Below are 101737 nucleotides of genomic sequence, written 5' to 3'. Positions count from 1 at the left end.
TGCCATCTCATACAGTACGGTACCATTTAGTTGGCCTAAAGGGGCATAAAATAACCCATTATGAGGTTGGGTTAACTGAAGGTGCTAACCTCATGTGAAACATACTGCTTTGTGTCCAAAATCAAGCAGATCCCATTTGAAGCCACCTTGAAGCTGGGCCAAACCCAATCCCAGCAAATGCATCTGCTCTTAATAAAAAACAATAATCCACCTCACAAAACTGAAAACATCCAGCAGTGTGTGGGTAAAGTTTGCATCAGACATAGTATCTATACACTGCCTCACAGCAGGAGTGAACCTTCACATGCTGGTGAACAGAAACGCTGGCAGACTCAGTTTTGGTCAATTTCAAACAATGGCAGACCTACATGTGGTGCAGTCTTCATTTTCAGCAGGCAAGATCTAATAAACGTTTCCCATGTACACAAGGAAGACCGACACATGGTGTTCATAAGCAACATAATGCTCTCTCTGCTTAAAGGTAATGGAATCCTCATAGCACCGAAAAATTAAATACACACATATGGACATATGCACACATCCACAGCCAGACAACATCTCTCTTGCACTCATTCTCTCTGATTCTTTGTCTCTTCCACATTTTTCACCTTTCCTATACTTATAATCTAAACTGTCAGCACTCTTTCCAAATTCCTGTCTTAATGTAAAAACCTGCATCTGCTTGGGAGATGAGATACTAGGACTGGATAGGTCTGGAATGTAACTCTTATTTAGGTCAGCGTCCATCTTTCCTGCTATGGCTAAGTGAAAGTAAGGACTGCAGTTACAGTATCCCTAGAAATCACATGCATACCTCACAAATTACGTCCAGTGCCAATGCAGGAGGTAGAGTGCCCTTTATGTAGCGAGGCAGGAAGTAAGGGTGTTGAGGTCCGAGTGGTGGATGGATGAATTTAACGCAGGAGACCAGAGTTTGCGTCCTATCATAAACCTGCAATGAACATTCACATTTTTGTTAACAGTAACCACAGTCTTTCACTAACCTTCACCAAGTGTTTTAGCTGCTTAACCTTGACCATACCTTAACAGTTTATTTGCCATAACAACACTCTTCTCTTAACCATACCCTAATTGCAATGTGCAAATATTGTAGAAAGCGGGAATTTTAAAAACATCGGCACTCGATGTAAAAGAAATTGACTGAACAGAATCTAGAGTTTTGGAGAATCGTACATGGTTTGAATCCAATAGCAGCTACAATAGTTTCAAACACAGGAATCATAGAAGACACGGGAGAGATATTTCCTTGCCAAGAAAGGTAGTGGGGAATAGATCAAGACTTTCTCTCCAGTAGTATTCAAAGACATAAATAAATTGAGTTTTGCAGTGGTTTGCAGTGGTTATGCTTTCCAGTTACATATTACTGCGAAGATTAAAGCAGTCTGACTTGAGGTTCAGAAACCCTATGTAGCAGGGGAACATGCAGAGGCCAGCTATGCTTGAATCAGCCACTAACCCCAAACTGTTTCCAATGAAACCGTCTGGAAGCGGGATCCCAGTGGAAGAGCTTACCAAAAAGCAGCGTTCTCCAGATAAGAGCTCCTACTCTACAATCCAAACCATCCTCCATCTCCAACTGTGGAGCACTGATGATGTCTGCAACACGGACCTATTCATTTTAATGAGAGACTAGGCCAAATGCCAGTGTTTATAAACGAGGCCTATTATCATTATTACTATTGCATATTTCCATATGTAGCTGCCCTGTCCATGACCGCTTACAACCTGATTATTACAATAAATCTCTCCAGAAACAGGACGCAGAGCAGTTAGCTTCTTTATGGCCACTAGTCCTCTTTCCAAGGCTGATCACCACATAGAACAAAAGATCAAATGTGCAGTGAGCACAAGGCCAGAACAGTTAATCTCTCCATTTGAAAGATAGAATAATATCTCAAGTCAATATCACACTAAAGTAGTGAAGTATAGAGTTCACACTGTGCTATTGGAACAATCCGATCTTGAAGTGTGTGACAATAAGGTCGTGTTAGGTCCACAACCATTAACGTTGATGCTGGAACATGAAGTAAAGGTGGATGAGTGATATATGCTAGCATATATGCTAGCAGGAAGAAATACACAGTGCTGACTGGCTGCTGGGAGATGGAGCAGTGAAGGAACAGGGCTGTTGTTTTTGTGACTGCAGTCTTGTAGAGAGAGGGGTATGATCCGAACACGAGTGGAAACTTGCTGTTTTACCTCATCTGCTGTTTTCAGCGTCCTTTTTACATAACTTCAAAGCTTACTGTAAGCTACACAGAGATCCAGGTGGAGTCACACAGTAGAGAAATTCCAATAAAACACACATTGGTTGTTACAAGGTCAAATAAGAGCATGCAAAGCCCTTTCCTGTATGATATGTCATGTTGTTTTGTGGGTGCAAAAATAATCTGTGATATATTGCCGTTTTTCATCTTTAAGTGAAAAAAAGGCCCAAATGTTAAGAGAAGTAAGCTTGTGAGTGGAAGGTTGCTGGTTCAATCCCCAGACTAGCAAGATAAATATGGGTGGGGAAAAAGCAGCGCTTCCCCCTCCCTCAGTACCACCACTGAGGTACCCTTGAGCAAGGCCCTTAACCCTAACTGCTCCAGTGGAGCTGCTCAGTAGCCGGCAGATCAGACTGTGATTGTACTGGGCAGCTTCCAGGTATGAATGTGTAACTGTGTGAATTTGATTAGGGCGTTCCTGAAAAAGAGAGCATTGCTGTCAGAGAAAATCCCCTGAATAAATAAGAGTTTAAAAAAAAGTCATTTCCTTATTCTCTACTCTGCATTTATCATTTACTACATTTATCAAAAATTAATTTCATGTGCAGTAAGAACCTTTTTCACTCTGTCTCACTTTGTAGGTCTACCTCTTTCTCTTTGACAAATACTTCACCCAAAAACAACTTCTATTTGAGGCAGAGTGGTGATAGCACCTGTTAGTGAGTGGTACAGTAGGTGCAGGAGGAAGTTAACAAAGATATAGGCCAGTAAAGCATCAGACATTATTAAAACCATTTTAATGGATCACAAAAAAATGAAAGAAAAACACTTGACCTGGCCCTGGAGAGGATTTACAACTCTGTTCTCCACTGCTGTACTGGTGGATTAAACCAAAATGCCAGAATACTAAGAGTTTGTGCAGCAAGCTTCGAGCAGATTTGCATTTTTGCACACGGTTTGAGTTAATGACAATGTGCGTATCATTTTGTATCTTGAGCCATTGCCTGAGTCTTTTGTGATAGTGGGTGGGAGCCAAGGTCTGGCTCAACAGCTCCATGTAGGATCTGGCTCTGTTTACCTAGTCCTGATGGAGTCCAGATGGGCTTCCTATGACTCTCCTCTCCTTTACAGGCTCACTGAGTCTGGACCACCAATTGCAGCAAGCAGGCAAAGCTGGGCTGATCATCTTTGGATAGGCAAGGAAGAACACAGATGGTTCTTAATTGGGAGGCAAGAGATGGGAGATGTTCCATCATGCCAATACTGGATATCAATTTAAGTGTGAAGTCCAGCTAGCGATGAGATGATGATGAGATGCTGTGCAAAGGAAGTGACAGAAAGAATTGGACTTTGCTCATCTGTGGGTTGAAGTTACATTGGTGGAGGAATGGCAGCCTACCTCAGTCTTAATCGTGCAAAGAACATGGCACGGGTCCTAGGTACTTTAAACTCCAAGAATGCATAAAAATGCACGTAACTACCCTGCAACCTCTTTTCACAGACCCTAATTCTCTTTTAAGACTATGCATGACTTCTTGTGGGCCAGGTTTCACACTCTTTATGGTTAGCCTCAAAAGGAAACCAGGCCTTCCTCATCTCAACAGAGAAGACAGGGGGCTTCAGGGAAAAAATAAGCCCGTAGGCATAATGCATAGATGGTCTCCAGCCCCCTTTCTCTCTATGGAAAAGCACTACTAAGCCCTCAGGGTAATAGCTTCCATGTGCAGAGCCCCAATACTCCAAACAAAACTGTAATAACAACACAGAAAAAGAGCCATGTTATTGCATTGCATGTCATAATCTTCAAAGGTTGACACTTCAGCTTGTCTGAGAGATGCACCTCTGATGACTGCTGAGGCCTTGATGTCAGGTCTGTTTAGATATGTCACCAAATGCCCATCATGACTCTCTCACATACACACAAGCCAAAACTTCAGACACATTTGAATGAAGCACAGCACAGTATGCAACATATATGGTACATCTACAAGCCATTACAACTATTTAAACGCATGCACAATGACTGACAGAGGTTACAGTCCAACTGAAAAAGGTGCATACTATACTCTCTTCTCTTGACTGACCTCTGTAATCAAAGTCAGCGCATAAACCCAGCTCTGTGTCAAAAGATTACTTGTGATTACAAGCTGAAAGCTGTAATGGATACAGCAGTTCTGCAACAGATACAAATGCCTCATGTGTGACAGATATGGAATTGAAAAACGTCCAAATCAAACACACACCCTGACTTTGATACTACAAGTCCTCATTTTCCACCAAACGTATTATTTTGCCACAGGCTGTTATTGTAGCTGATGTCAGTGTTACCAACTATTGATACCAGAGATAACACACATTCATGAATATACACTTACTCCTATAGAACAGGAGCTGTGCAAGTGCATAGACATAGAGAGAAAGTGAATTAGCCAAGGCCACACACACATTATATTTTGAATTAAACTATCTTGGCCTTGAAACATGAGATTGTTTCTACTGTCAGTAGGGAGACATGTGCAAGGTAAACACCTACAAATATGCACATGCATGTGTACTCTATTAAATATCACTGATTGCACTCCACTGTTTCCTCAATGAATGGGCACTAAGGACAACTCTCTGCTTAATATGATTTCTCCCCACTTGATGTTGCTGAGGAGTCTGATTTTCACCAACCACAACAACAAAGACCATGCTGACAGTAATCCAAATTACACTGGCCTGAGCCAGGTTAGTGCACAGAACTGCCTCCAAACATATACTGAGGCTTGTCAGCAGAGTCCTTGACTGCTGTGTGGTTTAGTTCCTTCTTCCACTTTTACTTACGGCTGGAAATTTTTATGACACCACCAATATATACAAATGTTTGATTTCTAAAGACAAAAGTTATGCCTCTGGGTTTAACCTGGCCTGTGAACACATTCAGCACAGAGTTGAGAATGAATGCAGTCTCAGTTTGGATCTGTATCATATGCTAGGATTGGAAGCAAACAAATGAGTTGTCAATTGTATTCACATGGTGAAGACACTGGTTTTATTTGCGTGTGTGTGTTTGATATGCATGTGCATTGTAAGTGCATGTGCCACACAACTGTTTGACTCATATTTAATGAGCATGTTATAAATTTGTGACAAAATGGGGTTTATAGAGATTATTAGCTCAACTTTTTGATCACAACCATAATTTTATTTGACCTCTTTAACTTAGATGTGGCAGCAGTATCTGCAAAGTCAGACCATGTCAAAAGAGCACTATTAAATGACTGTCATTGTTTTAAGATTAACCAAGAGCTAAGAACTGGCATGAGTTGATAGATTGCAGGCTCGATGGGGGCAACAGATGGTCTATAAATCTGTAGGGTCTCATCATAACAAAAGACACTTTGTTGTTGATGTTGTCACTTAATTTTCCTCAAGAGATGATGTCAGACTGCAGTTCACTGTCCAGCCAAACCCTATGACAGAATAAGGCCACCAGCTTGAGCATTGCTGGTCTCCCTCGTCACTCCTTTCCTCTATTCCTACATAACGCCCTGTCTTCACCAGCCGCCTCCCTCACCAGTCATAAAGTTAAAGTGACAGACAGCCCTAGCACGCGTCGTGCCCAAGACTAGAGGAATGAACAAACCAATAACTTAAACTGAAACGGCATTTCACAATTTAATTGCATACATGGACATTTATATGCGTCAGCATTTAAGCCAGCTGGAGAAGGGACACATGCAGTTCTGAGCTATAATGGCACTTTCCATGAGTCCCTTCATTACTTAAAATCCGTGTGCTGAGGCATTTACCCCAAATTCACTGGACTGGATTGCAGCAGAGACCTGAGTAGCTGCCCAGGTCTTTATATGGATGACGGGTAAATTGATATCCACTCTTAATGCTCAACAGTTACATGAGCAAACACAGTCCTTCAGTCCACAGGAGTCCTTCTCACATCTCCATGTCCCAGTTTAAATATTTCATCCCCCTTCCCTACTGATCTATTTCCAAACTGGCAAAAATCTCCTCCAAATTTTACTCCAGTAATTCCAACATCTGAAAAATGACAAAAATATTAAACTCACTCACCCACCCTCCCCATTATGGTATGAACTTGCCACCTCATTCGTAATTCACTGCAGTGCTTGAACTTAGGGATGTCCCGTTGTCCTGGGGATAGTAAAAATAACACCCAGGACACAACAATACAGTGTCTGGGACAATTCTGGAACAGTAGAGCAAATTTTGAAATAGGTGTTATTTGGAAAAACTGACCACATATGTGACTCTAAATGGCTACTCTCTTGCCTGAAAAAGTTAAAACGTAATAAAGTGACATATTAACAGTGAAAATTCAACAGTTTGTAGCCTGGCGCATAATCTCCACCATGACGCCATCATTGCAGGTGTCACACCGTATTTGGTGACCCATCACATTCTGTGAGCTGCCTTGATATTCATCTCACTCCTCATGCCTAAACCAACCTAATCAACACTGTAGGTCACAGAATCTAATGGGTCACCACATATGGTGTATCACCTGTTGGTGCAAATACAGTCAGCTCCCGATATAGCAAAAAGCCCACAGTCAAAAATGTTGAAATGGCTGGAAAATAATGATAAAGCAGATGAGCCTCCCAAAGAAAGCCACAGTGACAGCCAAAACCATGAAGACATGTATCTTCCTCCAACGGCTCCCAGTCACATCCACATCATCTATCCAACACTCCAGTAAGTTAGCCAGCTTAGCTAGCACTTGAAGCTAGTATCGAGTTATTATTATTATTAATATTATTTATTATTATTATGTGTAATAATGACATGAGATATAGGAGACAGGAGAATGTCAAAGAAGAAGTGCACTTTATTTTACAGATTTTCTCTAACAGCATGAAAACAGCTGTCATTACTGTTAACACGCTACCATTATGCACGACTGCACATTTAAATCAGCACAGTAACCTAACTTAAAGATTAAATAAACCATCATCGTGGTGATATCTCAGTCATCATTATTAAATGTCGGAAGAATAAACAATGATTAATTTTATAGTGCTCATACTGAAACAGACTTTACAATTTAGAATAAAATGGAAAGATTATTGACACGGGGAAATAACGACTCAAGAGTAAATAAAGAGTGATAAAAAATCATCATTCATAAATAATTTATAAGTTTATAAATGCACCTTTTGACATTTTTCCAGCACGCAGTGGATACTGCAAAAATAATAACACAAAAACACTGACAACATTTGATGTGATAACGGAGCATTTTATTTTAAAACACTGCAGTCATTTTGTGCATTTGATCTTGTTAAGAAAACCTCCTTTAGGGGGGGCGGCAGTAAGTAATGATGAGATTGATGTACATATGAACTCAAAGCAAATTGAACTGAATGTTATGTTAAACTATGCATGCATGGTGTTTAAAATAAAAGTGTTGAGAACTTCTATGGTGGACCAGAGTGAGTCAATGAAGTGATGTAAGTCATTGAAACAAAATTATTCAACTATATAGAATATGTATGTATGTAGAATAAAAAAATAAGAACTTCAATTAGGGAAAATGGTTTTTAAGTCTGGGACAGTTGAAAGTAGAATTCAGGACAGTTACAGGACACTGAGGAAAAAAGTTAATTTCAAACCCTGACGAATGAAGTTTTGTTAATCTGCGAGTCATGAGCAGCAATTGGACTACTGTGAAATGAACGGACTGTTGTCCAGGTGCTCTCAGTCCCCCTTCTGTCTTCAAGGACAACTACATCACCATCGTTCTCCCAGATAACAATGGAATGATTGGATCTTCCTGAGCCACCAACCTGACTCCAAATTCCTCTTTAGGAGAGGAGGAGAATAGAGACAGTATTGTTCCTTTAACACTCCAAAACAAACATAGCAGGCGATCTACCCTCTGCCATCCACTCTCAGATATGTCCGATATTTTGTCCTTAGACGGCCAATAACCACAAAAGGTCATTCTCTATAATTAATTTTGACCTCAGCCACCAGGTTACTCTCCCTATTATTGATTTATATTTTCTCTTCAATGCACTGTACCTTTCTTTTTGTCTTCCTTTAAAATCTGCCCCTCTCCCTTGTATCTTCTCTTTCCTTTTTCTCTCATATAACAACAACTCTGAGTGGTTTAACACGCCCCGGTCAAGGTCAAGCAGCTCAGTGTTCACTGGTGACCTTCAGAGCAGCTTTAAATGTGAGCGACTGACTGCCTAACCCCAGATGCATCAGTGAGAGAGAATACATATACATGCTTGTGTATATAAACACCCATACTAAGTCAACTGTGTTGATTCAGTGCTGACAGGAAAACAATAGATAGTCATAGACAGATGAGTGCACCACACCCCCCATCTCTGAAAATATACACTCCACTTCTCTGCATTTCTGACAGGTAGTAAGAGGTCCATCAAAAGCCCAGATGTTAACGTGAAAAAGGATTGTTTTTATACCTGACTGAGATCATGCTAAAAAAAAAAAAAAGCAGCTTAAAATGGGGACCATGAATGGAAAAGCTGAGTGAATTAGGAATGGCAATCATCCAGGCTTTCTAATGTGTGAATCAGTGGAGCTTGAATTTGAAAATGGAGTTCAGCAAGTTCAAACACAAATGAAGACGGATTAGGCTTATTACAAACATACCAGCGTGTCTTTACAGTGAAAATGCAAACTCAAACAAGTATGATACACTGTTATGTATCTTTCGTCAACTGTAATGGCATTTGCTTCATGGGTATGAAATCGGCAGATGTAGTGACCTGGTGGCAGAAATTCCGCGGTGTGTTCTTTAAGTGAGCACATGCTTCGTATGAATCATTTGAAATTTGATGAAATGATGTCACGAGTGAAAGGTCAAAGCGGGTCGACTCAGTGAAACAACAGAGGCCCCTTTTGAGGGTGACATAGGATGACAGATAGAGTGATAAATGCGTAGGAAATATATAATTTTTTGACTGTTGGTGCAGGGCCTTATTGAAGAATAGAAACATTTTTTATTCATCTTCACTGGGTGCGGCGGACTCCAGGCTTTGTCTGTCTATCTCTTTAGCCACTGATTTTAAGAGATTAAACAGCCTACCTTAACATACTGCGAGAAACGTCCCTAGTTTGAACTCATAGCCCAGTGTACTGCCAGTACATTCCTGCCAACACAAGCTTCAGCACTGCCAATACAAGCCAAGAAATTTCCCTTGAGAGTCAAAGTTGGAAAGAGTGACAATGGACTGATAGTAGGGGGACAATAGGAGAACTGTGGTTCCAGAAACAATAGGACAAAAATGTTTTGGGATTATACACTATGCAGAGATCTGACTGTGATGGTGTGGAGGGATCTTGATGGAGGAATAGCGGTTCAGGAGAAAGGAAGAGAGAAGAGGTGCAATGTGTCTGAATATGTTGGAGGAGAGAGAGAATGAGGCTGAGTGAGGACAAAGTGCAGGGCCTCATAAATCTACAGACACATCCAGAAAACATAAGAGAGCCCAGGTGTCCCCTTGCACCCATACAACGCATGCACACACACACACACACACACACACACACACACATAAATATGAGATATATTCATGGCACCTAAACCACATTTTTGATAGTTTCTTGGAAAATGTTAACAAATGTGAACACAGTGAAATAATGTGGTTTAGTGGAAAGTTTTTTTTTTTCTTGTCCATTATCAGGGTAATAATATGAAAACTTGCAACAGTGTATATGTAGGGTCCATTAAATATTTTCTGCTGTGTTTGTGTGCAAGTGTGCATATGTGTGTGTGTGTGTGTTTTTCCATGGCTCTCATTAGAAAGGACAAACTGATTAGAGGCCTCAAGATGCTGGAAACTTTCAGCCAAAAATATTACTACAATATTACACAAAACATCCCCTGCTGTTACAACTCATTCATCTACTAAAGATGTTTACTTCACATTATATAGCATTATTTTCAAATCATGGCTTGTGCACATATAATGGCGTAACTAACAGAAACTGAACGCAGTTCAAGGTTGTTAGAGAAACCAAATGTGTTGAAGGTCACGATGACTGAAAAAGTTCATGCGTGCATGAACAAAATTAATGAAATAAAGAAATAAAAAAAGGATTTGAGAGTCACAACTGCTGGTCTTCTCAGGATATGTAAGTATGTGAAATTCCAAATTAATCCTAACTTCCCTTCCTGCTGTCATGCAACATACTGTAAGTGAATTTGAATTCACTGCAAAATATTAATAATCGACTCTGGCATTTATTTTCTAATCTCCTTAAACCTTAAGGACATTTGTCACTTCCATTTTTTATGAATATATAATCAGAGGCACTGCCTGTCTGTCTGTTAAGGTTTAGAGGTGGAGCTGTTAAAGGAAATGATAAAAGATAACTTGACGATGATGGGGTAATAATGGGGTCCTTACAGGTAATGACTGGGTGCCCTTCAGTTTCAAGTCCTCCCTGTCATGCTGTGTTGTGCTGAAGAGCAGCTCTTACACTAACTGCAGTTTGGGGTAGTGAGGGGTATGCCTGTGCAACTGGCTTTAGAGGAGTTTTCTTTCAGTGTTCATGCAGGAGCGAAAGCAAAACACAGAAAAAAAAAAAACCACAGTCAGCCAAAACACAGTCAGATAGGATTCATTGTGTCCCTGGTCATTCGCTGACACTTATCCAAAGCTTTGACAGCGAAAAAAGCCCTTAATGAGTGCTGAATGTCTACCCCCTTGTGGACAAAAAACATATTGCCCAGTCCTGTACAGTACACCAATGAACAGAAGGAATTTTCAATATGATGCAGGACATGTAAAAAATGAATTATTAAAAAGGGAAAAAAAGAGGATTTGAACTAAACCCCTTTTGAAGTTAAATAAATATAAACTGGCAAAGAAAAGAGCACAGCTGGTTTAGCATAGATGTGAAAATGAAGGTATGTGAATCCTCCAATTTCAACTTTTGCCCTTTCTGTTCTTGTGAATACAACTGTCAGGTTAATCTTCATTAACAACATGAGATAAACCTGCGGTCTGACTGTTATGCCAAGCAACACGAAGAAGCTGCCAACTCCGAGGCCTACAGGCCCTACTGTAGGCAAAGCAGCAATGTGCAATGAACCTGCTAACCCTCCGCTGAAGAAAATATCACACTAATATCTCTGTCACCGCAACGTGCTAATTTAAGACTACTACTCCAAGTATAGCCCCAAGAAGTTCCCCTACTGTCTCTTTCAAATATACATGCACTGTTTTCCTCATTCACCTCTCACTTCCTCTTCCATCAGTCTAACTGAGAATGAGGTTGGCATACAAAGCTCCACCAGGGAAAAGGAGGCAAAAGACAGGAAAGGATATGAAACTGATCCTGAACTCTGATAGGTCTGTCCAGACAGACCGGGAAAGATTTAGTTCCTTAGACGCATTACTGTAGAAAGACATACGCAGTTTTACATCCTAAGGCTGTAAGTATTGTAGGTGCAAAAGAGTTTTGGATGCCTTCAGCAATGTGGTTAAACTCTGATACTGATCTAAGAGCGATCACTTACACAGTGACTCACTATGGCACAGTCTTGGCACGGTGATGCCGATTAACCAAAGCATTGTCTTGGCACATTCTCCTTCTGCCAGGATGTATTTTATTTGCTTATTCTTCTTTAAAACAGATGAGAATTTTCTTTTTCCGTCAACCCAGTCAAATGTTATTGCAACTCATATCAAACAGCGAATATTGCACACGCACACCCAAATGAGAGCAGTGCAGCCAACCGAGGAAAACATAAGCAAAAATGAGCTGTTGCGCAGTCAAGCTGCTTTAATTTAACAATGAATTTAGGGAGCAGTTTGAGTGTGCATAAATGGAGCACACAGATACTGAATAGTCTTTACTCTAACATCAGCATCTTGCTTTAATCAAATGCAGATAGATTCCAGTCATTGGCAATTAAAACCCTCTCTTTTAAGGCAGATATGCAAATGCATCATTCATCACACAAGCAGGCTTATTCATAGCTCTTACACAGCTGATATCAATGTACAGCCATTTAATTTCAATTCATATCATATGTCTGTATGCAGAGCTACACACAAATAGACACAAATGCAGGACAGTCATTGAGGTTTCACGAGATAGTAAAAATAAGAGAATAAACTAAAAGCAAGAACTAAAATAAAATACAACTAAATATCCTGTGTGGCCAGGCATTTAGATTAAAGATCATTCCAATGATAATCATTAGCAACTCAGCCCAAATAAAAATGTGAGTGTGAGAGTATCTACAAAACAATGCAAAGTAGACATCATTAGTAAATCATAAGATTGTTGATCTCTGTTGACATGTGAATGTCTTTGTATCTGCATCAGTGTAATAATGGCAGTATGGATACCTGTTAGTCAGTGCCAGAGCTCTGATGGGGTTTCCATGCTGCCCCGGGGGAACTGGCCCCCTGCCTGAGCTCACAGCAACTCCAAAAGCAAAACACATAAATAACAAGAGTAATTACCATCACCATCTCGACTTTGCAACAAATTTGCACAGTAAACACACCAAGCACAGCGAGGGAGACATGTGATCTGGCAAATCAAAGCCAACACTCTTTCCTGGGAAGGTCCCGGGCCCTTTGTTATCTGCCTTCAAACCAGTATGATTCATCAGCTGTGTTATGGATGTTATTGTTGGCTGTTAGAAAGGTTCTTCTCATAACCCAGAAGTACAGCAGAGATACATGCCTTTTATATCATTGTATCTCCATTCACCTGACATTTATGAGCAGTATTTGTGTTGATCATTTCATAACAGCTCAAGCAGTGGAGCATTCACCTTACTGAGGGCGCTTTACATCAGCCATAAAGGGATGAAGCCACTGCCTCAGATCCTACACCCCAACCCCCAAACAAACACACAAAGAATGCCACTAGCTGTCAATCATTTTAACTGACCCAACCTTTCATATCCCACAAACCCAATCATCCATGATTGTCAGTCGGCAGGTCTAGCCTGGTGTTTACCCCGTCTAGACAGACTGGGGGACTGGCAGCCATGGGCATCTGAGTAGTACATTGCACCCTGTTTAACCACAGATGAGTGCTCCACTGTCATTTTACACCATAAATCAGACCCTCGCACATAAACCGCCTACAAGGGTTGGGGTGTTGAGAAACCAATTTGAAGAGTAATCTAAAAACAATGCTTCAAAGCATATGGAGCTTGGTGATGGAATTCCCTTTAGATCAGACGCATTAGCGCACTTGAATCCCGAGGCTAAACTGTGCAGTGCAATAAATCATCAGGCTAAAACTACAGTATAGTTTCTGTGGTTCTCATACAGTGTGTGTTAGTATGTTACTCCCCTCTGAAGAGTTGTTTTTCCTTTGCTGCTCCATACCACGCAAACACTACACTAAGGTGAACGGAGCTAAATTTTCCCTGAGTTATCTCGGCAAATAAGAATGATTCTTGCTGTGGGCAAAGCGTCCTTCTCTCCAAAAAAACAAATATTATTTCCCCCCTTTGACTGGCCAGGCACTGACAGAGACATACTGTACTAGGGCCCTGCTCAGTGTTTCCAGCTGAAACCTCACTCAGACCTCAATTTAACATGGCTCACAGGGATGCCTGGAAAAAATTATGCCACCACACTTATTATCATATTAATTACCACAGTGTATTTTCGCTCACCAGGAGGAGAAAGAATCACAAAATAAAGAATCGCAAAAATGAAAATGCTGTCTAACCAGAGGAATTTGTTTATGCAGAAGTTAAAAGGCAAAAAAAAAAAAGAGAGAAACTGTTTAAATAGTAAAAGAGGATTTTCAAAACACCACATTTTGCAAGAGAGGCTTCAAAAAAAGACTAATTGCAACATCAAACTTGCACATCTGTTGGAAGATGGATTAACACACTGAGCCATGTTGGTGCTTTTCAAGAACACCAGACTTCTCATACTAAATATAGGGCTGTGACAGTATATTTGTGAGTCTGCAAAAGTAGATAAAGGCACTAAGAGGGGGAATAACTTACTACACAGTTGTGACAGGTCCACTAAACAGTGTTGCTGCCATTCCTGTGATGTGGGCTGATAGAGTCTATCCCGTCTACAGCCCCTCGACTGGAACCACTGCCATATCACTGGAAGGAAGTGGACCTGTTATTGTTATGACCTCAAAGGCTTTGGGTGGTCCACATACAGACGTACACACGTGTATGAAAAGAGCAAGCCAGAGAGAGACAAGACATAACAGGCACGAGCAAATATAACTTTGATACAAACTCTCTGAACACATGCCATTTCCTTTCCTGTGAGAGCACACACATTACTGCTTGAATTGACCTAGAAGGGCATGCAGTGCATTCATCCACACTTTCATATACAAAATTAATCTCTGGAATGCGTTTCCATATAACTGTCCCTACCTGTTTACAAGAAAAACATCAACATACTTATCCAGTGGTGACTCATATTGCCACACTATATGAACCGACGGTATGGCTGTAAACACACACACATGCATGTGCACAGATATGCATCAGTCACAGGCTAATATAGTTTCCACAGTGGATGAGAGCTGATGCTGGCACAGATTCATCACGGCTGGAGTACAACACAGACCTGTCCAAACAACATGTTCAACCTCGCCCAAGATAAGCAGGACGGAGCAAATCTCTACACAAAAGACACAAAGCTGAATGCATTAGCATGACAAATCTAACAAAACACCAAGGTGCTCCTCTTAGCAGGTCTTTGCTCAGCCTATGATTACCTTTCTCTTTAAGACTTTAGATCTAAAATCAAGCCCATTAGTAGCCTAGTAAAAATGTGTGCGGTGGCATTTCAGTGACGCACTCAAAGCCGTTTGGTTTTAGAGGTCACATTTCTCAGTTTAAAAAACAATCAATCAGCACCCAGTAGAGTGAAACATTACTGTATCCAGTTACCAGGAGTGAAACTCTAGACCTGGACAAACGTCTAACACATGCAGACAGGAAAACACTAACGCATCCTAAGACAGAATGAAAAAGACATGCTCACATTCACTTTAACAAAACCTTTACACCAGTGCCTCTCCCATTTTGTCATGCCCACACACACACACACATGCACACAGACAAATAGTGGCAATCAGTGAGTGGATGTCAGCCCCCAGACAGGAACTGCTCCCAGCATTTGTAGCGCAGCTCATAAATCACTGAACTCCATTGGAGTAATGATCCATTGAGAAGGAGAGGTGAAACTCGCCTGTAAAATACAGTGGCCCTTTCAAAGACCACACCGCAGCATTCAAAGCTCTACCTCCTGTCTGGCAGTGCTGTCATTAACACAATTACCACTGTGCACAGCTTTGACAAAACCTCAACACACAGAAGCAGTGTACCAATCAACCTCTCTGGACTCTCAGGACAGAGGTTGCAATACTTACCCTGCTTAAAAATTGCAATTGGGAGCTTCTAGTTGCTGTATATGTGATGTATCATTATTATTTTGTTTCTTCCTTATGCACATACCAAGGAAAAGGTACCAAAAAAAAGTATTTCTCACATTTTAGCAGGAATACTGTGTTACTGAGATAACACAGTTTCAGTTTGGGTTCATCTTAAATGCAACTCAATCTATTATTGTTGTTGGCACTAGTAGTGTGTTAAAATGTCTGGTGAAAATCAGATGGGACTCAAAAAACACAAATTTTCAATCTGATCATTAATAAAACTGGCCTGAGATAACACACTAGTGACACACTAGTTTCAATGTTTCCCTTATTTTATCATTAAGGACATTTCTGCAATGAATAACAGACAGTCAAATTAAATTTGAGCAACTCCTTGTTTTCTAAGGAAATCTTAAGGGAAACAGGAAGGAAAATATTTCCTTATGATGCTTTATATGTGGCCAGGCACTTTTGTGTTCAATAAAGTGAGTGAGAGAGAACTTGAGGCCTGAAGGAAGTAGATCCCAAGACTGATCTAGAGCCTGGTGCTCACATTTTTCAGATTTCCTCCATGTTAATATCATCAATTATGTATTTACCTGCAATCTGCAGGCTATCTGGTTTGCACAGGACAAGAGGGGCACATCCTACCTGGTAGCAATTTAGAGATTCAGATGAATTAGCATACAATCAGCTCTTTGAGGGCTAATCAGAAAATCTGAGTCAAAGGTGAAGTTCAACAAGGGATGTTATAGGGATAATTTATCCATGATGGCATATCAATGATTGTTTCCAAACACTTGCCAATTAGAGCAATACATTATCACCATCAACATGCCATCAGTGTTTTTAAAACACATATAACAGCATATTTATGACCTATAAGTCAATCATCATCATCTCTATTTATCAAAACAATTTCAGCATATCATCACTACTATCCCACTGCCCCCTAATGGCTGGACCCGGCATCACAGACCACCACTGTTGAATAACAGCCTACCAGCCTCTCCTGTGTAGAGCACTCAGGAGGGTTGTGGAGTTGTGTGTGAAGCTGCCTGCTGGTAAAATTTATCAAGAGCTTCTCTAAATTCCCTGTGCAACATGAATGTGCTAATGACTTGCACAGAGTGAATAGACTAAGTTTGCATTCCCTAACCAAAATTATGAGCAGAGTAAGAAGTGGAAGGTTCATAGGTATATTGCCATGTTGCTTTAATATTATTATTCCAGTAGAATGGTAATGAATGACAAAGGCCTTGGTAAAAGTCTGGAAAGAACAAGAGTATGTATAGAGTATGTTCCCCATTACAGGCTAAAAAAATCAGCTTTCCAAGAGGGCTCATGTCAGCGTTTACCCTCTGCATTTTATATTCTCTTCTCATTCTAAGCACTCTCAATAAATTCCCTCTTTCTTTAGACCTTATTCTACTGCTTTTGCTATGGAGAGAAATAAGTCTCAATGGTGACAAGTATATGTTTGATGATACACATGATGATCAGAATCCTCCTGTACAAATACTTCCCAATATATTAAGAAAATATCAATAAACTTAAATATAAGTGTATTTCAAACTATCCAACCTTCATCTAATAAATTTGAAATGTTTCCTGCATATATTATTGTTGAGACATTAATATTATATTTCATTTTAAAACATAATTTAGGAAAGTTTTTGCATTCATTGACAATTGCAAACATTGACAATATTCTAATACCCTCTGATCCATAAATGTATATTGTGTTCAGAAGTTGGTGGTAATCTGCAACATCCAGATTCAGTCTGGTAGAATTTCAAAAACAGAAAATATGCGTGTTTTCTGTTATATGTATTAGTCAACATAATGTTTCGTAAATAAGCTGTGGCCATGACAGAATGAGAAATAAGGACATTAAGTGCCTACTTCTGGTGGAAGACTCTTATGTGCTGACCACTTCTCTAAAGCTACAGGTTTTTTAGCTGGACACTGAGTCAACCAAACTTCTGATGAGAAGATTTGTTGACAGACTGTTAGCTATGGAGCTTTTTCACTTAGGTTGATATTAGGAGTCTTCTTGGTCATCCTTAAAGGTGCACTGTGTAAGATTTAGTGGCATCTAACAGAACAGACTCAGCAGAAATGGAATATTATATTCATAAGTATGTTTTCATTAATGTATAATCCCATTAAAATAAGAATCATTGTGTTCTTTGTTACCTTAGAACGAGCCATTTATATCTATACAGGAGCGGGTCCTCTTCCACAGAAGCCACCATGTTGCACCACCATGTTTCTACAGTAGCCCAGAGCAGACAAACCGAACACTGGCTCTAGAGAGGGCCTTTAAAATCGACCACTAAAACCTACACACTGGACCTTTAATGAACATTGTTTTGCCATTTTTAGATGAAAAGCCATTATGGCTAAAGCAGATTGTACTAGCTTGAGAAGTAAAGGCTGTGAGGACATCTAAAGTTAATTTATACTGTATTCAGCAAGTCAGCATCCAGTCAACAGAATTCCAATGTGTAATGTTAGCTAGCTAGATTAAAATGCTATCATACTTACTGTAAGAGCTTTATCCACCTCCCAGTACTGTAGATCAAAACCACAATAAGCAACAGTTCATAACAGGAAATTGCACTTTTCATAATCTTCTTGAGTGTGAGTGGCCGACAATCAGTCATTGTTTTTATGGAGCATTAATCATGTGTCTACCATTAATACATATATTCAGTAAGCTCCAAACACTCCCTACTTTGGTGTAAATCTATCTCCTCCTCATCAGTCTGAAGCTTCTCCAGAAGTATCATATTTACTGATTTATTGATAAAGGGATGTTTTTTATAACAAATTCAACATCAGTATCAACAACAGAGAAGTGGATTACGCCAAATGACTAAAGTTTCTGTGGAGTAACGGATGTTTTGTTATGATTTTTGCTGCAGAGAAACAGCAAACTTTTACAGTGGGTGGGCATTTAATACTCAAATCTCTAATATTCAATAGAAAGATTTGTTATAAGTGGTAAGTAGTATTTCCTTTTCTTTTACAAACATATCTAAAGATTCACCTAAACTATTACACCCAAAAAAATAATAATAATTACTTCCCTGTTGTGTAATATTTGACATTTATAAATTTGGGTACACATGCGATTCAAAAGCAATATTATTAATACATGCCCAAATAGTTCTGCATTTACTGTCTGTGTTTCTGTATGAGCAGTATCTCTTTCTGCAGCTGCTCTCTACTGCTTGGTATCACTCTCCTATCAGAGACAAGAGTAGACAAAACAGTCATTTGTTCATTTGTTACCATGCGTGTGTGTGTGGGGAGGAGGGGGGGGGTTATGGGCAACATAGGCGGCTGCCTAGGGTGCCACCCAGAGGGAGGTGCCAAAAATGCACCCAAGAAAAAAACAAAAGGGATATAACAAGCCAATTTCACAATGCGCCAGAACGACCTGCGGTTAACATGCTCCCGGCACCCCCATCATATGCACTGGCACTCTTCATGGCGCCTGCCCACAGCATTGATATGTTTTGGTTTTAAAGTATGTCATGTGAAAATTTTCAGTTATTAGTCGTGTATTTGTTTCAAAAGAATCTACACATTGTGAGGCTGTATTTGTATTTATGTTGATATGATTATTCATGAATCTTTTCCAAACAATCGGCACATTTCTGTGAAGGGGGGGGGGCGCCTGGGGTGAAGCTCGCCTAGGGCACCACATGTGCTAAGGCGTGAAAGAATTACACACCGCTGGCTGATTGAAGCACTCTGTTAATAATGTTTGATGAAATAAAGATGAGTTGTGCGGCTGGGCAGAGGGAAGAGGGTACACACATACATTGGAATGAAAGACAAACACACAACTGGAGGGCACCCATGAAATTACTAATAAATAAAAGCTAAGAAGATCCCAATAAAGCAACTCTCATATTCCCAATGTCCCTTCCCACCCCATGAGAAAGTTCACCATGAAAGAGTAGGATTGCTTCAGTGCAAGAGCTTCTTGGATACACTTCAATAGTCAGACAAAAACCTTAATATCTCTTGCAAGATAAACACTGCAATGATGCAAAACAATACTAATGAATCAGGAATATGACAATGGAACAGCCCACCCCAACTATTGCAGCGGTAAGCAAAAAGCATGCCAAGCAAATTACACTGGGATCACTGTTCAGTCTAAAAAAAAATTTAAAAAAAAGACACTTGTGGACTTGCAAGATGCACAGCAACAGCTAATGAATTAAATATGATTTCCATGTTCAACATCAAAATAATATCAGAATGTTTTGGAATACTACATAAAGAAATGGTAACCGCGCTGTGTCAATCAAACTCAAGAGCTCCACAAAGAGCCAAAGAGCCAATGAAAACACAGTGGCTCAAAGTGATGACTCTTACTGTTTGCTCTGAATCTGTGCCCACACTATCAATTGGAGGAGGGGCATCTGTTCTTAAAAAAAAAGGTTTGAACACTGTTTTTCATTTATTCATGGATTTACTTCAGGACAAAAACATATCCAGTAGAGCAGTACGGAACAGTATAAAAACAGACGCCAGAATTTTACAGCTTACTAAAAACAGCAAAATATTTGGTGGTCCTGAGATTTGGAGACATGCAAGGAAAGGATGTACATACTTGTGAGTGCTTACAAGCTCTTTTGAATCAGCTTTCATTTGAGAAACATGAAAAGTATGCTCTCCTCCTAGCCTCCAGAATACAGTGATACATTTGTGAAAATGCTGACAATGACTCATATTACAGAACAGCTAGGCACCCCATCTTAAATCCAACTGAACTCAGCCCAGCTGGATAGTGACAATCTGTGATTTATATCTTGTTGAGTTTGACAAAAGAGTCATAAACATGACAAAAATTAATTGAAACCTGAAAAGAAAATTCAAAACATTTTTAAAATGGATTTTCAAGGACAAATCTCAATCACCTGACATAGCGATGTGGCTTATGGAATAATAATTAGCGTACTCGTGTTTCGGGGGGGGAGCTTCATTAATCTGGATTCAACACTGGTGCAAGCAGGAGTATGAGCTGTGTTCTGTTTTGGTCATAAAACAAACTAAGTTTAGGGTTAAAAAGTCAAGGCCAGCACGGGAATGTCTATACAACACTTTACCACTTTACTTTACCACCAAATGAAAGCACCATAAATATGTCACTTCTTCCAAAAGAATATCATCTGCTTTCACTTTTCTGACTTGCTGTGATTAGTTTTCTAGGAGAGGGATCCCCTCTGTGGACTAACTTCGGATTAACTAAAAAATTGAAATATTTGTGCAAAAGAAACAAGGACATACCCAGTCAACATGATGCTCATGTTCATGAGGGTACTCCAGGACATCTCAGAGCTACAGTGGTCGAATATAACAACCACATGTGGAAGACATTGTGGGCAATTGCAGTACAGTAGTTGAGACACTTACAAGCTATGCAATATGTACACAGGAAAAGCCACAGCGTGCATCTCGGTCTAAAGGAGGGTGGGAGCGTATGAGTGCTGGGTTAGGGTAAACAAGGGTTTGGGTAAAACGTGCTTCTCAGAGCCAAAAGCCAGAACTGATTAGCCTGAGAGACACGTGACACACATGAAATAGATGACTAACAGGTGGCGGTGAGAACACAACAAAACAGGCAAAAACAAAGATGACTTTTGCAGCTTTTCAGCAGTTTATTCATCTTACAGACCTGTTGCTGAGGACTATGTGATTGAAAATGAGTTTCAATGATCGTTTAAGAGTCTGTGTGTGCTGGATGGAAAGTGTCACAGGTGAATGTTACATGTTTGTAGATGCACAGTCATGTATGATCCTTATCGGATTGTCTGCAGCATGTTTGTGCATTGAAACAAACGCTGCTTGTTTATAACCATTGTGGTCTTGCCATGTAAATATTCATAGAGGCAAACGGAAAGTCATCCACAAAACGACTTTCCAGTCAGACCCTCGAGCCACACTGATTGAATCTAAATTTATAATGACAAGACAACTGCACATGCCACAATACAAACGCAGCATGTGTTCTGAAAAGGCATTATCTTGTTTCATGCACATGTTTTAAATCTAGGTGGACTGGCTGTGCTCAGTGTGTAGTATTGGAAAGCTGTTATTTTCAAAAGGCCCACAAGCCTCCTTTTTCAGGGTCCATGTGCTGCACAGTGTAACTTTCCCTGACCAAACACTGGGACGTATATCTGCAACACGACAGAAGAGATTAGGTTCAGCACAAAAACTAGCTGCATACGAGAGGATGCTCTGCTGCTCTCTAGCACTGTACCAGTGCAGAACAGTGACACTCAAGCCAAAAAAAACACTGCCAAAGCCTGTCAAACACTTGGTTCTTATCAAATCATTGTGAACATCACTCTCAGGTTACCATGAACTGTGGAGGCAAAAAGATATAGCCTTCAGGCTTTTTTTTCACACCCAGGAAATCAAATATCTTAGCCTCCTTCAGTCAGTTTGGGTGACGGTGTTCACACGCTTGTCTCGGCTGGCTGGGTAATTGCTGAGCACTGTTATCTGAGAATGGAGCTGTTCACTGAGCGGAAAGTTCTCTGAGCAATTTCTGCAGGATTGCAATCAAAAATATATGTGATATTCCCAGGGTTAACTATGTAACCTAACAAAATAGTAACAGGCCAAACAAAAAAGTTGTGCCAACAAATGTTCTGAATTATGAGAGAAAAAAGGATTATAACAAAGAAAAGCACTGATTGTGGATTATGGCACGGGTATGCAATGTTTCTTTGCACCTCTCTTAGCCTAGATTATTTTAGAATTATGCATACATGAAAAAAAAACTGAAAAACTGATTCACTCCCTTATCCAAAAAGAAAAGATGCCACAAATCAAAGTATGGTAATTCAAATTGATCTCCTTTACAGGCCTCTTCATCTCTAAAGTTTGGGGTCTCCTTCACCACTGTCGCATCTGTCTTCCCCACCACCAACAGGACGGCTAGCCAGAAAGACGAGCCGAATAAATTGCCAAACAGTTTGTCTGTCATCTGATCATACTGCAAGTCTCTTTTCAGTGGAAAATGTTGGTGAGACTGTTTTCATGTGTTCACGAACGCCCACAGCTGTTTTCCCCATTTCTCCTGTGCTTTTCCCGACACAGATCATTTGGGCAGATGTACACTCCACCTGGGGTAGAACTTACAACCAAATCCCCCCTGTGCAAATTATGGATATCAAAACATATCCTGTCTTTAAGAACTATTACGTGAAGGGCTTTACTGAATTCACTCAAACAACGTCATTCCATCAAATACACCCTAATCACTGGGTAATCCACATTTGCCAGAAGCTAAACACTAACATATACACTGTATGGAGTACATGTTTACATATATATGTGGTGGAAGCATCTGCTCTATACATCCCTGTGATCCAATATTCTTTCATCAGTACCAAGCCAGCCTGAGGATGTGTCTGCCCAAATCCCCTTCTTTCCTCATTCTGCCCTGCATGCCCCTCTATCCTCCCACAGATCCCCAAACAGTCCTCACATTATCCCACTACCCACCCACCTCTTCATCAGCAAGCTTCTGTGTCCCCTCCACTGATGCGTCCAGGGGGACCCAATGACTGTCTAAGCCCATTAGGGGGCTCCTGATTCCCCCCCCCCCACACACGCCAACAGATACTACAGCCTTGTGTGGGCCTGTGGAGCCTGGGGCCTGACATGTGGAAGCAATCACTGCAGAGAGAGATGAAATGATATATAGAACTAATACAGAGATGGATCAGTAATGAGCAAGATCTTATGTCTAATCAAAATACATTCACTCAGCACAAAGCAGTGACTTCAGAAGTCTGGTTGCATGTCTCAGAGTGGAGGCCCTGGTCGGTAATGACCTGGATCAGATATCTTATCATAATACATACTGTAGATGTGAGTGCCTCCATTATAAATATTAACCAAAACTACTGTTCACAAAGAAACTGTGAGCACTCCTCTAATGCAACTTTTTAATCAACTATAAAATATAAAGCATTTGTAAGGAGCTTCATTTGAGTAATTTCAAAAGATGCCTATTTAACAAGTGTTCTTCTCCGAGTTACACCTCAATATCTGACCCAGGCCAATAGACCCACTCACAGCATGTCTGGCATACGCCTCAGGATGACTCTTTGGTAGGAGTTTAGTTCAGCTGAATTAAATGCTCAGATTACACACAATCATACTGAGCTGCACATTATTGGGCTGGAATAGCTGATTCAATTTTTGATTGGGTTACATATTGGTGAAATACTCTTTATTTGTTAAGCTCTGTGTCACATCTGTATCTTCTCTTTTTTATTACGAGAAGAGCAATGTAGAAAATATTTAGACAGTTTACATGAGCTGTTTAGTATCTTATCTATCTGCCAAGCCTTTTTTTGGGGGGGGGAAGGTCAAACTTGAGTTTCCCCTTTTGTTTTAATTCTTAATGATTTATAACTTTTTATTGCTTACGATTATTGAAAGCTAAATCTAAATAGGCTGAATAAAGGATTCTTTGCTTCCGGCAAGCGGATTTGATACTGGATAGATATTAGATAAAATTCAGCTGGACCAAAGTAATACATGTTGTAAAAGTGTCAAGTCCCAGAGAGATCTGTTACAGTTGCCTCTTTCATGACAAATCTGATACCTACTGTATATCAGTAATAGAAATACATCCCCTTTATTTTGCAAATCAACTTCTAAACAAGGACCCTTGGTGCTGTCAGACACTCTTACCACGACACCCAGCGATTCTTATCCCCCCCTTTGGAGGCATGCATCACTGCTTGCCTGGCAGACATCTCAGAGTAGATGTCTACGCACCAGCTAAAGCTCAACCTGGACAAGACTGAGCTTGTGTTCTTTTGGGAAAAAATTGACAATATTGTGTTGGTGCCAACTCGGACAGCAAGGCACCTGGGTGCAACCCTGGATGATGAACTGTCGTTCTCACCAAACATCACAGCAGTAGCCTGTTCCTGTAGGTCCGTTTCTCACTAGGGAGGCGGCCCAGGTGCTCATCCAGGCGCTAGTCCAGAATGCTGCTGCCCACCTGGTATTCAACCTTCTCAAGTTTTCCCACACCACTCCTCTTCTCTGTGTTTTTAATTGTTTTTGGATAACAATGGTATATCAGGCTTTGGATACACACAATACTTGTAAGTAGGATCTATTCATTGTTTGTTTGTCTCTGCACATGAGATTTGTTGAATCCACCTTTTCACATTGTACCTCAACATCTCACCTTAGCATTTCCATCTTCCACATAAATAAATAAAATAATGTAAATCTCTAACAAACATTTAGCTGTTTATTTGGGAGGGTTGCAACTTTTTCAATAATGTTGACATTTCAAGAGTTTGACATTTTCAATAATCTCTAATCTCTCTCAACAGTATTTGGTGTGTTATGTTTTTACCATAGGTAAAAGCAGCCACAGGGCATGTCAGGTTAAGGTGTACCATCTGTTCTTCTGTTTTTATATCAATTCATTCTTTCTGTTGAACCACACCAACTACCTGATGTGCAGGTGCTCTTGCTCCTTCGTACCCAAGCTTTGCAATGTTTGGCTGGAAGGTATCTGCACACACACATGTTTTTAACTGTTGAGAAAGATCTATATGAGATCAGTGGGGGATCCTGGAAAACAGTGCAAAGAGTGGGATCATTCCTCAGAATATCTATCATTTGTACAATATGTTTTATATGTTAAACTAATTATTTTACCTAGTGGTAAAGAAACTGTGTGAGCTTTTCGTTGCCTTATTTTTGTTTTTACATCATATCTCTCCAGTGTTTATATCTTTGGTTTTCATTGTAAAGGACCCCAAGTTGACAAGAGTCTGTATATTGCTTGACCCGTTTTATTGTTTGACTGACTGGAGTGAAAGGTGAACCAAGGCTAATTTCATGCTGACTGAACTCATAGTTTACTTGATGGAAATCCGTAGAATATTTTCCACTTACAAAAAGAAACAATCAGAACAGTCTCATATCAGCTCCAATGACCATCTGCTCATCTTGAGTCTACTGGCTTACTCACTCTTTTGCAAAAAATGCAATGTTTTCATAGTAGGAAACGCAGGAGAGTAATATAGACAGACAATACCTGCAACCCGCACTAAAACACACACACACACACACACACACACAGTACAGTGCACATGCACACATTCTCAGGAATCCCATGTCATGTTTCTGTCAATATATCTTCAGGTAGCACTCTCTGCATCGTAAACTAGGAATGTTTCTGAGACAAAGAGACAAAGAGTGAGTCAGCTCAGTAATCTTCCATCTCCATTCATCTCCCGCACACATTTGCAATCATCTCTTCGACAGCAATTGATCCTTACACGACATCAATGAGCTTTGTGACCCAGCTTTTATAAATGAGTTCAGCAATTACAACCTGAACAAATAATTTACCACCCACCGTCTGATTCCACCTCAGGATATATTCATCATTCCTTTAATGTCAGGCTGTTAATCATTGAAGTTTCTGTGCATGTGTTTACAGCGTTGTTGAGAAGAAGAGAAGAAGACAGGATTAGTGATGACAGTATTTCCTCAAATAGTGGCCGGGGCCTTTATTTACCTCAACTGCAGAGGGTACGAGGCCTTTATTGGAAGCAGGTTTATATTAGAGAGAGAACTTTTTTTCTATTTCCCTCTGTTTGATAAGTATATTTATTCATTTTAGTACATAGCCTAATTGTTTTCTGATTTGCTTGTCTTTTATTTGAGGAAATATAGTAGATCAGGCTCTGTGTGGTACCACAGTTGGAAATAGGGGTTAATAAAGATATTGGTCTGATATATGAGGTTCAATTGACAGGATCTTTAATAAATTTAACATGTCGACTGTGTCTCCAAAGCGGGCAGAAAGAAATATTGTTGAATATTTTTGGCATGATAAGTCCACATGATTCATTACATTGAGTACATCTGCATTGTGTTGAGATTGGATTTCTTTTAGTGCATTTTAAACCAGTTTTGCAGGTTAACAACAACCCACAAATGATAGTGAAAAATTTATGGAGGGGATATTTCAGAGGTTAGTCAAGTCAGGAAAGAAGAAAGTGCTTCAACCAATATTTCAGAAAAAAAAGACATAAACAATAAAATATGTTTGGCCGGCCTAGTTAGAGAATAACACATACACAAAAACAGGAAATCTTAAATGTGACATTTAAGAATGTGTGAGTGAGTGCATGCATGCATACGTGCATGTCTGATGTGTGCATGCGTGAGTGTGTACGTGCATGTGTGTGTGTGTTTGTTTTGTTACCAAACTCCTCTACCTAATGATCATGTGATCAAGAAGAGCTGAACCAGATGGTGGAGAATTAGTCCCAAAAATGAATGCTCTCTCTCACTCTCTCTCTCCCACACACACACACACATACACCACAACAACAAGCACCTATGGTATCACTTAAGCTATTACTGCAGAGCTTTAACGCTACAGTAACACATAACAATAATTTTTGATATCCCACACTATTACTCTATTCACAATTCACAAATTTACAATCCAATCAAATGTATTATGTTCACAGAAATAAACAGAAACTGTGTTTCAGCAGGGCTCTGAAACCATCTCGCTGATGCTACGCTGCCTTTTGCCCTTACAACGAACTAACTGACTGTGAGTTCACTCAGTGCAGGCTCTGGACTTTTGTTAATCCTTCATGTTTACATCTGATTTCTCCCTGGGCCTTCTGAGGGCCACTGCCAGCCACACTCACTTCATCACGTTACACAGCAGTGACAACATGGCCTATGGGTGTTTCCTGATCTTGCCTCTCACTCTCTAATTGTGCTAAACTATTGCTGCGCCAAGACACAGCTGGGTACAACAACATTCACCTCATTTTCTTTGGCTGATGTATGGTTGAGCTGAGTGGTGCATGCGGGGCGCATCCCTGAAATGAAAAGGTTCTTGTTCAGTGCTGATTGCGATGATAATTTTAAGAGCTGGGAGTCGACGGACGGAGCCCCCTTTTTCTCCTCTTCTCCCTTTTCTTCACTTGCATCATAACCATGGCACAACCCCGAGCCACTGTCCGTCAAAGAAGACCAGACTCTGATTGGACCTGAACACCAACAGCTCAGCCAAAAAGGACAGCCTGTGCTGCGAGGATCACATCACATCCTTTTCCCTGTGTTTTTCAGCTAAAAACAGTGCATGTGATTTATTTCACTGTGTGAGATTTAACGAGGATCTGCTTCTAGTTTTCTCTCCTCTTGGTTTTGCCACACACTTTCTGGAGGTCATTAAGGAAAATGAAGAGAATGACATGACGTGATGGGCTGCAGAAGAGGCATGAAGCTGCTGAGAAATAGACAGCATGTGTTGGGCACGGCCTATAAGTCAAAGAATCCCACTCTTTTGACAGACTGGGAGTTTACAGTAATGTCATATGAATAAATCTCCATTTTGCCACATACCAACAACTGATACTTAAGCTACTGTATATCGGGAGATGAAAGCTTTTACATTTATGTTTGAACATCTTGTGTCAATACTGAATTCTTTCCCAGAGGAACTCATTTGGGTGTGGAGAAGTCATGTTTTTGTTTTTTTTCAAATAAATAGAACATACATAGTAATTAGCAATGAGTCACCACAGCTAGACTGAAGTCTCATGAACAGAAAACCCAAGGAAAACTACTGGCAACATTGACTGTGAAATGATCTCTGTAAATGATGAGCAAAAGACCTGAGCACTTGGTGCAATTTATCAAATATTAAAAAACAGGATTTCACACTAATTATCCCTATAATAGTGGTTTAGGAAGAGACTTTCTGTTCCTCAATCTACCACATCCAGAGGAGCAGGGAGAGCCATTTATTCTGAACATTTGCCAAAAGTGTGTCTTTGTATGTTATGATTTTCCTAAATGTGCCATATTATTCCAAATATAACATAACCCTGATTATAAGATAAACCCCACTTTTGCCACATCAGCTTTTTACAGAGTTGAAGTACTATCGTCACTTCTTGGCTAGCCGCTAGCTAACGTCTGTAACTAAATGCAATCTCTCATTCGACAGAAAACGTGTTTCTGGAGTTACTTACCATATTTAAGATGAATGAGTACAACATTTACAATTTTTGATTTTAACCATGTTAAACAATAAATGATTTAATCACATTTGAAATGTTTCCAGTGTGTCAATGTGCATATTATATGTCAGCAGTCATCAGTCCCAGCATACGGTTACAACTGCTGAGCACAACTCTACTAATGACCTGTATGTACCATTTGCTGCAGGTTACAACACACCTACTATAATCTCATAGCTAAAAAGAGTGAGTTATGCTGTAGATTCAAATTGAGAAAATAGGTCAGTTTACTAATATCATGAACATTGTTTGTTTGGCCCATTTTTACTGCTCTTGCATCATTAAGAATGTCATCTGGATTTTAAATGATGTTGCTTCTGGGCTCTCTATGATAGCTATGATAGCATTTCTATGATAGCTCATTTCTTCAAAATGAGAAAAATGAAATGAATCATACTCACATCACTCTCCAGTTGGAAGCAGACCATTTTAAAAGCACAGACAGATTTTCTGACTGTTAGCATTTTTCAGAGTGTCTGTTGGGCTCACCATTTTCTAATGAGCCATTCTGTAGCCATGAAAAAAAAAGACTTTGTCCAGTCAGTTTCTTCTGTAAAGGCATTGGATTACTATTTCCGTTCTTTAAGAATTTATGAGCGAGCAGATAATTCCTGTATGTCAAACTTTGACACTTTGACTGCTGAACAACTCTAGCAGACACACTGTAGACAGACAGATATAAACTTGCTAGCCTAGCAACATTCAGCTAGGCTACACATCCCTCTTAAAGAAACCAACTCACTCTGCTGCACTCAAAGAGAACCGGTGCTGTTGTGAGAGTTACATATCTACTCCTTGACTATAACACAACACCAATGCAATATATGACAAATATAAACCCTCTTTTTGTGAGATTATTCAAATCTATCATTTTTATCTGTCCCCTCCATCTCTCCTCTCACTTTTCACTCTACACTATCACCTGTGATAAGCATCAAGCGCCCTAAGAGCTGCCCCAAAGGTATGTGTAAAGAAGCAAAACACTGGCAATACAACACCAATAAATCAACTGATCATGTCTATGATAACCCAGAAAAACAATTACTTTCAATTCATGTATAAATTACTTCCCAGATGTAATTTTAAATGTTAAAAGTTAACAAGCAATAACTACCTACAATAACTTAATAGAGAATGCTAAAGGTCTATTGGCTGTTAAGAAAGTATGTTCATGTTAAACATCTGTCAACTGTTAAGTAAACAGCTGCCATCACTCAAGTATACTTTTTGGGTTTTTTTAAAGGTTTCTGGGCCTTAGAGTTCTCTTTAACCCAGGTGACATTGGAAATCATTTTATGTCATCCTCCTCCTCTTCCATATCTCATTGTGTAATTCTTTGACCCCATTCAAATCTGTTTTATTTCATCTTTCCATCCAAAGATCTCTGCTTGAGTCATACATGCTGAAGCAGTCCAATTCTGTTGATCTCTCTACATCTTGGTCATCTCTGAATGTGAAACCCCATTATCTCCTTATGCTGCTGTCATTTATCCAGTCTGTCTAGCCAGATTTATGTTTGAAGACTGAACTCAGCTTTTCTGTCTCTCGTCCTCTGGTGACTTTGGTGGCAGGATGACTTGTGCAGACTGGGGTTGGATGAGCCAGCGAATAGCTTGGCCTGACATTCGATGCTTATAGGGTACAACCACAGGATCAGACAAGGAGACTCTGCTGCATGCAAATACACAAAAAGGAGCTAAGTAACTCACTTTATGAAGTCTCATAAACACTCACTCAATAAGACAAATGTATCTTCACCTGCCTGCACACAAACAAAAAGTAAATTAACATGTGCCAGAACACGCACACACACACCCACACAGTGACACTCTTGATAGGTTAATGTGTGAATATAACCAGAGGTGGTGTGATGCTGTGTCAAGACACTGCTGTTCAACAGCTCCAGAAATCTCCAAGTCCCTGTTTTCCTGAGCTGACCTCCTGCTATGGTTAGACTGGAGAAAAACATGCTTTGAGATATCAACCATTTACGGCTCCAGACAAAGCCTTGTACTGCATGCCACATCTGGCATAACCATATTTATAACCATAACAAAGATAAGAGGGGATAAATCAAACACAGCCTCTCTCAGAGCACTTACACTTCTACTAAATGAAAAGCAAATTGGCGTTTCCTTTCATCACGTGAGAGCTCTCTGGCGTTAACAAACAAGCAGTCGTTCTCCCATGGAATCAGAGTCTGCCGCAGTCCAAACTGGATGGCCCTTCTCAGTCCCTAATGTCTCTGAAAACAAAGAACCATTCTGGTATGTTAAAACTCACAAGTGTGAACAAACATACACTGCAAGATGCAGTCATTCCTGTCTCTGACCTATATTATAGGAACAATACATGTCTCTCAAAGTGAAGTTATCCTTATCCTGATGCATATTTACGCAGATGTTATGAATCAGGTTTTTTCAGTAAGTGGCCATCTGCCGTTGTGCCAAGGAACATTCAGTGATAAGGAAAGAGAAATACCAGAGGCAAAAGATGCACTGCCAGTTACTGTACACCAGGTATTGACCAAGCCAGTGTACTCTCTGCTAATGTTCCCTAGAATTCATTATCAACCAGCAAACATATTATGAGTCTTGCCAGGAATCTTATGAATATGGACAGAGGCAGACTTCATGCCAATGTTGATCTCAGGAACTTTCCTGCAGCTTACAGTAGGCTCTCAATAACTTGTTATGAAATTTGCTCAGGCATTCAATGTTAATAAAATGTGTCACGCAGTCACTTACTCAAACAGACCACAGAGGTCATTAAATAAATGCCTCTGGTTCAGAAACTTATTATCTGCAAGTAAGATTTTATGTTAAATGGCACTGTGACTCATAAAACAAGCATGGCCTCCTAGTCATCTGAGACAAGAATTCACAACACACACACACCAAATGCTGATAACAACCACTTCAAATTAACCATATCATGTGTAGTTTGTAAGTTATAAAAATAAAAGGAAAGTCCCTGTACCTCATAAGCTGGGCAAAGGTAGTGATTCCCAAAGGTGAGGTTACAGACTAAAACAGGGCACTATCATGATTGAAAATTTAAATTTTCTGCCTTTAAGTCATCCCCATTAAAGGCAAACTTAGGTATTTTTCAACCCTATTTTCCCATCATTTTGTGTCTGAGTGACTTATGGGGACAACAATTTTTTTTAAAATTGGACCAGTATTGAGCAATAGTGCTTCAGCCAGCAGCCATGAAACATGCTGTGATGTAATTCGAAAGGGCAATTGCACCTGTCAAAGAATGTCCACTTAAAGTGCTTGTTTTTGCCACTGACAGGCTCAGATTGTTATCATAAGGGTCTGACAACATTATGGAAAGGACCGTACAGATAATTAAAACATCCTCTTTACCTTTAGTTTAATCAAGTACATTTGTTATTGTGTAGGTATATTTTGTTGGTTTTAAGCCTGTTTTTCATTAGCAAAAATTAGCATTAGCATTTGCATTATCACAGTTAACCTGTAAATGCACCGTGCTAACCAAGCTAGCAGCTAGCGCTATGGTCAGCTCCACCCTCTCGTCCAAATGTGGTCATCTCTAGCTCCAAAAATCCAAGATGCCGACGGTCAAAATGCAAACTCGAGGTTTCAAAACAGGAGTCCACAAATCAGCGGTTGACGTCATGGTGTCTACGTCTATTATTTTTTTACAGTCTAAGTTAATGCCAAAGCGGGTGTGTCAGGTAGATACTGAGTCCGTAAGATAGACCTATGGATGTATAAGAGCTGGATAGGGTGCGGCCGCACAGCCTTGCAGCCAATTTTTCCCAATGGCCAGTGGGATATTGCAGCAAAAAAATCCCCCTGCGGCCCAAAAAGCATTTTCCCCATAGACCGCTACTGTAAAAGAAACGTCTGTAAAACTGTTGACAGGACACCTTGAACTGCAAACCCCAATTATGACTCTTTCTATTATGAATTTTTGATCCATGGAAGTTTTCTATTTGTAAAATTTTCCTCAAGCTGAAAAAAGCAATTAAAACATCCTTGACGTCATCACAAGTAAAGTCTATGGGCCGAACTCGTGGGTGGGGCCAGCGGGGGAAACACTACTTAGCAAATTCAGTGGGCCACAAAACGCGGGAACAAACCCGGAAGCTAGAAACTTTTTTTGGCGTATGCGCCAGCCAAGCAATTCTTATAGAACTGAATGGGCGCCATTTTTTGTCTGGTATCATGCTCTTATAATACATTCATGGATAGACCTACTTGAAATATTCAGCCATGACAGAGACAGCCACTTACAACTTCGCAAAGTTTCTGAATGAGACTTCTCCTTGAGCGAGACTTGGTTAGACATACACAAAGCACTTTTAGTGGACGTAAATTGATGGACGCTACTGCCCCAAAGGATTACATCGCAGCCGTTTCGCAACTGCCAGCTAAAATGCTCTCGCTCAACACTGGACCAATTTTAAAAATTGCTGTCCCCATTAGCCACTTCACTGAAACATGGGAAAATAGGGTCCAAGTTGAAAAATACTTGAGTTTCCCTTTATGATACAAAGTGCAATCAAAGTTTTTTTTTAAAACTTCCACTTCTTCTTTCACATATTCTTACATGATTATGATCCTCAGCATAATGCACCTGCTTCACATTAAGACGTTTTGTAAGCTGTCTGCCTCACATTGTGAACCACAGTAATGTGAATAGCCCACCACAACATTGGGACTGGTTTGCATTAGTCAGGCTTTTACATTAATATATACAGTCCCCCTACAATTATACATTTTAAAGAGGCAGATATGAAAGCACCTCGTGTGCCTGTCGATAATTGTTGCCCCCCTCACGTCATCACGTCTGAAGTTCACCTTCAGGACATCGACGTAATGCGCATTCCAGTTAACAAAACAGACGGCCGTAGTGCATTTTCCACTTACCTTCGACGCTAAAATAAGAGATGTTCAAAACTCAAAACTCGAAGGTCCGAGCTGGAAACTTAAACAGTTTGTTTTTTAACAAAGTCGTTGACCAGGAAGCATTTTGTAGCCGATGTCTGGATGAGTTTGTACCCCTCCTCTCTCTCACATCTGGTCCCCAAACTGCGTGAGTACCTCCCATTCACGCAGCTCCAGCTGCACTCTGCGCACCCACTTCTTCTCTTCTTCATTTCTTCTGAGTCACGGGATTCCCTGCTGGTTCTCAATGAATTATCATTTGTATCTTTAAAGCCTCAGTTAAACGCTATAAATGGCTGAAACTAATCCTCATTAGAGACCGCCTGTTTCCAGGTGTCATAATTACTGACGTTCAGGGCGAGCACATCTCGTTCACACAGGGTTAACAGGGTTAAAAGACGTCAAGGTTAATAAAAATTGCACGAGAAGCAATCAAGACATAAAATATCATGCTGCATTTTCTAATATGTATTAGTAATAGCAACAGATAGACTATAGGATACAGATGGTATTAATGCAGGAGTTCCTGCTAGAAAAATTATGTTGCAATTGCATAATTCAGAGGAATCATTCAGCACTTCATCCTGCACATGTGCCCATTCATCATAAATAATTTATATTAGATGGATGTAGCCCAAAGAATATATATGAAGATATTGCATTAACGCATTAAACTAAGTGGGTTTAGTGTTAAGTAACACAACGATCATAATCATTAAATCAGAGAAAAACACACTTAAAATGCATTTCAGAAAGAAAGGTATGGAAAGAAGTAGCTACACAAATAATTAGTTTTGGCTCAGTTGTTTCAGAATATGTTAGTGGATATAAATATTTGGGTTTCTTTCTTCAGGAATTTATGACTTATGAGGTTGGAATTGGGTCCTTTGTTGACTCTGCTGGGAGAGCTTTGGGATCAGTTATTAACACAGTGAAAGTATATAATGATCTTGGCTATTCTACATATACCCAATTTTATGATACATGTGTCTCCCTCATACTGAACTATGCAGCGGGGGTGTCGGACTTAAAGGAATCTACAACTGTAAACACCATACAGAATAGAGCTATAAGATGTTTTCTGGGGGTTCATAAATTTGCTCTGATTCCAGCAATTCAGAGAGACATGAGCCACAGGGTCTGCACAATGAAAATGCAAAATGATCCGTCTGTAGAAGCATCTAATCAAAATGACAGAGGTTAGAATAAATAAGAAAGTATTTATGTGGAGCAATTCACAGTTCTCCATGGGCAAAGGAGCTTTACTCAATTTCTGAGGAGGTGGATATGCTGTATATCTACAGGAATATTCTGTGTTGTAATGTTAAGCCCATCAAAAATAAGCTTTCACTGAAATTTGAAGAAAAATGATTTGAATGTTCTTTCAAAGCCAAAATTAAGGACATATGTGCATATCATAAAAAATGTTGGTCCTTAATTATATGTTACATCTCATTTATCTAGACGCCAAAGATCTTTGGTTGCTCAGTTGAGAGCTGGTATTCTTCTTCTGGCCATTGAGGTTGGTTGATTCAAAAATATTCCAGAGGAAAACAGACTGGGTGAGCTGTGATTCTGGCGAAGCGGAAAGTGAGTCCCATTTTCTTTTATACTGTACAAGTTATGATGACTTAAGGGAGTTACTGTACCATGAAATCACTCGAACAAACCCAGAAATATTCTGGTGTTCAGATGAGCAAAAACTGGAATGGCTGTTTAATTGTGATGTGTTTAAGTTTGCTAACTTTATCTCAAAAGCCTGGAAAAGTAGGCAAAATAGATTGTTTATTTAGTATTTATTTGGATTTTTCAGTAACACATAGTTAACTTCTATCAGTGATTTAGGAGTTCTGCCCTAGTCAGTGATGGTCTGAAGATCTGAAGGTGAAAGATGCTTTAGTTGTTTCTTTATTTTCTTTTTCTGTTGTTTGACAATGTAGCCTATATGCTGTAGTCTGATCCTGGCTTGTTTGAATTTATTTTGTCTTGTTGGTTATTTTACTTTGCTGAAGTATACTGTCATTTTGAAATACTTAATACACTACTCCACTATATTTAGATTTGTGCACTTCTACCACTTGTAATAACAACCTAAGAACTAACACATTTAGTTTTGTGAACTTTTTATTCATGTGTTTCTGTTTTGGGTTTTCTGTTACTCTGCACTGCATCAACCTTTTAGTCAAATGAACAAAATCAGTCTCAGGTTGCCTAATTTCAAAAAAGTTTAAAGAAATAAAATATAAACTGGTAAAATATAAACTCAACTGTGAAGTAGTCTTGGGATAATAAAAGGAAGGAAATTTCTATTTATTATATATTATATTGAAACATCAAGAGATACCTGTAGTTTTCAGATCAGTGGATTCATCTTCCATCCTGGTTCCTTCTTTATTACCCTCCTTTAGTATATTATCTGTACAGTTGATATTTATATCTACTGCTGTAAAAAAACAGTAAATATATGCACATATATATATCTAAAACAAAAACCCATTACTAGTGCTGTGGGAAGGAGAACTTAACAAAGAGAGTAATACATAAAATCAAAGCAAAACAAAAAAAAAGAACAGATAATTAAGAATGATCTTTTTACTGTAGCAGCTTGTCATCTTTTGAGCGACCAAAAGGGCAGATAAATTACTGACTATAGCAACAGTTTGTGGACCTTTAGCATCCATCCGTGCCATTTTACGATGCATTTAACAACAGCCATGGTGCTAAAGCTTCCCCTGACTCTGGTTCAAGACTTGCTGCCATCTAATTTAAGAATACAGCCACACATACAGTACCAGTCAAAAGTTTGGACGCACCCTCCCATTCACTTGAATGAGAAAGTGCATCCAAACTTTTGACCGATACTGTACATGCAGATGAATACTCTTTGTTTTCATGCAACAGGAAATACAAAGGACTGACGCATGCCTTGCTAGTGACCTTTTGAGATATTCAGCAAGTGAGATATATCTAAAAAGCGCATGTGCTGTAAACTGTGACACTGCTGCTCTGGTGTAATCTGACTGTAGGCGTGAAACAGATAAATTCAGGCTGTGGGGAGCTGTGTGTCCCAAAGATTAACAATTGCAGATTTATGATCCTGGAAACACATTGTGTTTGGACAGTTTTGGTCCAACAAATCCTGAGATAACTCGTCCAGCCTTGTAAAAATCTTGATCAGGGGGAAAGTCCACAGGCGAGTGAGCAGAGGTTGGTACTTGCATGTTGCAGCAGATGCCAGCTCAGCTGCCGTCACTGCAGAATAACACAGAGCTGCTGAAAGAAGGAAGGGAAAGATACACCGTTTGGTCTCTGTCCATCACTCCACTCCTCCTCCTCTAACATGCATTCTGCTTCCAAACAATCTCATCTCTCCATCTATCATTCATTTCTGTTTTCAGCAGGTTATCTTAGAGACAGCCCAAGAGGGCCTGTCGCTACGGTAACCACTCCAGCTCCTGGATGGAGCCCAGGGTTGTAAAAGTGAAGAGCAAAAAGCTGTTATGATGTTATGTTCCCGTCCAAGTTCAAGATTTAATGGTAGGGTCGCTGGAGGAGGAGTGGTGTGGGGGAGGGGAGTGTCTCAAGTCAACATTTGAACTAAAGCTGCGTCAGGATTTGTTTGAAAGGGAAAGACCCACCCGTCTATCCCATGAAACTTTAGAGCAGCTTAATGTATATGTTTTATATAGGGGAGTAAATTGACTTTAACACAGCTTCCAAAAGGAGAAAGAGGAAAACACAAGTTGAGCAGGAGAAGAGGAATACGTAGGAGAGGCAGTGAGGGGGAATGGACAAGATGAAGAGGCAGTGTAACGAGGTCAGAGACAGCAACAGACTGAAAGGAAACAAGAGGAAGCAGCCAAGACCGTGGATGTTGTTTTATCAAGTTCACTTTGTCGCCTGGTTATTTCCCCTACTCCAAAATACACTATTACATCATGCTGAGCATGGGAAACTTCCCCAAACCAACACACAGCCACAAGAGTGTCTCACTTATCTTTTCTTGCTGACTGCAAAGATATTTATGATTAGCGGAGAATCACTCCAACACAACACAACAACACATTCTCTCTGTCTTTACTGAAAGAAAAACATAACTATGCAGTGGGCACAAAGCGGATTTGAATAAATTACAGTTCAGGAACTGTTAGGATGAGGCTGATGTATTAATTACAGTCTTTTGACAAAAACCTTGTTGAGACTAAGTAAAAGCTTACTTTTTCTTTTTGTCAAGACTGCTGACAATACAGTAGCCTAATCCTATGGTTATTGAAGTTGACATGATACATATTTGCTTCAAACATAGTAAATAAATGAGCTCAACTTTAAACAAGACCTCAAAACCAAACTATCATTTCTCTTTCTCCTCAATTGTCTACTTCCAGTGGATAAAAGCTTGAAAAACTTTGAAGCTATTTTGATGACCAGTGTTGATGGAAATAAACAAAAAATACAGAAACAAACCAAAATAAAAACACTTTTATGGCAACCACAAACATGTTTTATTCACATGAATGTATCTTTCACAGAGACAAAACAGGGGAAATAAACAACAACGGTTTCCCTGGTATTCTACAAGTAACTTGTATTGTCTACCACTGGCACCATCTCTTCTATTACGTGGTCTTCTACCTCCAAAATTGAAGCTCCCCAAAAATTTCGTCATGTCACAATTAGATAAATCAAACAAACAAACAAAGCTGTGCGGCTAAAGCAATATGAAAACAAGCTGAAGAATGTGAAGAAAGGCAGGGCTCACAGCCGGGAGACACGGTACGGATTGAATCATGGAGAGTGACAGGAAACCAAATTAAACACAACCAAGAGTAGCTGTCCTCAGCTAAATCTACTTTCCACTGCAGTCCACCATGACCAGAATGATGACGAGAAAAGGAGCACAGCACTGGTTGTTTGAGGTGGGATTCAGGGGTTTTACAAACCCTCACGGGGGTTTCGAGGTCAACCAAGTGGCTTAACTCCAAATAACTCTGCTATTTTCCAAAGTTGATGTAAACAAGTGTGTATGCTGATGAAGTGGCAGGGTGATGGTCTGCGTAAGCGGCATCCTCCCTGGATAGACAATAATCCCACTGTGTATTCTGTGGTGGACCAGGTCATTCTGGTGATGAAAACACCAGAAAGACCACAGTTGAATTTGAAGTATCATGGTCTTTTCAAGTTCTCTGTGAACATTTCCACATTGTGACATCTGTTTGACAATGAATTGAGCAGTTTGCAGAGGAAAAAAAAACAACAAAAAACAAAGAAAAATTCCTCTTCCCTCTGTTTCATCAGTGACCTTCAGTATTTGTTTAAAAAAAGGCTTTCCGACTTGAGCGTTTGTCAGACTGGATGCATTTGTTGACCTCTGATGTTTCACTGTGTCTCGTCTGGCCGTGCTGGAGGGCAGAGTTCTGGGCTGCGCTGAACCAGACGTTGCTCTCAGGTAGCCACAGAGGTGACAATCTGGACCACCTCGCCGTTCTCTCCCTGGATTGCTCCCTGGATGGCCTCTTTCACCTCCATGTCTGCCTGCAGGGCTGGAGCCAGCTCAGCAGCCTGGGACACATGAAAGAGGAGAGGCAAAGGGTGACGAATGGGGAAACACATGAAACATACACAAATTATGTAGCATCCTGCTTGAGCTAATCAGTCTAATTCTGAAAATGCTGGAACGGAGGGGGAAGTATTTCCTGTGTATGAATGAACACAGACCAAACCCCTGCCCCTGTGTCATTGTGGGAGACAACCACAGTGAATGGAACAAAGAAAGGAGCAGAGGAATGACGAAAGATTATAGAAGAGATATATCAGAGAGAAGAAAGAGGGAGGCAGCTGGTGAAAGGAATGAGAAAAGAAGCAGAGTGACAGGCGGAGAGAGACTTGACAAGAGATGAGCTATTTGTATTTTAATGCTCTCTGTCTCTATGGTTGATGTCTGACAGAGCGAGGTATTGTGTGGGTAAAAACCCCTTAAAAAGATGAGAGGTTCATGACTCAGTCCTTGATGATGACCATGAAGAGTGACTCACTCCTTCCTCGAATGCACGCCAAAGGTTCCCTCAAACACACCTGCAGTATTTAATCCTCCCTCCAGCCCAGCATGCTGTCACTAGACAACAGTATTGACTGGAGCACAGCTGCACAACAGCAGCACAACACAATGCAAAAACACATGAGGCTGACACAATGTAACCACTGACGGTACAGAGGCCAAGTAAAACTCATATGTATCCATGTTTTTCATTGAGTATTTGAAACTCTGGCCATGTTGGACTGTCATAGCAGTGGCCTTGTACTCCATTTGGGGAAATGAATGGATAATGGATCCATTGCTTTGAGTTGTATGTTGCAGAGACAGCCCTGACATTACTTTAAGGAATGTTGTTGGTGCTTTGGTAGAGGCTAAACATTTCATGACACACGTCACCAACTTGAAGAAATGGCCCTTGCTATGCACAGATAGCATTGCGCGTTGCCCACTACAGTACTTCATCTTGTTGGTGTAATGGAAACTATTATATAAAGAGAGAGGAAAAATGCAGAGATAAATAAATACAAAAGCCTAAGTAATTTTTCAAGAACTTGTATAAATGCTACCATATGCCTGGAAACAGATGAGAGCAATTCTCTCGATTCAACGCTTTTCAGAAACGGGGGGAAAAAGAACAGCACTAACCTTCCTCTGAACTTTGAACTGAGAGGCAGCAATGTTTACACTCGAGGACATCAAAACCCAACTGTGATAATAACACTCTGTACCAGGCAGGCCAAGCCACATATCTGTGTTCCCATATTGGCCACTGGGCTCAATGAATATTTGCAATATTTACAGTAGAAGTGGCCTGTTGCACGAAAGCAGTTTGCAAGCATTGCTTACACGCACATTGAAAACCGCGCCACTGCCCCGTTTCACAAATGCTGATATCTTGCAAATTGCAGATATATTTGTGAGTCCTCTCACATGTTCATGCATGGGTCACAAGTATGGTGTCTCTTTTGATTAGTTAAAGTGTCAAAATTAACTTGAGAGAAAATTATCTCATTTTACAAATGGCAGCTTGCTGTTGCTAATTTGGTGAAATGGGCCCCAGTTACAGTTTTTAATTACAGTTATTGGGACTGAAGTCTAATGAAAATCTGCTTTCTACATGGATAATATAAGCCCCTTTTATACAGAGATCCCGCAATATTGCCGTAAAGAAGACCTGTCACTGAACCAAACAATGCCAGCATAATGCCGCCGTGTGTGATTTCTAGGGCTGTAGTCAACCAAGAAAAATCTTGGTCGACTGAAATCGCACATAATCTTCAACTAATCAACTAATTTCCACCACTTGGGGAAACAACAGACTTGACTTTTTAGCATTTATTATCTGACACACTGTAGTCTGTATTGTATATTTACTGCCAAACTGACATCTTACTGCTAACCTTTTCCTCTGCTCCGCTCGCATCCACCTTCACGTTCCTGCCGCTCGCTCTTTCCCACTCTCTACGCAAACATACTAAGCACTGCCCTATTCCTACCAATAGTTTCCTAGGCAATGACACAGAGGTTGACTCACATTTCAGAACAGTGCTGCACAGAGTCTCCCAAACGCTATTAATATCCGAATGAATGGATATTCGGCGTTCATTTTGGCCTGGCGGGGGTTCTCGTTGTTATAATTACAGGAGAAACACTGATTCAGTAAATGGTCAGTGCGTTCAATAAACGCTCAGCTAGACCCAGCAGTCTCCATTAGGTTGGGCAAGTTCAAAGTCATGAAAACAATGGGGGTGTTTTGAATACACCTTCGTTTTCACAAGTAATTTGTTAGTCTGTCCCTCCCGCCTCAGGAAATGATGGATTAATCCTGGAAAGCTATTGATGTAGCACTTCTCTCCTTATGAAAGTAACACAGAGATTATTCGATGAGAATTTAGTTGGACGAGAACATATCGACCAACTAATTGACCAGTCAATCAGGAGACTACAGCCCTAGTGATTTCAGATAGCATGCTGGCGTTCTGGAATCAGCATCTACACAGACGTCAGTCAAGCAACGTGACTACCTCTGCTGCCGGCTTTATGGAGGAACAACAATGCCCTCCCATTCAGTGTTGGTACCTTTTATAGAAAGGTATGAAAAAAGAACAGTGAGGCAGAAAAACAGTGCAACGTTCCCGCCTTGAACAGGTTGTGTAAAAGGGGCTATAGTTTGATCAAAAGACGCAATATTGTGTCTTTTGTGTAACAAGTGGTTTCATTCTGCCCGTCATCATGTCCTTACTGAACCCAAGCTCCACTGAAAAGCAAGCTCATGATTGATCCGATGTTAACTTTGTTTCATTTCTGTCAAGATCTGTGTACAATCAAACATTAGGAAAAATGGGCTCTTTTAAGACCTAAAAATCCATTCAAACGAATCAGTTGAGTAAATAAACAGTTTGATTGCTTGCTGTGCCAAGCAACATGGAGCACAGATCTTGGAATACAGTACATGGAGTGGCAATCATTGTGCATGCTCATAAATACACAAATAAATAGTGGTTCAGGGTCTATCAGTTTGTGTATGATCCACACTCCAAAGAATTAATCAATATAGGATGCCTTAACTGTCTCCATGCTCTTAGGGGCAAGGAACCAATTGCCTAGACAACAGACAACAAACGGACAACAAGATAAGGTCTTTAAGTCCTAACTAGGAAATCCTAAAACCTGATGTGTGGCTGATCAGCACATTTGCTCTCTGCATGTCTTGTAGGGAGGCAGATATGATCAGTCACACTACAAAGTCTGCAAGGAGATCCCTATCAGGACAGGACTCGTATTCCACACAACCATAAATCATTTGAAGTCCTCTCTGTTTATACTATAATAACACAACAAAGACTTTACTCACATCAGGACTAGAGGGTACACATTTTAGCACGTGACTTGAGGGAAAGAAGCAGTAAGGAGAAAATGTGATATTCAACATGTTTGGGGAAAACAAAAGCATAGGGAACAATGGAAAGTGCTGTTCTTTTATATTCCTAGCAGAGTTACACTGACCACTTCAAAAGCCACTGTGCTGTGTTCCTGTGCACAGTCCTGATTCCACATGTGGTTGTTGCTCAACAAGCTCAATCATCAAGGGATTTTAGGCATATCTACTAATTACTACTTTTCCCCTTGTAACACTCTATCCTTGCATTTTACTATCTTAAATTACTGTTTGTCCAAACACCTGTCACAATGACTGAGAGCGAAATGCATTTTATTCAAGCTAAATTATGACAACAGGGAAAAATGAGACACATTGTACCTGTAAGTAGTTTAGTCTAAATTGCAGAAATTGCACTCAAATTTCCATTTTAACATCACAGTAATTATGAATGAAATATTACAGGATACAGTCAGCCTCATTATGAAGTCGATCAAACCATTACACTATAAAAGAGGGCAGGTGTCAGCCCCAACAAGCAGAAACATTGGCTGCTCGTCAGCACCTAATTTCTCAAAAGAAATAAGAAAAGAACAACTTTCCAGTATAAGAACAAAGACATGAAAGATCTAACTATAAAGCAAGGAATCTCTGTCTGTCTTTCAGCCTGTCTGTGTGTATGTTTGTCCTTTGCATACCTTGAGAACCATTCATCAGAACTACTCCACACTTGGCAGGTGTATTGCTGTGTACTCAAGGAAGTGCAGTGTCAAGTGTGAAGTTGTTTGGATGAACAGTTCTCAAGAAATATAAAAAAAATATCTCATACACAACACTGATTGGCTTCCTCTTCTGCCCGTGGAGTTAACGAGCGGAAATACGGATGACACCACTCTGCCACTGCAACCCACACTGTGGTCAGAGGCGGGATTACATCCATAGTGATAATTGAAAAAAAAGGCAGTTTCCAGATATTCTGCATGTGAGGCGTTTAGGCAACATGAGTAAATTACAGCTTCTACTGATAGCCTGCATGTGAGGCATTTAGGGAGCATCAGTAAATTTTAGTGTCTACCACTAGTCTGCATGAGAGTTGTTTAAGGGACGGGCACTGTTCTCTCTAGATATTGAGAAATCGACCTGTTCCGAACAGGCACATTTCGAATGGGCACTGCATTACTTCTTAAAATTGGTAAATACTGTATTTACCAGAAAAGATGCGAACAATTTGGGGTTGTTCTTTTTACAGATACAGATCTGGTTTGGCCTCTCCTTTAAATGATGATGTGTGTTTGTTTTCACTTTATCAGCAATTCTATGTCATTATATATGATTTATGAAACTGGATGAATGAACTGTAAAATTTAATTTTTTACCAGAGCCACTACTCTAATTTACCAGAACCACTGCTCCAATTGGATGGCTGTATAGCGCTGAGAATTGGCGGATAGGCAATATGAGGTCACTTGCTGTCTAAGTGTTTCCAACACTTGGATGGGTATGATATTCTCCTGGTTGAGTCATCAGTACAAACAATTAGCAATTGAAAAAATATGGTTCCAGCTGCAGGGAACGCTACGCTTAAAAAAATAAATTAAAAAAAGATCACTTACCATAGAATTCAGTAACCTTTTTGTCCGCAATGAAAACACATTTTGAACATGTTGCAAATGTGCTTTTGAGGCTCTGGCTGGCACTGTATCTGGGTACTGTATATTTACTTTCATTTGACAAACCAAACTAACAAAAAGTGAAGCAAAACAAAGCAGAAAAATTTAAAACCTACTAGCTCGAGGACTGAAAGTTAAGCTAAAAGTCAACTTTAAGATGGAAATTCACATGCAGGAAGAGATACTTCCATCATCAACTGCCCTTCCAAGTTTTCCACTTGATCTGCTGATTTCACATATGTGGGTTTTTGTTGTTGTTGTTGTTGTTTTTGAAGTGAAATCTCAATTGCACATATAATGATGAGATTTTCCTGAGGAAGCTAAACCACTAACTGTACCTTTCAGATTATAGCTGTTACTTCAACACCTCACAGTGCTAAAATCCTGGGATTTGCAAGTTCTGGCTAAGCACAGTACAAATTAATGGCAGCACTAAGGGACTGATTAGTAATCTATATACTTCAGCATGAGGAGGGGAACTGTTGTTTATTACGGACTGTTTAAAAAACAAACACATGTGAGTTATGACTAATTTAGGTTAACACTGGGGTCTGTTTTACTTCAAACAAACGACAGTTGCACACTCCAGCACTTGGACTGATACCCAGTTACAAACAATCTGTGTCTGTGTACACGTGTACAACAGCCTGGAAGAGTTTGTGTTTAGGGTGTGTCTCATACCTGTACAGCAGCTGTGTGATCTGCAACAGGGGCTAGTTGGACATACTGCACTTGGATGTCAGGGGGGAGAGGAGAGCCCTCTACTGCTGTAGCCCCCCCATCAGCTGACGCCACCGCTATCAGCTGAGCTCCACGCAGCACCTAGGACAGACAGGGAGGGAGAGGACAGAGAAGCATTGTCAACCATCACTCAAATTTTCAGTCCGTTTTCAACATTATCATCAGTTATCAATCTGCTTACATTTCCACATACTGTAAAAGTGTAATAGATCTGAATAAATTCCCCCTCATCGGCTTTATCCAGCTGAGTTTTAACAGCAACAATCTGGCCACCATTGTAATGATCTATAGTACACACCAGTGGAAATAAGAGCCAAATAAAAACAAACAGCAGAAAGCCTCATTTATGTCTTATCTGATGTGTTTATGTTCTTTTATTGATTACAGCCATCAATGTGTACAAGCATGGTGTCACACAAACACACCAAGTAAGTTTGTGGCATGGAGAGAGTCAAGCGGTGGTATCTGAATGACGTAAATAAACAATTCAGCCAGGCTGTTCTCACTCCGTCTCATCCCGCCCCCTGTTTATACATCGAGTTGGAGAGGAACTTTATAGTCGATTCAATTCAATTATATTTTTACAAGTTTTCCTAGGCTCCATAACATGATATGCTAGTTAGCTTTTGTTTTTTTCGGGGGGGGTTCCTTCCATTAAAGTCAAATTTAGACAAAGAAATAAAAGTCACAGGCGGAGAATGGAGAGTGAGACTTTGCAGGGGGATCCTAATCTCCCGCTGCGATGGAGGTCCGCCAGGCGACATCAGAGCTCTGTGGTTTCGATGCACTAATTACAGAATAGTGCAGCTGGAGTGTTGTTGGGTATTCCTATAGTTTGTTGAGACTATTTCTGTAGATAGACTGTAACCACAAACACACAGAGCATTGGCAGTGTGTGTGTATACACTTGTACAAGGTCACACACATGCGCACACGCATGCACACACACAGATGGTCTGGGATTAGCAGAGCACTGCTGTTAATTTAGATAGCAAAACTCCCATGTGACAACTGACATACAAATTAAGATACAATCATGCTGTCAACACAAACACACAAAAAGATGAATGGAGGGAAACATTCACTCAGCTTTGTGCTTGTGCATGCTCAACCTCGGAGAGAGGTCAGAGACCACACTAGTACCCTCCACTGTGGCCAAGGGCTTTCCAACTATAAGTTTCTCATGGGGGGGGGGGGGGTGTTACTGGTTTGAAAGAAAAGGCATTCCTACATGAAATGACAGCATGGTCTAATTTATTTTCTTTCCCAGTTTCAACGCCTTGTACTGGCACACAGGCGTCTTCCAGTGTCTCCAGTCTGGCAGGTTTCATATGTATGTAGTCTTTGTGTGCTCTCTCTGTGATGTTATGTGAGGTCTCCATCTTAGCCTCCTTCCAGCTGCAATTGGTGCTGGGACTGGCTGGGACATGCTAAACAGACATTAAAATTTTAAGGGAGAATATGCAAGCCTGCAGAAAAACCCAAACCTCACAAACCTCAATTACAGATGATGTTTGTTGCCCCCTAACCCTTCCAATTCCAGAGTCCCACACTGCCTCCCAACCCCCAGTCCAACCTTTGCTTTGAAGTTCAGAGTTCTTGACGGACTCCAAAGGTTCAGTTAACCCCCCCGGTACCCACCAGCTCGCTTCGTCATCTGAGAGACTTTGCCAGTTTTACCACAAAATCTGTCGCCTCATCACCATAATGCACCAGGCCCAAGCAGCCCGATGGAAGCTATTAGTGTAAGATGTCTGCCTGACTCACCCGATCAGACAACCAGGAGGCTTCAAGCACACACATGAATCAAGGCTGGGTGAGTTAAACGCTTAATATAGACTGTTAGAGCTGGTTCAAATGAATCAGTGTTTAATGACCCATAAAACATTCCTAATCGATTGAAGAATTGGTCTGGAGAGTTGGTTTAAACAGCAATCAGAGAGTTAAAGGAGTAGTCTGAAATTTTTGGTGTGCTTTTTTTTTCCCCTTTCTTGCTGAGTCAGATGAGAAGATTGATACCATTCTCATGTCTGTAGACTAATTATGAAGTTGGAGACATTAGCTTAGCTTAGCATAAAGACTGAAAGCAGGGAGATACAACCGAGTCTGTCCAAAGGTAAAACATATCTGCCTACCAGTAACTCTATAGAAAGCCAAAGTCAAGACGTCACTCTGAACTAGCCTCTTTTTCACTAGCTTCCGTGACTCAATGCAATCTCTCATTCTGTGTTTCTTTCATCTGTCTTTCTGAAAAAACAAATTGCGTTCCTGGGCTTTACTTTCCATATTCTAAGACAACTTGGCATCCACTACAACACTTGCTATCAGAAGTTGAACAACGATTACTTTTTGAGCACAGAAAAACTACAGACCCCATAAAAATCTACAAGCACAGCAGCCAGGTATTTACGTCATCATAACTTGGTTTCATCATTATCCATAAAACTCCCTAAGTTTCTTCTAAAGTCATTTTTTCAACTTTCAAACCCTTACGGTGTTTGCTCCTCTCTGTCCTGCTGTTATTACAGCCATGTCTAGCTGGCCACAACCCCTTGACTCACTCTTGGACGTGCCTCCTCTGATGAGCCCTCACATTTGGCCCATGAACATCTACAGCATATGGGAAGTGGTGTTCGTTAAAGGCCACTAAAAATAGATACTGAACAAACAACAATATTAGATTGTTTTTCACAAAAGTTACTGCCCTTATCTAAACATATGAAGCAAGCCACATGTTGAGAAAGTCTCTGTTCCAAGGCTGGAAATTTAGTTATTAGCGTAGTTACAAATGTGATTGTGGTTTAGAATGAGGTTTTCTTACTTCTGGAACAGAACCCGGAAGTTACGATTTCATTACTGCTCTTTATAGCTCACTAATTAACACTTTAACTTTGGAAAGAGCCAGGCTAGCTGCTTCCAGTCTCTATGCTTGACTAAGCTAAGCTAAGCAAACGTTTCCTGGTTCCAACTCAATATTTACCCTACAGACATGAGAGTCGTATAGATCTTCTTATCAATTTCTTGGGGGAAATTTCCCAAATTGTCCAACTATTCCTTTAAAGTGCACATGCATAATTGAAGTAGGCATTGTCCCACAGAGACAAACAATCCATCAATGATGATCCATCAAGTGTTTCTTCATGGTAAACACCCATAGAAATGCATAGTTATCGCCACATCTCATCACACTGTCCTCTCATTAGGAATCATGTGTTGCTTCTGCCAAGTGCTCATCTGTCTGCAATAGTGCGATGCACGTGTGTGTAAAGTATATAAACTCAAATGTGATGATGTGTCTGTACTGTCTAACTGGTGTATGTACAATTACAAATGTACAATTAACGGGTTCAAGTGATGCTATGCTTGACACTTGAGATCGTAAACACTTGTCTCACTCAATTAGATTCTCAACCTCCATTTGAGAACAGTTTGCATTCTCAGCTGTGTGGAGCAGCACACAGAGGCTCACAAAAGCATTTACAGAGTTGGAACGGTGTGTGAGATCCCTGCAGCGGTTACACAGGAACTGCTCTGGTCCACATCCTGTCCCACGGCTCACTTTGTCAGAACAACTCGTCTCTGCTGTTTGGGTGCAATACAGTCATGCTTGGCTTCAAAGTATGAGTCGGTCGAAAACAAACAAACGCTCAAGAAATGTACATTCACTTCAAAGAAGTTGCTCAGAAAGTGTAACCAGAGGATACATTTCAGACTTGTAGCATAATATTTATTTCCTTGTAGCATAAATTATTGATATGCTATCTATGATTACCTCGAGGTTGGAAGTTCACATACAGTAAAACACTATTGAGAACTATTAAGCAATTCTGTGAGTACTGATGATAATTACATCTCATTTGGCTAAAAGGACATAATCATAACCATTAAGCTTGTTGGCAATGATGCAAAAACAAAAATAATTACAAAATTATATCAAGGAAAGGTTTTATGAGGTAGAAAAGTATTCTGCCTGCAGATTATGTTGAATCAGCAACAATCACGAAACATTATCCACAAGGTGAGAAATATTTGAGGTGGCTTTCTTGGAGCAGACAAATCCCCTCACACCGGGAGAAGTTTGCAGTCTTGATTACTTAACCGCATCAGTTTTCAACTAAGAGCTGAGATGACTTGCTTAAAATATAGCCTAATAAAATAGATTTGACATACTGGGATCAATTTGTCATAAACAGGGGCCATCAGCAGATCTTAAGTGCATTAGTTACTGTTGACCTCAATGTTTCAGGGACTGGAACCCTTAAATAATGAGAGCTGGCTGGCTGGTTGGCCACCCCCATGCTGGAAGGCCAAAGAGCAGAGCAGACAAGCAGGATTAAAGGGATATGTTACCACAGCACGGCACTGCAGAGAAGAGCACTGAAAAATCAAGATCATCTTAAATTTTCTGCAGGCTTTGCTAGCTGCTATGGCCTTGAGAAAAAAGGGGAAGAAAAAAATAAATCTTTCGCTGATGCTGCAATGCTTTCACTAATGGATCCAGGACACTAAAGAAATACAGCGATGGGAGAGGAAAGACACAAAAATGAACAACAACACCAGCTTAATGCAAAAAAAACAGTCATGACTCCAAGAATGAAAGACAATAACTAACTGGATAAACAAGACTTTTTACCCAGAGTTCATCTCAACTTGTCTGAGGATTTTAAGACGCAGTTTGTCTCCTTTTACTTCATATGAAACTAGTTAAACGAATAATGAGGGCTTTAACAAAATATGAGTTGTTCAGAAATACAACAATGCCTCTGAATTCCAGTCTCTACTCAATCCCAGATAATAGTCTCAAAATCATGCAACAATCAGAAAATTTGCAGACTGGCATCGATTCCCAGGCTCACAGGAGGTCTCAGTTAAAGTCAGCTGTGCATCGGAAGAGGCTATGAGTCACCCGCTAAGTGTGCATGTGTGTGTTTGTGTCTAAGTAGTTTTTTGGGTTTTTTTTTTTTTAGATTTTTCTTCAACTTCACTGCAATCAAAGTAGACTGAAATCCCCCAAAACACAAGATCCTCATTTTAGAGGAAATCTATTCTCTCAAGACATTTTTCTGTGCTCTAAAAACCGGACTGCAGATGTAAATTAGCTATATAGCTAACTCTGGCCCAACGGCTATGTTGTACATGGCCTCTGTTAAATGAACTAATAAACTAAAAAAAGAGTGCCACACAAATCTGGTTCCGATCATTCCCAAAGGAAAACCTCCTCTTCTCTTAGATCTGAAAAAACCCAAAAGGAAAACAGGGAAATGAAAAAAGAAACATTTGGACTTTGGAGTGGCTGGAACTTCCTCTCAGCTTCACAGCCGTCAACAACATCTGCAACTGCCAGCCCTGGACAGATGTCCAAGCAGTAACACTAGCTCCGGGTGGGTAGGTGGGGCAGGAGAGGAGGGGGTAGGGGGGGAAGTCAGGGGGGTTGGGGGGGGAGGTGTACTAAAGCCTGGCTCTGACTGTGCTGTAAAGATGCCCAAAGACACAGCGGTATTCTGAGTGTTTGTTTAGTGTAGACTGGGAAAATGAGCACACTGGCCTAAGTATGTCTCACCGCAGCCATTAACTGTCTTAATTACATATGCCATTTATTTCACCTTCTAAGAAATATTCTGATTTCAGCTGGACCTCAGCTCATTATACGATTGAATGAACAACAGTGGACTTGTGATATACATATAAAAAAGTAGATTTAGAAGCCAAAGGGTATACTTATTTGCAGTTGTATGTTCAGACTTTGCACAAGTGATATTACCATGCATTACAGATATATCCATTTCCTGTCTACATCTTATTCTTTGAAATACATATTTGTTATAAATCTTCATGTCTTGCAAGACCCCTGAACTTGTAACCTGGCCTACTGATTCCCATCTCCCACCCACACCCTGGCACTGTTTCTACACCCGAGCTCAACACCTGCATCTAATCAAACCCTCCCTTGCATCCTTTGCTCCGCAACTCCCACCAGCAGACTGGGAGTCAGATTCAGACAGGGCTAAGAGAGGTTTTACGACAAAACCAGTTTGACTTGAATTCAGAACTGGCAAATCAAAAGGGGACAGATGACAAAAATAACAGTCGTAATTAGGAGTCAGGACCCTAAAACGAAAAGGAAGAAAATTCCCCTGAAGGTCTCTCTGTTCCCTAGTGCAAATCCGAACTTGGCCTGCCTAATTGACAAAGGCATTTTTACAATGCTTGTAAATTTAATGATTTAAGATGATGACTTTTATCATGTTTCCAATTATCCTGTTTAATTCAATGGAGCCAGAGGAGATGATATACACAGGTTGTAAAACTCAACCAACAGAATATCACACTGCAAACAATACCCATCTTAACAAGTCAGTCTACTATTGAGTCAGTCATCTTCAAATGCACATCAATTTAAGCCAAGATATTTCTTAAACCAAATGTCATTTTACTGACACAGCTGGAGGGATACACTCTATTCTGTTTTCAGTTACTGGCATTTCTCTTCAAATATCCAAAAACAAATAAAACTGCATTGAAAACGAGATGAAACAAGTACAAATGGCCTGAGACTGACCTTTTAAGCAGTACACATGAACCTCCAAACAACCTCACTTAGAAGACTCAATGTGTCCTGAACTCACCCAGCGCCTTTGACACACAGCAGCCAAGATTTCTACATTTCCACTTCAATTCTCAGATCTGCTGTGAAAGACATCTGCCCTCTTACATCACCACATAACACACTTGAGTCTTGAACTCAATGAGGCATCACATCTATCGATATAATCACACTTACTGTAGTATGTACACTTGCCAGCAGCCGCAAAAAAGGAAACAAAAACAATTCCGAGAACTCATACTGTCTTGTTTTGGTAAACAACCATTGCAACATTTTGTCTTGTCCTTTCCAATTATGTTTAATGTTTAATAGTCACATTGATGTCCAGAAGAATGGGCGGTCTGAATATATTATATTTTGTTGGTATTTTAAATTCTTTGCGTTGGTAAATTTTACAAAACCTCTTTTAGTTGCAGTGTTAGTTATGTAAGCTGTTTTGCTATGATTACCACAAAAGTACAAATTTTATGGTTCCCAAAGAATACTGCTTGTCATGCTGCTTTTTTCCCAAAAACACGTGGTGTGTGTTCAGACAAGAGCTGAACAATTTTGAAAAAAAGTCTAATTGTGATTATTTTGACTTATATTGCAATTGCGATATGATTTGCAATATTAGAGGGAATGATAATTTTCACGTCATTTTTGTCATTTTCATTGAAACACATATTTTTGCCACATTTCACCTTTAACAAATATTGAGCCTTCTGCAATTTGACAATTGCAGTAGCCAATATTGCCATTTCAATAAGATTTCGATTAATTGTTCAGCCTTAGTACAGACAAAAAAGATCAGACTGATGAGTAATCTAGCTCTGTTAAATAAGTTATGCTTTTTCTGATTATAACTCTAATGTGTGTTACCCTGATTAAAGACAGATGTATTATCCAACCTCATTATAATCAATCTTGAATCCACTAAAACGCACTGGCTATTGCTGCAAGAACTGCTTTCCCTGTCAGGATCTTGCTGGAAACTGCTGTATGATGGAGCGCTGTGGGCCTGGGATTGGTGAGGCAGGGCTGCACCAGGCCTGTGCTGACGGTGAGTCATCCTGAAATGCATCTAAAACATCTGGTCCCTCTTACTTACACAGCCCGCGACCCTGGGCTCTGCCTAAAAAGACAAAAGAAAACACCACTGGGGGTACCCTCCTCTGCCTTACAAACACCCACATTCGGCACTTAGGATTCCCCCAATCTGTAGCTCTTTATCTCCAGGCCATGATGCCACAAGGACACAAAGCAGACCACTACTCCTTTGAAACAGTATCCACCACTAGGCCTCTAAATCCTTAACTGCTTACGTACATCCCACTTACACTAAACGCTGGTCATAAAACATGTTGTTTGTATCTTTTCATCTCATTTTTACCATCCCCTCGCGCTGTGAATCACAAGAATCTCAACATCCCCTTAAACACTAGAAACAACATTCTTGAGCAGAGAGAGAAAGAGTAACTCAGGCCATGGGCCAGCGGTTTGATTCCAGGACAAATCACACCCTGATTCTGTGAGGTTAACCCTACAGATTGTTCAAGCATCTGCTTTGTGTGTAGCAATGACAAATCAAAAATTCCTAGAACGCCAGATCCGTACCGAAGCTAACAGGCAACAGGCATCGAAGGAGCTGATGTCTCTGGTAGTTGTCACAGAAATGCACACTTGCAAACACAACTGTAGAAACATCAACACTTCCAGTGCAACATGAGTTCAGAGGAGTTGAGTTCAAAATACACTTAATCATCCATTTCCTCATCATCTCTCCTTTATTACCTCACCTCATTCTCTCTTCTATAGACTTCCTTCATTTTTCCTTTTTTCTTTCATCATCTCCTCTATCAACCCTCTCCCTCTCAGCACCATCAATCTAACACAATATATATTGCCTCCATTTTTCCTGGTTCTGGACCAGTTCTGTGTTTACAGGTCCTGGCAGTACCGCTGGAGGAACCAGTGCAGAGCCGGACTCCCTCTCTTCTATCGGTGACCCAGTTCCCACACTGACCATGAACAATACTCCTTGGGAGGATCCAACAGATGCACCGCAACATGTGTTGACAGGAAGGGATGGCAGAGGTTCAACAAGAGGGAGACCGGGGGTGGGGGGCGGGGGGGGGGGGTTCTGTGTCCAGACTCTTGACAATCACGTCTAAAACCCCCAATGGGCAGCATTCAGGTCCATCATCGTTAAATAACACAGGCAGATGACAAGATCAGTAAATTTGGTGAAGCTTTTTAGCCGTCTCTTGAGATGTGCTGGTTTTTTCATACTGACACAGCAGGGGTTTTGGACCGTCTGAAAGGGAGAGTCCTAAATAAACTCTGTGAGCTTACACAACAGTATTGCTCTTCTGTTGGTTTTATTGAAAATATTGTTTTTATTTTCTGAATTCACAGATTTGCAGAAATGAGTGACAGCAAAGATGGGTGAGAGAGGGAAGGGGCATCCGAGGCCACTGTGGGCACATTGTATTTGTTTGAGTCATTTGAGCTAGCAGAGGGCATCACCCCCTCCTGTGTTTTTATGTGGCACATGGAACTACAATGCATTTGTTTAACAGAGTGTGTTTTTTTTCCTCCCGATTCACAGCTCAACTGGTCTCAGTTTTCAATCATGAACAGCACAAAACATCTCCTCCAGACAGTCTCCCTTTTTGGCTTTCCTCTCGCCATCTTTTTTCTCTCTCTTCCTCCTCATCAGTCACTCCTTTTATCTTTCAATCCTCCATTTGGTCTGCATCAGTGCAGGGTAAGATCACAGCAGAGAAAGAAGGGCACTAGATAAGAGGCTATGACAGACAGGGAGTGCAGTAAAAGACTAGTTATTTTATAGTTTCTGGGTCTGCCTTCCCTTCCGTCTCTTTTCCATGAGAGGGTTTTTATGGGTCGGCAGAGATCTTTGAATCCTGTATTGCTCAGACTTTCAGCTGGCACAGTCAGGGCTACATTGGCATAGACAGACATGGAACCGGATACACAAACATCTGCTGCCAAACTACACATCCAGAGTGTACGTGAGCAGTTAGACAAACACACAAACAAAGTGAATAGTGAGATGTGTGTAGCACACTGCACTGCTCATAGCAGTAAATCTCCAGTGGCAATATAGAGCATGATAGATGGACAGAGGGCAGACTGAGGGGTCAGTCTGCAGCCCTGTCAAAATTTTAACACTTACCTTTCTCCCCAACTACAAAGACATCTAAATTTATTCTGCCAGTAAAGCTGGAGCGTACTTTAACAAGGCACCAAATCCTCTCACTTAACTTTTACAGAAAACACAACGGACATGACACCTCCAAATATTTGACAAATACAGCAGACACAAACCCAAATGAGCTAGGTGCAGAGTAGACAACCATGGAAAACATGCACATAAATGAAAACCCTGATGGAGTCACAGAGTGTAAAAACGCCTGTGTGAAGCTGTTAAAAATCACAGCCAGAGAGTGTGACAACTTTTCTTTATTTATGTAATGGATCTAAATGCAGCCAAGATTCGACCTGAGAGCATAAACATCTGAGAGTTAATGTGACCTGGAGTGACTGCATGTGGCAGGTGGCCTTTAAAAGAAAGGTGTAACAGCAGCTACACAGACAGATGAAAAGAAGACAGAGCGAGATGAAGAGGAAAACCTCCCAAAAAGAAAGAAACAGTGAGACAGAACTCTTGCGTGATGAATTGTGTAGGCTTGGTTACACTAAGATAGCCTCCGCCGTCCGCACTATTCTGCCAGATTACAAAAACAGTGACATCATACATAGCTTGTTTGATGTAGGCCTCTCTGTAAACACACAAATGAGACATTTAAGAAAGCACACAGGATTAAGTCTGATTTGTATTGTCTTTGTCTGAGGTTTTTAAATTCTGGTCCAAGATACACCACACTAATCATGATAAAGACATAAGATGTAATTTGTATGCAACCATATCTTGGTCAAAGTGATTAATCTCCTTGCATAAGCTTTATCACTAATATCATACTTGTTTGGGCACGGTTTGTTTTGAATGTCTATGCTCTTTCTGGGTTTCATCAGATTCAAGATTCGCCCACCCTCCACTCCATGAGAATCTGAGAACATACAAGTGAAGAAACGCTGCCACTGTAGTGTACCACAACATTTGTGTGAAAAGCTCGACCTGCAACACGAGGTCTAAAAAATAAGTCACTGTGTATTTATTTTGGCACAGCATTCATATCATTTTACAAAACCAATCAAAGTATGAGCTAAAAAGAAAGGGAAAATAAAAGCTTTTTATTGGACAAGGCTTTCAGACACTGCCTAGGGAATAGAGGCCTTTGTGCAGTTTCTAGTTCTCACATCCTGGGACCCTGTGGTGCCTGTCTGCAAGGAACAAAAGCCTACACACATTACACACTGTAGCTTTGAACTCTGTGTTTGTTAATGCATGTTACGTGTATGGGACGGCATACACCCTGCGAACTGAATCGATAACTGCTAGAAAACGTGTGTTATGGTGCAAAATTTAATCAAACTCTGACCAAAACGTGTTCCAAGATCCTAGAGAGAGACAGAGAGGAATGCTGCTGTCAGGCTCAGCAAGTAGGTCAGTCGAGGACACAAGCATGCATGTGTGTTTATGAGTGTGAGAGAGAGAGGGAGCTCCAGGATGTGTGGTGAGTACCTCAATCAATTGAAAACACACATGGAGCCAAATAGCCTATAAAACAACACAAACAACAACCAAAGAAAAAGTATACACGCACACAGACAGTCAATGGCGCCTTGAACCTATGGGCGAATTGGATGATTGAGATATTAATCTGACAATAAAATGAAGAACTGAGCAGCTGAAAGCACGTGGTTCCAGACGGTGAGTGGCTTGCAACGCCTACATCACCCCAAATTTTGACATGTTATATAGAAAGGTGATGATTAGGTTTCGAGTGCAATGTTGGGAGCTTCAAAGAATTCCTTACAAAGTATTGTTACTATAATCACATCACTACTCCTACTCCTACTACTCCTACTACTACTACTGGAACAAAGCATGGTATTACTTTACTGATCGAATAAATAGGTCATTACTTGCATTACATTTTTAAACCTCTTAAGTCTCTTCATTGGCGTAGTATTTGGAAAAATCTCCGTCTTATTCTGCCTTCAGTTCTTGCCAGAAATTTCTGAATTATGAGCGGAGTGAACATGACTGAGCCAACGAAGTGGCAAATACAACCCAGGAAGTGTGAATTTAAGGCTGCAGAATCTATTCTTGCTATTTTTACTACAGACCTTGAAAATAAGTAATGTGGTCTTACTGGGCCTTCAAACACAAGGGGCTGCTTTGGTCAGAGGCTGATGTTAAAGGTACTGGCGAGAAAATAAAATATAATCCTATGAGGCTGATTTGAGCAATAGTTTCATAAGTTTGAAGGCGTTTCAGACATCAAAACGCCGCAGAGTGGTATATAACACTGGGAAGAATAATTTTATCTTCTGTTGCAAAAATCACCAGGGAAACAGTAGAATTACACTGTCCATGTTACAAAGTAATCTACCAGGAATGTGCACTTGCACATATTTGATTGGAAATTACGACGCCTTGGCTGCCAGTGACTTTACATTGCGTTGCAGCAAAAAGTGAGCCAGATTCAACTTTTTTGCAGATTACACTGCGTTTTGTTGCTGGAGCCCTCAGCGACTGCAGCCCCACTGTGTCAGGGTCACATGGCACCAGGTACTGCATAAAATTACCTCATTGAAATGAATGAGGGAGCTGTGCCTTTTCTCTGTCTGAAAACAACCACAGCGCTACAGCATTTAGTCAACCAATTGTTTTAGGGTGTAATGCTAAAGTTACATAATGTGTATCTAATTTTCTTTAGGGGGTCATGAGGAAATCATAACCTTTAAAAATGTAGATAATAATGTGTAATTTCTAGTAATAACCCCCACAGTGATTATGTGTGGCCTCCATTCACATTTTAGTAGGAAAAAAATCCACTGGTTGCTACATAAAAGCACCTGTCCTTACAAAATAACATAAAACAGTTTAACCACCAGACAGGCAGCATGAGAAAGAATTTTCTTCCCTAACGCCTGGCTTCTAGGCAGACATGATGAAATCATGAAAGTGAAATAATGTCTTGGTCTTCAGTGGGGCTGCCCCCTGAAAGTCAATGAGTCAAATCATCTGTCAGGGACCCTTCAGTCGACTGAGATTCTCCAAGTTGAGCAGTCAGGGTTTTTTTTTGATTATTATTTCAAAGTGGACAATGCTATGAATTTATTTCTCAGGCCCACAGTTTTTATTTTCATCTAAAAATAAGTCTAATCTTTAAAGAGAAATAAAGTAGTAGGCCTATCCTGTTGAAGAGGAAATGCCTTTTATTTCTTAGCGGCCAATCCTGTGAATTTATTTTAAACTGCTTCATTTGTTTATTCATTTACACATTGTTTTTAATGATTACAGTGAAATAAAAAATTAGGCTATAAGAGCTTGATTTAAACAGAAATACATGTGTTCTGCCTGTCTCATTATTCCGATAAATCCATATGGTAGCCCGACATTAAATGTTGGCAATTCAAATCTTGCATCATATGCAGCTATCTTTTATTGATTTTTAAATGCTCAAAAATATGTTCCTATGACTCTGTTTCATTTGATTATGTTAATGTGGTCGAAATCATCACTGAAACTCATGCCAATGGATTTTCTGATTGCCAGATAGTCTATATGAAAAAAAAAAGTAATGAATAGTCAAATCTTCATATTGAATAGCTAAATCCGATGTGACTGACAAAAATCTGAGTCTGGTACAGCTCTAGTCTTCAGGCGTCCATATGTGGCCTGCAATGGTCATACACAGGCCGGCTCTGCTTTGATCGAGACTTGCTTGGATCTCAGCAGAAAGAACAGAGAAACAGGAAGGGCCCTTGGTCCAAAACATCCAAGACAGAGATGGAGGAGGAGTGAGGGATGAACAAAAACAGACACTGGGAGGACATGAGGAACATCTAAGTGTGTGTGTGTATATGTGTGTGTGAGCGTATGTTTCTAATTAATACATCATTATCATATCCAATTGTATGGTGGAGTGCAATGAACAACAAACAATGCCCCAAAACAGAGATGACCGTGGTTCAGGAGGCTCTCTGTACTTCCGTCATCGGATTTGTTGGGGTTCACCTGTCCAAGTTGATAACATGGAAGCAGGCTAAAAACATTACTTTATTAAATTTAAATTGCCTGGTCGGTCGATTACGTTTACACTGTAGAAAGTTACAGTTAGCAGCTTTCATACTTAGAAGCAGAACAAACGATAGGTTCATAATTTTGTGAAAGCTTTTACTGACCATACAAACAAAAGAAAAATTAGGTTGGTCAGCGACACCTAATATTAAAATAAGTATATTTTCAGTTAAATACCAAATTCTACAAAAAAACAAGTATTTGTTTGATTTGTACTACTTTTATTTCACCATCTCTCTCTTTCTGTATTTCCTATCTAGAGCTCCTCAAAATAAAGTAGGAAGATGGGCATAGAGTTAATATTTGTCTGCCAGTTGAATGTGGCCATCATGAATGCAGCATTGGACAAACTATTGGTAAAATATTCAGCAAATATCCATAACACATTCACATCAGCATCATAACACTCACAGTGACAGTATAATAGAGGGTATGAACTTGACAACACCACACATGGAAATCACCATGGTTCACTACCCTGAATGGCAAAAATGTAAACATCCAGCACCTGCCAGATGCATTTACATGGAAAAATCACAGCTAAAATGGTAAAGAGCTGTTGTGCAATGACTGAAGAAATAGATTCAGTGAAAAAATTCAGGGTCACGATTTTACAGACCACTGAAGGCTGTAATGCATAAAAAGAGGCAAAGATATCTTTGCAATTCAGGGAGAAAATTGGAATCTTGGTATTGAAACATTAATGTCATTTCTTGTTGTGTCAGGTATGTTACATTTTTGAGTAAAACATCCTAATTGGACTAGTTAGTGACTTTGTGCATGAGATGTTGAATGAAGGTACATAAATAGATGGAATGTCATAGAAAACCTTTCAAAATTAGCTTTTTCCATCAATTTACTGCCCTTAATGTTAGAAGTTAAAGGCTATTTCCCATTTCTAAGGATGGAATAAGTAGTGGATAAAAAGACAAGGTTGAAGCCTGTCCAGTTCTGCACAGACAGTCCTCAGGGTTTGGCATAATCACACATCTGAATCATTTGTGGAAGATCTGATGATCACTACTATGCAAGTATCCTGATGAACGGCCATTTTTCTAACACAAACCCAAACACATCCACCATTACTCTTATCTATTCTTTGTGACGGATTTGCATTTTATGCATAAAAGTATGCAGTGGTAAAAATATGTGGTTTATAATCTGTAGCGTGGATTAAATAAATTAGTACAACTCCTAGTTTAGTTTACTGTGAACATGTTCTTACCTGTCCATCCTGACCAACATGCACCTGGTGGATCTGGAGGTTCCCCTGAAATAGAGAGATTACACGTCATGCCAAAACCCTGATGTTGCATCAAATATACACAATTATTGATCAGAAAACTATATAAAAGACACCTTGTGTTACTTCTTGGCTCTCCCATTAGCTATAATTTTTGCAGCAATATCTGAAAAGTGTCACAAATGTTTTTTGTTTTGTTTTTTTAATATATTTTTGGGGCATTTTAATAGACAGTGGAGAGAGATGACAGGAAACGAAGGAAGAGAGACAGGGAATGAAATGCAACAAAGGTCTGCTGCTGGAATCGAACCACGGTCGTCCCAGCCAGCAGGCGACCGGAGCGTGCCATCACAACTATTTTTACAGGATTCTGAGCATGCAGTGTTTGTCATGTGTTAATACATGATGACATAAGAATGAAAAGAGAATGAAATGTCCTTGTAAATACGTCAACTATTCTGTCATTCTACAAACGAAAACAAAAACACATATGTGCAGGCACAGACCCGTCACTTCAGTCCTATCATGATGCAATGACCACCATAAAATTTATAAAACACATAAAACACCCGCAGTGATATTAACAAGACCACATGAGAGAGGACATCATATAAGCCATATTTAGCCTGCCCCAAGTTTGAGCTGTTTTCTCTCACTAACTGTATTTCATGTATAGATGCAGTGCTGTCTGAGTTGCCATATGGCCAGAAAGCAGTGTAATCTCTCAAACAGCTCATTTCCTTTTCAAGCACGCTAAAACCAATGTCTTTAATGAAAGGGGCCAGTTCCTAATGAAAACATATTCTGTGAGTGGCAGTTGGGAGAAGTGGGATTTTGTTGCTAAGCTTTGAACTCTAAAAAACAAACAATATCATGGAATAGGAAGGAGAAAGGAAAAAAAAAAATCTGGGCTCAGCCACAAAGAGCAGGAAAGGCTTTAGAGCTTTTCTGCCTCCAGTTCACTCTGTCTCTCTCACTCAATCGTGCATTTCGTCCTCTGAGTGCTCTTTAGCACAACTGAATAGGAAATGAGAAAAACACTTGGTCAGAGTGTCAATTGCTTTTGCATAAATGTCAAGCTGTCATGCATGTGTGGCACATATCATATACACTATGTGATTACATGTGTATGTGTGTACACAGACTGGCGCCTTGAAATAAATCTCTCTCCCACATCCTCGATAAATCATTAACAATGATGCTGATGCGGAAATTCCTCTTCAGCAGTCGGTGTGGTTTTGAGTTCGATTCTGATTTCAACTGGCAGCACAACGCTGTGAGTTCATGCAGAGATGTCTGGTGAGGGGGCATTATGTGGAAACAAAGTCATAACCCCATGCATAAGTGTACCTAACATTAAAGCACTCTATAATAGGGCTGGGCAATAAAACGATCTCGATACAGGATCACAAAAAAAAGGTATGTCGATTACGATGATAAACTTCAGACATTTTTAACTCGATATGGATAGATCTAACAGCCTATCACACAGCAGAAATAAACACGACAGCCAGTCAGTCTGCAGTTTTTGGCTTGCACATCAAAGTACACGCCCATTTCCTACCACAACGTATTGTTTGCGCTACCAGTGAAGAAAGTGGATGTCCTTTGGAAAAGAGGAAATGAATGTGTGGAATCGAGGGGCACGAAAGCGATATGATGATACCTCAGATTAGCCTCTATGTCAGAGCCTGTTCCCCAGGTAAACAGTGAACCCAGGCTGGCGAAGAGGGACAAACTCCGCCGCATCTGCTGATGAGGATACGCTAGTGCTAACATTAGCAGGGCTGCAGCTGGAGTGCCCATCACGTCTAAAGTAACCCTGGTCGAAAAAAGCTGCTTTAACTCATGGACACTAGTAGAGACATCCTGTCTGCAACTGCAGAACAGTCATCACACATCATCGTTTTAACGAGGCTGCTTTGACTGTGGATTCACAAAGCTAACTGCTCAGCTAAGCTAAGCACAAAGCTAAGTAAACAGAGTAGCAATGTAAGGCTAGTTACCCACTAACACTACTGTTGTTTCAAAAAGAAAACTAGCTAATCTAGTGATATGTGAACTAAGCATATATATATATAAAGATGTAGTATAATGATCACTGGTTTACAATTTTGCACTTTTTACTCAGATTTCTACCTCTAAAACTGAGAGATGGCGACAGGAATTCGATGTGATAGTCACAGCTTTTAGTTTTAGTTACAGTATTTTAATAAGTTACAAGGCAAGCTAACTTGTATTGTTTTGTTAGGCAGATAAAGCTTGTTTGCAAAGTTACATTTTTACATCATGTTATTCTATTTTTCATGTTAATAAGCCATTCTAAAGTTTAACTAATGAACCCTCTGGTTTCTTCAGGCTTCAGTCATTATCAGGATACTCAAACTGACAGCATTATCAAATTATGTATCATGATAAATATCAATATTGATCAATATGGAAAAAATGATCGTGATCATATTTTTTCCATATCGCCAAGCCCTACTCTATAAGAAACATCTGCTTTTGCTAAAATTCACTAATGACTTAAATAGCAGCTATTACTCAGGTGCATTTTGCTTCACTTGTATGTCTGTCTTCTTGGAAAAGACACACACAGTAAATGCAGCTTAATAGTTCTAACCAAGCATATTTGTCAGATGACAAATAATACTTTTCTCTATTAAAGTGTTCTTTCTTTTCTCTCTTTTGGAAGAAAGCTAGTTTGTAGTGTACAAAATGTGAATTGTGCAATAACAAATTTGATCAATCACGAGGAAATGGGTGTAGTTAAAAATTAGAATAATTGTTTCTGCGCACAGCTGAAGCGGGATCAATCCCAATTTTCTGAAGAAACACTTGGCGAGCTTTCAACATGACAGACAGCCTCATCATAGGACACCTGGTAGAGCAATGCGCTGGACAGCAGCTCTCATTGTGTGCCGGTCTTTGCAACAAATCCCTCTATTGGCCTAAAGAACATACAGTGGATTTAATAGCTGTAATGTCATGCGACAGTGTATATCTGCAAGCATCTCTGTGTTTGTAATTATTCTAGGTTGAACAGTAATCAACAAAAAAGCTTAACAAAAAAAAAGAATCAATAATTGTTCATATTTATCAATTCCACCATTCACTTCCTAAATAAAAAGAAAGTTTTTATCTCTTTAAATTCAAACCATCATTGGAAATAGCTTTATGTCAGAGGGCAATCAGGGGTGCAGCTGCTGAATCCAAATGCTCCCATAAATATTGAAGATTAATTCAAACAGCCAGTCAAATACTATAAGTCACTTCCAACGCAACATACTGAATTCCCACAATGACACACATTCTTTTTAGTTTCAGTAAACCACTTCTTTCTGAAGCATGAGTTCCCTGCAACAAGACGAATTCTCCTGAGTGATGTGTTTGCTAAGAAATTTAATACACCAGGAAGAATGACTTAAGAAAAGGAGTGGTCCTATTCTCTCTATCATCCTAACACACACACACACACACACACACACACACACACACACACACACACACACAAACACACACAAACACACACACACACAACTTACCTCACTGTCCTGTGTGATCTGCACCTCCTCTCCTTGTGGCACCTGGGCAATATGCAACTGACCCTGTGGAATCTGAGAGAGACACATGAAATATTAGACGGCTGAAGTTGGAATGAACAAATATGAACAATAATTCAACAATAATTTCATTTTTTATCCTAATAACTATTTTCAAAAAAACAAAAAAATCAAATTAAATCAACATATAAATGATCATAAGATTATAAAGTGCAGTTACGCTTAAGCAGCAATGTACAAATTGTGATTAAAAATAGTTAACTGAGCAGTCTTGTGCTAGATGCAATCTGGAAACAACACCATGCGAATTTAGTTTGGCAAATACCAGACAATGGTTGCAAAGATGACTCACTTCCAGTAAATGCACTTGATTTCCTCTGCTATATTAGCAGCACTCATAAATTTAAAGCTCAGCTGCACCCTTTAATACTCCGCAGAGTATCAGGAGGATAATAATGCACACTGAGCTCCTAACAATCCTTCTCTCCCACTCCTCCATGTTCTCCTTAACTTTTCTTCCTGCCTTCCATCTTTTATGCCTGTTCCTTCCTTTCTCAGACATGTTCTTATCATCAGTACCTTCAGTCTTTTTGTACTAAGGCAAGAAAATCTAACTTAATTTCCTCATGACACACACACACACACACACACACACACACACACACACACACACACACACACACACACACACACACACACACACACACTTTCTCTCAGCAAGTGTGTATCTGTCACTGGCTGTTTGAATATAAAACAACTATCAAGACTGAGTCAAGCTGCTCTTAATCAAACTCCATGGTGAACTTTGAAGTAGGACCTAGCATGTTAAATTCCAGTTTGATAAATCCCACAGACAAAGTGAAACCTTAAAACTGACATGTTTGAGACCTTCACCAGACCAGAGTTTGATCGAGTGACCAGTCTGTCTCTTGTCCCCTGATACTGGCTCTCTTCCATACTACATACTAATTGTATGTACTAAGTATTATACACTAATCTTCATTGTATACCATTTTTTCAGTTAGTATACAAGAAACATACCACATAGTTTTATACTAGTAGGAAATGTTGCAAAACTGCGACTTCAGAATGCCACCACCAGTTAAATCTAACAAAAAGACAGAAAAATGTTTTCTGAAAAGATTAATAGTTATTTTTTTATTTTCTGAGTTGTTCTTGGAGCTATTTCATCACCAACCACTATTATTTTCAATTTTGTCCAGCTGTGAGTAACTCCTCCATTTCCTTTGTGCACTGCATTGCGGCAGAATAGCGTACAACAACAGACTCAAAACTCTAGTGCTTTTAGGATGCATACCAGCTGTTTTGAGTATACTTTATTTCGTCACCTGCCAAGTGTTATCACACTTCATACTCAAAAACTGCTTAGAGTTAGTGTATATTATGGATATGGGACATACTTTAGGTCCTTAGAGTGATTTAGAGGCACAGGGAAGAGAAGATTAAATAGCTCCAGTCACTTCCTGTTTGTCAGCCCACCCATAATGTGTAGTGGGCCTGATTGTGACATTTGACCATAGCAGCTGTACAAGGTCATCCAATCCCTGAGCATCAGCTGCCACTCCTTCATTTATATAAGCTGTACTTTATTTCTGCTGTATGTGTCATTGTGGAGGATGGCGAGATCTGACGCCACACACTACAAACCCTGCTCTATGGGATCATCACATGACCACAGCCTGAAAAAACCCACGAACGACAAAGAAAAGATAAAAATAGTCAAGTTCTCACAGTAAGAGGATAATTTGTTGAGTGTTTGAGTATAAATAGAACTGCCACTCATGCATACAAATAAAGATCAAGGATGAAACACCTGACACTCACCACTTGAACTTGTCCATCCTCGCCGATACGGTGGAACTGGACCTGCTGATTGGCCAGCGTGTAGTGCAAGGTCTGCTGGGTGGCAGTCTCAATGTGGGCTGTTTCTTCTGCCATGCCTCCTTCTGGTTAGGGGGACAAACAGTACAGTCATTGGTGTGCTCATGTTTACAGTAGATTAAGCATGACACAGACAGACACACAACCTATACATACCCACACATGATCATGCAAGGGGCCTGAGCAATCTCTTGTAAAAGCCTGGCTAATTCCCAAGCCATCTGCTGGATGATGCTGTGTTTATACTTTATCATACGCCTAAATACACAAGAACTGTCCAGCTAGCCATCCAAACACACTCATGGTCTAGCAGCCAAACACAAACTCTAGGCCTCAGTCTAAACACTCACTATCACATCAGCAATTTGAAACCCCTGCATGGATCCATCACATCACCCAATGCAGCGACACGCTACCCCAAAGATGTCAAGACACAGCAGTCAAAGACAGCAGAGCACTCAATGATACCGACGTCTACACCACAGGCCACAAAATAAACAAAATCACACCTTCTCCTGTGAGATGTCAAAACGTGCAGCAATATATAGACCATCTGAGAGAAGTGAAGACTGACAGAATTCGAGGTCATTTCTCGTAGCAAACCATCCTGCAGTTGCAGAGCGGAGAGTCTATGGGCACTTTTTTGAGCATAAATTAAAAAAATCTGGAAACGTAGCTTGAACTGACATAAAACATACAGTGCATATCACATACACCTCAAAGGTTCTGTTTTGTGTTATGTTGCTTTGAAATATAAGGCTGTCTCCCATCTTTCGGTATTACTGCTATGTACTGCACTATGTAAATAATCCTCAGTACTGTTGTTTGCCAGATGAGGAAGCAAGAGCCAGGTGGCTTGCGGAAACTACAGTTTTGGTCTGAGCTCTATGTGCTGGTTCACTGATAAGTAATGGTTTTAAAAGCAGAAGAATTGCCTCTTTCCAGTCCATTAAGATATAATCTGATTAAAGAGGGAATGATTGTTTGGTGTGTGTCTTTGCATGTTTGTACATGCACCATCTGAACTAGTGTTTGTGTTGTACACTCTGGGGTGTGTGTGGCCTGAAAAGGCAGGGCCTGACAATAAACCCCTAGTGTGTGCTCACAGGATATTTGGGTTTCCCCTGCAGTCTTACTTTCCTTGGTCAGAGGTGAGAGGTGATGGCTCACAGGGAGGGAAGGACAGCAGGCATTGTGTGCAGATTAGAACCATCTGCACCAATACACACTATCTGCATTTAGGCTCAGGTCTTGAAATAGCTTTCACATAGCCTATGAAATAAGTGAGGACGCATCTGAGTGTGCACTGTTGTTTGTTGTACTTGCGTACAGTCATTTTCTTTCATAAAAGTAATATAAGAGGAACTGAAAGATAAAAAAGGAAACTTTTGTCATCCATCATTTGGTGCAATATAGCCAACTAATGAGATAAAGGTGCATGTAAACGATGCAACGGACTAGTTCACCAGTCATGCCATGATTAACCAACCCAAAATTTGCACCAAATCAATTTGCACATGAGTAATACTAGTGGAAAGCCTTTAGGTGGAGTACCAGTTATGTTTTATAGAAATGACTTTACTTATGGGTAACTACCCGTATTCAACTTTGGGCAAAACCATGAGAATGTTTTGGCTTTCAGAGTTTTTGAGTTCAGAACTTAATTCATGCAGAAAATAAGCACTTACATACATTCCTTTCATAGTGGTTGAGCACCAGTTCACATTCATAACTCAAAGCTAAACAAATGTGAAATTTGTTCCGACAGCACAGAGTGAATGACCTTCATAACTTGGAGCAAAGTGATGTCACATGCTGCTCCAATGAAACCAAGAGAAACTGAAAATCAGCGGTGGTGTCACTGGCCCTTAAGCAAAAGAATGAGCAGCAGATATCTCTTTATAGGGTCTGTAGTTGACTCATACAACTAAAAACTAGAAAACAGCTGAAAACAACCACAGAAACGTGGCAACGTTATCAGCTGATAAGGAGTTATGAGAGCGGTGCCTGGTAGGTATCAGTTTTCTCTGGCCATAGAGATAAATATTAATGTTCTGACTCATTTCAACATTCAAAAGACAAGAGCGATTAATAAGCTTAAAATTGACTTGATTTAGATCTTTTAAACACAATCTAGTGTTTAATTTGTTGGAAATCACTCCAGTCACATAACATGTATACAGCTGAAGTCGGAAGTTTACACACTTAGGTTGAAGTGTGATTATAGTGTCATTTTTTTACCCAATCCACAGATTTCATGTTAACAAACTATTATTTTGGCAAGTTGCTTAGGACATCTACTTTGTGCATGAGATGATTTTTCCAGCAATTGTTTACAAACATCATGGGAAAATAAAATTTAAAAAACATTGTGGATCTCTACAAGTCTGGTTCATCCTTGGGAGCAATTTCCAAACGCCTGAAGATACTATGTTCATCTGTGCAAACAATAGTACGCAAGTATAAACACCATGGGACCACACAGCCATCATACCACTCAGGAAGGAGACATGGTCTGAATCCTGGAGATGAGATACTTTGGTGCGAAAAGTGCAAATCAATCCCAGAACAACAGCAAAGGACCTTGTGAAGATGCTGGAGGAAACAGGTACAAAAGTATCTATATCCACAGTAAAACAAGTCCTATGTCAACATAACCTGAAAGGCCGCTCAGCAAGGAAGAAGCCACTGCTCCAAAACCGCCGTAAAAAAGCCAGACTACAGTTGGCAACTGCACATGGGGACAAAGATCTTACTTTTTGGAGAAATGTCCTCTGGTCTGATGAAAAAAAATAGTTTGGTCATAATGACCATCATTATGTTTGGAGGAAAAAGAGGAAGGCTTGCAAGCTGAAGAACACCATCCAAACCATGAAGCATGGGAGTGGCAGCATCATGTTGTGGGGGTGCTTTGCTCCAGGATGGACTGGTGCACTTCACAAAATAGATTGCATCATGAGGAAGGACAATTATGTGGATATATTGAAGCAACATCTCAAGACATCAGCCAGGAAGTTAAAGCTTGGTCGCAAATGGGTCTTCCAAATGGACAATGACCCCAAGCATACTTCTAAAGTTGTTGCAAAAAGGCTTCAGGACAACAAAGCCAAGGTATTGGAGTGGCCATCACAAACCCCTGACCTAAGTTCAATAGAAAATTTGTGGGCAGAACTGAAAAGCGTGTGCGAGCAAGGAGCCCTACAAACCTGATTCAGTTACACCAGGCCTGTCAGGAGGAATGGGCCAAAATTCCAGCAAATTATTGTGAGAAGCTTGTGGAAGGTTACCCGAAACGTTTGACCCCAGTTGAACAATTTAAAGGCAATGCTACCAAGTACTGACTAAGTGTATGCAAACCTCTGACCCACTGGGAATGTGATGAAAGACATAAAAGCTGAAATAAATCATTCTCTCTACTATTCTTCTGACATTTCACAATCTTAAAATAAAGTAGTGATAATAACTGGCCTAAGACAAGGAATGTTTACTAGGACTAAATGTCAGGAATTATGAAAAACTGAGTTTCAATGTATTTGGCTAAAGTGTATGTAAACTTCCGACTTCAACTGTAATAGGTAGTATTAATATCTCATATCTAAAAGCATTTACAGTAGTTTCAAGAGAATAAGTTGTCTTTAGTATGTATACTAATGCAGAAAACTGCACTAAAGATTAATTATTAATCTTTTCTGGAGTTATTATGTTCACACAATGTATCTCCACATAGACAAAAACAACACACACACACACACACACACACACACACACACACACACACACACACAACATCCTAGGTAGCATGCGCCACGGTCATTAGGCACAGAAAGTTATTCAGCAATGGAGAACACAACAGACAAATACATGCGTTAATGCAGGAGATGACTCCGATAATAATCTGTACTTCACCTGTGACTGAACTGCGAGGTGTCCGTTTGGAGAAGCTCTTGACAGCCAGACTCTGACCACGCTGCTTGCGTCTCCAGGCAGTACGACATTTGGAGTCGATGCTTTGCTTGATGCGGTACCAGTCTGACTCCGTGATGCCAAATTTGTGGAACAAGTGGCCTGCAGAGACATGGAGGTCATGGTCAATGGTATAATCAAATGCATAATCAAATCTTGTTGGCCTAGTCATTAATCAGTGTATCATATCGCCATAATATCTTAATTTCACTATTTTGATATGTCATGCTGCCCCAGATATGCTTTGTCCTAGGGCTGTCAACGAATATACTAAATTAGATTACGTAATTGAGTTGTAAAAAAAAGCAGAACTACCGCAGCTGTCTGCCCTGCGAGTTCTCCCATGGGCCTGGGCCACTGCACTTAATGCACTGCATGATGGACAGGAGTCAAACGTCACTTTCATTGATTGAAAATGGAATGTAGCTCAAGCTGAAACAAGCAAATAATTCAACAACGGTGTGGTAATGACGGCAGAGTTCACAACCCAACTTGGCCGCACAGAGAGGGAGTTGCACTCCAAGCAATCTAAGGGTGTTTTCACACCTGTTTACTTGATCTGAATCAGTGGATGAGTTGTGCGTTTTCCCTTTGGTTCGGTTTGGTTTCACACAGCAAAATTTCAAGTGAACCAAAATGTTATCAACAAAAGCCGCGTGGGAGCTGTCACTCTGTTCATTGGTTAGAAATCTTGTTGGGTTTGGCAGGCGGAGAAAGGAGAGTGTGTTTTTCAGAAACAGCAGATAGGCTGTCGATAGCTGAAGTGAAGTGGAGCCTGTCAGTAGATTACTATGAAACTTCAGAGTATGTTGCACCCTGTTATAAAGCATACAAGTGAGCAGTCATTAAAACATTCCGCGGTACATTTGGATTTTATAACTGAACTAAACACCAGGACACAAACTTTTTATTTCTTTTGACGTTTTCACATCACAAACGATTAACAACAGCATTAAAATATGAGTCTTGCACGTAAAACATGAGACTCATGTTATGTTGTTATATCAGTTTAGTGTAGCTGCACTTGCAGTAACTGGGCGGAGATGAACCTCCTGAATTTGCACCCAAAATGCTGTCAAAACTTTCATTTATAATTTACGCCACAGCCTCCAGATGAACATTTAATTTCCAGGAAGACACTACCACTGACTATCCCTTTAACAAATCAGCCACAATTTTCCACACCCATGCACGATCCAGCCATATACTGGGTTTTTGACTTATTCTTGTTAGAAGGAATACTCAAACGTCATTTTTGGCCAATTTTAACAGCCCTACTTTGTCCTTTACCTCACCTCCTCCTCTCTGTTTCAGTACTGCAGGAAACCAACTAGTCTGCTTTCAGCTTCAGTGAGGAAACAAAGAGGTAGTGTATACTTTCAGAAGGTACAATATTTTAACATGACAAGCTCCTGATGACATAAACCCCACTAAACAAACCTACATTTGAAGGAAACTTCAGCATCAATGCAAGCAGCTAGAATAATACAGCCTACTAGCAAGAGTATCACAGGCTGACACGGTGGGTTGCACATTTTACAGGAGGAATATTGTTTCATAATTAAATTTGAAGGTTGCGTCTTTGCATAAAATATGTATGTAGTAGGCTTGTTGATATGCTTAATCCTTAACTCATTACAACGTCAGAATAGAACTATAGCGTTCATACAGACTTTGCAATAATACTTGCAGATACGGAAATAAGAAGAGATTTAATCCCAGCTTTGTCACAGCAAAACAAAGGAACAGACTAATGCACTAGAACAGACAGACTGCACATCATTAAGCTGCCTGATTGGCTATAGAACAAGGTGTTTGCAATAGGGCCACTTCATCACTTGAAACAGTTACAGGAAACAACTGTCCTGATTCTGTTTACTTCTCCTCAACCCTCTTTGACAAGCAGTCTAAACACAGGCCTGTGACTGTCCCTCATCCCTCCCACAGTAAAGATATGTGCAGGTGAGACTGGATGCAGGTGTACTGGTGACTATATACCTCAGTGTTATGATCTGTTTAAAGGTGGTGAGCCGCTTGACAGCTCATTTCCACATAAATTAACAAAACAGCTCAAGCCTGAGGCTAGAAAACGAGACAGAGGGCAAGCTGAGGGGTATCTGTGGATAGTCAGATGGCAGCGTATGGCAGCTCTTTCACACCTGATGGGTCGTGTACAGGCAGGCAAAGCAGGTGCTCCTTCATTCTTTTTATTTTTTTAAGCAGGCAGAATGAGTCACCCAAAAGTCACCTGGCCCTGTTCCAGCACCTGCATACCTCTATGTTAGGTCAAATCTACATAACTGCACACACCCACACTGCTGAGAGGGAATACAGGTAAGAAAGTAAAACCTCCTGCAAGGGGCACTCTGAAGGACAGGCTACAGCTAACAGAGCCACTCTTTACATTAGCTAGCTAGCTAGCTAGATCTTTCTACCAGACATGTGCTTGTCATTTAGAGCCTGGTATGTTATAAAAATGTGTTGAACACGAACGCTTGAGTGCAATGATGAATGCATGTTGTTGTAACCCGCTTTGGGAATACAGACTGCAGTCTATTTCTGTGTTCAATTCGATGCTGCTTTGTAAAGGCATGGGGATGAAATGTGGGAAGGTCTCCGAGAGTTCATTCATTGCTGTAAGGGGGCAAGGATTTAAACCCCGGCTGAGTGAAATTTATTGGGATAATTTCAGATATGCAGAAATCATATAATCATCATGAGATAAACTGTGGTTACTAGATGCTGCCTTGGCAGTGACTAGTGGGTCATTTTGCCAATTAAGTCATCACCCACTGGCAAGTTCAGACTCAGAAACTCAGAAACACTTGACATGAAGATATGTTGGAGTAGCAAAACAGCAAAATGTAGTAACACCTGCATGTTGCTTTTAGGGATATTTTTGTTGGATTCACTTCAAAGCCTTGAGGGTGTGTGTCAGTGCTGGTAGCTGGTACAAAAAAAAAGCTTCTTCTTGTAAACTGGCTTGTCATTAAAGAATATTTACCACCAGGTGTACGTCCACCAAAGTAAAACAGGTGGCATTTAACTGATATGGTCATCAATAGTAGATGGTTATGATGTCAGCTCCGGAGTACTCACAGCGAATGCCATAGATCATGAGCGGATCCAGCTGCTTTTTGCCATGTTTGCCCTGTCCAGAGAGGTTTGACATGGCCTGGACCTCCCGATGGAACAGGTAGTCCAACAGTGTCAGTGCCATTTTCTCTGCTGTGCGGCAGTTTGTAGTGATATGGAGCATGTCAGCGGGCGACACTGGGCACCGAACTCGCATCTCTGGGTTGTTCTCATCTCCCAACCAAGTGCCCCCTGGGTAATCATCTGGAGAAAAAGGGAGGAACAGTAATTCAAACACAGCTCTCTTTCAGTTAATAATACTGACTTCTGGGACATTAACAAAATTCTAACTAACCTTCCTTCACTGAAGAAAAACAAAATATATCCACTCTATAAAATGCACTTGAATTGATTCCCAGGTTGACAAATACTACACTGGTACAGTGCCACAGAGATAATTCATGTAGTACAATAGCACACCCATGTGGCAGTAAAGGAGAAGTGGCTGAATTATGGGGAAAACTGTGTTATTATTAAAGATATTAAAAAGCAGAATATGTGGTTTGGCTGTTTGCTCACAGCGTATGTAAGCTGTTAAGTCCACCACACAAACAAACACACAAGCAAAGCGTGAGACACACTACTCTGAACAACACATGGTAACATCTAGCTAATGCTGACTAATACAGTTCTATCATGGTAACCCACAAGCAGCAAATAAATGAACAATAGTTTGCCTTTGAAGATAACCAAAAATGTCCCAAGCCCACTGAAAACAACCCAACCAACAATCACAGCAAATATTAAAACAGTATGGACTTAGTTTAGGTTTGCACATTTAGAGGTGAACTATTCTCCCTCAAGCTTAGTAAAAACCACTGGGCGAAGCTACTGAAAACATGAATGACCAATCATACTTCATCAATAACAGTCTGAAACAAATTCACAGGGACATGAAAATGTAACACTCTGCTTTCCACTGAATATGCAGACCACCTGAAAGTGTTACATCAGCCACATTAATTACAGGTGACAAATTAAAGTAATGCTTGACCCCTACAGTGAGGGGATCTGGTGGCTCTGTTATGCTGTGGGGGGCATTTTGCTGGCATGGTTTGGGTCCGCTTGTCCCTTTAGAGGGAAGGGTCACTGCAAATCAATACAAAGTTGTTCTGAGTGATCACCTTTATCCTATGATGAAACATTTCTATCCTGATGGGAGTGGTCTCCCAGGATGACATTGCCCCCATCCACAGGACACGAGGGGTCACTGAATGGCTTGATGAGTATGAAAATGATGTGAATGATATGCTATGATCTTCATGGTCACCAGATCTAAACCCAATTGAACACCTATGGGAGATTTTGGACTGACTTTTCAGACACCGTTCTCCACCACCATCCTCAAAACACCAAATGAAGGAATATCTTCTGGAAGAATGGTGTTCATCCCTCCAGAAGAGTTCAGAGGATTGTAGAATCAATGCCAAGGTGCACTGAAGCTCCTTATGTTGGTTTTTCCTTTAATTTGTCACCCGTTTGTAGGTCCTATTTTAACAAAACAATCAAAAACATTTGTTTGGAGATCTAAACAAAATTTAAGGTAACTACACTAGTAATCAATTACTACTTACTTTCTACTTACAGACTAAAGGGAAACAAGAGCAATAACATACATATGTGTGCTTCCATGTCTGTATCAACAGTGTGAAGTCATACCCTCTGAGTTGAGTGTGATGAGCGTGACATTTTGGCCATTTTGCGCGTTGCTTGAATGGCCACCATTGGACACAGAGTCACTGGCCTCTGAGCCACTCTCCTGTTCCTCCTGACTCTCCTCAGGGCCCGGCACCTTTACCAGGATTGTGTTCTGTCGCCTCTTGGCCACCGTGCTACAAAGAAACACAAACTTGTAGTGCAGTATGTCTAACACACATACAGATCAAACATTGTTTATGAGGCTCTGTGTTAGGAAGGATTTGCAAATTTCTGACTTCAGTCCACACAAGGCATGTAGTGTGAATGTGAGCCACTCACTTGCTGAGCAGATTCTCCAGTGGAGTGTCTTCTTGGCTAGTGGCCTTTGGAGGTTCACTGCTCACTATAACATTTGTTTGTGGAACAACACTGAGGGAGAAGTTCAAAACACATTAGTGAACACATTGGTCATGAAAACCACATTCTCATGTATGCATGCTTTGCACAGTCTAAAATATGCTTGCAGTGAGTAATGTGGTTCTGCTAGCTCCTGTAATCACAATACAGCTTTGCAAAAAGATTTCAAGGACAATTTCTCAGCATAACAAAATACAACACCTACTTTGGCCTGAAAATGTTTATTAATATCCTTTTGACTGCACTCTAAGGCTGAATGGAGACAATGTTTGATTGGTGCAAACTGTGCTTTTGGGCAAACACTTGTAGCTTACCACCGCACTTTGTTCCAAGTTTGAGTGGCCCCCTGAGGTGACCCTGCAACCATAGGGACCTGGATAGGACTCTTGGCACAGGGCACCATGCTGTCCAGTTTGCGTCCAAGGGCTTTGCAAGTAGCATCCAGAGCCAGTAACTTTGTCTCAATTCCCTCCAATCGCTGGCTGATTGATGCACTGAATGAGACCAACATGTTCTGGAAAGACAGAGAATCAGATATATATGTGTAAGTTATGACCACTAATTACAAAACATATAAAAAATAAATGGGCTTTGGATGATGTTCATTATACAGATCTTAAGTACCTTAATAAAAGATATGTCTTGGTTGTTGTTATTCTCCTGGCTGTTGCTTAATTTCCTCTTTTTCTTCGGAGGCCTTTCTTCATCATCTTCATGATTGTCCAGCATGTCTGCCATGAATCAAATACAGAGACACCATGAAAACAACACAACAGCTTATTAGATTTCACTGGGATGTCCGGATTGAACTTGTATTTCTGCTCTAATCCAAGGCAATGGTATCCAAGTCCCAATAGGATATAGTGGATTTATTATATAGATTTTACATAATACAGTTGCACAGCACACATTTCGCCTAATTTAAACTTAAGTTATATTAGTAAAATTGCTGGTGATTAATGTCAACGTTTGATAGTGCTGCACTTGCCTAATATGGAACCTAACCATTACTGGAGGAGAGGAGAGGAGAGAAGATTGATATCCAGCTATTTGCTATACATGCATTAGATCTGATAGAAAAATTATGTTTTCATATTGCTTCACGGGAATCTTACCTGTACGGTCATCCTGGTTAAAGTCCTCCACTGTTATTTGCACAATTTCATCCAACTCTTGCTCAGACATTGTTCACAGCTGAAATAAGATAATAGGAAAACTTGGTTAACTCAACAAGACAGAAAAATATTTCTTTACTAGCATGCTACTATCAGGGCAAAATATCTCTCTGCTGTGGCTGTAGCTGTCTCTGGATTACTGGAGGTAATACAGTTTGACTAGTTTGTCAAACTGAACTGCCTTTCACTTGCTTCTTACAGGAATTAGATATTTGTGAACAAGAAGTAAAAATGACCTATTTAGCAACTACACTAATAATGTCACAAGATATAGAAGATATGACCTCTATAAATTGAAAAATGGCATTTAATGGCATGTACAAATGGCTGCAGGAATTTGTGCACTCAAATAGTGTCATGATTTTCAGGGGGAATCATGAATTATTATTGTGCATGAAAGTATTTGTCCAGCACTATAACTCACATTATATGTATAATAATAGGGAAATTGTCCTTCTTGATTGCCACACAAGAGAGGTCAATTAGAATTATGAATGTTATTAATCTTAATTATGATTTTGCAAAAATATAAGTCTTTTACGGTTAAAAGACTGAGATGCAAGCACATGAAAACACCACAAACTTCACTTTTAGTTACAAACACATTTATTATTAACAATACAGCTACAATTACTAAACGCTACAACGGATTGCAAACAAAACACAAGAGGGAAAGGGGAAACTGGTAGACAAGGCTATGGCTAGTGAATGATTGAAATGAAATATACTTCCAACTTTCCTGAGACCAACCTAAGAAATAAGGTTATTACACAAACCACAGTGCCCACATATTTAACAATTCTTTCCTATCACTCTGATCATCTGTCTGTCGAGCCGATGAAAAATTTTTGTGCTATATGTAATGCAAAATATTGTCAGGCCTCTGTGTTAGTCTTGTGTGCTGCTTTTCTAATTAATAAATTATGCTACCACTGCTATGTGTCTTTTAAATTTGCCAGTAACACTATACTTTTGTGTACCTGTGTTGTAATTTAATAAAACATTTTATTTGGTTATGATCATACATTTCTTATGTGGGCTTCATCAAACAAAGTTCACTGTCTTTTGTGATTGTTATGCAGTTAAGTCTACATGGATATGTCTGAATTAATTTGCCTCCTTTGACAAAAAACACATTTAAAGCAAAAGAGTGAAAGGTTAACTCTACACCTTCTAAAAAAATGGAAGAAGTCATTATAAAAATATGCATCCATGATTTATTCTTTTTAAGACAATACTAATGAATGCAGGAGCAGCCGCCTCATGGAATAATGCACTTACAATGACTGTTTAAAATTACATGGGCTTTCTGGACACAACTCAAAGCCCATATATTTTTATATTAAGAAAAATCCTTTCTTTATTGTTTAATTCATAAATGTAAAGGTGCTTTTTCACTCAATCAAACAGAAATACATTGGATGTATTTTCATGGTCTATGTACAGGGGCAGGTCTCATCACCAAGATGCAAACACAGGAAGTGTAACGTTATCAGTAACTTAAGTGTGAGGGGGGGGAAAGGTGTTTTGCGACCTCATCTGCGTCAATTCCTCTAGTTTTACATTCATGGGCGAGGCTCTATTTAATATAAATATATGAATAAAGGATTTATCACGTCATATCAATATCGATGATGACAAATGCAACTAGAAAAACAGCATATAAAAGCTAGCATTTAATTTAGTGATGGGTGATATTATCTAACGTTAGACTATTAGTTTGAGGAATAAGGGTAGCTTAGGGCAACGTTATAACTGTTGAGCAAAACTCAGGATAGCAAATGTTACCCTCTAAGCTGCTGTCACAGTCTATCCCACAGCGTTGGTAGCTAGTCTTGCTAGCCTGGCTAGGGGTTTCATGACAAAGTATTGAAAAAATAAAACAAACCAATGAAATTCCATTGAATGTGTCCTAGCTAACATTATTTAAACTGCATTTCGGCTTAACGATCCATTTTGTATTGGTTAACTAACCTAGCATGAGCAAAAAAAAGCTAACGTTAGCTGGCGCTATGAAATCGGATTTGCAAGCTTGCGCGCTAACGTTAAAGCTGATGCAAAGGAGTTGCTGTTTAAGCTAGCGTGGTGGTTAGCATGCTAGTTGGGCCTAAAGGCCGCCAAAATATAGTGCCAAGAATCCAAAACTGTTAGATGAAATAACTATAAAATATAATTTCGATACAGCTTCTGTCCCCCACAGCTGGCACACGACACATGCACCCGTGTAAGATTGGGTTATATTACCGTGTGAATGATGAATTCTCGTGTTGTTTGTAGAGATTCCGATAACGGCGTCGTTCCTCGCGAGAGATGAGCCCTCGGCTTCGTGTGTTCCTTACATGGAGTGAGCAAGTCTCTCTGGGTCAGACAGCTCAGAGACAACAGACAGCCTGCTGCTCAGCTCACAGCTGCTCAGCACAGGCTACACGGAAATTCATCAGCAGATTTGACGTTAACTACTCAGTTTAAAAGGAGGTGGCTGCTTAGCTATTTGTATCATATTAATGACTTCAAAATGGCTTCAACATCAATCATACTGATTTTAATTTCTGTTAATTGACGTTGGGGTCGTCAGCTAATGTTATAGGACCATAACTGAAGAGGCCAATATGTATTGTATCTGAAAATAGTTATTTTATATTACAAGGTCTGACTTAATAGTAGTTCTGAAATGTACCTGCCCAAGAGAAAAATGTGTTTGGCAACGCCCCAAATATATTAGTTTTAACCCTGACCTCACAAGGCAGTTGTCACCAGTGTAAATCTTATATTTATAGATGTAAATATTTAAAGGTTAAGTCCCATATCAACAGATGGAAGAATGAATTCAAGCTACTTGCAAAATTTCTTCAATGCATTATGGAAAGAAACGCCCTGAAACTTTACTGGGCTTGTTTATGCTGCTTGAAGAGCACCATCACTCTTAATTAATTTAATTGAATTTCTCGCTTAAGCCTGTTTCTTTTTTCCTTTGTCTTTGTTTGACTGATTTTGTCTTTAGTACTGTGTCAACACCAATGCATGTTTTGTATTATTGAAATATGCCTTAAAGGTTTGTACTTGAATTTTGCAAAATAAAAAAAAGTCATTGTGGCTGGTTAGACTGTTCAGGGCTACATTGATTTAATACTCCTAACATTTAGATTATCACACTTCTTGCTTTGTTCTTCCACTGGCCAAATGATAGTTGAGTTATAAAGAATCAGTGTAATTAAAAAAAGACGACCTTTAATTCGGTATATGGACTACAGTTGTGAGGAGAGAAAAGTTGGCAGGTCAGTCAGGAGTCAAACCCACAACCTTCTGATCCATAGTCAGACAATTAATCCAGTTACACAGCACGCATTAGTGGATGTAAATATATCACACATAAGGTGAAATACAATTTGAGATTGTCAATCCCGCTCCTTCCCAACTTGTTATAATCATATTATGACCACTGTACATTCATACTGTCACCCAACTATCCAAATCCTTATGAAAATGAATAATAACGTTGTTATAATAACGAACAGTAGTAAACAAGTTAGTAAGTTAAGTTAGTACCCGAAATCTTATTTATTTGTACTGTACATTCATATTGTCACACAAAGAAATGTAAAATAGGCCTATATAAAATCCGGGGCCAAACTAAGGACCTTATGTGATGATGAAGAAGACAAAGAATGTGACAAATATGAGGATTATTGTTTTTTTGTCTACACAGTTTGAGTTCATATAATCCTGTCTTGTGTAGATATTAAAAATTGTAGATTTTTTAGTGAAGTTGTACTAATTTAACTAAATAATAACAAAAGGAAGAAGACAACAATCATGAAATCAAAACAGAAACATCTGAACCCATTTTATATTTTTTTAATATAGTTACAACAACAGCGATAAAACAAAAAATAATAACAATAATATTAATGAAGGGCAACATAAATAACAAAATAAACAAAACAAAAATAAAGGTACAAACCCCAACACAATCTCCACCCTTCTCTCATACACACACACACACACACACACATGCACCAAAATAGACCTAACTCCTGGTTTAAGCTTCAGCACTTGTCTTGTGTTTCTGTACTACCTCTATGTAAATAGTGAACGTAACACTGTGTTCAGTTTTGCTTGTGAGTCCTCTGTCTATTTCTCATATGTCTCGTATGTCTGTCTTCTTATATTCTCATATTTTCTTGTACCAGTATGCTTCCTCTCCTGTCTTCCTGTATTGTTGAGTGGTGTAAGAACAGCTTAGAGTTTATATTTGTCATAAAGACGTAAAGACAAATTTAAACTAAATATTTACTTTTTTTCATGCAGCCCCAGTGGACCAATTATTATGCTGAGGTGATGTGACACCACGTAACCTGACGCACCTGATAGTTTGTGAGGCAGCTGGATTCGCAAGATCATGACATCACAAGATCACGCCAATCCATCTTGTCAGGCTTCAAGTTATGTGCTAGTGTCTGAACCACGAGTGGTTCCAACCAATCAGTGTCCTGTGAGGAACAAACTAGCGCTGGTGATGATACTTGGTCCACTGGGGCTACATGAAAAAAGTTTAAGTTTAGTTTAAATTTGTCTTTACGTCTTTATTACAAATATACATTTAGAGTTAGAGTGACAACAAATACTCTATGGATACTTTAGTAAAACTCACAGCTATGTGCTCCAGGAGAAAGTGCTGGCTTTGACTGAGTGAGCAGTGAACTGGTTGCAGGAGAAGTCACTGGTGATGGAGGGACCACAGATGGTGATGACACGGTGCTGATTGCCAGAGGAGTTTGAGTTAATGGGACCATAGACGCTGCAGACACCGATGCTTGTGAGGAGGCGACAGGTGTTCGTACTGTGTTCTTCTACATTAAAAAATGAAAATATAAAGAAAACAGAGAAACAGATGTAAGTAACATAGCTGTGAGAGATGAGATGGACAAAATATTTGGTAACATTACTTGAGGCGGCTATGTGTATTACTATATTCAGTTAGTTAGTTAGTTAGTTATATTCAGTCATGATCACCTTGTTATGTTGATTTTATGGTTATTTTTCCAACAGGCTCAAAATGTTGGATAACATCCCAGAATCACTATGAATCAGAAGTAAAGCATTATAAGGGAGTGATAGGTTCTATCACAAGTATTATGCCATTAAATACAACGTATGTCCCACCTGGGACAAAGAGGATTTTTCAGGTAAGGCTAGTGGATGAGGGGAAAGGGACCTGGACTGGAGCGGTCTTTCACTTTCTTTTACATTCATTTAGTCTGCTAACTTAGCTATTTATTCATTCATTTACAATAAACTTATGTAACAGCATGATGAGCTAAAATAAAATGAAAAAGTAGAGCTAAGTACTGTACTGTAGGCCTACTGGACAACTGTTTGTAACTTAACGTTCCTTTAATGACTTAGGTCACTAATTTCATCAGTAGGCAGGTTATTAGTCAGATATGTTAACGTTAAATTGACTTTACATCAGTGTGATATTGGTTACTTTCGAAATGTTGGTAAGAAGCGAAGCTGTCGTTAAATTTATTATATTTTTAAAATTCCAGCCGGCAACCGTAGTGTCTCCATTCAATCGGGTACTTGGTCTGTTGATGGTGGTTTCTGAAGGAAATCTTGGTAGGGATATGTGAGTTGATTGGCCATAGCACACATATCCTGGTATATCTATGGTAGCAGGCGGAAGCATGATCGGTTGGCAGTACCAGGAATAAAACCGACATAAAACATCAGTATGAATAACACGCCCTTTAAATTGGAATATGGAACATTATTGTGAGGAAAGAAAAACGAACGAGCCAGCCAGGAGTCGAACCTAGAATCTTCTGATCCGTAGTCAGACGCGTTATCCATTGCGCCACTGGCCCGTCTCTCAGTCATCAAAATGCTCAGCTATTTTAACTATTACTACTATATGAATATGACTGAATAGAAATATTAGAATTTTTCAAGGTGAGGCTAACAAATAGCTATGCTTCAGATATATAAACTATAACCTATAATATAAACTAAATGGTGATTTGCCTCAGTTGGTCACTCGCATGGCCAAGACTGACAAAGTATGTCCGTTTTGATTTTGAGTCTTGAATCTTTTTCCAAACCTTTTTTTTTTACTTTGAACACATAGTTCCTCCTCTGAGATTTTGAGACTGCTGTAATGTGGGCCGCCGGGCGCAAAACCCTGGCCACGCTAACCGCGGTCTAAATTTCGTTGCGCCAAAAGTAGTGTAATTATGGTAAAGACAGCGGCGGAGCGAGGCGAAGGTCCTGACAGATACATATATGCGTTTTCTTTCACCTTGTTTCTGTCAAGTCAAGTCAACTTTATTTATATAGCGCCGAATCACAACAGAAATTATCTTCGGGCACTTTTCACGTAGAGAGAGACCATACTCCTTTATTTAAAGAGACCCAACATTCCCTCTGTGTTATTTTATGAACATAATGGTGATATCGATTTGCATTGTACGTTTCCCTCATGTTTGATCTGTTGTAAGTTTTATTTTCCCTATGGGTTATCAGATAAATCCTAAAGATTGCTGTTCCTGATGTCCCCTTTGACATTCTTAAAGTTGAGTTATCAAACTGTACCTGTTTGTGGAAAATGCAAACTAAAATAACCTCTTAGCTCTGTAGTCAGTCTGTTGTGTTTCCTCTATTTTGGGCTTTGATGAAACATTCTTGCATTTTTTCACAGACACTTCCAACGAACTACACTTTATGGTGTCTTTTTAAACTGTGATCAAATCTTAGAGAAAACAAAGCCAATCCATTCACATCACTGACTTAGCATCATCTTTTTCAATCATTTGATTGGGTAAGAGCATATTAATATATTGTGGTTGGATGATGGGTAACAGGGTGTGCAAGCTGTGGAAACTGTAAGTGTGGAAGTGTTTGTGAAACAATGTGTGTGAAAAAATGTTTCATCAAAGCCAAAACAAACACACCAGACTGCCTAAAGAGCTCAGAGATTATTTTATTTTGCAATTTCCACAAACAAAGTGGGATGATTCGACTCTAAGAATGTTAGAGAAGACATCAGGAACAGCAATCTCTTCGATTTATCCAATTATCCATTAGCAAACTAAAATTTAGAACAGCTCAAAGGACGCGAAAGAAAACGCGTTTATGTATCTTTCAGGATCTTCGCCTCGCTCAGCGGCCGTCTTTACCATAATTACACTAATTTAGGCGCAACGAAATTCAGACGGCGGCTGGCTTGACCACGGTTTAGCACCCGACGGCTCACGTTACCGCAGTGATTTGAATTCTCTTGCCACAGTATGCCATTAGCAGTGCCAGGAGTTATCTATAATTGTTAATGATATAACAGTTTTGTAACAACTTGCTAATGTATTTTTCATTTCTACATGAGAAAATGCAGTGGTCAGAACACTAAAGATGATGCGGGGACCTGACTGTGATCAGAGGTGATTCCAATGTACATATTGTTCAAAAGGGTCACTATACACAAATCAAATACATGATTGAATATCTCTCTTATACATTTATTAGAGCATATGTAGTGGTTTTAACAACTAAAGACCAATAGATGCAAACAAGTGAATCAGTTTAGTAGATGTAAGATGTTAGTGAACCTTTGTAACTGTAAAACCAACTTTGGCAATGCAGCTCTGCATCCTCAAGCTCACTTTACAGTTTTTGGACATGGGATCTCTTAACCCAGCACCCAAGTCATCCATTCTGAAAAAGCACGTAGTTTATCTTTAAATGTGGGTCACAGTTCTTCTGCCCAGGCCTATGATGGAACAAAGTGAGCTCCAGAATTGCATGTTGACAGTATGTCCACTGCTCTTATTATCCTTCTAACTATCATGGATGCATTTTGGATTTGGAAATCACTTTTATTGTATGTATCTATGTTGTTATAGATATATAGTTGCATGTATATGTGTGTTGAAAGGTGATGCATTATGGGCCTGCTAAGCCAATCATATTTTTTCCCCAAACTTGTGTTTTTGTCTTCCTGGTTAGGTATGCTCAGTTATTTCAGCTAAGAGCTCTGTACCTTGTGTCAGTGTGATTCGTGGGAGATTGTTGTGTAGTGAAAACAAAATAACATTATTAAAGCTTTGCAGCATAGAAAAATATAGTATGTGCTCCTTAGCTTAGAATATGCACAGCTTAAATATCAGGTTTTAGCACTTTGAATTGCCTTGTTGTTGAAATGTACTGTACAAATAGACTAGCCTTGTCTTGTCTTGTCTTGCCTTTCACAATGACAGATAACAGAAACCCGTCATGAGAAAATGCTTTCAGGGCAGGACGTGCTTTCTGTCGATCACCTGTTGATGTGTTGTAATATCTGCTGACTCACATCATACCTAGCATGTAATATCAAGTGAAGCACTTTCTCAATCAAAGTTACCAACAGTGAAAGCTTCACAGGAGGCAGAACTTTGTCTGTCCTCTTCCTCTTTGGCGAACCAACCTATGTCACAAACCACACAGGAACAATCGACCATCATGAAGCTCCGCACAAAGCAAACTTTCCTTTTTCTAGCATCTGTTTTATTTCTCTGTGTTGCTGCAGACCTACATGCTGAGTAGGAGAAATATTTCCGGGATCCCATACACCTTGCATGCACTGCTTATGTTTTAAATCTGACTTTGAGCCATCTTACAGATATCTTGTTTAAATGTGTCTGGGACTGAATACGTAGTTAATTTGATGATAGAGATTAATTCATAATAACTAAATTATTAAAAAAAAACATTTTAAAAAAACGGAAATAAATAAATAAATATGAATTAATAATGATAATAATGATTTTTTTTTTTATCCAGGGGAAATACCTACTGTAAGCAACAATGTGGTCATAACAGTGCAAATGTTATATTTATTTATTTGCTTTTTTAGTGCGTATTTTCATAATGAATTAATCTAAATTAACTTAATTTGACAGCCCTAATTCCTAAATTTATTTTCCTCTGACATCCCATAGATGTGTTGCCTCACTTATTCACATTTTATTGCACTTTAACCAAGGTTACCATCAACCTATTACAGAGATGCCTATCCCAAACACAGTGCAAGTTTTAATTATTTAGGCTAATCTTTTCTTTTGCTGACTTCATGCTGATACAAGAAATATGGGAATGATTTTGGGTGTTCTAACAAATATACAGATGTTGTGGTGTAGCCTATTCTTATGTCATTCATTGCATTTTTGAAATGACCAGATCTGTCTGACATCATAGTAGAGTTCTCTCCTATTTTTTCACAACCTTGGTTTTTTTAGTTTTTGCAACTTTTTATTCTGATAACCTCACCATGTTAATTATAGAGATACTAGCTGTGACACCACCACTTTACAAAGAAGCCATTGGGGGTAAGTTGAGATAAAAATGTTAACACTTCAAATGGAAAGCTGTTGTATTATCACCACTTTCCACTTGTCAGTTGCACACAGGCAATAAACTGGCAATAGCCTCTTTCTGTGTAAGCTACACAACAACTAGAGGTTTCACATTTGGAGGGATTAAGCTTGTATCTGTTACTTAGCTCTAATAGTTATGTTTCCGCAGAATCGTTTTACAATGACTCCACTGTATTGATAAACATGTGTTGTTTTTGCCACATTATGATTGTCCTCATATCCTGACAGCACCTGAAATCCACACAAAGCTTGGGAGCCTGAGAGGTGAGTATGTGAGTGTTAAGGGGAAAGAGACTGGGGTCCATGCCTACCTGGGTGTCCCATTTGCCAAGCCACCCGTAGGCCCTGCTCTGAGACTGGCTGCACCTCAGCCTGTAGAGGGATGGGAAGGAGTGAGAGACGCCACCCAGCAGCCACCCATGTAAGACATCCATATGCTCCACTTGTTGGATACTGTACTTGGAAGTATTATTCTATTTTGTATACATAAGTGTTTCTTTTTTTCAGGTGTATTCAACATAAGCAGTTTACTATAGATCTGCTTGATAAACTTGGCATGTCAGTAGTTCTCCCAGATATTTCAGAAGACTGCCTTTACCTCAACATTTACACTCCTGCAAACAAAGCTCATGATGCCAAGCTCCCAGTAAGAACCCTTTGCTGCAGGTTTGAAGTGATGCTGCTCAGCCACTGAGATTCAGCTTTGGATAAGTTTGGGTAGTGTTGCTTGAGAAGGTGGTTTGAGTCCATTCTTTTAAAAAGTCCATAATGTCAATATAAATAATAATTTCTATGTTTACTATCAGGCTGCATTAGGGTAATCTAACAGCAACTTAAGTTGTTAGTAATCGTCACAATCAATTTAAATTTTTTATCTTGAGTCTCATCAGTTTAATGTAGTTTGATTGAAATTATTACAAGTTCAGCTCAGTTATAATAAAGAAAAAATGTCCTTCATGCTTTGTGGAAAATAAGGTCTTTCTTTATCTGACCAGGTCATGGTTTGGATCCACGGTGGTGGATATACTTTGGGGTCAGCTTCAATGTATGATGGCTCGGCCTTGGCTGCTTACCAGGATGTAGTTGTGGTTCTGATCCAATATCGCTTGGGACTTCTGGGCTTTCTCAGGTAACAAGTCAGGCACAAGTCTCTAGTCACAGTAAGAATAAACATACTATGATTAGGGCCCGAACATGAAAGTTTTTACCTGCACTGAAAATGTTTTTGTGTAGTTTATTATTCCCCTAAGCCATTGCATTTTTGAAGGGCTTGGGATGCTCGAAAAACATACAAAATTGGCACACATGTCAAAACTGAATATATTGGAACCGGTGAAGATTGTGTGAAAAATAGAAAAGGGTTTACTGAGATGCTTGGAGACCAGCTCACCATTCCAGCCATTAAAGCTGCAAATGCCCACAGAGGTAAACTTTTAATACAAGAATCTATTTAAGAACAATTGCTGTCACACACTTTCATAAACAAGACATATCACACCTGTTTGTCTTCTAGATGCAGGCGCCCCTGTATACCTGTATGAGTACCAGCATCCTCCCAAATTTCTGCAGGCAAAAAGGCCAAGCTTTGTTGGGTGTGACCATGGAGACGAACTCTTTACAGTATTAGGATTCTGCTTCACTACCACTCATGTCAAATTAGCAGGTAAGTGGAATATAAAAATCACCATATCAAATGATAATCCGAGATCTGGGTTTTCTCTGGGTTTCGTAGAGTGCAAAGTGTTTGACTAGACTGTCTTATTTTAGATGCATGCCCAGAAGAGGAGGAACAGTTAAGCAGAACCATGATGAGCTACTGGGGCAACTTTGCTCGCACAGGGTAGGAATTCACCTTCATTATAGTTCATAACACACATGGAGATAAGACAAACTTCTTTATAACGTGTGTTTGTGTGTGTGTGTGTGTGTGTAGGTCTCCTAATGGGGACGGCCTTGTCCACTGGCCAAAGTATGGAGTAGATGAAGAATACCTGGCAATTGGTATAACAGAGCAGGTAATTGGTCAGCACCTGAAGAAGGATCGCTTTGTCTTCCTGACTCAGACCCTCCCAGAGAAGATCCAACAACATATGAAGAAGATGGAGCACAGCGAACTGTAGAGCTGTCACCTCTCATCTTTCTCTGTTCCATCAACCTTTTTCAATTCCTACATTAAAGAATAGGTTCACACTTATTCAAATCTATCTTGAAACAATAGTCAGGTGCTTGCGTGAACCTTTAAACAACAAAGTTTTACTTGATGGATCATTCCTCCGGTTTATACTGATCATTAGAGGATCTATTTCTAACAAGCTTTTAATATAATTTATGGGGGACAAAATCCACAGTCCTTCTTCTGCCAGATATCAGAAGCAGTGTTCCTATAGGTATCTCACTGTTGTTTTAAGACAGACTAGAAAAACTGTGAACCGAACCTTTAACTGCAAACAAGTCAGCCAGGAGAGATCATCTTGCACTGTCCCTAATGTACTAACCACCATTAAACTGAGACATAACTTGACAAGTGCTCAGTTTTAAACAAGCCAGTAAATCTACCTACCAGTCACACCTTTTCACATTCACGCAAGTGCTGGTATAAATCAGAGACTGTATAATGAAGTGATATGTACACATGAGCACTATGTCTGTCTGTATGATAGTCACCCTTGCCCTCATTATAAGCAGAGAACACTTGCAGACATACATACTTGAGTGCATTTGAACAGAGATGTAACTGCTTAGCTTAAGGAAAAAGTGAGTGAAAAGTGTTGTCCTCACAGCCTAAGACTTTAGGGTCATTTTTATATGTTTAGTTTTTCTGTGCAAAAGGTTGGATTTGTCCCATGACTCTGCAAAAGCAACAACTCAACAACTCTGAAAATCTGGATTGAAAATATAATATGAAATCATATTTCCTGCTACAAAGCCATGAAAATATGTGATGAAACTTACTTCATCATTTTTTGAATAAGAGTGATGCATTCTTACATTTCAACATTGTAAGGGAAATTTGATCTACTTTGTATTCAGTTTTATTCTTGATGTGTAATGGAAACCGTTGATCTTGTGTAACCATTATTGTACAACTGTTGAAGAATGCAACAACAGAAACTACTGTCTGGTGTATGAGGATGTGGTGTGACACAAACATCTTCTTCAAATGTTGGTTTCAGCCCAGCCATTGGATGGGGCAAATGGTATGTGATAAACAAGGAAGTAACAAAATATTGTGTAATTATGGGGATAATGGTATGTGTATTTGTCCCAAACTATAATGGTATATGTATGCTCAGCCAAATATTTACTGTCAAAATAGTTTAATAATCCAATTACTCCACTGTGGAGAATGATAATTCTACAACACGAGTTCCACCCTGAACATTTTGGCAGCGTGTTCATGGATGTTTTTTTATACTTTTATTTTATTAACAAAATCTGGCTATTACAATAATAATTTGGTAATACAACACAAACAGTATAGATCATAGATTGAGCTGCTACAACTTTTCTTAATATAACACAAAGCAGTACAAATGAGGAAAAAACAAAACATAAATAAAAAATGGGTCATAGGTCTAATCAGAAATCAATATGTCTTTGAAAATATCTTCTTTGCTTTCTTAAAATGTATTAACTCATTCCTGAGGACTAAGAACAATAGTCTGGCATTGGTAAATCTGCATCACTTCCATTGTTTTGTCCTGCATTTTAACTTGGGTTAATTTGGGTGATTGAAAGTTAATTTGGGTGATTGAAAGTCCTTTTCAAATATCCAATTTTGAAACAGTTCCCAGAAAGATCTAGTGTAATTACAAGCAAAAAACTAATGTTCTAAAGTTTCGGTAGCATTCACCATTACTTGTGGAATTGCATTGATAACCACTGATTCACTAGCAAGGACCACACCGTCAACAAGATACGTTTGGATGATTTATTGAGGAAAACAATTGATATGCATAGTTCTTCCGGTTGCTGACTGTGTTGTGGGGAAGCTTACGGGGAATCCGCTGCAGCACCCGGGCAACAGCGGACCCCCTCAGGACCCTACAAAGGAGAGGAAGAATCATGAAGAAACAGGAAGAGAGAAATAGGGTGGGGGGGAGGGGCGCAGAATACGAGCAGAGAGGGTTAGGTGGTATTTATAGGAATGCCGGAAGTGGCGTAGTTGAGGTGTGGTCCTGCTCCTGAAACTTCGCTGAATAGCTTCAATTATTGGGGTTTTTAGGGGGGGTTTTGTAGACTTCACACAGAATTTATCAATTCAATCAATCAATTTATCATTGTACTTGAGAAGATTTCCTGTTGAATCCATCAATTGTAAAATAGACCAAATACCCAATCACAGTAGCATAAAGATTTTCTTTTAAACAAGATACATCTGTTATTCCAGATTGGAAAGCTGTGTGTCTCCAGTATAAAAGGACCTCCTGATGAAATTTAGACAGCTTAATGGGTAGTTTAGCAATACAGAAATCGCATCTTAACAGAAAATCACCACACTTATCAAATATTTTAGAAGAAATATTAAACCAGAATCCATCATTATTTTGTATGAATTGTTGTAACCATTTTAGTTTTATCATTCCATTCATTGCCTCATGGTGGATCACATTTAAACCCCTTTCTGCTAACGATTTTACCACATCCCCTTCTCTAAGTGTTACGACCCCAAGGTCGTATGAACATTTTCTATGTATTTTTTGTATGTGCTTTAATCCCCTCTGTGCATGTGTTGTGGATCTCTCTCCCCCTCTCTCTGGTGATCCTGCTGTGGTGCCTGTGTGTGATGGGCTGCAAGTGAGCTCGGCTGATTGTCAGATTGAATGGTTGTGAGTGTGTAGGTTGTTCCAGGGAGCTGATTGGTTCCAGCCTCCAAACTTGCAGTTTAAAGTTTGGCTTCCCCCCAGCTCCTGCAGGCTCTGTTAACCCACCCTGAAGCTAAATGATTTTAAAGTAAACCTTTAAGGGGCTGCAAATCCTCTGTGGCTGGTGGTTCTTTAGAACTGAAAAGAGGGGAATCTCATCTTTCATGGTGCACCAGCTCACCTGATGAGCAGTGTCTACTAGCCTATCTTATCCATCTTCTGTGCCCATTGCGGTGCAATCTTCTTGAATAGGTTAATCACTGCCTCCCTCGTGTTTTCATTTACTGCTTCTTTCATGCCTTTTACCCTCAGATTCCACTGCCTGCTGTACCTTTCATGTTCACCTGATCTTTCTTTAAGGCCATTGTTTTCTTTTTCCAGAAATGCCACTTTTTTTCTAAAGCAGTTGCTTTGCTTTTGCATTCTGTCAGTTCCACTGTATTGAATCCCAGTGCTGTATTCAGTGCTTCCACTCAGTCTGTCACGTTGCCAGCAACCCCGATCAGGCAGCTTCTCAGATCAGGCAGCGACAATGCCATTAGAAGTGCCAGGACTTCTCTATAACTGTTGATGTTATAGCAGTTTTGTAACAACCTGCTAATGTACTTTTTGTTTCTACATGAGAAAACGCAGTGGTCAGAACATTAAAGCCAATTTGGGGACTCGATTGTGATCAAAGGTGATTCCAATGTACATATTATTCACTATATAGAAATCAAATTGTTAGATATGGAAAAAGAATAAGCTGGATAAATGGACCTTGAAAGACTTTCCATCTTTGTTATATAAATGCGACCAAAAAGAGAAAGATCTCTATTTAACCATATGTCTAACCTTGATTTACATTCCTCCATTTTGTTCCATATATACAAAGTTTCACTTAATTTAATGTCCTTTGTAACATGCATACCTAAGTATTTGACCGCAGTTTTAATGGAGATACCATATGCGGCCACAAGATGGCAGTTATGTATTGAAAATAATTCACACTTTTTCAAGTTCTGTTGTAAACCAGATGCTTTGGAAAATAAATCTATGATCTGAATAGCCTTTGGAACCTGCTTAACATTTCAAAAACAAAGTTGTGTCATCTGCCAGCTGATTTATGACTATTAGGTTCTCAGAGACACTCAAATGCTTAATATCTGAATATTCGATCAGAATTGAGAGCATTTCCGCTGCAACTAAGAAGAGTAGTGGTGAAATTGGGCAGCCTTGTTTTAAACCTCTGTTAATTGTAAAACAAGGGGAAGTACCACCTGATAAAGATATTGAGCTATTAGTGTCATGATAAAAGCATTTGATTACATTCATGAATTCTCTCCAAAACCACAGAGTTACAATGCCTCAAAAAAGCTTTGTAATGTAAATAAAAAAATAATAATAAATCCATCATCATCATCATCATCATCATCATCATCATTTGTATGATCACTATATTCAAGCAAATCTAGGACTAGGCGCACATTGTTATGTATTGATCTACTTCTCATAAATCTTGACTGGGTGTCATTATTTGTGAGAAAGCCCTTCTTTGAGACAATTTGAAAATGTGTGTGTTAGAAGTCTGTAATCAATTTTGAGGAGCATTATTAGGTGCCAATTATCCAATATTTTGGGATCTTTACCTGGTTTTGGAATAAGAACTATTATACCTTGCCTCATAGTCTGTGGAAGTGGTACATTTTCTATAGTTTCTTTTAGTTTTTCAAATAAAATACTTTTATATGTTCCCAAAAATAGTATTAATAATGATAGGAATAGTAATTGTAAGTAATATTAAACATTAGCTGTGATCTGGGTGAGGAGCACAATCAGGGGTCAAGCACTGCAGTGCTTTCTCTAGATCCTCATGTCAGATCTCTGCCTCACAGTCGTTTCTGAAATCCTCTTTTACTTGAGGAATGAAGTCTTTGATTCTGTCAAAGAAGATTTGTGCTGTATCGGGTGAGAAATCAGAAGAATATAAATTACTACAAAGGAATAAGTTTCATTGGCTATGGAAGTTTCCTATTCTAAATTTCAAAAATTCCCAATATGGAGATATAAGAAGAAAGGCTGTTATCTTCAAAAACTTCAGTAACAATGTCTTTAACCTCCTGACAGTAGATCTCAGAATGTAACAGGCTAGCCTTAAACTTCAAATAACCTTTATTTCACTTGTAAGCATTAGTGGGTTTCAAAGTTAAACTAATAAAACAGTGGTTGGATAAGGGAGCAGTAGATATAGAACAGTCAGTAACAAATTGTTTTATACAGTCAGAAATTAATCAAAAATCAATTCTAGACCTAATTAAGAATGAAAAAAGTAGTGAAATCCTACTACTGTAGTGTGTTTCATGATTTGTTGACGTTGCCTCCCAGGCTGCTGGAAGTCCAGTGCAGCCCCAAAATATAAATATAGACCTGGAAATGTGCAGAATATATCCCCTTTAAGTGTTTTAAAGTTCTTTTTATCCTCCAATATGGCTTGATTTTGGATTTGGAAATCACCTTGCAGGAAGCCAAAATTATGTTTGAGCCTTTACCTTATGTATGTGATTCATGTTATTGCTCTGTAGTGCAAACAAAATGGCATTATTAAAGCTTTGCAGTATAGAAAAATATAGTATGTGCTCCTTAGCTTAGAATATGAACAACCTGACTATCAGGTTTTAGCACTTTGCTGTTGGAGTGTGCTGTACAAATAAACTTATAGGCCTTGTCTTGCCTTTGAAAATGACAGATGACAGAACCCCCTCCATGAAAAAACACTTTGGCGGCCAGTGGAGCACGAGGAACAGTTGGAGGGCGTGTCGTGCTATCTGTGGAACACCTGTGGTGTAATATCAGCTGAGTCACGCATTAGTTGGAAGGTCATACTGTATTAAGCGCAGCACTATTTCGATCAAAGTTACTAATAGTGAAAGCTTCACAGGAGGCGGAACTTTGCTTGTCCCATGGGTCTGTCCTCTTCCTTTTTGTCGAACCAAACTGTGTCGCAACCCACACAGAGAGGATCAACCATCATGAAGCTCCGCACAAAGCAAACTTTCCTTTTTCTAGCGTCTGTTTTATTTCTCTGTGTTGCTGCAGACCTACATGGTGAGTAGGAGAAATATTTCTGGGATCCGGTACATCTTGCATGCACTGCTTCGACGCGCGCAGATTTACTTTAAACTATCTTCTAGATATCTTGTTCAAATGTATATCTTACTTACCTGTTAATTTTGACGAGTGGTAGTGAAGCAGAATATTTAAATATCTCTTGGACTCAATCCGTTGTTAACTTGATTTGCTTCCTTACTTATTCGCATTTCCTTGCGCTTTAACCGAGATTACTGAACTTTGACCTACATTGCGGCAATGTTTGCCTTTGGACACATAATTGTGACACATAATTGTGTCCAAAGGCAAGCCTATCCCAGATCCCAGGCGCAATGCGAGTTTTAATTATTTAGGCTAATCTTTTCTTTTGCTGGCTTCATTCTGATGCAAGATAATCAGAATATGGTAATGATTTTGGGTGTACTAACAAATATACTCAGAGGTTGTGGTGTAGCTTATTGGGGGCAAGCTCAGACAAAAATGTCAACACACTCATAATCTTATGTCACAGTCATCCTCTGCATTCACTGGCCCCTTTGCAACCTGACCCGCAGAACCAGCTTGAATGAGTGAACAGGCTTGTGTTTCACCACAATTTAACTTGATCCACCAAACAGTCTGCATCAATAATGTATTGAGTACAAAAAGCTGAAGCATTTTCATTGATATTTTTTGATCATTCTATCAAATTCCTCTTCCAATAGCGAAAGATTAATTGGAAAAGAGATGGGTTCCATCACAATTTCTCAGAGCCCAATGTGCCATCTTCAAATTGCTTTTTTTTTGTCTTACCAACAGACCAAAACCTCAAAATATTAAGTTTCCAGTCGTAAAAACTGAGAGAAGCAGCAATTTCTCACACTTGAGAGGCTGGAACCAGCAAATGTTCAGATTTTTTCCTTGATAAATTACTTAAACAATTAAACTTTTATTGTTTTTATTGTTGATTTTATTTCTGTCTATAACTAATCAATTGATTAATTGTTTCAGCACTAATGAGTACTTTAGTTAGTTATACCAACAGCACAGCAAACATTGAAGACTGTACAATTATGTCTTTCACATGAATTGACTTGGCTGAATCCAAATGGAAAGCTGTTGTATTATCACCACTTTCCACTTGTCAGTTGCACACAGGCAATAAACTGGCATTAGCCTCTTTCTGTGTAAGCTACACAACAACTAGAGGTTCCATATTTGGAAGGATTAAGCTTGTACCTGTTACTTAGCTCTAATAGTTATGTTTCCGCAGAATCGTTTTACAATGACTCCACTGTATTGATAAACATGTGTTGTTTTTGCTACATTATGATTGTCCTCATATCCTGACAGCACCTGAAATCCACACAAAGCTTGGGAGCCTGAGAGGTGAGTATGTGAGTGTAAAGGGGAAAGAGACTGGGGTCCATGCCTACCTGGGTGTCCCATTTGCCAAGCCACCCGTAGGCCCTGCTCTGAGACTGGCTGCACCTCAGCCTGTAGAGGGATGGGAAGGAGTGAGAGACGCCACCCAGCAGCCACCCATGTAAGACATCCACGTGCTCCACTTGTTGGATACTGTACTTGGAAGTATTGTCCTATTTTGTATACATAAGTGTCTCTTTTTTTCAGGTGTATTCAACATAAGCAGTTTACTATAGATCTGCTTGATAAACTCGGTGGCATGTCAGTAGTTCTCCCAGATATTTCAGAAGACTGCCTTTACCTCAACATTTACACTCCTGCAAACAAAGCTCATGATGCCAAGCTCCCAGTAAGAACCCTTTGTTGCAGATTAAGAGTCCATAATATCAATATAAATAATAATTTCTTTGTTTACTATCAGGCTGCATTAGGGTAATCTATAACAAGAACTTATTACTTGTCAGTAATTCTCACAATCAATTTAACATTTTTATCTTGAGTCTCATCAATTTAATGTAGTTTGATTGAAATTATTACAAGATCGGCTTAGTAATAATAAAGTAAAAATGTCCTTTATGCTTTGTGGAAAATAAGGTCTTTCTTTATCTGACCAGGTCATGGTTTGGATCCACGGTGGAGGGTTTGGTATAGGATCAGCTTCAATATATGATGGCTCGGCCTTGGCTGCTTACCAGGATGTGGTTGTGGTTCTGATCCAATACCGCTTGGGACTTTTGGGCTTTCTTAGGTAAAAAGACTTGAGTTTCTGAGCACAGTTAGAATAAACATAGTATGATTATGTAGACTATAACTGTATTGTCTATCCAGCACGGGAGATGAGCACATATCAGGGAACTTTGGCCTGCTGGACCAGGTAGAAGCCCTGAGGTGGATCCAGCAGCACATTCACAACTTTGGAGGAGACCCTACTTCAGTTACCATATTTGGGGAGTCTGCAGGTGGAGTGAGCGTGTCCCTCCTGGTAAGGACGAAACTGCAGATAAAGTATTACAATTATTTCACTGCAAAGTTACTACTGTCCACTGAACCTTTCATATTGTCTGTTGCTTGAATTAACAGCTTCTCTCACCATTGTCTGATGGCCTGTTCCACCAAGCCATTGCTGAGAGTGGCACTGCTGCAATGGATTTAATCATGATAAATGATCCTCTACCAATAACACAGGTTAATCATCTGATTGGTTATTTTTCTGTGCAAACATTCTTCACAGTACAGTATTGAGAATGTCACAACATCTTTCTTTCCTTGAGATGAATCCCTGATATCTGTCCTCAGGTAGTAGCGAATATATCTGGATGTAGCATCGAAAGCACAGTGAAGATTGCTGATTGTTTGAGAAACCTCGATATTGATACTATTGTGACTATTGGGCAGGTGAGATACTGTATGTAAAACCGATATATGCTGATGGGGAATTAGTTGAACACAAGCCTATAATACTTTCTGCAAGACCTCTATGAAATGTTCACTTTCATGTGGCTGTTTTGTCCTCATCTCAACTTTTTCCTCTCAAGGACCACACACTAAGATTTTCTGTGACTGTTGATGGACACTTCCTGACAAAACCTGTGGATGAGCTGTTCCATAAACATGAACTTCTCACTGTACCGTTCATGACTGGTGTTAATAATGATGAAGCGGGTTGGTTACTTGCTGAAGTAAGTGTGAATGCTGAAGTTTTTGCTGACATTTGTGTGACTTAAAGGTTCAGTGTGTAGAATTTAGTGGCATCTAATGGAACAGACTTGGCAGAAATGTAATGTAATGTTCATAAGTATGTTTTAATTAGTGTAGAATCATCTGAAAATAAGAATCATTGTGTTTTCGTTACCTTAGAATAAGCCCTTTATTTTTACAGAGGAAGCGGTTCCTCTTCCACAGAGCCTGCCATGTTACACTGCCATCTTTCTACTAGGGGTGTGCCCGAATCTGAATACATTATTCACAAAAGCACAATTAGTGGGTTTTTTACAAATATTTTTTTCATACAAATATTTTAAAAATGATTTGTTTTCGGGAAGAAAAAAAACATGTCAAATACCAGCGTGAAGGTCGGTTACATCACTATCTCAGTCTCTCTCCTCTGCTCACTGTTAGATCTATCAGCAAGTCTCAACTAGGCGAGTCACATCCACCTGCTACATGACGCACATTTCCTAATTTGGACATCACTCCTGGAGTTGGGGGTGTTCCCCAGAGATAAAGCTGAGCTATTGACACACGCAAAGTGCTCCCAAGAGACTCTCCATAACCTGTTGGTCCCCTTCTCCTTTCCACAAAGTTTGGTTGTAAAAAAAAATAGGCAATAAATGAAAAGTGCAAAGCAATAATCGCCTTTGAAGTTCTTCCCTACACGTTACATGCTGTGCTCTCTCTGTGTTATGGGTGTATAAATAGGTAGAGGTCTGTCTGCAATGAGGTGATGAGTAAAGTTTTAGCTCAGCAGTCAGTGCAGTCATCTATATTCTGAGAGACTTCAGTTCGAGACCTGGTGTGGGGACCTCCTTCGTAAAGTAATTTATTCATGAACACTTATTGTAACACTTACATTGTCTAAAATTAGAAGTGTAATAAAAACAAAAACAGGATTTTTAAGCCTATTTCCACTTTTATTTGAATACAAACACAATTACAAATAATTTTGCTGCCTCAACAAATATAAATACAAATACCAATACTGGGCTTTCTGCACATCCCTAATTTCTACAGTAGCCCAGAACAGACAAACCACATACTGGCTCTAGAAAGGGCCTTTCTCGTGTTTCGCGGAATTTGTGGCCACGATAGGTTCTCCTACACGCTTGGAGGGGGAAGGTGAGGGGGAGGGGTATTCATTTGGTTGCAATCTGCAACCTCACCACTAGATGCCACTAAACCCTACACACTGGTCCATTAATAGCTTACCAATTTGCAGATGTGCCCATTAAATATGCAATTTTAATCACAGCTGCTTCTTCCATTAGTTCTTTGCTCCTCCAAACTGGACTGAGGGAATGGATCGGGAGCAAATTGTGAACATGCTGTCCGCCTTTTACTCTGATGTAAGACAGCCACTGCCTGACGTTACAATATTACTCTGCTTCATCATGCTTAAGCTTCTCTGACATTGTGTTGCTCATTTTCTTAAGCCCAAATATGCAATCATCAGAGATCTGATGGTAGATGAATATATTGGAACTGGTGAAAATCGTGTGAAAAATAGAGAAGGGTTTACTGAGATGCTTGGAGACGCAATGTTCACCATTCCAGCCATTAAAGCTGCAAATGCCCACAGAGGTAAACTTTTAATAAAAGATTCTTTTTAAGAACAATTGCTGTCACACACTTTCATAAACAAGATATATCACACCCGTCTGTCTTCTAGATGCAGGCGCCCCTGTATACCTGTATGAGTACCAGCATCCTCCCAAATTTCTGCAGGCAAAAAGGCCAAGCTTTGTTGGGTGTGACCATGGAGACGAACTCTTAACAGTATTAGGATTCTGCTTCACTACCACTCATGTTAAATTAGCAGGTAAGTGCAATATAAAAATCACAATATCAAATCACAATATCAAATGATAATCTCTGTGTTTCGTAGAGTGCAAAGTGTTTGACTAGACTGTCTTATTTTAGATGCATGCCCAGAAGAGGAGGAACAGTTAAGCAGAACCATGATGAGCTACTGGGGCAACTTTGCTCGCACAGGGTAGGAATTCACCTTCATTATAGTTCATAATACACATGGAGATAAGACAAACTTCTTTATAACGTGTGTGTGTGTGTGTGTGTGTGTGTGTGTGTGTGTGTGTTTGTGTGTGTGTGTGTGTGTTTGTGTTTGTGTGTGTGTGTGTGTAGGTCTCCTAATGGGGACGGCCTTGTCCACTGGCCAAAGTATGGAGTAGATGAAGAATACCTGGCAATTGGTATAACAGAGCAGGTAATTGGTCAGCACCTGAAGAAGGATCGCTTTGTTTTCCTGACTCAGACAGTTCCAGAGAAGATCCAACAACATATGGAGAAGATGGAGCACAGCGAGCTGTAGAGCTGTCACCTCTCATCTTTCTCTGTTCCATCAACCTTTTTCAATTCCTACATTAAAGAATAGGTTCACATTTATTCAAATCTATCTTAAAACAATAGTCAGGTGCTTGCGTGAACCTTTAAACTACAAGGTTTTACTTGATGTATAATTCATTTATACTGACCGTTAGAAGATCCATCTCTAACGAGCTTTTAATGTAATTAATGGGGGCCAAATTCACAGTCCTTCTTCTGCCAGAAAATGTATTCAAAAGTTTATCAGAAGCTAATATGAGACTTCAGCCATCCAAATTAGTCAAATCAGGTAGATATCATCCAAAGTTACAGTCCTTTTTTCAAATTCCCCAGTTTTTGATGCAATCCTTCTACTGTAGCTCAGTAAGGAAACCCTGCCCAGGGAAACACAAAGAGGAAACTTTGTACTAAAAAGACTAACTTTGGAAGATATCCACTTACTCATCTGGACAACTGAAGCCTCATATAGGCTTCAGGTGAACCTTTGGATACATTTTTGCCAGGAAGGAGGACTGTGGATTTTGGCCCCTATCACTTACATTGAAATCGCATTAGGAAGGGATCTCTAATGGTCAGCATGAGCAAGAGGAATGACTACAGCAAGCAAAAACTCTTTCAGTGTTCATATAGGTATCTCACTGTTGTTTCACGACAGACTAGAAAAACTGTGAACCGAACCTTTAACTGCAAACAAGTCAGCAAGAAGAGATTGTCTTGCCCTGTCCCTAATGTACTAACTACCCTTACACAGAGACATAACTTGACAAGTGCTCAGTTTTAAACAAGCCAGTAAATTTACCAACCAGTCATACCTTTTCACATTCACAAAAATGCATTAGGTTGACTTTAAAACATGGAATAACGTCAACAATATACCAAGGTATATCAGTAGAAAATGCAGATACCCAGTGCAACAGAAGTGAATGCAATTGTTGGAATAAATCATAGACTGTATAATGAAATGATATGTACACATGAGCACTATGTCTGTCGGTACGATAGTCACCCTTGCCCTCATTATAAGCAGAGCACACTGACAGACATACATCGTGAAGTACATTTAAACTGTGATACAACCGCTTAGCTTAGAAAAAAGTGAGTGAACTACATAGTCAGTGACTACAAACTTTTTTGAACTGAACAAAGTGATTTGTAATTTCCACCTCTGTAAATAATATTAACTAATCAGAAATTAGTTTCATCCTTGTGTGAAAGAGTTTCCAAATGACTGTAGTACTTCAACAATATTTTAAATTGAATTTGAACACAAAATGTTGACGTGACTTATATTATTGCTGTTGTCACAGCCTGAAACAGGTTAATTTTTATGTTTTAGTTTGTTTTATACAAAAGGTTGGCTTTGTCCCATGATTATAAAAAAGCAACAACTGAAAATCTGAGTTGAAAATGTAACGTGACATCATATTTCCTGCTACAGAGCTGTGAAAATATGTGGTGAAACTTCCTTGTGTGTTTCATCATATTTGAATAAAAGTGATGTATTCTTACATTTCAACATATCACACTGCATTGTTTTTAACACAGGATTGAACTGATTGAACTTAAATGAGTGTGCTTGTGTGTGTGTGTGTGTGTGTGTGTGTGTGGTGGCAGCTGGGGGAATACAAAATTAAAGGGGTGAATACTTTTTATAACCACCATCCTGTATATTGGCCATCAAGTTAAAAGTATATCGTCTCACAAGTGTGTGTATGGGACAGACAGGAGGAGGACCCAAATGCAGACACCGAGGGCAGGTTGAATGAAAAGGGCTTTAATAAAGAAGTCGAAAAGACAGGCTTACAGGTCGGTAACAGCAGATAGCCCAAAACAAGCAACAAGTCCAAAGGGGCAAGTCAGGCAGGCAGGCAGGTCATAAACAGGCCAACCACAGGAACGGCAGGAACAGGTTCAGGAACAGGGTGGCTAGAATAATGAATAATAGGAATGGATGACCGAGGAAAGTACAGGGGAGCTATGAAGGAATGGGCAGCAGATGCAGACAATTGGGGGCATCTGGTGGACAAGTAGAGAATGGCAAATGCCTAAGAAGAGAGAGTGGGGCTGAAGGCAGGCACACAGGCAGAAAGGACAAGGGAAAAACACATGACAGAGGCAGGAATCGTGACAATATCCGTGGTTGGTATTTTAGTGAGTACTTGTAAAATGTAGAGGCCTAAATATAAATGTGTCCTTGAAGTGCATCTTAAACCATATATATCCCTACTTTGTTGTATCCACAATTTAAATGTCTCCTGTAAATGAATTGGATTCTATTTTTTTTTTTTTTTTTTTTTTTGTAAATCTTTTTTATTAGATTTTACATTTTTTTATACAGAACACACTCAACATAACCTGAGCCAGGGAGGCTCTCTGAACCATAGTAACCCCATTATCTCTTCCCACCCATTAAAGAATATAAAATAATAATAATAACAATAATAATAATAATGAAATTAATTACATAAATAAATAATAAAATGGAAAAGGCTAGACAGATACATAAAACCAATGTGCAAAGTACATCTACACATGTAATCCACATACTTTTAAAAAAAAGAGGGGGGGGTGGCATCTAATCACTCTGGATAATAGCTCCAGCTAAATACTCTATGAAGGGCCGCCAGGTTTTGTCAAAGACAGTACCAGAACCCACCAGTGAGAATCTAATCTTCTCAAGTTTGATATGAGATAGGACCTCCCTAAGCCAGCTATTATGTGCAGGGGGAAGCACGTGTTTCCACTTTAACAAAATAAGGCGTCTGGCCAATAGGGTTGAGAAAGCCAGTACGCAATGCTTTGTCACAGGGAGATTAGGTATTGTAGATGGGGGAGACCCAAACAGTGCAGTGCAAGGTTCAGGACTAAGATTCACCTTAAGCACCTTAGCAAGAGTGTCAAAAACTTGGCGCCAGAAGCTAGTGAGGGCCAGACAGGACCAGAACATGTGCACATGATTGGCAGGTGACTGCTTACATCTATTGCAACTGTCACTGGTGCCAGGGTAAATTTTCGCCAATCGAACATTTGTGAAGTGCACTCTGAAAAGAACCTTGCATTG

The 101737-nt window shown here is 39.7% G+C and overlaps 3 protein-coding genes, 3 long non-coding RNA genes and 1 other non-coding gene across 7 annotated transcripts; 4 read left to right on the top strand and 3 right to left on the bottom strand.

Annotated features, from left to right (window-relative positions):
- The first annotated feature begins 33370 nt into the window (after positions 1 to 33370).
- LOC122986256 lies at positions 33371 to 57991 on the top strand. The gene is made up of 5 exons (XR_006404271.1): positions 33371 to 33826; positions 35143 to 35268; positions 52566 to 52647; positions 53518 to 55261; positions 55644 to 57991. It is a non-coding gene; the product is annotated as an uncharacterized LOC122986256 (long non-coding RNA).
- LOC122986255 (BTG3 associated nuclear protein) lies at positions 37740 to 78208 on the bottom strand. Its single transcript, XM_044357429.1, has 13 exons — positions 78102 to 78208; positions 75798 to 75876; positions 75307 to 75413; positions 74997 to 75196; positions 74605 to 74694; positions 74287 to 74459; positions 72592 to 72831; positions 69436 to 69594; positions 65473 to 65594; positions 63610 to 63681; positions 60047 to 60091; positions 44942 to 45082; positions 37740 to 39237 (listed from the first exon to the last, which is right to left on the bottom strand). Exons 2-13 carry the CDS (start codon positions 75865 to 75867, stop codon positions 39121 to 39123), a joined length of 1536 nt encoding a protein of 511 aa, XP_044213364.1. The 5' UTR covers positions 75868 to 75876; positions 78102 to 78208; the 3' UTR covers positions 37740 to 39120.
- Positions 78209 to 78245: 37 nt separating this feature from the next.
- Positions 78246 to 80998, top strand: LOC122986259. The gene is made up of 3 exons (XR_006404273.1): positions 78246 to 78332; positions 80166 to 80750; positions 80907 to 80998. It is a non-coding gene; the product is annotated as an uncharacterized LOC122986259 (long non-coding RNA).
- On the bottom strand, positions 80310 to 80956 carry LOC122986257. Its single transcript, XR_006404272.1, has 3 exons — positions 80871 to 80956; positions 80509 to 80707; positions 80310 to 80394 (listed from the first exon to the last, which is right to left on the bottom strand). It is a non-coding gene; the product is annotated as an uncharacterized LOC122986257 (long non-coding RNA).
- Positions 80999 to 81651: 653 nt separating the features above from the next.
- Positions 81652 to 81724, bottom strand: trnar-acg. The gene has a single exon. It is a non-coding gene; the product is annotated as a tRNA-Arg (tRNA).
- Positions 81725 to 85443: 3719 nt separating this feature from the next.
- LOC122985636 (liver carboxylesterase-like) lies at positions 85444 to 88081 on the top strand (the record flags this gene model as incomplete). The annotated part of the gene is made up of 7 exons (XM_044356462.1): positions 85444 to 85682; positions 85769 to 85907; positions 86257 to 86390; positions 86529 to 86686; positions 86775 to 86924; positions 87029 to 87101; positions 87195 to 88081. Coding segments are annotated over 7 exons (1080 nt in total), but the record flags the coding sequence as incomplete, so codon positions are not given.
- Positions 88082 to 92954: 4873 nt separating this feature from the next.
- On the top strand, positions 92955 to 100186 carry LOC122986253 (fatty acyl-CoA hydrolase precursor, medium chain-like). Its single transcript, XM_044357427.1, has 13 exons — positions 92955 to 93210; positions 94546 to 94738; positions 94825 to 94966; positions 95232 to 95365; positions 95446 to 95599; positions 95698 to 95802; positions 95914 to 96012; positions 96153 to 96296; positions 97602 to 97679; positions 97767 to 97914; positions 98003 to 98152; positions 98254 to 98326; positions 98476 to 100186. Exons 1-13 carry the CDS (start codon positions 93066 to 93068, stop codon positions 98660 to 98662), a joined length of 1752 nt encoding a protein of 583 aa, XP_044213362.1. The 5' UTR covers positions 92955 to 93065; the 3' UTR covers positions 98663 to 100186.
- Positions 100187 to 101737: the final 1551 nt, after the last annotated feature.

The sequence above is a fragment of the Thunnus albacares genome, chromosome 7, assembly GCF_914725855.1.
Source record: "Thunnus albacares chromosome 7, fThuAlb1.1, whole genome shotgun sequence".
Taxonomy (NCBI): domain Eukaryota; kingdom Metazoa; phylum Chordata; class Actinopteri; order Scombriformes; family Scombridae; genus Thunnus; species Thunnus albacares.
Note: the sequence above shows the minus strand (reverse complement) of the source record. Positions and strands in the feature narration are given on the sequence as shown.

What these genes read in the sequence shown, in the direction of transcription:
- LOC122986253 (XM_044357427.1), top strand. Translation starts at nt 93,066, where the DNA reads ATGGGTCTGTCCTCTTCCTTTTTGTCGAACCAAACTGTGTCGCAACCC. An exon ending in TGTCCGCCTTTTACTCTGAT is followed by an intron (nt 97,680 to 97,766) that starts GTAAGACAGCCA and finishes CATTTTCTTAAG; the next exon opens with CCCAAATATGCAATCATCAG. An exon ending in GGCAACTTTGCTCGCACAGG is followed by an intron (nt 98,327 to 98,475) that starts GTAGGAATTCAC and finishes GTGTGTGTGTAG; the next exon opens with GTCTCCTAATGGGGACGGCC.
- LOC122986255 (XM_044357429.1), bottom strand. Translation starts at nt 75,867, where the DNA reads ATGTCTGAGCAAGAGTTGGATGAAATTGTGCAAATAACAGTGGAGGAC. An exon ending in TAACCAGGATGACCGTACAG is followed by an intron (nt 75,414 to 75,797) that starts GTAAGATTCCCG and finishes GATTCATGGCAG; the next exon opens with ACATGCTGGACAATCATGAA. An exon ending in CATGATCTATGGCATTCGCT is followed by an intron (nt 69,595 to 72,591) that starts GTGAGTACTCCG and finishes ATGTCTCTGCAG; the next exon opens with GCCACTTGTTCCACAAATTT.